This window comes from Manduca sexta, chromosome 20, assembly GCF_014839805.1.
Source record: "Manduca sexta isolate Smith_Timp_Sample1 chromosome 20, JHU_Msex_v1.0, whole genome shotgun sequence".
Classification (NCBI taxonomy): Eukaryota; Metazoa; Arthropoda; class Insecta; order Lepidoptera; family Sphingidae; genus Manduca; species Manduca sexta.
In genome coordinates, this window is record NC_051134.1 from 1,855,668 (window position 1) to 1,999,846 (window position 144,179).

Here is a 144,179-nt window from a genome sequence, read left to right on the forward strand (position 1 = left end):
TCATAACCTTAATTTCTTTCATAGCTTACCCAGCTGTTCTCTACCTAAGTATTTATAATAAAAAGCTATAAATATTAATGAAACACACGTCAAGTCTTAATCCCCGACGGGATAGGCAGAGGTTCAAACATGGCACCCACGTCCCCATACCAGTGTTCCATCTTATCATGAGATAGGGAGTGAACCTATAGAAAAACCTAAACTTTGCCCAACCCGGGATTCAAAACCGAGGCCTCAAAGCAACGGTAGTACTGTGCACGCAACACATCACCGAGAGAGTCCATCATATTTATGCGAGACTAGTTTTTATTACCGAAAATAGCGTTATTTGCTGCTATTACTGAATATATAATATACTTATATAATATATATTCATATAATATACTTAATCCCAAAAATATATATTTTGGTCATAAGTTACATTGATTCATAACTCTGGTTTTCTAGCGTCCATTAATCAATTCATACAACGTCTTGGTTTTTGCTGTCTTATTGACATAAAGACGTGTGATCTACATAGCATTTGTTACTTACTACGTATTGTGTCCATAATCTTACGCAAGATTTGTGAATTTTAACTCTTCGTAGCCTATCATTCACTTTTAAACGAATGTTCTGACTGTACATTTATAATGTCTTACCCCTCCTACATACTTCGTTGTTTTTTTAAAACAATTTGTGTATTTTTTGACAAATAAGATGTTTTCTGTCTAAAATTGGATGTGAGCTGAGAGTAATACTAAATTTGTTTCCATTATAAAATAGTTTGTATAACGGCAAAGACTCGAAGTGTAAATTACAAATAAACCAATCCCGTTCTACCCAGGTAAAACGTAAAGAAATGTTCATTTGTTATGTTGTAAATGTTCATTATATTAATTCAGCTGTTATTGGCGCCATCTATCTAAGATGGTATGGACTACGGCTGAATCCAGGAAGAAATAATAGATGGCGACGCAGTAGGATTTCAAATTTCTATTGTAATACAAAGTGTAAAGCAATATGTAAGATAAATACATATTTGTCGCACATACGTATTTAAATATATACGATAATTATTATTAACGTGATAACATAATCTCACGTCTCATATAAGTACTGGTATAATACTATATCGCATAAAATACAAGTATATTATGTTTAAAAACAAGCATCTACCACGCTCTAATATTTTGCGTACAGGGAATAAAAATTATTATACTTATCTTCCTTAGAGGAGTCTTAATAATATTCAAAATAATAAAGTTATATATCAATCTTACATATTACTAATAAAGTGCTGTGATCGAACATGGCCCGGATCCTAATATTGTCCAGTATTCAAAAATCCTAGTAAAGCTTCACATAATCATTTTAAATTAAGTGAGTTTACATAAATTATGTGAGTAGATATAAAATATGTATAGGTATTAATAATACAAAGAAACAAAGTTTATTTCTACATAGAGGGTAATGTCTAGTTTCTAGAACACATTCTAAAAATCTTCATTACGAGGAAGGTCTGGTCTAATGTCTCTGAGTGCTTTAAAACTATGTTTATTCCGGGAACGGACTGTACCTAATGCAAGCAGAGCAGCGAGTTAGTCACTATATTTTTAATATATAATAATAATATAATAATATCAGCCCTGTATTATATACTTGCCCACTGCTGAGCGCGGGCCTCCTCTACTACTGAGAGGGATTTGGCCTTAGTCCACCACGCTGGCCTAGTGCGGATTGGTAGACTTCACACACCTTCCAAATTCCTATAGAGAACTTCTCAGATGTGCAGGTTTCCTCACGATGTTTTCCTTCACCGTTAAAGCGAATGATAAATTCACAAAGAATACACACATGATTTTTTTGAAAAGTCAGAGGTGTGTGCCCTTGGGATTTGAACCTGCGGACATTCGTCTCGACAGTCCGTTCCACACCCAACTAGGCTATCGCCGCTTTTTTTTTAATATAGTTATGTATATTATGCTCTGGTATTGCTGTGGATAATTTTAGTCAAAGTAACTTTTGACTATAATTACCCACAGCATTACCATTTATTAATTCATAATTCTGTTTTGCTAGCGTTCTTTAGTCAATTTGTACATCTTGACAATATTTACTATGCTTTATATAATCATTCATTTTATAAATGATTCTTACGCACATTTAGTATTCATTCATGAACGTGACTCTGATATGACCTACATAGTATTTGTTACTTATTACGTGTTGTGTCCAATATTTTATGTATGTAGGACTAGCTTTTGCCCGCGGCACCATCCGAGTGAGTAAGTTTTTTCGGGATAAATATTTTTCCAGGAAAAAATATATCCTATAGCATTCAGGAGTAACGTAGCTTCCTATTAGTGAAAGAAAAATCAAATATCGGTTAAATAGTTCTTGTGATTACCGCGTTCAAACTATTCAGCTTTATATATTAATATAGCTTTTCGAGAATTTTAACTTGTCAAAACTTTGTCATTTATATTTATAAAAAAAATCTGAGTGCACACTGCACATTTATAATGTCTTCTTCACCTCTTCTGTGTAACCAGTTTCTTATATTTGGGTCATTAAAAACTATTGGTGTACAATTTTTGAACAATTAGTAATCAGCCAATGCAATTCTTTGATAACATTGCTTGACAATAAAGAGTAGTTAGGATTTAATTTAAAGAAATAAAACCAACGTATTAAATGTCCACGAAGCCAACATTTTATTTAGTTAGACGTTATAATCTTGACAATATGACAAATATTTTGATGTGCCTTGTTGTGGGCACTTCGAATTACATGTAGGTATTCAACATTTTTGTTTCTTTATAAGAAGGTTTAAAATACATTATAATACCGTGATGCCATTCAGGAGACTAATATTTAATACCTACGAGAAAACTACAATAAATAAATAAAGACACAAAGCAATAGGTTTTAGTAATAAAATACGTCAATTATAGCACAAAGAATAAATTTTAATAATGGTTTTATAGCAAAACCAATTTCATTGTGATATATGAAAATATCATTCCTTCAGTTGCTCTGATTTTTATAAATAAACTAGGTAAAGAAATTATAGTGAAGTATGTACAATGATCATGGTTTGAAAGACGTAAGTTGATTGAATAATTTAACTATACACCGTTAGTTTAATACTGCTTAAAGACAAAGGGATTAATTTAGCCACAGTTTTTATTTAAACAGCCAATATTATAAATCCAATGATGAAAAATGTAAATAAAGTGTACTCGTCCATCTATATACTATATAGATGTTACGTATATAGGTATGTAATAAGTGCTTGTCCGATGTATTTGAGGGCATTTAGATCACCTAGGACATAACGGCTTGACAATAATATGTATATAAATTTATTCATTTTGTCTTAACACACATAGAAATAAGTTTTTCTATTAGCGACTAAGTTTTATATATAAATACTTCGTAGGTATTTCACTCCTTCGGGTCAGAATATATTCTGTTAATGTAACCAAAACACAAGAATCGTTAAGAGACACAGAAACAACGGAAACAAATGAAAGAATTAAATGTAATTCGTAAAGGACAAATTGATTTTTCTATTTTTACGGATAAATTGAGGCCTAAAAGCGAAATAGTTAGTTTTAAAAACTAACATATAATATGGCAATTATTATGGCGTAATCCTATTGTCAAAACATTAGTTAAAGCTTTTCTATTTATTAAGGTACTTACAAGTTTTGTTAGAATTCTCTACAATATGCTTTCGAAAGTGCAAGTTAAAATGTTAATTATGAGAACACACATTGTTCTACATTATTCACTAAATGTTATTGATTTTCACATATTATATTCCACTAAATTCAATCTATAGGAACCCTTACATCAGTTCAAGATCTTTAATACGATCTACAGATAAAGCCGACGTCAACTGCAACGCGAATATGAAATAAGACGCCGGTCCTTATAGCACTGGATATCTTAAACAGGTTACATGTTCATTTTAACTTCTATATATCTAAATATACTATTACTGCTCCGTGTGCGAAACATTTTGTTGTTACTTGGTACAAAACGCAGTCATGCACAGATAAGGAACATTCAAAGCTAGTAATTACACGTAAGTACAAGTAATAAGTTAAGAGAAAGAAACGATCGACAGATAGAGAAATAAATAGGTAAAGGCGTTTAGTAAATCAAAAAGATGACAATGAACAGAAAAAATAAGTTAGAACTAAATATTTTCGTCAATTCATAAATAGACACTTAGCTTATAAATAACAATAAATAATAAATCTTAAGGCACTGTTTTAGGTACCGTGATCACATTTTCATGATTTGTAATGTGTGTAAGTAGTTAGAAGAGTAGTCATGGAATGTCTGGTTACGAGCCGCGACACGCGAGTTACGAGTCGGCCACGTCGTGCGCCGAACGTCGCACCGTCGCGCGTTGCGCCGACATATACACTGAATACTGTTTTGCATCAAAAAATATACTTCATATCAAAAAGCGATCACTCAAATTCGCTAAAATGAATACAATTAATATTTATTTATACAGTAACTTAAAAGAACATAAGCGCATACATTTAAGTATTTCTGCATTGTGCAGAATAACAATACCGACACAATTTACAAATAATCGTAATGTTAACTAAATAATCAATACGTGTTTTGCAAAAATGATACTTAAACCTATTTTTATAAATAAATTCTTATAAAGATAAGTTACAATCGTTGTCGTCTTCGTAATATAGAAAACATTGAAGTGTTCGCGAGCGATATTTACATTTTCGTATTCGGTCCGATTCACGTTTATTTACACTAAGCATTATTTACAAGGGTCCTCGTGCACGTCCCGCGCGCGCCGTCTGTGTGTACATGCTGCTCGGTTGAACGTCCTGCCACTGAGCGCATCATCAGCGATACCTGTACGACGTCGGCAGCACATAGTCGCCGAACGAGTACAGAGCGTTGGCGTACCAATGTACACCGTCGGCTGTTCCCGTAGAACCGCTCCAGCTGGCCATCCACCGCAGGGGAGCCATCGCGGCGTGCGCGAGCGAGTGGCTCCGGACGAGCGCGTAGCACGACGCTAAGGCATCATCCACTATTATTGTACCAAGTTTCGTGAGAGGGGCGAACACACCCCGTTTTTTCACCATACGAGTTTTGACGACCTTCGACGGCCTCATAACTCCTCCCTGCCCCGTAGTCAAGAGGACGTCACCTTCTTCTACGTTTGCGGCAAACGACTCCCGCCAGCCGTCAGCGGCAGCAAGGAGTAACAGGTGAGACGGGGTGGTCGTTATCGTCACGCCGTTCTCAGCTGTCACCTCGATGAAGTGCCGAGTTGCGTTTGGATCTCGGTCAATAAATGTCACCACCTGGAAATTAAGAAAAAGTTAAATATTAAAATTTCTATAATTGAATTTGATTATTGACAATAAGATAAATAATTAAAGTTTCATAAAATTATAGATATTATTGTTAATTTGTTCATATTGCGAAACTTGAAATAAACGATAGTGATGGATGATTACAGACGTAAAAATTATTTATTTTAAATATAAATTACTGTGAGCGCTACTAACCTCTGAATAAACCATTTTTCCGTTATCATCTGCTGCCAACACGCGGTCGCCTTTCTGTATGGTGTCTATGAGTCGAGGACCCTCTTCTGTGTGCACCACAGCGCCGGACGGGAAGCACCCAGCCCCCGTTCCTACTGATGATTCTGTAAAAGAAATTGATTTAAAAATAATAAAGTTTCAAAAAAGAAACAAATTAATTCTACACAATACGTTCAAAAAAAGTATCTAACTAACAATGGATAACAACCATACACAAGTTTAACAAAGGCAATAACATAAACCCGCTAACATAAAAGCGCACAGAAACGATAGTAAATTAGCTGTGGGCAGTCATATCCCTTTAAGGTATAACGAGATTTCTCTACGCTCGTAATTAAAATCCGATAAGATACGAAACAAAAGGAATCGCGGAGTGGTCGTTCCCGGGGGTTATCTGTAGGTATACCAGCGGAGTTTACGTTGTCTTTTACTACAAACACAATTGGTCCACGCCGGCCGCTTGACCGCTCTCACGGGCATGCCTACATTTATCTCTTGAAACTCACAACACACAAAAAACATTTCTAGGAAATACGATCCAGCGCCTAAGCCTCAAGACAAACTTTTTTAAACTTTAGATAAACTAATTCAATCCGTTTTGCGAATTCTTTTGACGCTTTGTTTACACGTCAAAAAACTGTATGTAAAAACGAGGGGCGCAAAACCCGATTTGCTGAAACATGTAAGCTTATTATCTAATAGTATTTATTTAAATCCTTGTCCAGCTTAAACTGTACCTGTCCATAATCTTTGGCTTCGTCAGCCTTCACAAAAAATATTATTAACTTCCAGTAATATTCGTTGAAACGTTTTTTCCAGTGGTTACGTACTGGCGCAATTTGTATGTGTTAGTACGTGTTAGGTAAGTTTAACTACACAACGCGCCGCCCAATCTTCATGCTTTACAACAATTACAGTGGGTGGCACAATCACACGCGCAAATGAACACGACAAAAAGTATAATTGCAAAAAGTCCCGGTATGGTTTGCGAGAGCTCGTTAAGTTTTGATTTGTTGTGTAACCGACCGACAAATTCCGTCGATCCCGTCCTCAAGCTGCTCCTAAAGCCACGAATCCCGGCCAGATCGCATTACACAATAACCGCACAAATTAGATTTCGTTCAAAGTCAAGCGCGCGTTGTCAACATTTTGTTTGTTGTCGGGTGGATACATCGTAGATACGTAATATTGAATAGCACGCAGACCTTTTTTTTACCTTTTAAAACGCCATTTAGATGCAATTTTATTCACAATTCGTCTACACAAAACGTATTTATATTTGTATGGGTTGGTTTATACGTATACCATACGAAACGTATCTTACACATGTATCTTATAATATATGATAGAAGAATTATTATACTTATACAATTTGATCGCAAATATTGTTAGATTTTCCATGAAAACTTTTAATCATTGAATGAATATAAAGCTTTAAAATGAGTTAATGTATAATTTCATAGTGACGTAAGTAACATTAGGCTGAAGATGCGGCGATAAGCGGCGCGGGCTCGTGTGAGGGGCGCTGTGGCGACGAGGCGAGCGGGGGGCAGAGCGCCGGCGCAGCCGAGTGGCCGCGCAGACCCCGCCCCGCTTGGACCACCGGGAGAGCTAGGCGGTGCAGAGCAGCGGAGCCCCACCGGCCGGCGGCAGTCGGCACTCACGCGTGACCATACATTACCAACTCGACAAATGTACACACGTGACACTATTCATAATTTATGTCCTGGATTGACTACGCGCGAGTGAAACCATTCACTTTTTCAGAATTTATACTCCCACGCTACATGAGGCGTACTCGCACATAATCGGTTATATCAATATATATAATGGAATACTAGCTGAACACGCGTTGTATAGTTTTTCGTTCCACAAAAGAAGCTAATTCGGTGTAGATAACCCCCATCTACGGGCAACAATGTAAGGTCATCAAGATGCTCCGCTCGCATCCGATCTGCAGAACTGTACCTGATTTATATCGCACATTGAATAGCAATTAGCCGACGCGTGGTCATGCAAATGCCAAACCGTACCCGCTATGAATCATGCGCGAACGCTCGCTGTATCTTCCAAAGTAAAATAAGAAAATAAATAAACGTGTGGTGGATTTGTTTTGTCTGGATGAACACCTATTTATATACCACATAGTAAGAAATGTGCATTATCAAAACAAAATACGTAGTCGAGTTGTGAACACTGGGCAAATAACGTCGATTTAAACATAAAAAAACCTTGAAATACTTTAGATATATTAACGACAATTAATTATATACCAATCGTAGACAAAGATACGTTAAAGAGTTTTTGGAACTCGAAATATTTTCACAAATTTAAACAAATGATCTACACATATTTACAGTATGAATTTCTTTCAACAACTGAACAGAATTTATGGCACACAATGTGCACAACCGTCAAATACTCTGGTGTAGTAGCGAAATGATTTAAATAACAAATAAACGATGCTGACTTCCTAATGTAATATTTATTTATGTATGTTTGTATACGATTATCGTAAGTCAGAAATATTGATGTTCCGAGTTATGTCGGACTATTCGAACTGAAGATTCATACTCGCGTGAGTATAGCATTGACAATAGTTCCCGTGAATGCATCATGTATATCATTTTATATTTTCCTAAGAGCGAGTGTCGTTCCTATTTCACAAGATTTTGCCTTCAAAACGATCATAACGTCAGCGCTATTTATATTTACGCGAGCAATAAAAATGATAAGAAGGTACTGAGCAATATTCTATAACGAGCTAAATTGTGGGAAAATCTAACTTCGGTCATTGATATTCTCTAGAGGAATGTGTAATGTGGTTTTTATGATGGCAATTGATAGGTGAGTAAAATTCTTATGTATTTTTTATTTGTGTCAGTATTGTTGAGCATCCGGTAAAATTGTCTACTAGAAATGTAATAATAATATTTGATACAATGTTGCTTTTTCTGTACGAGAATGGATCTTTCCTGATCAAGCTGGATCACTCAGGCGGCTAACAAGACTATAGCGTAACTCTACCGTTTGATAATAATACGGTTATAATTATATTTTCTCAAAATGGAATATCATTAATTATTTTATAATCCGGAACTTATTATGCTACTAAAAACAGTTTATTATATTAGGAGATAATAAATTAATATCGTTATAATGCAGTGTTTCCATAATCAAGCCGACCTGTCAAATCTAATCTCACTAAGGTGATACAGATGCAACAGATATAGGGCATCGCTCTAAGGTCCTTAAACTTTATAATCAAAACCCAAATGAGTGGAGGTGTGGGAACGGAGCGGGAATTTAGCCGCAGCCTTCCGGGATGTGGCGTCTCATGTGTCAACGGAGGCTTTCGCACGCATACGCATGCCCCGCAAGCACTCGAGCGCGACATGCTCACTCGCGCTTCTATCCTATCTCGGAGCGTTCGCGCCTCATGGGGAAACGGAACTCACTTTGAATTTCGAACACGTTCCATATTCTTTGTCTAACTTGAAAACACGGATGTAGAATTATCTATTTGTAAATGTTTGCAATCAGTTTTAGAACTAAGACAACAGATAATGAGTAGGCTACATTTAAAATACGAAACAAATAATGTATCAGGGCAATTTTTTAAAGTTTTTATTTTGTAATATTGTATTCCTATGCTTAAACTCAAACGGGCTGATATTTAAGTAATGAAAATAACAATAAAATGTCCCACAGATGAGCGACCGAGCGCCTAGGCTGCAGCGAGTCGTGACACGACCGGGTCACCCACTGTCACGGCCCATTTACCGCGAGCCTCTTCTGTGTTAAACCAACTTTACTACACAAAATGCCCGTCATATTACACTCATTCTTAGAATTACAGCTATTGAATTTATTTATGCGAGGTAAAGATTTTTGGTAGTACTGGATAGTGCGCAAGGAAATAAACTTGAATTGTTCCATTGTTTTGGCTCGTCCTGACCTTACATATCGGTAATTGAGAACTATATAAATTATATAGTGTGGTTTCTAAATAAAATTATATTGCTTTGCTATGTGATATTGTTTTGCTACACCAAGGCTGAAAATCTTGACACACTAAATTCATATTGCTTAAATAATTTAGTTTGAAGTCCATATTTAAAATAAATTTACATGAATTATATTTTGGATTATTTTTTATGACTTTGAATATTTCAATACAAATATGTTTAAAAAAGTCTTTAGTAGCACTAGTCACATTGACCATCAGATAAAAACTTTTAAAAACGAATTACCTATCATCCCAACGTACATTGAATAAAAGTAATTTAAACAAACTCGTTATTATGTATTAAAATCGTTATAGCAGCATATATGGATAAATTGCTAATGCTATTTTATGTTGTTGTAAATAGCACTAACTTTAAAATGAAACTTGTCAAACAACTGAATGCGTTGAAGTCTTTATAATGAATGCGCAGTTAAGGGCTCGCGGCAGTCGTTGTTGCGTTATAAAACTCATAAATATTATAAAGTAGACAAGATAGCGCATCTTCACAATATTAATGCACGTTAGTTATTACGAAAATGATATATCCCGACTTGCTGATTCTGATTTAGTGTCGAATACTAACCAATGAAACGGATGTGAGTGCACTGTGGACTGAATATTACTGGTTTATAAGTACCTTAGTAACTAAGACTAACTCACAACTTTTAACTTAGTGTAATTCAAGTTTTACTAAAACAATTTTGAATTTTATATCCAACGCATTAAATAAAATTTTGATTATTTGGTCTATTCAAAATAGCGACAATGTTACTTTTCACACGTTGCAATTCGCATAGATATAAAGGAGATTATTTTATTGATTTGCCAATTTTTTATTTATTATTTTTATGCAAATCAACTGAACAGAACTTTATTACTTATACTAAATTGATTCCTACTTTATTAATTCGCAGCAGTAGACCATCAAAAACTTGCTTATTCACAATTGAATGAACTTAACACAGCTTATTATCACATCGTATAAATAAATACAATAAATCTAAAGAACACGAATACGCTTCAAAGTTTACATTCTAGATTATAAACGTGGACTGAGCGACGAATCAATAATTACATTCACGTCGTCCTATGAGCACAAGTTATTCGTAAAATATAAATTTTATTGATTTTTTTCATTTGACGGAACTTGTACTTCCAGGTTCAAAGTAATTTCTTGCTCATTTTAAAAAAATACTATAACACTATCAGTATTACTTATAAACTTGTTTTAGTGTACCACCTCTTAAGGTAGTTAAGAACTGCTTAAATAGCTATCAAAAACATCATCCCTAATTTAAACCTTATTAAGAGGCAAGATGGCGGGTTTTGACTTACAGCTGATCGAGTAAATTTGTGTTTTAACTAAGCATAGTTCTGCGAAATTTTTATAAGTAAGACTGTATAAGTTTTAACTCGAATATGCTTCTAGAAAAATCAGTAGTAAAAGAAAGCACTGAACTGTACGCGCATGCTTTTATCAAAGGAGGTTAAGGTAAGGAAGGTATCATATTATACGAGTGGTCGGTTTATATTACGCAACATTCGGTCGACACTTACTGGTCAACTTTCACTATTAGAACATCTTTGTTGTATATAATTTCGTGGCCGCTATGTCATAATGCTGGTTTTTATATACGACGAAAAAACATATTTGCATGATGACTAATACTATTTGATTCATTTTTCCATTCAAAAAGGAGCGAATATGACGCTTAACGATTTAGTTTTAGAGCAAAAACGTAGTCATTAAGCAACTTTTTTTAAGAAATTAATGCATCCCATACAATTTAAAATTTTTGTAAAAATAATTACATTCCATTCCTAAACTTCTTGCAATAACTTCGAGGATAAATATTAATAACACACAAATCCCATTGATATTTATTATATAGGATGTTCTTATTCGATGAATATTAAGCATGTTTATTGGAACGATTATAAATTAATTAAACACCAATGAAATTCGACCAATAAAACTAATTAATCAGAATCAGAAAACAAAAAACTCAACATAGTTTTATTGGCGCCGAGACGATCAGTGCGATACTTTAATTTAATATACGAGCCTGTAATAGGCCGTTTAATGTTCTATCTCTGTTTAACGCCCCACGGGCTGATGGAAGTGCTATTTATATCAAAACTTTAAATAAGTACCGCACAATTCTCAGTAACATTCTTTTAAAATCCTTCCTTTTGGTGAGAATAAGAGAAATATCAATTCATATAGGTATTAATATGTTAACGTACTTCACAGTTAGAGTTTATAACGATCAGAAATAGTAATGCTGCGAAAAATGAATGGGTTCATAAGTATTTACAAAATTTAACCCAATAAAGTCATATGCATGTGTGTTAGAATATTGTCGGCCATCGATGTTATTTGCGTATGAATATTGTGCCCTACATTCAAGATTATAATGTTCTGTGGTTTTTCATATTGTACATAAATAATACTGTTACTCAAGTGAAAACAATATAATTCTAGAGCCATCTTTCCTGTACGTAAAACTCTGGAATTTATTGTTAATTAAATCAAAATGGAATACTATTATGAGAAGCTTTATATCCCGATAGCGCAGATGTTGAACGCAAGAAAGAGTGGAAGCTCGTGCGCAGAGCGTCCTTGACCGCGACCAACAGAGCCACAACTACGGACCGCACCACTACACGACGCATTAATTATTTATAAGATCCAAATTAATACTAAAACAAGCCGATACAAAACGCCGGAATAAATGAATAAACATTCAAACAAATCACCTGCGACCGAACAGAAAGGAACCGCGTCACACCGCACTGGCTCACTTTGATTCGACCATTGCCTTTTATCGTTTTGGGACGGTCTCAAATACATTTCGGCAATTTACAATTTGTTTTGTCACCCATTACGATTAAGCTTAATTTTTATTGCAAATTCGTTTGTGACAGTAATTAAATTTAATGTAGCATTAATAGCTGCCACTCGAAAGATTATGAATTCTGATCTTTGTGAAAAACAAAAATATGATTAAATAAGCATTAATAAAATTTAAACCTATATAATATAATACCATGTTTAAATAATTCAAACAAACGTTGTTGAATTAGGTATTATACGTACGACTGATGACAGCGGTGACTTTATTCTGCCAAAATAACAAGAAACTATAAATACAAAATTCCTTTCACTATATTCCTCAATTACATTAAACCCATTGACTTCTAAACAAATTGTGTTATTGAACTTTTGCAGTAACTACGTTCGTATACGCAATCTATGTGATATTTTCATCCGTAATTTAATGTTGCCTCTTACAAGCGTCATCTGCGAAATTAATTAAAACCATGCGAGTGCGCCGGAATGCTTCTATAATATCTAAAAACACAGCCATACATATAAAGTTCTCTCATCGTTATGCCGTATACATATATATAGGTATAAGTAGCCATTGAATCACCGGTGTAATTATAGAAGTGGGGGATTGGCTGCGATGCGGCCGCGCACGAGCAGGACAGGTAGAGGTTTCGCCACTTGCAAGACAAGGACGGACATTAACAAGAGGCTCGTTCGTCCGTTTGATCGACACCGCCGGGGCGCGGGCGCGGGAAGCTGTCTGAGATGCATTCTTCTTGTAAAGTTCAACTATATATTTGGCCCGTCCCGTGGCCTGCACACTGAACAGTTATGTACTCATAGCGTAATGATAATTGGGTTTTCCCATTTGAAAATGTCCGTGTCACAGTTGTTTAAACACGTAGCGCCAAACCTAATACATATATGCATATCTTTATGAAAAGAAAAATTTATGTTAGTAATCGAACCGTTTCATGAATAAACGCAATAGCTTTCCGTGAATGGGACATTGAAAGCGAAATATCTAAATAAGGAGTGAGCAGTGCAGTGCGACACCGTACAAAAGACTTAAACGCACTTGTACGCTCTACGAGATAGCGTGTTTATGTGAACGAGGAATTATTAACCAGTTTCAATTATATAGTATTATTTTGTTTCTTATTGCACCGAATTGACGTTGTAGTTATTATTTAATATTTTTATAAGATTTTTAAAAAGTATATCCAACCTCTTCAAAAACAGTAGTTCAAGATTATTTGTATTAATTTTGTTTCAGTTTCAATTATCCCAGTATTTCCCACTGATCAATCCTCCGGCGTGCTTTTACGTTGCCCAGCACTTGAACAAGTAACATTTTTGACCCTATCTAAAATATAATATTTAACAATCGCGTTCTTTCAACACAGCACCAAAACAAATCGATTTATTACGCAAGCAAGATTCTCCTACGCTATTGTTTGTCTACGACAATACATTAAATTATAATACACACCTGTTTTAACAGAACAGTGAATGTAAGAGCGGCTCTCGTAGAACACCCAGTCGAAGCCGGCTTCGACGGCGAGGCGCGCGAGCATGCCGTACTTGCTGCGGTCGCGGTCGCTGGTCGTCAGGTCGACCGCCCGGCCTTCGTAGTGCAGCGACTTGTCCAAGTGCGAGTTCTCCTCGTCCCAGCCCTCGATCACTCGCAGCCTCACGCCGGGCCACTGGTTCATCACGCTGATCGCGAGTGTGTTCAACTTCTCTTTACACCTCTGGAAATATTTAAACATAATATTATTTATCGTTATATTGTGAGAAGAACAAGGAATTATATAAGATATGTTGTGTAGTATAGCTTGCCTATTTATATTAAATTTTCTAGTTCATAGAACTGGAGTTTATAGAATAAATATTCGTGTTATAAACATTACAACATGTCTATTAATGTAAATATATAAATACATTTTATGTATAGTCTTTGTACTTAACTAAATGCAATTAAATATAAATAAGTATGTGTTCAGTACGTGAGAGGAAACCGCATTTATCCAAATATATTGTGACTGTGTAAATAATCTTACCGTATACAAACAGTCTTAAATTCAAGCCATAATATCAATGTCACGCTTTGAAAAGGATTTTCCGTCTCTTAAAATGTTTGTGACAATATTTGCATGCGAGTAAATAACAAATTTATTGAGCTCATAGTGTCGATGTATTTTTGCAATTAGCAAGATGTGAATCAACATTAAAGCTATTGTTCTTCTTCTACTAATATTTAATCAGTATTAAATTGGTTAGCATCCATCAATATTTGCATAGCAATTTGAACAATCTATTCAACTATACTAATATACTTATTAGCAATGTGATTCATTTGGTTTATGTGTTTAGTTTTACCATATAACAATAATAAATCAATTGATCGGAATAACTGTTCTTTATCACCAACTTTTCGCAAAAAAATAACATAAACCGACGATTGTGTAAAGGTATTGTTTGCAGCTAACGAAGAAAACCCCAATAGATGTGTTAACAAATTTACAAACGCCGCCGCCTCTACACAACAGGATGTTGGACATATTGTCGTTCAAGAATAAATCAAATTAATACACGCCATACAAAAGGTTCGACACAATTTTGTTTGTAAAATAACTCTGCGGGGCGAATAAAGGAAATGTCACAATATTTATAAAGAAATGTGGACAATGCGGAGTGCGCCGCGTGACGGCTTTGTGCCACGTTGTCAACTCACTCTATGCAGATTTCGTTGTGAAAAAATCTAAAGATTGACGTAACGAATCAAGCATAGAGTCGGGCGGGCCGAGCCGGGCGCCCCGCTTGGTCGACGTATTCCATCACACACAACAACAGATACTTTGAAGCACCGTATATAATTACCAACATTTAACAGGCCAATAAAAAAAATCCAGAACTGCAAAGTATGCTTTACTGTAGGTGAGGACGGCTTTTTATAAAACTACTGCGTCACTAAACTTACGCTTAATTTTATGACTTTCAATTCTCAGAATAAAAAAAATATTATGTTATAACCTCCAAAATCGATCTGTATGAATTTATAAGCATTTGAATTTTTTGTGAGATCGACGGCCAACGCGACGTGCGGGGAATGGTTTGGTCAGGAAGCTGAATGTTTGTTTCTCAGCAGACGTCTCGGTCCGCACTAAAACAATCGAATGCTAAACGTTTATCCAAACACTTGGTGCATTTAAACGTGGGAACACATCGGTGGCGCAATTAACCATCTCGCACCCATCTTAACACTTGCATTCCTCGCACGATAACGGCCTCTGATATCGACTTACAAAAATATTATTTGAAATGAAACGAAAATAGTAAGTGGATATTAAGGAACCATAATCAGATTTATTTTCAACGTTCCATAACTTTATTCTTAGATTCTTTACGTTGTTGACACTACAATAAGTATTTTCTTTTTAATTTAGATTCTATAAATAGGTAATGATATACATAAACAAAGAGTCTAAAAATCTCCGAATTAAGTTATGTATACAACTTATATATACATATTTAATATTAAACGGGCAATGGAGACCACAAACGACGTATCAGGTCCAATGGGCTATTATAAATTCATTATGCATATTTTTAGTAAACAAGCTGTCGATCACAATGGCTGAGCACAGCGGGACGCCCTGCCTCCGAGCCCTCGTTCTATCCCCTCGAACGATACCTACACGTCCTAATATTACCATTGTCATCAACTCTATATGTAGCCATGTGCATAAAAACGTACGTCCAATGAGAATCGAACATTAAACGAGTTTTTATCATCGAATAAATTTATTTTTGCAAATTATCAAATTACACCACATCAAAAGCTCATATTCAATTATATTGATTAACAAAAAATATAAGAACCGTATCAAATACCTAAGGTCAGAATTTTAAGCGAGACTACAGACTACCTGAATCGCTTGAGAACATACGAATTCATAATAAAGGCCGTCGAATGGAATCTTTGTAAAAATAGAACAAAAATGCTAAGGATCATTGCACTGAAACAGCCGCTGTAGTAATGCAGGATCAAAGCGTACTTGGTGGACGTTTGATACTTCCAATTTAAATTCCCACACAGTGCTACATACAGAGCAACAAAGCAACGTATATATAACATATTATGTAGTCGTAAATAATAATTTAGACAAAGGTGGCTATCAATAATTCGATCTCAACTCAGCGCGCCATTCACCACCTCACCCTAGAAGGAACTCATCGTTAATTTATAACCGTCTCCCTCTGCGACCATAACAATATATTAGGATAATTAAATGGCTCTTTACATTCCTTAACACATGGTTTTTTCAACAAGGCCACTGGAGTCGAAAAGCACCGACCAATACTGACTGGTTTTTGATGTCGCATTTTTTTCTCTTTTTGTGGAAACCACAACAAATAGTTTAAGGGCATTTTTTTGTGATGCCGACCGTTCATTTTGTTCACGCGAACCCGCAACGTCTACCTTACATTAGCGGGTAAATCGAGCCCACTCCGCCTGCCGTCACACCTGAATATTTCTCAAAATTAATTTACGGCGCAGGACTATTCCCGCACACGTAAACAAATAAATATCTCATATTGTCTCATTACACGCGAGGGCACAAAAAATGTGGAATAATAAACAATACTTTATTTAATGCGCCTCAACGATTACCGATTGATTATTGACCGCATTGTCCAAAACTTGATTTTTATATTCATTTCAATACCGCCGTATTAAAATTGAAATCCGTATAAGCACACGGAAAATATCTTTTTAGATCATTCCACCAGTTTAAAACCACAAAAAAGCACTTTAACTAATATAAGGCCACTTAATGCTTGATTTTTATAGCCTGCGTTATTACCCATCATGCTTAGGTACCTGCAAAAATTATGTGTTCCAAAAACATGTGGTTGACTCAAAGCTAAACAACATTTTTGAAGCCGCAAAGTATAAATTAGGCGAAATGATATCAGAAACGGCAGAATAACGCCTTGTTTTTGCTCCAATGGTGAGTATTCATGTAGGTGAATGATAGGGTTAGTTGAGCGGCGATCATTACAGGTCCATCTTACTCATTCACATTTACAAATAGTTTTCGTGACCGCAGAGTGTGATTCACTCAATGATACCGCCTCTCGTATTATTTTTTTTTAGTTTTTAATTATGTATAACATAACGTCATAACATAAATTTTATATAAGTTGTAATATTGCGATGGCTGAATATTTAATTTTTTAAGGTTCCGTACAATAATCGAAAATCGGTAAATTAGGATTATTTCCTGACCGTTATCATGCTTTCTGTATATCTGTCCATGTATGAAGGCTTTTTTTTAAAGTAACTAGGGTCGTTCAATTGAAACTATTATGAAAGATAGGATTTAAATTTCAATCGATTAAAAATAAACATAGATAGATATTTTAGAAGTACGTATAACAGTGCGCAAAGGCAGTTGTTAAACACGTCTTAATAAATAAATAAACACTCTATATAAGGTGTAAACTGTTCCGTTTTTAGTATTTTAATTTAAAGTTATTCACACTGGGAAAAAACATTGACTAGAGAGACGGCCGGCATAGAATACTGGTAAATAGCAAACAAATATTTATCTACCGTAATTCCTAGTGTCGCACTAGCTGTCGAACACATCATAAATATGCATGTCGTAGATGCATCACTTGTCTGCGTGTATATTTAAAGCCCTTTGATGTTTGTCCAAGGAAAATATCACCCTTTGTTGTTTTAATGCTTTCTTTTACTTACAAAACGGCGGACGAACCGCGAAGCAACCGCAGCCAATTAACATAATATATCGTAATTAACCTACATTTCTGACCTATTCTCCTGTAACCCCTCACGATATAAGGCAGTATGAACTATTGTTTTAAAATAACCAGTGGTACACTTTTTATAGGGATTATTTGTAAGCCGAATTAATAGAATTTTTAAATATTCATATTTTACCTTATTTTCGAATTTCTGACATTTAGAGGATCCACTGCTCACAACATTCTGTTACTATCGAAACTACAAGACAGATAATCCTCTAACGGCTAATGACTGCTTACTAATTGAAATTCATTTAAAACTTAAATGTTTACTTAAGCAAATAAAATATTTAGCACCACATAGCAAATATCTTCAAGTCAAGGAACTAAATTTACATAATTAACCTAAGAGATTTTTGTTTAAAATTCTTTGTCCCGCGTCCACTATGTTTTGCGTGTAAAGGCACGCTAACGAATATAGTCTACAAGGCTTTTAAGGAGAAGTGGACACCTTTCACTCGGTAAAAAAGTTTTGAAACAAGACACCGATACGATGTTTGCTTGGGCCACGGGCCTCTGTTAATGAAATGTTATACTTCATTCACTCAACTGGAGTGAATGTCTTTTTCCACATGTCGTGTTGGTTTTGTGTAGCAAAGAATCAATTATTTATTTAGTGTTGTTATTGAAGAACAGGCTTTAGTTATGAGAACACTTTATACCTTAAGTAATAACAAATAACGGTTGTTAAGGAAAATGCACATTCACAGTATAATGTAACCCACAAAGCCAGCGCTTTCAGTGAGTTGATATTATTATGTCCGTGACAGCAAGCTCCCTATTCATGACTCGTTGACCGCAGTAGTGAGTCGCACCCCAGAGACCGATCTATAAAATATGTTTTGTGTTACAATATCATATGTTCTCGGACTTCAATACCCTCGGGACGGATGTGACTCCATTATTTATATTATTGTAATCACTAACGCTGGCTGACGCGGGGTCAATGGCGGAGTCAATGAGAGCATGCTCACTACTTGCAAGTCATCCGAATGAGCGATGGGATCCACGCTTCCGACATTTATCAAGTTAGTGTGGTTATCTTTTGTTTCTCACCACAAACTTGTATAGGACCGCCTTATTTTGCATACGATTTTAAAGATTTAAGCAAACGACGCATAAATTTACATATGTTCACATAAATATTACCTAACAATAATATAGCTCATAGATCAATATGAATAGTTTTAAAGAATGTTGTTAAAAAGCAGAAGAACGGTTGGAACAGTTCACACGTCTCCTGAATGCTGAGCGCGAGTGTGGACGCCGCGCTGGTAGCTTGTTAAACAGCCTTTTTCAGTAAATCGCGGAAGGCCATAAACGTTTAACTGGCGTGTAGTGCTAATTTACAGCGTCATGCCAACCCTCGTCGAGTCGATAACTGCTGTTGATCGATTTGCATCCGTAATTACGTCACTTTTAGCGAGCAGGTGATGAAAACGCGACAAGTACGTGATTGCGGGAGGCGATGCCCGCCTCTTCCGACGCGACCGGTTGTGGGCTTTTACTTGATGCAGCGCCGACGCTGTTTTGCCTATAATGTAATCATAACCATGTGCAGAATGAGTAAACGACGTTAGCTCAGCCCAATACATAAAACATACCAAAGAAGATTAAGCAAAGCCAAAAACAAAAGTAAAATAATAAAACAGCGTTTTCGTGCTCATTTCGCGCCTCTGTTACTGTAATAAAATGATTTATTGATTTATCAGTACATCAAAAGTTCATAACTCCAGCTGTCGCGTCGGATTTAGTACGGATCGGTGCGTAGCTCGCGTACTAATCTCCAGCTCTGCGCGGTACGGTCCGCGCCGACGGTTCACACCTCACAAATATTCACGTTCCGATTTCAACCTCAAAGAAAAATAAAGCATCTTTGTTACACCGTTGAGGAGCAATCGCCGCAATCGCCGCTTTCATTGTTTATCCCCGAGTCCAAAGCGAAGTGATCACGTCACGTGGGCGTTAAGTAAACAGTCGCACACGTATCACACTATACGTCCACTTTTGCTGACGGTCCCGAGGAGCCTCTTGATAATATTTTATAAGACAAATAACCCGATAAAGATGTTTTGACGTGAACCCGTGTTCATCGCTCACACTAAAATGCGTCCAGTGAACAAGTATAATAAAATATTTATTTACAAATTTGTGCTTTGAGGTAGAAAAGAAATAAAAGCTCTAATTTAGTGTCAACTTTATTGGTGGCGAGCGATGCGTTAAGGCGATCGGTCGAATGTTTAATGCGTTGACAGGACTTAAGGCGGTGGGTTTTACGTAGATCCATTAGCATTGTTTTAGAGGATTAGAGCGGCGTTTATGAGATGTGTTAGGGTCCTGGGACTACGTATCGCTTGACACGCATATTTTTATGACACATGTCCTTTTGTTTCAAAATGTTATGCTCGCGAGTGTGAAGTGACTCCCGCGTCATAACTGATATGATTTTGTTTTATTTTCAACATTTAAATATTTTAGTAACGCGTTTATTTAGATTGTAAAGTAACTTAAAAATGGCAGGTTTTTTGTAAAGCGAGGGCGCTTTGACCGGTCGCTGTTGCGTCAAACTGTCGAACGCGGTTGGTGTCATATTACACAAAAGATTCAACATTTTTAGGCTGGCCTGGTGCCCAAATCAAACCCGGTGTCGTCTATGATTTCGTTAAATACCTGTCGAAAGGTAAATTGTTTTTTAATAGACGTGCAAAGTTGGGAGAGTGTTTTTTTATTAATTTCTACTTTAAGAGAAACAAAGTACATACTTATTCCGGCTGTATGATTAACAAAAAAAAGCAACGAATTGTAGAGTTATCGTATGTTTTAGTTTAAATTATTTGGGTATTTATGAAAAAATTCTTAACTAATTGTGATCAATAGATTAACTATTATAAAACTACTAATTCCTTAAATCTCAACGTAACCGTAAAAATTATATTTTGAAGGAAATGCCAGTGAATTTTATGAAGGCAAACAAGCAAGACAGTCCATCAGGGAGAGGAGTCGATTATTTATGTTTGTTATCTGGGAACAATGCGCGGGCGCAGTCAGCATCAGTCAACCGCCATTGTTGCGAGGACCGGCCGCGCCGCGACCGACGCGATTACGCTAATTTATTTCTAACTGCATTTTAAAAGGATAATTTAGCATTCAATATTGATTCACATATAAAACAAAACACAACTCATTGACGACTCCTTGAAGGCTATATAACTATCAATGATTATACAAATAACTAGAAAATTAGCTGTAATACATATTGTATACGTAAGCTCCACCCACTAAGAAAATTTTTTATGAAAATTCACCATCAAAACCAGTAAAAAAGGATTGAATCACCTCATTGAAATTAAATTATACAGACAGAAAATAGTGGTCTGACGTAGTAAATAATGCTATTAGAACATAATATATTGACCAAATTTTGAGTCTATTTTATACGAACAACCTGTTTCACGGGTAGGTCAAGGCTCTTCTCAAATTCCGGAACGTTCTACCGCACTGCATTCTATATTTAATTAAAGTAATTTACAGTTTCTTTTTAATAAATAATTACCAAACTAGTAAAAAAACTTTAATAAAACATTAATTGGTCAAATGAACACGATTCTTAAAAAAACAAACGAACAGTTTACAAACAATCACAACCCTAAATAAGTCACAAAAGTATTTGTTTTTACACAAAAATGACTAGCTAATTAGACGACTAGCAATTCGAACTGGCTAAAACATTCGCAAACTGGCAAGCATCCGACACGAGAACGGGCCGGGGCCTCGCAAAAAGAATTCGGCGCGATCAAAGACATCGTTCGTAAATTAATTATCAATTTGTCGTGGGTGCCAGGGCGACATAAATCGATCGAGTGTATCTGCCTCCAGCACATTAGCCACGCTCGGCCTCAAGATAAGGATAACAAATGCTCAGTTTAATGTTATCTCGACATCGCGGACACGAGAGAGCTTTTTGCCACCACATCCTTCGACCTTCTCATGTTGGACATTCCGTGTGTCTTTTCAATAAATTTTATTTTACATACGTTATATAGTTTATTTGATCTACCACATCTTTTTTTAGTGTTTGTTTAAGATTATTGTGTTATTACTGCATTATTTTAATAATATCTAGTTGATTGGGAAAGTGTAATTTGACGCTGACCTAATTTCAGTATATATTTAAACCGCGAAGGTTGGTATAGTCATTTGATTTTCAGATTGTTAGAATAGGTGTTGAACTGAGTTTTTAATATGTTTATGATTATATATTTTTTTAATATGTAATGCAAATTGCATCAACTCTAAGAGTAGTAGGTTTTATGATAAATAACTTTTATTCGTGGAAAAGAAGAGTCGTGAGATTTGCCATCTCTCCAATTTTGTCCCCATTACAATTAAATACGTGAATGGTAACTTATTGCGAGTTCTTACGCCATTGTTGAGTCGATATATAACATATTGAATTCTAATTATTCAAAACAAATCCTTTTTTCTGCTTTTAAAATCCTTTCTACTACACGACAACAAATTTGAATGTTTGAAATGTTGGCGAGTTCTGGATAACGCTATTTTTTATCCCGGAAAAATATTCCGTAGGACTTGATAGTCCTGGAATGATTTCCAGGATAAGACTTCCACTAGAGCGAATCCGCGTGCAAAAGCTAGTAGGTAATAATCTGGAAATTACATATCTTAAAACCAAGTAACAATTTGCTCGCCTAAAGTCCGTACTGCAGCTGCGAGTCGCGTTTACGTATGTAATTACGTATATTATAGACATTACTCAAAAGTAATGTTACTTATCGACGAGCTATTCTGGTTATAAAATATCACCTGAGTACTTACTGCCATAGTAAAAAATAGCTTGTATCAATTAACTGGTTATTATAGTGGCCTCACATAAATAGCAATGAATAAATGGACTTCTTTTGACTCTCACGTATGACTATTTTTAATTTACTAATAGATTTTTTTAATTAAAAATAAATTCTATTCTTACTTAATATGTGTATCAATACAATTTTAGAGATATTTGTTTGTCTATTCGAACATATTATTATATACGTATTTTTATTTATATACAGTACTAATTTAAATTAGCTCTATTCAGGTATGGCTATGAATTTAAACACCATAAATTGCCTAGAATACTTAGAAAGAGCACTGCTCTTTAGGCAATACTTGAATGATTTATCAAATATAATATTTTGATTACCATATACGTAAATGTGCCGCTATTTAATCTTACACAAGTTTAAAACAAACGTGATATATAAAAATGACTCCAAAACCATTAGCGTTAAGGTAGAAACACAATTTAAGAGCCTAGTCCCAAGAATAGCGTGGCAAGGTTATGTATTCATATTGATTATAAAGTGCCGTCCTTTTTCAGACATGGCTAGGGTATAATTATCAGGCCAGAGGCGCATGCGAAATTGGGGTCTCACCTCGGCATGGCGGCCATAAATAAACTAAAATGACCGCCATTGGTGGGAGGAACACAGCGCTAATGAATAAGCTGCTTGACCCGGACGGGTTTTGATCGCAGCGGGGCATGCGATCTTCTGAAAAATGTTCCTCTCTTCTCATATACATAATACGTCATCAATTTTATGAGTAACCCTCCCATTGCTTGGATTAACCCTGTAGGCATTTATGTGTCTACATGAGAACGACATGCCGACGTACTTTAATCAGACAATAATAGTAAGTAAAACGTTTGCATAAAAAAATTACCGAAAATTAAACAAAATGTAAGTAGAATCTGCGCTGTTCTGTAGTAGTAATGCGAGAACATAAATATTATCTTTGTTAAAAATACTAGGCGTTGCTTAAGGCTACGCCTGTGTGAAAGTACCCATAAGATAATTCAGGACAACTTTTATCTAAATTCGTATGGCGGTTCCTGCGTTTACTTCAACAAACATATTCATTACAATTAGGTTCTTAGAACTAAAATTGGTATATGCGAAATATTTATTATTAGCAACCAGTCTTAACGTCTTAAGCGTACACCCGTAATAATTATAAAATGCAATATTGTAATATAAAACACTTAATTGTTAATTTAATTGTATAGACGCGAAGTAGTGTAAAAAATGGGTATCATTTGCTCAGTTTTATTGACTGCCTTATTCAAACACACTATAAATAAAGGTCCTATCAGAATGTTTAATGTTAACAATGTGGATTCTACATTAATAACACGGAAAGTTGTGGAGACGAAAGCCTCATTCATAAGCCTCATTCAATACATCAACCAAGTGGTCGGATTACACAATTGTAAATAAATGTAAAAAATTACTCAACACGAAATACCAATTTGAATATGAATAGTTTGGCGCCATGTAGGCAGGTACATGAAAAAACCGGCTGGATATAATAGTAGACAAATGTCCCCCTTAGCGAACACAATGAAAGGCCTCTAAGTGATCAATTCACTTTTTAAGACATGCTAATTTAAAAGTCTAGAGCGCTTATATCTATTTAAGGTCATAATGAACTGAATATATGAATAAGAAGTGCTTCTTTTACTCCTTAAAACATTTTGGGGCGTGCCTATTTTGTCACCGACCAGGCTGAAACGAGAGTTGACTTCGCAATATCACCACAATAGATTAAAAATGTACCTATATGTAGTTAACTCTAAAAATCAGGGGTTAAATGCCAGTCTATAACTGTTTTGACTGCGTCAATTAAGAAAATACTAAACAAAAGTTACTTGTATTTTAATTACTGCGAAGTATGTATCGATATCTAGTTTGCTGTATGAATCAAAATTATTGAAGAAATATAATTATTTCGTAACTTAATAAGTATTGCACCAAAAAAATTTGATATGCCAGCTTGATCCGCATCTGTAAATTACTACTAAAATTTCAGAGGTGAGTATTTTTTAAAGGGGATTATAAATATTTATGAAGCTTGTATAGGACTTCAAAATATAAATTCTTTATTATAGTAGAGAGGTCTTTAGGAATAAAACTGAAGTAAAAGTTAAAGAATAAGAGAAGGGTGTTGAACTGGTAGTCACGTAGGAAGCTCGACAGAAGGCTGTTATTTAAATTAATTGGACGCAAAATGACGAACACCGAACACACGAGCGTGTCGCCCGCGCTCGCGCTTTATCACGAACTGGAACCGTGCGAACAAACGCTATGGTAATTATATTCTTGTTTCAGTTTCACTCAATACACTTTTATTTATAACTAAAGGGCTATTAAATATTTTATCAGACATTACATAAAATTATTTATGGGTGAACATTAAATCGGTGCCATGGATTATAGAACAAATGGTCCAATGCCGGTAGTTGAGCAAAATATGAAAGATAAACGCAGCGGCCGGAAAGTGCAGCAGCCGGTGGCGCTGGCCCGAGCGGCCGCGCGCCGCCCCGACTAGGGCCCGTCGTGTGATCGTTATCAGACGTCGCCGTGTCGACTTCACAATGGCATCTTTTGTGTTCCGACACGATAATTTATTGCCACCAAACAGTGCGTTTACAAACCGACTCAGATAAGTCTGCGATTTCGAGTTTAATCGGGCACGCCCTTCAAAGGATTTCGAGCCTTACATCACGCGAATTGTTACTCACAAATAAAAATATTCGACTTGCTTTCGGTAAAGGCGTCGGATTAATCTTTGTTTAGACAAGTCTGATATATTTCGGCGCAGTGCATTAAACCTACATAATCAATTAGGAAGTCATTTCTTTCAATTAATTTGAATTTAAAACTTATTTTAAAAGCAATTATTCTTTTAAACATTTATTTTAAAGGTATTCAACTCTTTACATTTGAGCGTGACACACACGTACTTATTTATCGTCAGTCAATAATTTAATATCGATAATTATTATTTATTTATGGGGTACTCGTAGTGGTCATACGGTCGATGAATAGTAAACTTGTAGTGTTTATGTTATTAAGTAGTAAATTTTAGAAGGTATATGAAGTCATTGAAATAACAATCGAACGTGTTAATGTTTTAGCAACTTAGATGTGCGAAATTCTAACAGTATTGCGTAGTACACGCTTTATTGTCTTTTGCAAAGGTATTGTAAAACTTTGGAATTAATAAGTTAATTATACTTCTTAGAATATACAAACATATTCTGTGCTAAAGTAATTGTCATATTTCAAGTGAAAGACACCATATAAAAAATACACATACACACACACACACACACAAAGAAAGCCGTTTTTTTTTACATTATTACACTGTTAGCTTGTAGGTCATAGTCATAGTAACACGCTGATAAAATATATTGCTACACAAACAATACATTTGATGCACGCGGCTCATGTACCAGTTAATACACATATAATTCTCGGTTATGATGTTAAGGTTCGGGTACACGTTCTGAGGACAAAGGTCCATCAGATGCGCAAAGATATCCGAACGGAGTTTCAGGTCAACGCATCGCGCATTTTAATAGTCGTGGCTGGTCTCGCGTTGTATTAAAACAATGACCAATAACTTTATATTTACGGCTCATTGGGCAAGAAAACTAGCGTTTGCATCTGACGATGGGTTTCCTTCTAGGTACTTGTTGTTACCTTTGGAAATTAATTTTATACTGACTGCATGAATCATTTTTTCATTCAAATGATACCTGTCATAGAATAGTTAAAGTCTATTATTACGGAAATGTACGTGTATTACGTAATAACATTCTAAACAAATATTTAATTAAGGAAAATAATTAATAAATCAATCTGCTAAATATACAGAACCAATTGATAAATCATTATTAGCGAAAGCGGAAGTTCTACTTTAATAATAAATATAATTTAATAAACAATGAAAGTTCACAATATATTTAAATAATAAATGTGCCTTATCGAAATCACGAAGTGAATCAGTCAAAATAATGACGCAAGTGCGCACCTCAAGTTTACAATTATACCCATTAGTTTATTAATTGCGAGCAGTCACTAGTATTGTTCTACCCGGGAACAATCGTTGCTAGACCAAATAAAGTTGACTCCACTTGCTCAAGTAGCTTGAATTGAAATGAGAAAAACTGTTGCTACGCAGTATTATGTTTCGCACAATGTCAATACCTACCTAAACATAAAATGAAAGTATAAATATTTAATATTCGTTTTATAAACTATTGTAAGTATCTCAGAAAGAGGCATTTCTACCTACATTTGTTTTAACAATAGGTACAAATAAATGATGATGAATAATAAAATTAGTAATAATTCACAGAGTAAAAATATACCTCCGATGCGTTTTATACTAACGTAGGAATCTAAGTATACCTATCAAAGCTAGTAGTGTGGTAAGTATTTTGAGTCTACGATATGAATTATAGTCTTCTAAATAAACATTAAAACAAAAACTGCAAAAACTGAATTATATGATATCATTTATTTAACGATTTGTAAGAAGGTTAAATCCAAGATTTACGACAGATTTTTACATCACAAATGCGAAATACAAACCTTTAAAGGAAGTTAGAATATTAATATGTGAGTAAAACCCTAAAAACTGTCCGCAGTTTAAAATATAATTCAAGATATAACTTATCCAATTAACCAATGATTTATAGTTCTCACAGTTCTTATCGGCTTATATTTGCACTCTTGAAATAACTACAATTACATGACTGGCGCTAAAGTGATTTAACAGTAGTAAAGTATAATATGTTGTACATTAAACATTAAGCCAAAATAGCAACCAACGCAACTACGACTAGTATTGATTGCAAACAATAATTCTATTATTACTTGACGAGATGAGAAATAGCGCATTATTGGAAAACAAATGTTACAGTTTGTACAATTTGTTTTCAAATACTTGTCATAGTGGTAGCAGATCGTAACCATACAGCTCTTTGAAACATTCCCACCGCCACACTCGCATATAAACAACAACAACCTCATAAAAAATCAATTGCACGCATGTGAAGCCGTGCAATAACAAAGTAAATGGCCACGGCAAACTCAACACAGATTTATTCGTGAAATTGATTAAAACTAACGTTTCCAATCACTGTAATCTATTTAACATCGATCGTGAAACTGCCATCTGTAATAGTCAATAAACTAGTATTGGGATAAAACCGTCAAAGAAAACTAAGTTAATTTTCTATTAGGTACCTTTAGAAAATAGAGCGTCCATGTGACATGCATATTTGTACAATATACATTATAAATATTATTAAGTCCATAAATATAAAATAACTAACACCACCCACATGACATTTTGAGCAACAAATTTGTTATAAAAGTTGCGATAGGTAAACTCTCCGAGTGGACCATATGGATGAATATTAATAACAGCATTATTAAAGCAAACAAATGAATCATGTCCATATGGCGGCCACATCGAATTCCACTAGATGTTTAAGGACGCAGCACATTAGCAAAAATTTGACTTTATTTTAAGTCTTATTATTTTTTTAAGAATGTATTAAAAATTAAACATGATTTTTATAAGATTATTAAAAGTAAATTTATATGTTGCTGTTGGTCCAAATGCTTAAGTCTTGGCAACTCGTACTTGATACTGAGGTTTTTACGACACATTACTTTTAGTTTTACGTCATATATTAATTAATATTGTAACTTAAACCTATCAAACTCGTCTGTATTGCATGAACCCAGAATGTAGTCAGCACAACGCAATCCCTGATGTGTTGAGTCTTGAACCAAGAAGTCAGAATACGCTCAGCGTAAAATTAAAACCTGCATGCACCATTTGAATATTTTCCATGTAAGTTTTGTGCTTATAAACAACCAGTAAATCTCCTCGGTTGCAGACAAATAAGAAACAAACATATAACATTTAGGCATATGTATGTATAAGAATAGGTACTAATAGAAAATACAAGTTAATTAGCGATTATGAGACAAAGCGTGATTCATCCGAAGCCGTTCTCGGCGTTCGACGAGAAACGGTGGTTACAATAACCGATGCTAACTCACATTCGCACATTCCCGCGAATTGACTTCAGCTTACACAAGAATGCACTTTACCTTCGTCGGAGACTAAATCGGTAATTTTTTATATATTATTACGGACGGATCGCATCGATATACATGACACACGACATGGCGAGATTAATTTCCGATGGGCCAGATTGTCACAATAATTTACGATCGACCATTGTCTCTTAAATGACGTCATTTTATGCAAGCCATTCGCATTACAATCTGATTGAATTTACACGACCCGTGGTAAAAATACTATGTTTCCAATAAAAGGTTTAACGTAGGATGTATCATAAATGTTTTGTACTAATGGTCGTTCTTTATACTTAGTCTGGCCATAAATACTGTTACACTTAATTATAAAAAAATATTACATTTGAATTTCGAATCTGTCATTTTTATACGATTGTTCATTGTGTTTTCTCATTTTGGCGCCAATACATTGTAAAATATTTTGCGATATTAAAATGGTGTGGGGTGATAAAGAGAACCGAATCGCTGTGATAGCATTACACAAAGTAGGTATGGAGCCAAATGCAATTTTTAAAACTCTCCATACACTTGGTATTAGTAAAATGTTTGTGTACCGGGCTATTAATAGGTACAATGAGACCTCCTCTGTTTGTGACAGAAAAAGATCTGGCCGTCCACGTAGTGTTCGTACGAAAAAGGTGGTCAAAGCAGTAAGGGAAAGAATTCGAAGAAATCCTGTCCGAAAGCAAAAGATTTTATCTCGGGAAATGAAGATAGCACCTAGAACCATGTCGCGTATTTTAAAAGATGACTTAGGACTTGCAGCCTATAAGAGACGCACTGGCCATTTCTTAACTGATAATTTAAAGAAGAATAGGGTGGTAAAATCGAAACAACTACTGAAGCGGTACGCAAAGGGAGGTCACAGAAAAATTTTGTTTACGGATGAGAAAATTTTTACAATTGAGCAACATTTTAACAAACAAAATGACCGTATTTATGCTCAAAGCTCTAAGGAAGCTTCCCAATTAGTCGACAGAGTGCAACGTGGACATTATCCGACTTCAGTGATGGTTTGGTGGGGTGTTAGCTATGAAGGAGTGACTGAGCCATATTTTTGTGAAAAAGGTATCAAAACATCGGCACAAGTGTATCAAGATACCATTCTTGAGAAGGTAGTTAAGCCCCTTAACATCACCATGTTCAATAACCAAGTATGGTCCTTCCAGCAAGACTCGGCGCCGGGTCATAAAGCTCGGTCCACGCAGTCTTGGTTGGAATCGAACGTTTCGGACTTCATCAGAGCTGAAGACTGGCCGTCGTCTAGTCCCGATCTTAATCCGCTGGATTATGATTTGTGGTCAGTTTTAGAGAGTACAGCTTGCTCTAAACGCCATGATAATTTGGAGTCCCTAAAACAATCTATACGATTGGCAGTGAAGAATTTTCCCATGGAAAGAGTGCGTGCTTCTATTGATAACTGGCCTCATCGTTTAAAGGACTGTATTGCAGCCAATGGAGACCACTTCGAATAAGCTTTTTATATTTTTAATTGTTTTATATTTATGTATTAAACTGACACACTGTAAAAGTAATAAATGTTATTTGCAGTTAACAATTTTCTTTTTTCTTTATTACAATATTTATGGCAAGACTAGGTATAGTGTATAGCGTTTGATATGGGTAAATAGAAAATGTGCCAAAATCAATATAATGTTGCCGGAGTGACCACAGAGTGGTCTGTTACGCGGCGCGGAGCCTGAGTTGACATACAAACTGTTGACCGCCCGGATCATCTTGTATTTCAGTCGACCGCAACTCGGGGCACCTTCAGTCAACGACCTCGGCACACCCTGACCAATACGATTTGTCGCATACACTGACAATCAAAAACATTTATAGGCGTTTAATCGACTCTCAAACTTAAATGCTCCTATAAAGGAAATATAACGCGGTAATAAAACCGCTCATGCACTTTGCGCACGCGTCATACTTTCTGACATCTAATTATTCCTTTGTGAAAGGTGGATCTATAGAAAGTCTAGGAAGAAGTTTTTTAGTTCTGCAATTATAATTTATATGCAAGTATTCATAGAAGACATGGCGCTTTCGGGTGCATTGATGCCAAACGATATACGCAGCGATAAGAGTAATCAATAATTGCGATATTAAGATATTGTCTCCTACGCCTACAGCTATAATCGCACGGTTCGCGTAATGTTATCATATTGCTAGCAACAAGTCACTATGTGGATACGCCTGTGATTACGGATATATGTATTTGAGGCATATATTATCAACATTCTATTACACATGTCTGTATGCATACTGCGACATCTTGAATAGTCATATTTAAGCGTTAAGTATGCGTGTCTTTTAAAGGGCTGTCAGTGTTACAAAGGTTTGTCCGACAGAACACCGCTGGGTGGAGCTAATAAACTATTTGAGTAGAGGCCTCGTGTTGACACTGGCGTTTCACACCTGAACAATGCTCCTCGTTTGCATTAATGTAAATTAGGTTAGGCCGCCCGCCGCCGCCGCCGCTGCACCTACGTCCAATTAGATGTACCCTAAACTGGCGCAATTCAAAGATGATAACGTAGCGGACATTATGTTTATAAATTTACACTCAGCTTGTTGTTTCCACACACTTGTTATAAGCATAAAAAACGTAATCAATTTCCTTATAACACTTTACAATTACGCGAGCTCTCACAAGCTCAAAGTACTTGCTCTAATATATCTAGATACAGTAAATGTGTTTCCTCGAAACACGTTCTAAATTAATGTTTATAATTCTGTAAAAGAAATAGCCAAAATACTTCACGAAGATCCTTCTACAGAAGTTTTTTACAGAATCTTTCTATAGACAACTTCTATAACTTTGAATCCTTATTTAATCAAAGAGCAAAACAATGCATAGCGTGAGTGAATTAGCTACTTATCTATCCAAAAATAAGTTGAGCACGGCGGAGGCCGGGTTTGGTGTCAAAGACTGGCCGGTTCTGTTCATCGTCTGTCAGCGGGTGCGCCGGAGATCGCGTAAACACCGCCGCCGCGTGCGCAACTAAACAATTTGCGTTTTTACGATAATCCACAACTATAGTGCCACTTCCTAATTATTTAGCTCGTTATAAATATCGTAATGGGGTTTCGATTTTGCAAATCTTACGAGGAATTCGCACATAATGGTTCCAAAAAAGAAAATATGGGACGTGCCATTAACATTTCTGAACGTCACAAATCACACCACCAAAATGCGAGATCTATAACCGAAAAAAGATCTATGTTGGGAACAATTTTTTTTATTGTGAAGCGGCGAGTCGCACGCGCGGCTCGATTGTGGCTGTGTGGTCCTCGCTAGCCACTTTGTAAATAGCGCGGTTTACCTTTTTCAACTTTTGTGTTTTGTTACCTTTTGTGCTGTTGTAGGGCCAATATTACCATAGCTATTTAGGCTCGTCGGATAAATAAATATGCCATTTATCATGATAGATAACTGATGCTCGGAACATCACTACATTGGACTTTGGCGATGTTGTGAAAATTCGATGACCTGATTAGTTTAATTTGTTTTAACGAAATTAATTTGTGCGCAATTTAGACTACTACTGAACACAAAGACTATAATCACAGCGATAAAAATATATAAATCCTGATTTGTACGAAAATTTACATTTCCAGTATTTCTCCCCAGAGCGTACACCAGAGCGTTTCTACTACCAACACTACCAACATGTTTTCGATTTGAATGTTCAGCCAAGCAACTCAAATGGAGTCGTCTAATTAGGTGCTAATTTGTCGACAAAACCATACGTTCACTTACATTCTCACAGTTTTGTTTTTTTACGACGTGCACCATGCAACATACTTATAACCAACAAATACATGGAAATATGTACTAAAAGTATTTCGCATTACTTGCTCAGAATGCGGGTTCCACGCAGCCATGTCAAATTGTAACACAATAAATTTAGTCAAACCGCAGTCCCTTCACAATATTTGTATCATCCGTATTACGGTCGACAAAAAGAGCCGAAAGGGCGGCTCTCGGTGAATGGAGGGAAGATAAATAAATATAAATAAAGGTGATGGCGGCGCAGGGCGCGGGGGATAGCAGGCGTCCCGCGGCGCCTGCGCATTGGGAAAGTTGTTTTTGACTCCGACCTTACCAACTCCAAGAATTTCTGTAAATGTTTTCTATATTAAATGGTTGTGAGCGATTTAAGTATTGAGTGTTGCTTTATATTATCGATGTATTTCCAATAATTAAAACATACTTCTTCACATTCAAATATCTAAAATTGGTTTTTGGTGTGGCAAAGTTGTACGATTTAAAAATTAAATTACAAGCTTATTATTGTCGAGATCGACTTGTCACACGTCATTAAACGGGACCAATGAGAATCGTAAATGTATTGTCCGCAGTTATCGTCCGTGGCTCTGAGCGCAATCGTGTTCAAGAGGACCAATTACGGACCTGGACCCGCGCAAGCCGTACTTTTATTGGGTGTAAGATTTAAGTGCCGATCGACACGCCGTGCTACGGCCCTGCCTGATTTTTACGGCCACTTAACTTTCTTACGAAGCCTTCGATGAGAAATATTCGTGCAAACTTTTTATTTTCTCCTAATCATAATTGATTTAAGAAATATAAAAACTAATAAATCATATTATAGCCATAACGAGGCCTTCTGGGCGAGATATCCTCCTCCATCCGACGAGGGCTTTTTAATGTCACACAACGGCAAACGAACAAGTATATCTCTTGATATGTAATTAAAAACGTGCATGGGGTGGCATCCTTAGCCATCATGGAATAAAATTAATAATTATGTATGAATAAGTAAATTAATTTGTAAAGCTTGTATTAATTGATTTTAATTGCGGTACACATTAATAGTATAACTTTACCACTTAATTTTCATATTAAATTATATATTGTAAGGTAAGGTAACCACTGTCTTAAGCTACCTTCAACATTTAATTCAATGTGACTTATTATCCCACCATTTTCAAATAATATACGGATATTATTAGAATACACACAGTTAACACGAGTGAATCACGGTAACATAATTTTCATATCCATCAAATCATAACATGTTGCAAAATTGAGGAAGAGAATTTCATCCATTTGAAAACAATAAATCACTGGGAACTATCGATACAAAACAAAACAGTTTGCAGTTAGAAATTTATAAACAAGCTTCAATTGATGTATGATTTGGCAAATGTAAAACACACAAGTATATTTATTTCATATTAACTTGGTAAAGTTTATTATGGGAAAAATATGCTTATTAAATATATTTTTATATTTCTGCTATACAATTTATTTCCCACTTCTTTTTATTTAATGCAATAGTTTCGTCACTGTCCATGCTTTCGGAGATAAAGAGTAAGCTATGTATCATGTTAAACTTTTGTTACTGTCATCGAAATTTTATAAAACCCAACATGTTTTACGTGTGATCATTCACATAGTACAATAATAATGCATCTATAACTAATACACATACACATCCACGATTCAATACAAACTGAAACAATGAAATTGATTGATATCTAGTTATAAATTAAGACACAACTCCATATATTACCGACTAAAGAAGTAAAACCCGGTAGAACAACATCTTATTTATAACGATGGCCCATTTCAATGTATTTCAAACAAAGTCTATCCGATTTACGATCCATTACGAGGCATCAAACCTCTTTAAGCGTGATGCCAATATAATCAGATATAAATTGTAACACTATATTTCTTGGAACATTGGAACATGATATAAGTACAATATGCTATATTAAATTTAAATTATTTAAACATGATTAATAAACAAGGAGAAAGATGATTTATATTACTTTGCTATTAAACAGAACTACAGCAACAAGCTTGTTCTAACTTATAATATAGAGTTAATCTCAATAAATTGTGGTTAAAAGAAAACATAAATTTTAGCATCGCGGTACGTAATGTATAGGTGAAACACAAGATAAATATTCGGATATTTCAACCATGCGTGTTTGTGAATGTGTGAACTCTCCATGAAACATTTGAGATCAAACTACAAGTTTATACTATTGATGATTGAGAATTCACCACAAGTGATGACAAATGAGAGATGAACAGGTTTTCAAATATAATTAGAATCGTTCTTGCAATGGTACCTTGATCTGGAAGATATTTTTAATACATAAGTAGTATAGTAGACAAAATCTTAATTTTTTTAAATAGGGAGGTTACTTATGAACTATTTGTCCGACGTTATTAGTTCAATTGAAGTGAATATTTAGCAGGCGACCCAATAATTTATCAGCAAGATTTGTAGTAAAAAAACTGCAGTAATTTATGTATTAGATATGAGTAATATAATGCGCAATAATAAACAATCGAATTTTGAGAACCCGTTTGATTAAAAGTGCACTAATACATAATTTTTATGTCGGATTATTTGAACATGTCTATTTAATAAAGTCGCCACCAAACCTCTCAATTAGCCTTAAGAACGTACTGAAAACCATATTTTGAGTTGACAAGTAAAATATTTCCCTTATCATAAGCAGTAAAACTAAGTAGATGTAGAGCAGGTGTATATTTAATCAGTGTTATTTAATTCTTTTTAAGAGGAGAATACGGGAAAAGTCATAAAGTTACATTCGTCGTATATTATGTTTGTCATTCCGCAGCTCGGGCCTTAGCATTGACTGAGGTTTGGCAGATAACGCTGAGATAACCACAAACAGCTAGATTGTCCCACGACAAATATTTACAGCTGTAATTAAAATAAACTAGTTTCATATGCAAGACACTAGCGCAAACACAGTACACCGCTTTTCGCGACGACAAAGTTAATTATATCCTTTACTTGAAAAGGATAACGATTTCAATTATAATTGTGGAACAAGTCCGTTAAAATAATTAAGTATTCTTTCAGTTGTAATTAACTGGAATACCGCAGAATAAAATTATCATGCAAAATGTAAATAAAGCAGAATAAAATTTTATCATATCTTCCAAATTAATTGAATTAAAAACATCACAGAACAGACACCAAAAAAGATATAATGGAAAGGAAAAATGGCCTGTTATATAGAGAACCCTAAAATAATCACGTATTAAACAACATCTCGTCCGAACAAAGAAAATCTATAATATCAAACTACAGCGCAGTGTAATTCCCTCACTAATATGTAATATATCCGAGACTAAAAGCCAATTAGTAAGCAAAGAGCCAATCAGTAACGGCAGGAACGAGTAAAATGCTTATTAATCCGCTTGACTCACGGAAAATTGCGACAGTATGTTAGTGTTTACATCTGCACCAAGATAACAGTTTCACATTTATCTGGCTCTATCTAATGACGGACTTAATAAAGGATACATTATATTTTTTAATAAAATGAACACAGAGAGATACTCACGCCTTTTATCCCCGAATGGGTAGGCAGAAGTGCAACCGGTGCATCCACTTTTCGCCGTGCGTATTCCCTCCCATGATGTGATAGGGTGCGAGCCTATCGCCATATTGAGCATAAATTAGACACTCAGGGCTGATCCTGAATAGAAAAACCTAATATCACTGCTCGACCCGAGGACTGAATTCGAGACCTTAGCACTGGAGTCGTATACAAATGTGCCACCGGGGTAGTTAGTAAGAAGTATATTTTAATGAGGTAGGTAATATTTCACACCGTTGACTAGTACTAATACCTCATAAAAAGTCTTTCATTGTAAGTTGGAACGGCAGTGAGTCCTAATACTAATATTACACGTATACTTTGCCCATGTCCATAATCTGCGCTCAAAATGTCTAATTTGCATGTAATATTAAACAATTCATAGAGCCGTTAATTCAATTGATATTGCATGCTAGCACTTTCGATATTCACGAGTCAATGCTTCATCAAATAATGTCTCCATCTGACAAATATTTATAAAGTTGTTAACCAATATGAGTCATTAGTTTTTTATAGAGCCTGTCAACATGCAGATTATAAAACATTATTCAGAATTTAAAAAAAAATTGCGCTGTAATTAATTAGGCCGAATGTGTAAAAATGATACACTATCGGTTATTGTTTATGTTCCAAGAAGGATCTGTTAATGTGTACTTCCTACAGCCGCGAGTCGAATAGAACACGTGTAGAAGGTACTAGCACACTTGTGTTTACATGTATCACGACTGTTTACATTTGTAAGAGAAATGCAAATCGTTAATTTATCGCCACCTTAAGAAGCAACTATATAAAACAAACCGCAAACACGAGCGCGGTTCAAAGACCTATCACTTGAACAGTTTGGCGTGTATTTGAACAAGTGTTCTTCAGTTAAACTTGCAAACGTTACGAGCTTATCCGTATGAGCGAACGAGCTTAAAGCTATTTAATAATAACAGACGCAACTAAACATGAACAAAAACTATGATTATATGTTTAAGTATATCTTAGTCATACAATATCAACATGTTTTTTGTGTGTAAAGTTCAAATATGACTAATAGTATGATTAAAAATATCCTTTATGAAGCTTTGAATTAAAATTCAATTTCGTTGAATAACACACTTTACTCACTATATTTACGTACATAAGGTAACATATTAACCTCGTTGCACATCTAAATATTCAAAATGCGACAAATCATCATATTTAAAGAATAATGAATTAATCTTTCGAAACACAAATACTGCTGACTTATGTACATAGCAATTAAAATGAAATAAACCTCAGTCATAGTTTGGTGTGAAACGGCCTTTACATAAATGAACATCCAAGCTTTTGCACGTGATGTCTTGCCTTGCTTATTGACGATTACATATTTACTTTTACATATCTTACTTAAATTACAAATGACTGGATATCATACAATAGAACCACGTATTATTTTAAACTAATACTTTTAAAGATTTTACTTTGTCTTTATGTTAGAGATCCGTTTTGTTTTATCTTTAAAGGTATCTTGACTACATCGCCCCTAATAACAAATAGTAGTCCAAGTACAAAAGTCAATCAACGATAAATTTATTATTTCTGAACAGTCACCAGAGTCATGTCAGCCTAGCTTACTGGATTTTTAGCAGCTAGGCCAGAAACGGAATACTTTTGGAACCAACTATGTAGACAATTTTCACATTACGGTGAATTACGGAGTGGTGACTGCTATACAGTCGAAACCAAACAGAAATATTCTATAATCTTCATGTTTTCATATAACTATGTTAAAAATAAATATATATTTCCACTAAAATTTAACGAATGTTTCATTTTTTGCGATGCGAGTACTTTGCGACGATAAGAATAATTTACCGTCGCTGAGGTGGTGGGAGGAAGGAGTGCACTTATATTTATTTTCCCTTGGGACAGGTGCTTCTTTTGAATAACATTTTATTGTGATAAATGCTATCAGATGCAGAGAAAAGTTAGCGTAAAGAGATTTTAATGCCACGCCCTAACACAGTATAAGTATATATAACCTTCAATAGTAAATACTAATTATATCATTTTATCTTACTTTTTATTAATACTATAAATGAGAATATTTTTGAAAATATGTGAATGTTTGTTAGAAGTAAACGCAGCAATCGCTGAACGTATTTGGATGAAATTAGGCATACGGATGGACTATGTCCTGGATTAACATATAGGTTACGTTTTATTCTGGTGATATACTTCCGTAGTATATATTTGAATTTTTGATTTGTGTTTGAAGTAGATGACGCTAGCATCGTGCAGGTGGCGCTACGGATCGCTACAATCATTTAGAGTTTTTTTGTAGCGGTTAAGACCTTTAACTTAGGCGAAGCCGCGAGCAACACCTAGTTAATATTACATGTAACAATTTTCCATTACAGATTCAAAAATCCTGTTGTGCGCCCTGAGCTCGAACCCAAAATATTCGCCTGGATAGACCTTCCTACTAACATTAGTTATGAATAAATTAAATATTTCTTCACTACATCACACTATAACTGACTAAAAAAACTCATAAAATTTAACTCAAAGAATAAATTTCGTAAAATATATTAAATAGAAGACATAATATTCATCTCAAACCAAACACTTATACATTAACCTCGGATTTGAGGTATTTGCGATGTTTGAAAAGTGTATAATGTTAAATGTAGGACTGTTTATAAATAAATCATGAACGCAGATAGCATCGTCCATAAAATATTAATATGCGGTCAACATGTACTAATTTAACTGAACATGTAAAAAATATTTTACTCAATCGAGAATTACCTCTTAGCGAAATAGAGTTGTAATTGGTATTACATCATTAGTAATGCTTGCTCCAGCCTTTCACCGTTTATTGCATTCAGACTTCTCATTAATGTTCATCTATGAGGAATTATTTGATGTAACTTCTATACTTTGAAACATTAATATTTCATTCATATATTATAGGTACTAGTAAAATGCTACTTTAGTACACTATTAATGCGGAAATTAATAAAAAAAATTGAGGTTTGTCAGTCAATCATACATAAACCGAAGAATGGATATAAAAAAGTCTAGTAGTCTAGTCTCTGAACAGTTCTGCCTTATTGATTCCGACAAATTCTCGTTTCTCATATTTTCAAACAAAAATATTTGCATGTTTCTTTGAAATCAAAAGGAATGACATCGTTAGGCTCTTATTCCAATTATACTGTTAGCTCCGAACAGTCGAGAACGAACCCAGAGGTACCCTTTTCATTTATTTATTAGCCGCTTTACTGATTGATGTACGATACACATAGGTACTCGCACAGTGATCAAATTCTGATAATTGCGAGCTACATATATGTGTTATTACGTGTACTGCTACCAACTTATCTATGTCATATACAAGGATAAAACTATTTGATTGTTTTTATCATATTTCTATAAACTAAAATATGAAGCCGAACTGTATCTGAGAAATGTGTATTTTATTGTTTAAAATTAAACACTAAAAAGTGACTACAACAAGTATAGTAATTAAGAATAGTGATTGCAACAGTTTGAAACAATAATTATTAAGACGGTAGGTAAGTATGACTGTAAGTATTAATTAATGATAAATTATTGTATTATTGATAAATAAATGGTATACAAGAAGTACCTACACAATTATAAATAATTTATACCCTAATAATTATTGTGATTCTATTCAACAAAAAAACCTTTACGGTAACATGATTCATATTAATTATTTATATACATATACTGAGTTACGTTAATGAAAAGGCGAGGCTGTCAGGAGGTCTTTATAACATTTTACAACGTTGTAAACCCACCGTAGAATTTTAGGATTAATTTGATTATGGTCAATTATTCACAAAGCGATCGGGCCTCGTTCCGTTTTTTATCCTGCGCTAATAAGCCGAAAAGTATCTAATTTGGCCGGCGGTGTCTTTGCTGCTAACAAATTAAACCACTTTAGCGTATCAGGCAATGAAATTAAATTAAATATTAACAATCGATAATTAAGTGACTTTAAAGTGATACCATCGTTTATAAAATGTTTATTTGATTTTCTACTTAGGTAGACCTACATACTCGTTTGTGTCATGATTTGAAGGTAGTTTGGATACCCTTTCGTCACCCAGGAAAGACGTTTTATTTACAATGTTTGTGCTTAAGCTAATGATAAAGCAACAACTAATCTCAGGATTACAATAATAGGACTTAAAAGGCTGATAACAAAAGTGAGCCCGTCGGTCGCGATTGCCACGCTATCTGCGCGCGCGCACCGCAGTAAAAGCTCATTGTAACCCGAGCCTCAAATACGAAATTGAATAATGCTGACCTATCCCGCGACCGCCTCGCCCATAAATCACCGAGATATTTATGTCCCTCAACCCCCGCATGTCCACCGCATCCCCTCTCGCTCTGCAGCCTTATTCGCGTCCGTGGATATAAAATATTAAATAAAAACCTACATAAACTCGTAAGTAATTTCAAATGGAATCAGTAAAGAGCTGCCAGTGCGGTCGCACACCTATTCTGCGGTTTGAACATCTAGCCTTAGACTCTATTGAAAAATTGTTTTGCCTTAAATAATGTGCAATATTTTCGCGTAGAAACGGTAACTGACTTTGAAATGTGTTTAGACATAGTATTGAAAGTGAATTAGCTTAGACAGCTGCTTTCCGATGACGATGACAGACAAGTGGCTACATTGTAGCAATGCGAACTGCATTTACAATTTCTCATTTCATATTTTACCCAACAAGTAATGTAAATGCAAGCAATTGTTTGTAAATAAAGATTACAAGCTAGTTGAGACTGAATAAATCTCGAGATGTCACTGCGCACGTTGCGCAACGCAACAGCCGACCGCGACGCGGTGCGTGCAAGCCGCGACCGAAAGAACATAGCAAGAATCTGTGACGTATCTGACGTTTAACATACGCGCTTCTCGTAACTTCGCTTATATTGCTTTTTATTTATGAGTAATAAATAATATTATTAGACGGAGATACCGATTCCTGATAAAAAGTGGGCCCGCGTTAAATGGGAGGCTCGTTGGAAGCAGAAAGAAAGTAATGGTGGCGCATCGAACCGGTTTGGAGATTTTTACGAATGCAAGCAAGGCTGCTCGGCTCGGCTCTGGCTATGTGCTGCCCGCGGCGAGCACATAACATCACCGACGGCGGATTCGCGCCGGCCGGGCCGAGCCTTTCTTCCACACGGACACGCGCACACACGCACCGTTTGTCCGTATAGTCTTCGGACCGATTATTATCTGCACATAACTGGATTCCACGCAAATGTACATACATACACTCATTAAAATATTTGCTGTACGCTCGACCACTTGAGTCATTATTTACGAATAACTTGCCAAACAATAGCATCCTTGAACATGCGACCACTATTTCAGGATTTAGGTTGACGCGATATGAAATGTGATCGCAATTCACAATAACGCGAAACAGTATTGTTTGAGTTTGGAGGTATAAACACCTTGTCTTGAGCATTAAATCAAGTTGACTCCGTACGTCCTGACAACAATCGATTGACATTGCCTCAACCTGATGAATCAGAAATAGCAGCTCCAATAAACATGTCACATTTGATTTCAGCAAGACGTTTACTATGCAAATGTGGTTCTTGTCTTACCGATGCCGATACTTATGTGTTAATAAACGTGATATCTATATTCATATCTAAACACGTGTTTAGTTACGATTAGTATCAAGCACAAATATATAATATCTATCAATATAGATATTTAATCATTATACACAGGAATTATAAACCTATAGCTAACAACACTGACCTATTTAGGGTGTCGGGAAGCACGATTGTCTTGACTTATGGGCAAAATATTGGCGCCCACTGACCTGAATAACCTTATAACTTTTATTGCATCTTCATTGAAAGAAGTTGTGTCGCTCTAGGCCATTAATTAATATTATACGAATGTTCGTTGAGGATGGACTTCCAATTACTACTATTGAAGTAGAAAAAATTACTTCAAATATTATGTCATGCAATAATTGGGATATCTAAAGGTATACCTTACATATTAGCACCATCGTAAATGAACACGCGGACTACGTGACGAATAATGCGTGAGGTGACGACCTTTAAGGAGGAAGGAACAGTCAAAGTAGGTATGGGTTTTCTGAGACTGTGATTATCTACAATTTCGTTCGTCATACTAATATTAGACAAATGGTGTATACCAGGAAAATTAAATCTACCTAAATTTACAAACAATATTTAGGCCGCTTACGCATATTAAATGCTGCCGATAAACATAAATGACCTCAATGAACATACATACTGTGTATTTTAATTCATTAAGAAAATGACCATCGTAATATCATCACACCCTGCAAACATCTCGGTAAATCAATAGGTGAGTGATTGACTTATTACAGAAGAGTATCGTGTTACAAACTGACCTACATCGTGGATTAGATTCCCAAGCTTTCGATATTAATGTCACTGACGGACAACGCCTATGTCTACCTTTAATACTGTTAGGAACGAAAGAAAAGGTGCCGCTATATTAATCTATATTAAAGCAAATGTCGAACGTTAGTGAATCGAGGCCCGGAAAATACGAACAGCCAACGACGCCTTGTTTGTTTGTCAACACTCGCTTGTGTTTGACGACCCATTAGAGCGAGGTCGACTACTGAAGGCTGAAACTTTTTGCCCATCATTGTACATTTTATGGCTATTGCAAACAAATATTTTGATATTACTTTTCACGATGACAAGTGAAAATGATTCATGAGTAGGACATAAATATGGAACGTAAATTACACGGAAGATGTAAGAGTAAACTGACTGACATAATATCATTAAATAACCTCCGACACAAAAATACTTCTAAAAAGGAAATAAATAAAATATGTTTCTTTATCCTTGTAACTTCACCAGTATTAATACCTAGTATTTTTTGATCCAATAGTCGTCGAGTTGGAGGACCCCTAAAGATATATTTTCATGTCCCCGGACCGTGATTCGCTACTCCGACGCGAAAACGCTTGGTTCTAAATATTACTAGGTACTTATATACAAATAAAGTTTAAGGATCATAAAACACCCTCTTTAAATTTGCTTCTTAGATGTTATTTTTCGTGTCGGGGGCATGTATAATTTTTTTATTTTACTCGTTTTAAATAAGGTCGGTTCTATTTTTTCTACTTTCAGCCCTCTATCAACATCCGTCTAACACTTACTCATAGAGACCATTCTTATGAGCCCAATACTCTATATCTGTTATAAGTTCCTGAGGGGTTGGGTATTCCGGAAACTACATCATGCTACAGTATAAGTTCGAGCTTGCCATGTTTTGGAAATGCCACTGAAGTAACAGTACACTAAATTTAAAATGATTCGGACCTGTGAAAGTAGGGAATGAGTTGATGATCTTCAAATGCTTGGACAGATCTTCATAAATTATAGCTGAAAACTATCTTGATCACTTCAGTCTCAAACAAAAGAAACCGCATCAAAATCGGTCCATTTTGAAGGCTACGAGCCCACAGATATACACAGATACACAAAAACACACATACACCTTACACATATAACACCCCTCTCCGTCGGGGGTTAAAAATGAAGCCTATCATGTACGAATAAAGTTAATTGCATGTCCCCTTTTATAGAAACTGATACATCTAATCAAATCGTGTAGATACATCCCTAAGTATATCGACATATTTTTATAAGAGATAAATACATGTCACAGCTGCATAAAAGCTCCAGTAACATCGGTCAGGAGACCCATATCTACATGTAAGTTAGAATTATTCTTAGCTATTTTGTAAATCATGCAATACAAATTTTTCCTTTAAAAAAGATACTCGTTCATTAAATTCCGATTGACAGTGATTTATGCTATAAGTCCTGGGGTCGAACGCTAGATAATAAATATTCTTTATAATTGTGAGTTTATGATTAGAACAGAAACAAGTAAGTTGCCACATAGGATTTATCCTTTAAATCGAGAGCCCCCTACACCATGCTAAGATGGAAACAAGGCCAGCGTAACGCAGATGAACTAGTTTCGCACTAGCGTAGGTGGATACTGTTTTTCATAATTTACTAAATGTAAGGTTATTTTAAAATCATAATTTTGTTCAGTTCATACCAATAAAGTCATAACATCTATAATACATTGAGAGGTTATATATACGTCAGTCTATATGCTGACAAGCTAATGAACAGAATTGAGTATTCGGTCAATATTTATTGCATTAACTATAATAATTTAAACATATAATGAATATTACGTACATAACCGCTAGGAATTTATTTCATCATTGTCTATTAACAGTGTCTCAGGGCTATGAACCTTGAGGATATGAATTGGATTCCCAAGTCGGATAACAAATTATGGACGTTTTTCGATTCAGAAAATTGCGTCTAATCTGCGTCGGTTCGAAATTTATATTGATATTCAATCGCTTACATATGCGAATAATTTACTCATGTCAGCGAATTCCAGTGCAGAAGTTACGCCCCTGCCTAACTTTTTGGGGTTTATATAAGCGAATAATTAATAATTTGATTATATCACTGCTATAAACAGCATGTATGTCGCCACAATGTTTTATTTTTCCTAGTTTTTGTCTGCCTGAAGTTGACGACGCGACTCATTCGGTTTTTATGGTACTCGCGGTCCATTATTTACATTTGTGCTGACCGCGAAATTTGATTACTTAACTAAACACGTCTCTTGTAGACAATATTTGTGTACCTACATACGCACAAGAACGATTATAATTTATATGCGTGGTTTAGCGTTCGTACTTATGTTTTAAGAGGTACGTATCAGTTTATTATGTATGTTTTCTTAAGGATCATTACAACATCGAAAGGGTTTGGTGGCACGAATATACTAACTTGTAAAATGTGCGGTTCTAGGTTCAAGCCTAAGATCGTTTTTCATTGCAAGTTTCGAAGGATTTCTTTCTCTGAAGTTGTAATAAGGAGTTATATCTATACTTAACGAAATGCCTAACCCCTAAGGCACTTGTGGTTTTTAATAAAATATTTTTCCCGACGGTAAAAGAACACTATCGTCCCTTAACATCCACAGTGCCGGAGGAAATGTAAGCGCATTCCCTACGTGAACCTGGGAACCCAAAGCATAATGTTGTCACTAGACCATTACGGCGATAACGGTATGCATATATTTTTTAAATATTCAATATATTTGAACCTATGTAAACATTATTGATACAAGAACTGATACAGTATGAATACTAACATACCTATATAACATTATAGTCGTAGATTAAATACAATAATATATTTTGTTGATGTATTTTATGGCGAATTTATAAAGGTAAATAAGTGCAATTATTATAATTTATGTAGTAATTTTCTTCAATACATGGCAGAAAAAAATATATAAAATACTTTAAACTTCCTACATACATTAATAAGTACAATAAATAAATAGATACTACTGGTTAAATAACTAAGCGATAGAAGAACAAGCTTTGCATTCTCAAAGGTATTTTTTTCGTATTGTATGCTTATTGTGACACAAAGCGTGGTGAATGATAACGCGTTGTGCTGAATATCCTGGACACCAACTTTTACGACGGCCATATATTTACCGGGAATGGCATCAATATTTAAAAGAATTCATCATTCATCCATTAGTCACAGAGCCAAAATATTTGTTGACAAAGCCTGCGTAATTGCAGAACTACAATCGGAATACTCGCTACGAAGCTACCGTAACGCCCGCAATTTGTTCCCATTGTTCCACTGGTGTAATGTTTACACCGGCGATTGTCATGTCCGCGCGCCGGGAGATGTTTTCAAAACAGCGGACGCTTCATGAAATCCATTGTTTAGCGAGAAACGTCCAGCGACTATAACGGGTCGCATCATAATATTATTGCACCACTCATTAAACATCGCAAACCCAAATACTCCATAACCCTAAGAACAGCTGCACTTCAACGTGAAAATTACTTTAGGGCGCGAAAGAAAAATTTACTGAAATTCAGCTGAAACTCACCTGAGTCATGAGCCGATCGGCGCCCGTGCCCTCATCGTCCCTAAAGTCGATGTCCGGGTTGTAATTGGGCACTAAGTCTTTGAATCTCTCGTCGTCTCTGGAGATGCGGCCCTCAGGAGGGCCACTGGCGGTCATTTTGTTCTCACTAGTGTTCGGATCGTGCTGACCGAAGACGAGGGGGGTGATGCGGCGCGGTCCGTGGCGGCGGTTGAACCCACGGCCCGGGCCGCACGCCGCCGCCGCGCCCAGCCACAGAAGCACCAGCGACAGCCTCATCTCGCAGACATCACTCCACACGCGCTCGACGCACGACCACCGCGCGTCGCGATCTGAGCGACACTGAGAGCCGGCTGCCGCAGCCCGATGCGATCGTCCGTCCACCACTGAACCCGAGATTGCATCCCTTGCTTACCGCCCGCCGGCCCGCCACGGACGTTACGTTGGGACCGCCACCACCTCGCATCTCGCACTCCGCGTGCTCACCAATACGCGTCATACATTCACTTCACTGGAAAAACCCACCAATTCCGTGCTTACTCCATTCCCTATAAGCACCTAAACTATATTGGAAATCTAACACCGTACGTCTTAAATATAAAAAATATTTTAGTCTACCCACAATACTTATTTTAAAAATATTTTAATTGTACTTCTATATAATATTAATAATCATAAAGACATAAATGCCTAAATTATTTGCCGTATTCATAAATACCTGATTATTTCTAAAACAGCAAAATGACCGCTAATTCTACAATATAAGCTTAATAAAAAAAAAAAATACGAATATTCATCCAAAACAGGCGAAAAGGAGACGAAGCTTGCCAATTAACCAGAACTTTGACACAGCGAGTTAACGAATGAACTTAAGGCGATACCTCAAGGTCCATTTTCATACATTTTGTTTCACCTTTAATCTGGGTAACTAAACAAGTATTGGCAAGTAAAGAATTTAAATTCACGTCTAGTTAGTGATTAGTTCTCGCAGTTGAAAGAAAAACGTAAAAATAATTAATAATCATGGATATTTCGGCCTTTAAAATTTCGTCATATTAAATTTATATAATACACTAACTAGACGTGAATTTAAATTCTTTACTTGCCAATACTTGTTTAGTTACCCCGATTAAAGGTAAAAGAAAATGTATGAAAATGGACCTTGAGGTATCGCCTTAAGTAATACATAAAAAATGTACTGTAATATTTTAGCGAGTATTAGGAACTACTGTTAGTATGTCGATCAAATAAATGCGTTCCTCAAATATATAAAATGTAAACTTGAACAAAATGTGTAAAGGTACACTTATACTTAATATAAATTTTTTATGCATTGTAAATGTCCGTTTTTAAGTTCCAACATGTTTTCGAAGACAATTACACCATTAATAAATAAGTATAGATACGTACACATATTTTCTCATGTTTTCCCAAAAACAAATAGACGCCGGAAAAAAAGTGCGGTTCATATTAATGGAATGGTATTACAATTTTATATTTTAAAAAAGTATGTAAGTTGGACATCAGCAATTTTAAAAACCCGTTAAATGTACAGAAAACCAGACGTAAAAACTTAACCCTCTCGGTGGCGACGGCAAAATATTTACAATAGCGCATATTTAATTTAACGCTAAATGAATTTAATTGTATTCAAATATTTATATTTCAAACGAGTACCTAACGGTACATTTTAGAAATCTCCCGCAGCAGAAGAATAGTCATTCATAACAGACTCATCAATGGAGAACATTACCTATATTCTTATATTATTATGACACGTGTTGCGCTAATAAATTTTATATCCTATAACGATTTTCTAACACTCCTTACAATATGGAGATTAAGTAAGTTAATCATAATATTATGCGCAAATAAATCTTGTTAAAACTGTGGACGTTTATGTTATTTATGAAATTGTAATGTGAAAAAACTACTGTTTTTTTATTACTTTTAAACGTAATGAAATTATTACATACATATATAAAAAAATATCTAACTATTTCCAATAAAACAAAGCTATTTAACTGGAAACTGGATACTCATTTCTCGACGATAATTTATAATCACCTATCAGCACACTTTTTATATTCACAAATAAACGAAGTTTTAAGTCATTTCGTAAACTTTACTGCTAAAAAGTCCGGATAAAGTCCCGCCATAAGATTAACTCTGCAAATCCCGTTTTAAAACTACATTCAATAGACCTTTTTAAACAATTCACTTTTTAACTCTTCAATTAAAATTTATACTAAGGAAGTTTTGTTGTACTGCCCACAACAGGGTTAAATGATTTATCTCGTCATCATGAAAAATACGTCGTACGTCCATGTACGTACGACAATTCCAATTTTTTAAGCAAACACTACGTCTAATGTTATTTTTCCTAATTGTCTATGTATTGCTACATCACGAGATCTAGGGCCATCGCGAACTTGGTTTTTCCGGATTTTGGCTATCTTTACTTTAAAACAGTACAAAAAGCGACAAAATTTAGGTACTTGAGAATAGAAAAAGTCAAGCTTACAAATCGATCGACTAATAAGTAGTAAACGTTCACTGACGTCCATGAACACCCTTATTATGTATATTTGAGGTGACGATGCCTAGGTTTGAGCAAAGCCTAAGTGCTTTCGAAAGCTTTTACGGAGGAAACTTTTGAAACTTTATGCAATGATATTGAATTCGAGGTCGTTTTTTTAATATTGTTGTAATCATATTCAAACTATGTTCACAGACTAGTTATCAATAAATTTTAATCAATATTGTAACTGACATTTCATATTTGAATTAAAACTCAAATTGGTGCATCCTAATTTACGCTATGGGGATCTATAGAGTTTATTATTGCTATTTGTATTTTTATATACGTTGATATTGTAACTTTCCTATTTTGGTTAAATAATATGAGCGATAATATAATGTGCTGATTTAATATAAAATTCTGATCAGTTAAAAATATCCCTTAAATAAATGCTAATTCATTCAATTTCCCCTACTTACAAAACTGAAACTCAACTTATAACTGACTTAATTTTATGATGTAAATTCAAGTTGAAATATGAATTCACCCTTGTATAATATTTAAAATCCTCTATGAGTTATTGCCACGAGAGAACAAACAATGATTTTAATAAACAAAGTTTCAAACTTCCCTGAACGCTTTGCTAAAATTGTTATTTGTACTATTCTTTAACCGACGGAAAAACCTTGTGAAAATACACAAGCAAATTTTACACCAGTGTTGCCAATAAACTGCGAATTTATAATGTGGTGAACCACAATGTTAATTAGAGCTGCACTTGGTAATTCGTGAGCAAAGGATGTTATTGCTATTGTCCACATAGTTGTTTCGTAAATGAACTATAGTTAGTACTCGATAATCAATAATATTTATGACCCTTTGTTTGAACCTGCATCATAAAGTTATTACTTAAAGACAAGAAATATTTTATATACTCACGTTGGATTGAAATAACGTCACAGTAATTATTTTTTAGTAAACAAAGTATAATTCAGCACCATAATCTTGACGAGACGCATTTAGAAGTTAAACACTTGTTTGGGAGGCCATTCCGACTTACATATCAGTATGAATAAACAAATTAAGAACATCGCAAAACCCTTTCCCTTCTCCTCCTTGTTACAACCTTGAACATGAATAACTACTTAAAACATAAAAAAGGACAATGTCGACTAAATTAAGGTCTCCAAACATAGATCAATATCAAATACACACAGTATATATTAAATTAATGTTGTAGTTTAACAATGTCATAAAACTTCTTGCTTATATTGTCGAAGTTAGATGTCACGACGGCACAGTTGGAAAGCAATTTCTCTAACTAAATCAGCACAATAACTTGGAGGAGTGCGTCGAGCACGAGTACTGACTATGTCATATGTTATACGACTCCTTTATATTTGTTTATGACACATTCGAGTAGGTAATGCTTGAAATATACACGTAGGTATCTATAAAAAATATGAGACTACCTATTTGATCGAAGGGATATACCACAGCTATCGGGTTGAATTAATAGGCATATCTAACATTGTTCGTGTATTAAATCATAATCAAAGCGTGTATAAAATAATAGAGACCTTAATAAATATGTAGTTTACTATAACTGAGCGGAAGTTACCACATAGATAGAAAATAAATCGAGGAACATTTAATGCCTTTTTTTATATTTTAATATAGGTAAAGAATATTTTAAGTGTGATTTTTTACACGTAGGTATTATTGTACATCGTGAACTAAATCACTTGCATAATAGAGAAAACAATTGATATGAAAAATACTACACAAACAACATTATAAAGAAAAACATCATTTTATAACTTCACTCAGATACCACACAAAAAGTAAAACCTTTAAAAAGGTCTTCTAAACACATACAATTATTCATAACAATAATAAATTATTTCATATTTGTAAGCTGAAATACTCAAGGTGACAATGTTATGTTTAATGTGAATATTTAGAAATGTGTTTAAAGCATGTTTTTTCTTTTCGTGGTATTTTTTCGCGGTATGGATGATGAAACAATCATAATATTACGTAACTTCGATATTATACTATTTATATTGAATGAAAACATAGGAATTAAAGTATGAAATATGAAGTTATCCTAAATATCTCACATTCACAGATTACACGACGATTAAGTGTTTCATTTAAATAAAATTTAATCACACCGGATATATACGCACCTATGAAAATGTAATATACTAAACACAACAAAATAACAAGTTGTTATTATAATTATATGCACATTGTATTATTCTCTTTGAAAAATATGTTCTATACGTACTTCATTTTCAATAGTGCTATAAAAATATTTTCAAAAGTTAATTTTACAATAATAATATGCAATAATGTAAAAAGAATAGGAGAACATAAAATGGGCTTACGTGTTCACACTTTCTTATCGTTATTAGTCAGAAGGGATTCATGTGAATTGGATAAAGTGAGGTGTATTTTAGAAAAGGGTGCGAACACGACGTGCTCGCACCAAACGCACAAAGCTTTGCGAACCGCTGACTGATAACACTTCGCGATAACTCATTTCCGTGTTTACTTTAAGACAGGTTAGGACGAACTCTGTGCATTATTTGTCTTTTTGAATGTATATAGATTTGCACAAATTCTTTAGGAATAACAAAAATATTTGACTTCGTCAGTGTGCAGGTAATTTTGTTGAATGGAAAAATAAGTTTAACCATATTTGGGAACGTAGCGTAAATGTCATTCAAAATTATACTCTTAGCTGTTTACTACGCAACAAATTATGATATATTATAAACAAAAGGAAGTCGCACGACGGAGCAATAAGAAAAGTTTATTGCGCGATTATCATTACCCACCTACCTACATCAGTACCGGCGCCATGGTCGATAGTAGAGTCTGACCAACACAAAGACTACGTTCACACACAATAAACTACCCCAATAAAACTTAACTATTGTTGCTTGTACAGTTTTAACCGCATTCATTGACAAAAGTTAAAGGACTGACTTATCAAAATATAGTAGATCCATAATTCAAAAACTATATCACATCTACGTCCATTCACAATAGATTATAATGCACAAATGCTTAATATCTATAGGTTGATGGCTTTTTGTTTGAACGGCATTTTTTTATTAGTACGCTAAAATGATTACAGGTACTTACAATATTATAATGTATTTACTACATAGGTGTCGATCATAGTGTAAAGAAACGTCCGATTTGGAGTTTGAGCTGTACTCGAATGTTAGATTATGCGAGCTGAATTCCACGAAGAAGTCAGATTAAAGCAGAAAAATACATACATAATATATTCTGAGCCGTATAAAATTATGCGCCTATATGTGCAAATAAACTAATAATATACCTAACTTCCTTGAATGAAATTTATCCGGTCACAATTTTCATACTAGCTAGTTTTTTTTATTTTAATATGATTGGTCTTTAGTGTACAATCAAAAGAGTTCGTGGCCGTACTTATACTCGAAAAACCAAGAAACGTATTTGTATTCATTCGCGAATTATGAAGATGACGCACGCGAAAGTGGAAAATCCAATAGCGCTAATTTAATACGCAAAACTTATGGCTAGATATTAGATATTAGAACCAACCATATGCTGTACCAGGAATCATTGTTTTGGAAGTTTATGTTATACTTTTGTTTGGTTTATTTTCATAATTATGGAATTCCACAGGGTAGCGCACTGGGCCCTACGCTTTTTCTTGTATACATTAACGAGCTCTGTGACGTAAAAATTAGAAATGCTGATATATCAATGTTTGCGGACGACACAGTTATCTTATTCAGCGAAAACTCCTGGAAGAAAATATCAACAGCCTGTGAAGAGGGACTGGCTAAAGTCACTGCTTGGCTAGAGGACAATCTACTGGCGTTGAACACTGCTAAGACCAAACTACTGTGCTTCAGTGCAAATAAAACAGCACATCCTAAAACTGGTTTCAAACTCACAATACACACGTTCCCATGCAATCGTAACCCCGTTTATCCAAAAATATGTAATTGCCCAACGATAGGAAAATCGTATTCCACGAAATATCTGGGAGTTACAATCGACGAAAATCTGCAGTGGGCTAGTCATATATCGATCATAGCCAACAAAATACGGAAGCTTATATACATTTTCAAAACTTTGAGATATGTTGCTAACCACGAGCTCTTAATACAAGTGTATAAAGCCTTATGTCAAAGCGTTTTAAGTTATGGCATATGTTCATGGGGTGGTGCTGGGAAAACATACATGTTAGAAATCGAACGTGCACAGCGAGCCGTTCTCAAAGTACTCCTATTTTTACCCTTTAGAACAAGGACGGATTTGGTATTCGAAAAATCCCAGGTTCTGAGTGTCAGAAAACTTTTCATTCTTGAATGCTTGCGACGGTATCACCAAATCATAGTTCCCAGTTTACCAATACCAGTAAACAAAAGAATACAAAGTTGGCCAATACCACGTGTGCGCCTTTCGTTAGCCAAAAAGCATTTTAATTACCTAGCTCCAAAACTATACAATATAATATTTAAGACCAAAAATATTACAAAACTGAGTAACTATGAAGCAAAAAAGATTTTTATTGACTGGCTAGGAAATTACGATTACGACCAGTTAGAAAATCTTATTATAACGCTCACACACAAATCGTGACACCCCACATACAAACACACACACACACCAACACAAGTACAGCCACACGTTCACACACATTAGCAATAAACTAGGTAATACATACATATATCTATTAGACAATGAACAGCCATGTTAAACATAACTCAATTATTATTTTATGCTATTATCATGTGTCTCTTTTTAATTTTAAGTGTATTTTGTATTCTTTTTATTTATTTTTGTTATTATTTTTTTTTTTTTCCAATTGTTTAATGGCTCAATATATTAGCTGTAATATGTAGCCCTTCATGAGTAGCACCTTATTCTATAAAATCTCGGCATCTGAGACACAGGATACCCTAGTTCAGATGCCAAGGTTCCAAGACTTTGTAAATTTCGGAAGTGTTACAATAAACATTTTTATTATTTTATTATATTATTATATAATCAGGTACGGTCTTAGAAAATGGAACATAAGCAGTCTTTCAGCTGGGCATAAAATATATTATTATTATTAACTGACCCACACCGCAATACTCATAAAACATAATTTTCATGCGTGTAGAAAATTACACCGTTAATGTTATGTTTGTTTTACACGTACTTAAATCAACTTATAAACAAAACACCGGCAAGCCGATTACTGGCCGCTTTAAGGCAGCCAAAGCAAACTATACCAAGTGGTATACGAGTGTCGCGTCCGCACCTTCGTCACTACTTCCCTTTGGTAGAAAGCAAACATTATTTTCGACAAAGGACCGACCAAGGTGTCGGCGAAGGCTAATGGAGGAGAGTGCTGGACCAATATGCCCGTGTGTAGTGTTTTAAATTGTTTACTCTTCCATAAAGCTCTCGAGACCTTGCTTACAGACACGGGTGCCTTGTCGTCCGACGCTGTGGTTGAAGTGAGATATCTGTCTACAGACGTAAATAAGGATTTACCTGAATGATATTAAAATATTCGATTACCTGCCTATAATTATTTTTAAGAAGAAATACAAATGTTATTATTATCTATGCCTGAGCGTCAACGACTGCATGTTGTTCTAGTGGATCGAATTCTAGTAGCATTTTGCAATTTGAAAAAAGGACGCTTGGTTCTTTATTCCATAGTTTATTCATAAAGTTGGTTTATATTACAAGAAAATACATTTCCTAGAGTCTCTACGTTAAACATGGCTGTATGGTGGGGTCCCGTGTTGAAATTAGCTTAATATGATAGTATTTCATACTATAATATAAAAAGAAACTTCGTATTAAGTACTTTTATTTCCGATTATTTCAAAGGCTTGAATAGGTTAACGAATTTACCTAAATATTATATTTTCAATCTATCTACGCGGATATCTTTCGACGACATGGAACGCGCTTAAATGCCAAAGTCCAAAAAAGAAAAAAGAAAGTTTAAAGGTTGCAGAAACGCAGAATCGAAACTTGCTCACCCAAAATGCTTTGCATATTTTCGTATCGTTGGCATGCGGGTAATTCAGGTTCAATGTATATCTAATTTTTAGAATGTACCAGTCCAATGACAATACTAGTCCATTTAGTAATTTTTTTTCCAGGCATTGTGTAACAAAAGTTAACGAGTTCTAAGAATTGCTGGCGGTGTTATTATTATAGATAGATACTAGGGTCGATACTTTTGTTTCACCAAAATGTATGTTATAGGTATATTCAACTAGTTTATCGGCTTTACGGTAAACTAGCATTTTTTTTTTTATTTTGCAAAACTATACGTAAGACGTTAATATGGTAGTAGAGCTAAGTAGAGAAATAGAATCTCGCTATAAATCCATACTTTTTTACTTTATAAACCAACTTTTTCAACAAGAGTAGTACCATTGCGTCAAAAAAAAAATAACGTAAAACTTTGCAATTTCGTTCCATATGGTAAGTTATATTTTTGGAAGCTGAAATACCTCTCGCCCTATATTTTTATCCTTTATCCGACAGCTTGTCCAAAAAGTCTTTACAATAGACTTAAGGTGGTAGCTCAAGGTCCATTTTCATACATTTTGTTTCGGCTTTAATCTGGGTAACTAAACAAGTATTGGCAAGTAAAGAATTTAAATTCACGTCTAGTTAGTGATTAGTTCTCGCAGTTGAAGAAAAATGTAAAAATAATTAATAATCATGGATATTTCTGCCTTTAAAATTTCGTCATATTAAATTTTAAAGGCCGAAATATCCATGATTATTAATTATTTTACGTTTCTTTCAACTGCGAGAACTAATCACTAAATTCTTTACTTGCCAATACTTGTTTAGTTACCCAGATTAAAGCCGAAACAAAATGTATGAAAATGGACCTTGAGCTACCACCTTAACGATAACCATTAATCACTTGGTTTACTATACTTAGATAAAAATAGAATGTATGTGTAAATCCATCCATGTACCATCAAGTCTATGCTCGATATGAAAATATATTTCTATTCCAATATGTAAAACATAAAATAAAGAGAGAAAGAAAAAAGAAAGAAGAAAGAAACTTTCTTTCTTTAACATAAAGTAGAAAGCGTAGTTCAATTACACTTTAAAAAGGAAAAACTTTAACCTAAATGTATTACTTGGATACTAAAAGGTTTCTCATTAAAATTCCAAGCTCTTAAATGGCACTAATTCAGCGTGTACACATATTGAAGACGAAAACTTTCCTACTAGAGTCTTAAGATGCAATGAGTCTTTTACTGTGTTTGCAAACAACCAATGGACTGTTTCCATTGCATAAATAATTTATTAATTCAAGTATCTAAGTATTTTTTGTTGCATCAATTACCTGCCAAGCGACAAACCGTCCATCACAAAATTAAATATTTAATATGATACTCAAAATAAAACAAAAACGAACGGTACTAAACATAGGGTTTCATGTGCACTTCAATATCGTATTCAAAAGCACTTTTTAAATGAAACTCATAAAGATACAAGGTGTAAAGGAGTCAAACCAGTTCGGTTCATGCGATGCCCTCTAATTGACAAATTGGAATCTTATTAAAATAAAGTTCAAGTTCCTAACTGAACGGGCGCAGCGCAAGCGCAGACAGACGCGCGTGATGTCAGAGAGCCTGACGACCGGGAGCCGACGAGCGCCGAGCGAACACGATCGAGCCTCGAGCGGCGAGAATAAAAAGTCACCAGCATTCGAAGCGCGTGCCTCCATGTGTGTGGTCTACTACGGAGGTCCTCCTCGCTTTTTGATTTATTGAAATCGGATTTTCACACCTTTTTCGGTATTAATACGGTTTCAATTTTGCAAATTAATATGAGAGATTGATAAATATTGTTTTGATTGATACAATTTATAAACTTTGTGTATTTACCTACTTAGGTATAATTTATATTTATATAAGTACATATAATATTTCAATGGAAATGAAACATAACATATAATAGAAAAAAAATATTAATAATTTTAACCTTATAAAACATTTAAGAAAGCCTGTAACAAATTTACATGGGCAAATTATTGCGGATTAATTTTTATACAGTCTTCACACCTCTTAATTTTCGTATCCAGATTTTTTAAAGAGTTAATTTCGATCCCCGAATTAACATTTATTTCAGGATATCTAGGAATAAGATCGAAACTATTGTAGTCTTGATTATTATCAATATTTGATTTCCATTTATTTGCAATAATTTTTAAGGGTTCCAAACACTGCAAGCTTTGCTTTACTCGCAATAATTCAACGTTACATTGATTCTCTATTTCTAAAAGCTTCAATCTGTAAGCTTTTGCTAACATTTGCTTCCGAATAGCGTTTTTCTTTTCAGTTTGAGCCAAATTAAGTGTGTTTTGATATTTTTGAAGCTGTTTTTCATATTCTATAAGATTTTCATCACAATTCAGTTTGCTCTCTATGCATGCACTATACATATTAGACGAAAACGAAGTATCTGCCTGCAACATATCTGCAGAATATACTTGAACTGGATAATTATATTTAGCTACGTTTTCAAGAGGATTTACAAATGTCTTGCTTTCTTTCTCTAATTTATTCTTTTCTTCATTGAGTTCAAGCTTCAGGGAATCTATTATATTCTTACACTGTGCAATCCTGTCTTTCAGTTTAGTTTCATTGTCTTCAATCATCTGAGGGGTGCATTTAATATTATCTACCATATCTTCTCTTTTAACTGAGTCGTTGTTAGTAAGCACAGGCGTTGATGCAGCATCAACGGCTGTAGGTCTTGGTGATATTACACGGTCGCTATTGTCGCCAGATGCCATTCCTGTGTGATCCATAACTAGATCTATTGTAGTATAGAATATTATGTACTATTAATATACACTTTATATACCTTTTATACGCCCAATATATATTTCCAAAAATCAAAATATGACAATGTTTGTGATAATTTTATCTTAAACAAATGAAGTTCTTGTGGATGTCAACAGAATAAACAACAAAAAACTAATATGTTTACTTATTAAATTAAACTCATTTTACACCATAAAAAAGGGTAGCAAAAAGCATAGGCAGCCAATGAACCACATTGAACGCCTTATATATTGTAATTTAAGAAAATTTACATGTTTAGTGCAATAATCAAATCTTTTTTTAGGCTATAACTTTTTTCGTAAAACCCATCACTATGGGCTTGAAAAAAGGTATTTTACTACGCAATAATATAATGTATTACCGTTTGCTCTTAGCGTAGCGCAGTTCGGGTGAAAGGCCTATAGTTACTTGAGAGCTAAAAAGTAAGTTGTAGGTGTAGGAGCGAAATTTAATTCAAATCCATTCAGTTTTTATATTAATTTTGACGTCCACACATCTTAGTTCCAAACTCATAATTATTATCTCCAATTCTCCACATACCACATACATATTATATTATTAGTAGGATAGTGTGACGGGGGTTCCACTTCATAAGGGAAAAAATTTCATAGTTGAATATAATGTCTGTAACATTAACGTGTGTACTTCTGACGGCACTCATTTCAAAATATACAGTTAGAAGTCATTTTATTTATTTACTTAAAGTATAAGTGTGGTACACAAAGATGATTCGTGAATTTATCGTTCGCTTTAACGGTGAAGGAAAACATCCTGAGGAAACCTGCACATCTGAGAAGTTCTCTATAGGAATTTCGAAGGTGTGTGAAGTCTATCAACCCGCACTAGGCCAGCGTGGTGGACTAAGGCCTAATCCCCCTCAGTAGTAGAGGAGGCCCGTGCTCAGCAGTGGGCAAGTATATAATACAGGGCTGATATTATTATATTATATTACACAAATATGTTTTACTGAATAAGTGATTGATTTGATTTAACTTTACATACAACATGTAAGTACATATGCGACAATGGCTTAGGCTTACCTATCTACTTGTACAACTTTAGGCGATGTAGAGATGAGATAAAGCACGACTATATGAAAATCGCATATCCTTCATAGGTACTATATTCTAGTAATGCAAAAAATAACTTAGAGCTATTGCAAGGTATAATCTGCACCGCCTCAATGTTATGCTATCATTCTATCACCAACAAAACTACGCGGCACTTGTATTTTTGAAACTATCTATCCGAAATTTATGATAATCATGGATATTTCGGCCTTTAAAATTTAATATGACGAAATTTTAAAGGCCGAAATATCCATGATTATTAATTATTTTTACGTTTTTCTTTCAACTGCGAGAACTAATCACTAACTAGACGTGAATTTAAATTCTTTACTTGCCAATACTTGTTTAGTTACCCAGATTAAAGGTGAAACAAAATGTATGAAAATGGACCTTGAGCTATCACCTTAAAGGTAATTTCAAAAAACCCTGAATTTGTGTCAGAACATACAACATCTGCAGACGAAATGCAACAGTCCAAAAAGCGCTGGATGGCATTTATGTTACAGACGAATTCGTGACAGCCAATGGCCGAAATTCCTTGGGAGATTGCTCAACTTGTCGAGCAATCTGAGAAACATCCTGGTCAAAACACGCAGGGTCCCCGTTCATCCTAAACTGCTGTATCTAAACTGGAAAGAATGGATATACTTACGAAGTAAATACCTACATGGTAAGTATTTCCATTCTTTTTAGGTAGGTAGGTACTTATTAAACTAGGATAATGCCATACTGTAACACCAATAGATGTGGCCTTAGGGGGAGGCGAACCGGCCAACCGCCAAGCGGAAGACCTTTTGTATTATTATCAAATATCGTCATGAAAATTTATTATAACTATATTACAGGGAGCATTCACGCTGCGACCGTACCTATGCATCTTACCAAACGTCTCCGAGATTGGGACCGGTACGAAAATTCGATCTTGGTGTCATGAAGCAAACTGTACGGCCAAGATCATGTAGGTACTAGGTAGTAGATACGTTCTAAAATCCAGATTTCGTGGTTTCACGATGACGCGATAGTTTACCAAACGGTTCATGCGATGGTCGGAATATGAGTACAACTTCTATAGTCTTTGAATCTGTTATCATGAATCGAAAGTACAGAAAATACGACGCGATCTAAACTGTCGAGATCTTTCAAATAATTTATATTATTTATTCACTTTTAATTTTATATTATTATTACTCGACACTAGTGAAATCAACGATAGATAATCGGTGGAAGCCATAATATAAATAAAAGAACTAAACTGTCAACTGTCTTACTTGTCAAGTAACAGTTCATCTGTCAAAAGTCAAAACGAAAACGTTCGGCGTTCTATATTTCCGCGGGTAACTTATGTTGAGGATTTCAGGACTACATTATTTGTAATTTTTCAGAACTATCATTATTTGTGTTAGTCATTATACTACACAATGGGCTTGTTAGATTTGTGCGAAAAATATTACAGCACTAGAAACCTATACGAGGTGTTAAAGATCTCAGAAAAAGCGACGGACAAAGAAGGTAAATAACACCTTTTGCACATTTGAATACGTTGCCGTTTCTATAAAATAATAAAATATTTGAATTTTGCAGTGAAAAAAGCGTATCACAAATTGTCGTTGAAAGTACATCCAGATCGAGTTGGTGATAATGATAAACTCGAAGCAACGGAAAAATTTAAAGTCTTAGGAAGCATTCATGAAATTCTCAGTGATAAAAACAAACGGGCATTATACGACGAAACTAAGTCTGTTGATGATGAAGACTACAATGTTATAATCGACAAGGATTGGGCTGTTTATTGGAGAGTTTTGTTCAAAAAGATAACTGAAGAAGATATCATAGCCTATGAAAAGGAATATATTGGTACATACTCCATTATAATAATTTCTATTATATTAGACTTAAGTATAATTTGATTACTTATGGCAAAATCCATCCACAAAGTTTATAATTATTATTGTCTTCAGGTTCTAGTGAGGAACGTGAAGATCTTAAAAATGCATATTTAGCTGGCAAAGGCAACATGGACTATATTGTAGACCAAGTACAATTCGCCAGAACAGAACATGAACCCAGACTGAGGGAAATAATAAATGTTTGTATACAATGAAATATTTATATATTGGTGGGGCAATTTCTTTAAAGGTCTTTAAAGTAAAAGAATAGAATGAAACTTTTGTATGACTAAGTGTGGATTAAGTTATGTAGTAGTTTATTGGAAATATATTTTTTAGGAAATGATAGAGAGTGGCGAGGTACCAGCTTACAAAGCATTCACACATGAACCAGAGAAAAAAAGACAGAAAAGGATTGCAAAAGAAAATCGGGAAGCTGAAGAGGCTGAGGAATTGAAAAAAGAAATGGGAATGAAATCAGGTAAGATGTTTTTATTATTGCATGCAAGATTTTAGATGTTCAATCAAATATAAGTTTACACATCTATGTTATACCAGACGGATGTATACTGGCTAGAAGGATTTTCTCTATAAGTTTGATAATGGCACATTCCAGACATTTAATTGACTTGAAATCTAAAAAGTATCAATTCCATTTCTTAACACATCGACTGCCACTCTCTCAACAGTTATGCTTCTTAGGTGCAGCGCATGTGTGCCTAGCAAAATAACTGGAGTGTTAAAAAACTCTTACACTTGCATCATGTAGTTAAATGTCAATGGAAAACAACACTCTCCTTGTGTGTTACATCACAATGGTAGATAGTTCATGCTTTTGCAGTGTTAATACATTTACAATGCAACATATATTGAAAATTATCTTTCAGGAGCAAACAGTTTGGAAATAATGATAAGACAAAAACAAGAAACTAGAGCTAAACAATTAGACTCTTTTATTGATGATCTAGCAGCAAAGTATGGAGGTAACAAGAGCAAAGCTACCAAGAGAAAAGCTCCTCAAAAGAAGGAAACAGCCACTAAAAATAAAAGGAAAAAGTAATAATGTAAAAAATTTATTATCATCAACAATGTAACATTTGGCCACAGTCTTGATTCATACAGTGTCTTCCGAGATGTTTAAACAAAATAAATGTGTATTGCCATTTGAGTGTAGACACCATTAATACATACTGGAATTAGTAGTTATGTTATTAAAAATAAAATGAAATACTGTCTGAATCTTAAAACTGTGAAACCAAAACTGAAAAATTATATCAGTCATAAAAAACATTGTGTATTTTATAATTATTTATTTTGCAAACAAAATTGGGCTTCTCAAATTATTTTGTATTATTTTTAACATAATAATTGCTTGTGAGTAGTAAATAAAAGTAAGAAATATATACATATATTTTTAGTTAGTCCCCATCTTCCATAGCAACTTCCAACTGGCTTTCTGAATAGAAAGGACCTTGTTCAACATATGTCTGTAATCTTGTAATCATATTAGGATCAAATGCAGCGGAATTTGATAGCCTTTTTATTATGTCATATTTTACCTCCTTGGATTCTTTAGTATAGTCCACAGATCTATCCAAGAGATATTCAATGAAACCTGAAATATTGTTTTAATGAACATTGAATTGAACTGCCTTCTATGCTTAGATGGTATATCAATTTAAAAAATGAAACAATTTCTAATTATTATTCTTATATTCATTACAGTGAACTGTACTTCAATCATACCGTGTTACAGTCAAACTGGGATAAAAATGTATGGTTAATTACCTGCAGTCCTGGCAACCAATTCTTCACCCCACTGATGTTGACACAAGGCATCAAGAAAAGTAAATGCAGCCAGTTTTATGTCTGGGAAGGGGTTCTTACATAATCCAAACACAATTTCCATAGAAGGTGGTCTTTCACTTAAACTCTTAAACCACTCTCTAGTCATTAGAGTGACTCTATGATCCACTGGGCCTGTTTTGGGAACACTAGGATCCTTATCAATGCTGATGATATTAGCAAAACAATACAAAGCGCGAACTTTGATCTCTGTGGGGCTATTTTTAATAATTTGCCCTAATTTTTCAATTGTTTGTGTGTACTTGCTTCCTGTAAATATTAAATTATTGAAGGCATTAGTTTTCTAGATGAAAACAAATATTTTTCATAGAATTGAACTATGCAGCTGTATGCTATGCCCATTTCTAAAAATACAATTGTAAAAAGAATAACTGAAAATTAAGTCCATATTACATCTGATGTACCCAATACAGAATTTGTTAGAGTAACCTACCTAATGCTACTAAGCATAATTTTCCTTCAACAGTTGTTCCAACGAAGCCAAGAGTATCCAGAGCAACAGGTAGTACATTATGATCACTGGTGTCAAATGCACTAAACAAAGCTTCTAACAAAACAGGATATTTGTCAAATATCTCTTTAGGATAATGATGGGCAACACAGCCAAAAAATTTCATGTAACCTGGAAATTGATTAGATAGAATTATTAGATATCATAAATAGATATAATTTTTTATCTCCCACTCTGTACAATTATATATGATATGAAAGTAAAAAAGAAATGTCTGCTTATTTGAGAAAAAAAATATATATTTCTACTTTAAAATGCCAGTATAAATTAATACTTATCATACAAAGTTACCTGATATTAAGAGCCCAGCAAGTGGGTTACTGTCAAAACCAGCAACAATATCTGCTATAGATTTCAAAGCACCTTCTTTAACCAGGTAATTAATACCATAAGATGTAACAGACAGTCGGGACAGTAACTCTAAAATATTTAGATGATAGAGAAAATCTTTTGATTGTAACTCGGATACCATAAAGGCAATATAGCCTAAATCTGCACTCAAGTTGAACAAGTCAAATGATTTTGATGAAATGTTTATTATGACCTGAAAAATCCCAAAACATTGTATATTACATTTTGCTAATAACACTTTTAAAAAAATACTTAACCCAGGTGTTTTTTTTCTTTGGTATAAGTTTAGTAACTACATGATGGATCACCAGATAAAAAAATTATCAATCCTTTTCTGTGAGAATTATATACAAACTTAATAATTCTGTCATAAGAATCAGGATATTATAGCAAGGGTTAGTAAAATAATAACTCACCTCCAAAGCATTACATTTACTGCTGCTATTGTATTCCAATGCTATTTTCATTTCTTCCAAAACCTTAGGGTAAGCCTCTATGGGTAAATTTGATGTGATCAATATGGCTTTATTGGCAACACCTACATCTGTATCGCTAACCAGTTGTGCTGTGGCAACATATACATCAATATATTGTGGCACAGGCAGTAAGTTGGGGTCCGTTGCAACTACCTTATACACCTGTAAGATAGGTTTGATGTATAAGTAAAACATATTATCCTTTTGAAGTAAATATAAAGCGATAATATTTCCATACCTCATCTATAGCAAGTTTACGGACACAATCCTTTTGATGGCGTAATAAATACATGATATGTCCAATATAAGTTTTTATAACATCACCCACTTGGAATTTTTCAAAGCATAACTTCAATACTTCACAGGTTAGATCAACATCGTTTCTGAAATGACAAAATATATCTCTACATAAATCAATTTCAACATAGAGCCGAAATTTAAAGCAATTCTAAATCATTTATGATTATATCAAAATATGTATTTTTGTTAATAAAAACTTTCGACACCATCTTATTAGCCAATTTAACAACAACCGGGGTACCTAGTCTTCCTTCTGCCGTTTGGACTCATTTTTCCTTCGTTATTCTAGAATCTACAATTTGAGACTTCATTCTTTGGTTACATTGCAACAGCAATACAACAAAAAATACATACTTGTCAGCCACATTGAGACACTGGACGATTTTGGAAATACCAACATCTCTAATAGTAGTAACAACCTCTGGAGAAGACTTAAAGGAAAGCAAATTTTTTATTTCATTCAATGCAATCGGCCGATGCTCATCTCTCTGCAGTTTATTTATAAACTCCCTATATTGTTCAGTATCTTCATTAGACATGTTGGAGTTTTACTTGATATCAGGAACTTTCTATTTTAAACTCGGAATAATACTTCCCAATAATTAAAATCTGCCGGCAAAATCGACTGTGAAAAACAAAACTTATTTATTTTGTTATTTGTCAAAATCGAAATGTCAACCAAGGATGACAATGTAGATTTTGTGGCTTGTTCAGGGTAACATATGTTTTTTACTTCTAGCATACATTTTTTTTATTGTAAAACAGAATTAGTTAGTTACTCAAGAATTTTCAATAGCTAATATTTTAGCTATAATTATGTATGTAATTAAATAGATATACCAAAGATAGGTAAGGGAGAGGAGGCACTATTTGTCATTTTTTTACAAAAAATATAGTTTTTTACATTATTTTTACTATATTACAAACTTGAAATTAGTTTGTCGAGAATCAGTAGCACAATCCACTGCACCACTTTTTTCACATATGTTATATTGTATCCCCAAAAAATATTAAAATTGTCATGCTGGTTACTTACTAGTACAGTCGACCGTTACAAGCACACCCTTCCCCACACAAGTCCCGCTCTTCCCATGCAGCGCCGCAAGCGGTGTGCTTGATCCATTAATTTCGTGTGTATTATCATTATTATTGTATTTTTATAAAATCTTTACATCAAAATCTAATTTGAGTTTTTCGGCTTTATGGTATACAAAAAATACTCTTATATATGCAAATATAAGAAAAGAGTACAAAAGTAAGTATTATGTAAGCATATGAAAATAAGAAATATTTATCGAGCATGATTTACCATACATGTACACTCGGATAAGAACGATAGAAAAATATGCATCACTAATATTGACATCGTAAATTGCTGCTACAGAAAATAAATGTCATTAAGTTTTACACTTATTGTACCACTTTATAATATTTCCAAAAATCATAGGAATTTAAATTCAATTTATAACAATAAAAACATATCATGAACTTATTATCGCAATCGATGAAATTAAATATCTTATATGTTATTTTCAACAGTATATTGATTTTCTTATAATGTTTATAATAGATACATACTATAATATTTACGCAATATATTACAAACTTTCGTTATGAGTAAGATTTCTTTGCCCGCCAGTCCAGAAACTCATCGATATCATTTTCATTATCAGTTTCACCATCTTCATCTAAACTCATTTGTTCCATTTCGTTAATTTTTTTCTTGGTTTCTTCTTTTTTAAGCTCCAAGTCTAAAACCCTAGAAAATAAAAAAGTTTATATATAGTAAATACATTCTAATATAAATATGTTTGGCATTGTGTGCGAGTGTGTGTATGTGTGTGTGTGTTGCTTGCTACATAGCTAGCAAACACAAAATTTGTAAAAATAATATGTTAGTTTAGATATTATGACAATAGCAGATGTCTATCGGAAGATATGGCGACGAACAGTGCCTATAACATGTAAAGCTATAATGGAAAAACAATCAGAACGATGTCATTAATTTTTTTACCAAACAGATTCTATTCACCCTTTTCAAAAATATGTCGTTTTTAGTAAGTCTGTCGAAATGCTATTTACCTTGACCAATTTCTTATTTGCTCGTCAATTTCGTCAATTTGTCGCTCGGCCGTGGCTTCCTCTTGTTCTCCAGCAATAATTTCAGCGGAAGCGCTAGTTTCTTCTTTCATTTGCTTTTGGAATTTCTCCCATTCTTCTTCCTTAGGGTCTTTGTATTCAATATTCCTTACCTGAAATCAATTTTCTATTCATATTATAAATTTTAGGATAAAGAGTTACAAATGCAATCATTTAAAATCTTTTTATTTATGCTAAAGTAAACGCGTGGTGCACCCGAAACGACATGACAGTGAAAATAAGCATGCTATCTTTTTCACACATAATATTTTGACTTTCGCACATTCAATGTTGATCATAATCTGTCAAAAATATCAATCGCACACAGAAAAGTGGTGATAACAGAAACTGATAACGTTTCAATGTTATTACCAATATCATTAGTGTGTAGAAAAATACCACAACTACTTGGTTTTAGGTCTTGTATTCAAGCAATTCATACTATGGATCATTCGTACATGTTGAAGACTCTAAAAGGATGCAAACCTCCTCTCGACAACAGCAGACATAAAGGTCAAGCCGGCCGAATAGGAATAGTCGGGGGGTCGTTGGAATATACCGGCGCGCCTTACTTTGCAGGAATCAGTGCTTTGAAAGTTAGTTGTTAAATACAAATTAACACAATTTTTGTCTGTTTAATGAATACTAGCTTATTAGCTTACTTTTTAAAAATGTTATTAGCTATATTAGGTACCTCAGTTTTAAGGCTGTAACAAATATTTAAAAATTTGGTACTATTTATGTTCAGAGTGAAGTTATAAATTTATGTTCAGAGTGAAGTTATAAGATCCTCATAACAGTTTCTGACATTGTAACATAACCCTTTTCAGGTTGGAGCTGACTTAGTCCATATTTTCTGTGCTTCTCCAGCAGCGACAGTAATCAAATCATACAGCCCAGAGTTAATTGTTCATCCTTTGTTAGATCAAAAGAGTGCTATCACAGAAATAGCATTTTGGTTTGACAGACTTCATGCAATAGTTATTGGCCCAGGACTAGGACGGCAACCAGAAATATTCCAGGTGGTGACAGAATTGATTGAAACTATCAAAGTAAAAAAAATACCTCTTGTTATAGATGCAGATGGACTTTTTTTGATAACAGAGAATCCTCATATATTGGATAATTTTTCATCACCTGTAATTTTAACTCCCAACAAAATTGAATATGAAAGGCTCACCAATAAACTGGATTTTAAAAGTTTTGAGCAATATATTACTATACTAAAGAAAGGTGCTAATGATGAATTTTTGTGTAAAAATCCAGAGATTACATGGACATCAGATGTAGGTGGTTCTGGCAGAAGATGTGGTGGACAAGGAGACCTCCTATCAGGATCTATAGCAACATTACTACATTGGAATTTAAATAATGCCAATGATATTAAAACAGAACTGCCAGATAGGTTTTTGAAATCGGCAGCAGTGTCATGCTATGGAGCATCTTCATTGGTTAGATTGTGCAATAAAAAAGCATTTGCCTTAAAAGGTCGCAGCATGCTTGCCTCTGATATGATTGAACACATTCATGAAGCTTTTGAAGAATTGTTTGGACAGTGAATAATTTTGTTGGTTTGGTTTGAATTTTACTTCTACCTTGGATTTACTATTTTATTAGGGTAGAACATATGGGGATATTTTTTGTATTACTTATGAGTGATATCAATATGGGAAATAATGTTTTTTGTCAAGTAATTTCATCATCACTGTCAGTCACATGAAGTCCACTACTAAACATAGACCTCCCCTAAAGATTACCAGACAGGTCTGTTACTACATTTATAAATAATTATTAGACAATGTCAACTTCAATATCTGTGTAGTTACAATATTCATGGTTAAGAGTTAATTTTAAAGGTTTAACAAATCTTTTCATATTATAAAAGTCCCGCAGCATCTATTTGGCTAAACAAATAACTACCAAATGGCATTAAATTAAACTTGGTATGGAGATAGTTTGAATTTATGGGAAGGGAATAGGATACTTTTATCCGAGAATAATATAGTATAGTGGGTCTTTTATCCTGAAAAATCTGCAAGCAAGCAAAGCTAATATAATATAATCAAGATGTCAAGGAATTATTAATTTTCACCTGCTTCATACTTATACTATATTATATTTTAAGATGAAAAACTAAATGTAAGTATTGTAATATATTATAATGAATATTGCCTAATATACTGTATATCTTACCACATTTTCTTTTTTTTATTTAATGTATTGTACTTTACAGAGCCTAAGATATAATTGTCCTTAGTAATGTGGTTATACCTTGTAGATTATGGTAATTTAAATAAAGTAAGTTTACCTTCGCATCCAGAATAGGATCATCGAAAAATCCTTCAGGAATAGGTACATCACTGACAGGTTGCTCCTTAGATTCTTTTGAAGAATCTGATGATTGTTCTCCTATTAAGAAACATTTAAAATGATTATATTATGATTGATGGCTTGAAGAGGACTTAGTTATATATTATGTGAAGTAATTAACAGTAACTGTCCCAAGTAAAGCATACACCATTTGTATACTATTGGTTTCCTTCAGTACATTAGGAAACCAAAATTTTAATTTTGTTTTTGAAAACTAATTACAGTAAATATGATATTAAAATTCCTAAGATATATTTTGTGGTAACTACAAATGAATGATTCCTCATTAACAAATCTCAAATTTTAGTCATGAAAAACAAGTATTAGCACAACTTTAACTTTTTAATATAACAAATACATATAACTAGCACCTGGTGGAGGAGCCACTACAGCATCTCAACCAGTTGAGGTAACATACAAAAATATTGCTTATCCATACACCAATTCAACTAATACATGAAGGGTTGCAAATGTGATATAACAATATGTCATACAAACCATCTTCAGCTGTTATTTTTTCTGCAGTATTAAGTGGTGCTCTTTTAATTTCTTCATCATGGTGAGAAACAATTTGTGGTGCTGTATTTTTTGGTTTGTGTACAATGACTGCAGGTGTTGTATTTTTCAAGATTCCTTTTATCTTTTTTTCTGGTGGAGCTTCTCTTGGGGGGCTTGGATTTTTGTGTTTTAATTTTCCAACTGTGAAATTGTTTGTTAACTGCTTTAACTTCTTTGCATTTTCAATATTTTCCCTGTGTTGTTTGCTGTTTAAATGTACTTGCCAAACATTTTCTGAACGCACAATAGAAGAGCAAAGCATGCACATAAGTTGTCCAGCATTATTATATTTTGCAAGAGGATTATCTATTTTCATTGGTTTTATATCTTTCTTTTTTCGTTCCGCCATCAAACGCCGCATTTCTTCTTGCGCTTTCTTCCTCTCAACATGCATTCGAAGTGACATTTTGTCGCCGGTTTTAATAGATGATTTATATAATTTTGTTAATAGGTCTTGGTAAAGATAATACTTTGACTCCTTTTTTAGCCTTACTCAAAAAATGTATACCAGTATAAGCCGAATTATGACGTTCTGCCTTGTAAATCAGCTGTTGTCTGTTTACAACAAGAGAATAATTATTATCATTAAAAACCACCTGCTAATTACACTTACAATTCAGGGCTATAATAAATTCAATATTCATTGTAGGAGTAAGGAAATGTGTGATATTTGGTTAAACTACGCTAGGAAATGAAATCTAACGTAATTTTTTTCAATGTGGATGTCGAACCCGCAGCCTGTATTTCACTACCTGCTTGTTTGCTGCTTTACGGAGGCTCTCAATATATAAACTGATCACTAAAATATAGAATACTACACTGTCATAACACTAAATATTGAAGTACATTGAAGTAGGTCCTTTATTTTTATACTTTTCGACAAAACCTGCGATAAAACAATTCCAGTGTATGTCAAGTGGATGACAATTGACAAGATATGTCAGAAGTCAACCACAGACGATATTTTTTATATGGCAATAATTTTTTGGTTACCAAAGTCGATTATTTTCTATATGCGTTTGCAGATATTGTTGTAATGTACTGTTTTGTATGAAAAATCACCAACAGACAGTCTTAAGCAAAAAGTAATTGGACACAAATTAAAGAACTGTTAACAACCGTAGTGATTACTCTTTGGCCCAACTTATCTGGGATAAATTCAACATAGGTAAGTGAATTATAAATTGTTAAACATGTCTATAGGGTGGCTTTCTAAATCTTATATTATAGAACAATTTGGAAAAATCTACGTTAGTTATAATAAAATCGGTGCTGATCATGGATTCAAAATGTACTTATATTTATAAAAATACGCATAACTAGTTCCGTCGTAACTGTACCCAGAGAAGATTAAGATTGTATCTAGTGAGCTTTCCTGTTGTGTACTAATAAGTACGATTAGTATTTGGAGCATTAGAAAGTAACGGAAATTAGTTTATTTTATACCACAGATTAATTTTTGTATTAATAAGCCACATAATATGCATTTAAAGCACAAAGTAATCAACCTTATACTTTTGCCTTATATTTACTGTCGATTTGTGCACCTACGTCAATGTACTAAGTATATATAAAAAACAATAATGTCCAATTTATTAGAACTCCCAAAGATAATTGTAATATATATGGAAAAGAACTCCTTTAAGAAGTTAAAGGAGTTCTAATAAATGGGTTGAAAACAAAATGTGTAAGAAATATAACAATTATAAACAAGCAAAGGTGCTGTTAAATTGTTCAACCATCTAGGTATTACAATGATTTTAGGTTTTGAATAAATGAATAATCTATCATTATTTATATATATCCAACTTCTCTATAAATATGTGTACCTAACGGACTTATTTGCTTTACAAATTCAAATCTCGACATAGACAATTACTTCTATAGAGTACGTCAAATTCAGGCTAGTTTTTGGTGCTTCAGTTGGTAGTCGCCAATTTTTTTCAGATTTTCAAAGCTAAAAGCTAATAATACTTTGCTATTTTCCAATGTAAAACACATTTGCACTAATAAACTGAGTTTGCATAATTCGTATATGTGGTACATTATATCATAACCGTTGAATATAGATTAAGAACCTAGTTTTCAAAAAACATTTTTTAGTGGCTTCGTAAGCTGTGTTTATCCCTTATGCTGTGATATTTCAGCATTATTTTAGTTCTAAAATGGACATTGACGTCAGTAAAGAGAACATTCAACCCCTGAGAGGTGGAAGGAACCTTGTGCAATTGGGTACGGCGTTGCAGGCACAGTCAGATGTGGATGCCCAGAAACAGCTGCAGTTGCAGAAAGAGTAAAGCTTTTCGTTACTAATAAGAATGCTTAATATAATGTTTATTGCTTTAATCTTTAAATAGCGGTTTTTTTAGTCGTTTGCGGACGTATTTCGTCATCAAAAGTCTGCATATTACTAGTTTGTTTCTTACTTAGTAACGCATCTTATTTGAATCATTTGCCGTGATTTAATTAGCAGTATTGTATTTTACTGCAGGGAACATGAAGCAGCTATCAGGAATTACCAGGGACCAGATCCCTTGGATCCCTGGTTCAATTATATTCAATGGGTAGAACAATCATACCCAAAGGCTGGCCATGAGGGACATATTGACAAGTTAATTAAGGACTGTCTGCAATTATTTGAAAATGATAAAAGGTATTATCAAGATAGGAGATTTGTGAAGCTTTGGATAAAATATGTAAGTTCATTTTTATAAAAGTGTATTTGAATTGGTTCTGTTACACACCAGCAATAAACACTTAGATGAAGTTCTTACAAACATGTTCATCATTTTCTGCAGCAGACTCTGTTATAAAGTAAATTCTTGAAGTTTTAAATTGCAGTATGTAGGTTATTTTTTTGTAAGTATGTACCCAAAATTAGTGTGTAATAATCCACATACTACATGATTGTGGTAAAGTGGAAGACTGTTGCCTATATTAATTTAATGACCATAAAATTGTATAAGTAATTATTGCATTTTATGCATTTTTGCCCCTGATCATGGAGCATTTCATGACTGAAATTTTAAAACATGGAGATTCCATTACAACCTAAATAAAATATTTGGCATATTTTCAAATACATCACACTGATATATAACATGTAACATATATACAATAGCATGTAACATTAAGATTAGTGTATTCTCTTGAATTAAAGTCCAAGACAGGCTTTTATATTTTTCCTGATTTTTAGGTGGATTGTCTTTCAAGTCCTCTGGAGATATACCAAAAGTTGTACAACACTGGGATAGGTGTGGAATGTGCAGAGTTCTATCGTGCTTGGGCATGTTATTGTGAGGAATCTAGCGACTACAAAAAAGCCAACCAGGTTTATATGCTGGGTCTTCAAGCCAAGGCACAGCCATTAGATGAACTTGAACAAGCTCACATGTATGTTATTGATGCAATGATATTTTTTTGTTGCTTGCTATTACAAGATTAATTTAAAGCTCTGATATTCAGAAAGTATCTAATATACCAATCAACCTTTATAGTATCAAACATACATAGCATGTATATGTGTTGTGTATTATTGTAAAGATTGCCAATTGACTTTGATTGTTTAATATATTAATTGATTAATAAAAGATAAATAAAGTTTTTGTCTTTCAGGAACTTTCAATTATTTTTTGCTCAAAGAATGCTGCATGATGATTCTCCAACTAAAAGAAAGGCAGCATCGGCGCTGGCTGAAACTAGAATGGCCTTAACATCACTAAAATCTTTCAAAAGACGTAACATAGCTAGTGCACCAGTACAAAGAGTTGGAGAGAGAGTTAGAAGTAATATTCCAGGGGTTGTGAGACAACAGAATAATCATTACGATAATAGAATGCCCAACTCCAATGTCATGGTCAATATTTATGAGGTGAGTTTAAAACTTTTTAAATTCTTTGTTAATATTGCTGTTGGTAGGATATTTGTATTTGAACCAGTAGTGGCCACCATACACAAGATGTTAAACTTGCCATAGTAGATCATTGTGTTTCCGAATCAGCCTGTGTATCTAATTTGGACCTTTTGTTTAATGGCACTCTATTTATGTGCTAATTTAATTAGCCACCGTAGTAGGGTTACTTTACTGTGCAAGTATAAAAAATATATTTGATCATTAAAGAAATAGACAAATGCAACTTATTCTATTGTAGTCAATATAGTTCTATATTGGCTGACAACCACAAGTAGAGATAATAAAATGATTAAAAGACAAATAAACTATATAGTAAAATTTTCTAACAAGATCTTCAACATTGAACTTTAGTGTTATACAACAGTTTGTTACGTAACAGTTTTCATGAAATATTTATGATAATTTAGTAAAGTACCACAAAATACATTAAATGTGCAATGCATTAACATGTAATTGTTTAAACAAAACAAATATTAAACTGCATTTACAAATATTTAAATGTAGGATGCACCATCAACATCACAAACAATACCTGTGGGGCAGGACCCTGGCCCTGCTTCTCTTGTGCAGGCTTGTAGTAATGTTGAGAATGAGAAGGAAGTGGGGATGTGGACGGACCCCAAAACTAAAATGGTACACACAAATGTTGTGCCACATCAACCGCTGCCTTTTACTCGTAAGTGTATTTGTAAATGTGTTTAAGGTGTGAGAAATACATTTTCAAAATTTGCCCTATGTTCATTATTTATCTTAATTCAAATGTTTGTAATATAGCATATGAAGATGAAGATGATGTTCTGAGACTACCAGCAAACCATATGCCTTATTGCGTGGATGATTTAGCATTTTCTGTGCCTCTTTGTGTACCTGATCCACCAGATGCAACGAAAATACCTTGTTATAATAAGTCACAGGTAAGTCTGACTTGCATTAGGTATTTAATTGAAAGGTAAATGTTTGTGATGATATTTACTATACAAAAAACAATATGTTTTTCTTAGGTGTATACCAATGATACAGAGTACAGTTTAGAAGAAATAAGGTCAAGAAAATATAACTTAGAGAAGAATACTAAGACTGAAAATATTGAAAATGTTGAAGTGCAGCAATCCTACAATAATATTAATGAAACTCTCGCCCAATGTAGCGCACTTGAAACTTTAGCCAACTGTGCTTTAGACCCTGAGCAAGACCATTTGGGGCAGCTGATGCCTTTAACAATACCCACATTACAAAACATAACTAAAGTTACAAATATGCATTCACCTGGAGAACCAAAAGTGTTAGTGAACTTAGATTCTAAAGAGTTAAGTGAATTATCTACAAAGAAAAATGATGAAAGTCAAAAACTCCTAAATGTTGATAAGGAAAATCAAATGCACCAATATGGGGCATCAAGTAATTATGGTTCCGAAAATGCTGGTACAAATTATGGTAAAAACAACTTGATGGAAGAGTTCAATAGAAGTCTTATGGGTAATCTTCTTGGAGATTCTGTGACAGTAAACACAAAGGAAGCAAGGTGGGAACTTAGAAACTTATTTAATGACAATGGTAAGTTTCTTGTTGGAAAAAAATAGTTCATGAAAATAAAAACTTACTATATGCATGTTTTAATATTGTTGATAATTTTGTTTCAGAGCCTTCAATAGTCCAACCAGTGGTGCAACAGTTTGAAGTGCCAAATTTTGATATACATGAAGACAGGTCCATTACAATGGCTCTTAACATCAAGAAAAAAACAGAAACAGGAGATGCTAGAAACATATCTCAAAATAAGGAAAATGAAAACAAATTTACTGTTCCTGTTGTAGTAACTGAACAAAATGTAAGAAAGATTCTTAGTATTAACTAAAACAATTATATTTTAATTGTTAGCTTTTTAATTGTAATATTACCTATTATAAAAAAATACTTATTTGTGTTATGATTTATATGAAATCTATAGCTTCTTGTTTCCTTCTGTAATATATTATGTGTTTACAGGTAAATAAAACTGCATACTATGAGGAACCTTCATGTACTCAAGTATTCAACTTTAATATTAAAGATGCTAGCACACCCAATATGTCTCAGTTTAAGAAACCTATAACATCTATTGACCAATCCAATAAGTTTCCATCTGTGCCAAAGTTCAGCATAGATGAAAGTGTTATAGAGCATGTTGATCAAGGTATAACAAAGAGGGAGGAGATATCTAGGCAACACCCAATGGAGCAAATACCTACTGACCACCAGGGTGCTGGACTCTCGGTTATTATGGAAGCTACCAGGGAATATAACAGGTAAATTGCCAGACAAACTATTTTTTCATAATGTCTTTTTACCCACATTTTATAATAGATCCTGTGTAATTGTATTTTTGGTTAATAATATTTATTTTCTTATTAGTAAATCGGGCTCTAGTTCATCTGGTCAATCCACAAGAACAAATTTTACTGGTTACACCACAAACTTCGATTCTATGTATAATAATAATGACCCGCAACAACCTACTACATCAAAAAGGAGTTCTATGTCGACGCAACCCAGACTTGTGAATGGTCAATTTGCAAGAATACACCCAAAACGAGAAATGCCGGAAAATAAGCCTACGCCAACATCTGCGCCGTCCGCTACAGTGCCTTATTTCTCTCACGATCATCAGTACCAAAAACCGATGCCTGGCAACTATAATGGTTACTCCCCTCAATCACAGAGGACAATGATGAATCATTACCAACTGAACTACTCCTACCAACAGAATTATGGTAATAATCAAATGATTAATCAACAAGCTCAACAAGGTTATGCAAGTCCAAATCCGAATGCTTATCAAAGCCCCCAACATCCTGGCATGCAAAGTCCTCATGCCGTGAACTCATCTGTACCACCAGGCTTTCAAAGTCCAACATACAATAATCAAGTAGGCTATCACAGTCCAGGACATACAATGATGAGTCCACAGCAGAACTATGCTAACCGGCAAGATTACCAATATCCTGCCCAGTCAGACAGGCAGCATATTTACGTTAATCAGCAGCAACAGCAGCAACAGCAACAACAGCAGCAACAGCAACAACAACCTGCTATATTTCAAAGTCCCCCTCATCAAACACAATACCAAAATGCCCAGTACTATCAAAGAACTAATCAGGTGCCACCAAATCAGGGATATAATCAACAAACTTACCATATGCAGAATCAGTATGGAAATGCAAATATGTACAATACAACTAATCAAAATTACAATGTAATGCAGAATTCATACAGACAAGCTGCCAAACCAATGTTGGATAATAGTTCTGGTGGATATGGCGGTGCCGGCAATCAATCATTTCAAATTTACCAAAGTCCACAAAATCCTCAGAATAACTATCAAAATGCTTCAATGCATAGAGTTTCTGGGCCTCAAGAACCTTCAGAAATTCAAATGCGGCATGAATCTCATGCACATGTAAACACTTTAAAAACGCATGAAACCACAATAACAGAACAAAATGTCGCCAATAAATTAACTCCTCAGTCTAAAGAGCCACAACAGCACAAAAGCCCTACAGCAGCCTTAAGAAATATAAGGCATGACCAACCTAATGCTAAACTTGGCCAGAACTCTCCTGATATAGGATTTTCTAACCAGTTCATCAATTTCATTTCAAATCGCAATGAGCCTAAAGATAACGCAAACACACCTAAGTTTAGTAACAGTCCAAATATCTCACAGAAGATGCACAAAAATTTATATGTATCTAGTCCAGAACAGGCACAAATACCTCCTTCATCAGGAATGTCAGATTCTGATAGCAAAGATGGGATGACGGCTCAGACGGGAACTCCGCTGCAATCGGCCAAAGTATCACACGCAATTGAAAAGCAAAAGGATATTTCTAAGAGGCAACTGGACTTTGATAATAGGGTTGAAGTTCAGTCAGAAGATAGCCGGGATTCAGTTTGCAAGGATGGTCGAATCTCATCAGTGTATTCCAGACAGTCTGACATGCAATCTGATGGTTATGGAATGGATGTAGATAGTGAAAATTCAATGGAATGTGGGGCATTTAAATCTACTCATTCTATTTCATTGGTTGAGACCAGTGACATTCCTAGGCCAGCTGATATAGACTTCCCCAAATTAATAGATCCATTTAATAAAAGGCTTCTAGATTCCTTATTGGAATATGTTAAATTTCCCAATAAGACTCATGCAGACGGATATATTGAAGTCAGGTCAGTTCCTAAATTGCAAATTGCCACAGTTGTAAGTGTTGGCAATAATAAGTTTTCCATTGAAAAACAGCTTGGTAAAGGTAATTATGGGGCAGTATTTCTCTGCCTCGATCTTCACACCAACAAATCAGTTGCAGTTAAATATCAAAAGCCAAGTCGACCATGGGAGTTTTACATTTGCCAAGAAATTAAAGCAAGGATAAAGGACCCTTTCATGGTAATTATTTTAAGATTTTTTTTGTGCAGTCCCATTAAGTAAGGTTATACATACATAAACATTTTAATATAATATTATTTTCAGTTGCCTGGCTATATGGACATTTCTACAGCCTTCTTGGGTGACAATGCTAGTTTATTTGTATCAGAATATTCAAAGTATGGATCATTATTAGATGTTGCTAATAAAATTAGAGCTGCTACCTCCAAATGTATAAATGAATTCATAGTAATATTACTTACATCAGAGATGCTCTCTATTATTCACTATCTACATAAGGCGCAGATCATACATGCAGATATCAAACCTGACAACTTTTTGCTGATGAAAATGTAAGTGTTATAAAAATGTAAATAAATATTTTAAATGTTCTATAATTTATTTAAAAAAAACTATTATTTTTCTTTTATAGACCTACTCAAGAATGGAGAACGCCATCTCTGCAGTTAATTGACTTAGGTTGCGCCATAGATATGTCGTTATTTCCAGAAGGCACTACATTTAGAGAAGTAAGTTTTGGTAATATTAATTTTAAATAAAACTATTTTATTTGCACTTGTTTTCATAAATCCTTTGGTTACAGTTAATCTCTACAGAAGGATTCACTTGTACAGAAATGAAAGAAGGCAAACCATGGACCTATCAGACAGATTTGTACTGCTTAGCTGGTACAATACATGTCATTCTAATGGGCAGTTACATGAAAATAGCACATCGTTTAGGCCAATGGAATATTGACAAGAAATTACCAAGGTTTGTGATGCCACTAATTAAGAAATGATAACTCTCTCTTGCAGAATTATATGTCAAACCCTTTTGAATTTAAATGCATCTTCATTTTTTTGTAAACTATCGTTAATTACTATTATTCCCTCATATTTTATTTTTTTTCTTAGTTGGGTTAATTAATGTTAAGGCCCCCAGAAAAGCGGCGCGTTAACAGTATTTTTAGAAGCTATTTATTCCGAGTTTATAATACACTAGATTTTGCTCGCGTCTCCGCTGTATTGCGTTTGAAACGCGTCGTCGATCACGGCAAAGAATACGACGGCTGCATACATTAACAGCTGTTTACAAAAAATGATCCTAATCTGCGATCTACTTCCGAGATTAAACCAAGCAAAATACTTAGTAATTTGTAAGCTTGTCAAAAAAAGTGCTCTGATTGGTCCATTATCGTAATGAATTGAAAAATGGGGATTGGGATTGTTAATTGAAAAGGGGGCAATAGGCGAATGTAAATAATTTATTATATTTTGGAATATTTTTTTAGTATTTTTGTGTAAGATTAGTGTATAATTAAACTTTTTTTGTTTCAGGTACATGAAAGTCAGTTTATGGGACAAGATATTTACAACATTGCTGAATATTCCTGATTGTAATAATTTGCCTGATTTAATGGATCTCAAAAATGAAGTAGATAGTGTTCTGAATGAAATCGACAATCTTGGCTTTCAGCTGCGAAATTTTGCTAATGTGCTTAAATCTAGATAAATAACAAATAGCCCAGATTCTATTTATTGCATTTAGTATGGCGACTGTAAAAACTAGATACCTATTATGTATTAATCATTACTTATACAAATTATTTGACATAAGTTTGATGAATTCTTGGATTGTTGGCCAGGTCGAAATTTGCTCGTCTAATAAAGCAATAAGTATTAAAAATTATAAAAAAATCTATAACTTAGTTAAAATATGCCTTGTTGTGTTTAGTTAAATTGTGATATTGTGACTTCTTTTTTTGTTAGTGTAAATCCTAGATTAACTTGTTAGCTTAACTAATGAATGTTGGAATATTAGTTAGGTTTCATTTATTTTTGTACAACCCAAGAAGACTTGCACATTTCACATTTCTTGTTTGAATTGTAATGAAAATAAAGAATTACCTGGTTGGTAATGTTATTTTATTGTAAGGAGATGTCATGACTTCTATTCAAATTTTCAGATTTTAGTAGCATACCCAGATCAGCCGTATCAAACCATAACTGTCTCACATAAAACATATTATTGTGATGTGAAGCTTGGGAGTTTTGCCTATAATTATTGATAGTTTGGATCCATGAGGTTGGATTTTTCATGAGGATGAAATTCTTTTCTTCCGCTTAACTTGGGCAATGTAACTATATCTCTTGGTGAATGAATATATTGAATCACTTACAAACATGTGGTTCACACAGAATACATCTGATAATTAAAAATATGAAGTTTTTATGCCGTAAAACACAGTAAGTAGTTTTCGTAGATAGGTTGATTGGTGATCGACGCGGGCCTGCAGTTGGTGAGCGGGCAATCTGCTACTACTCCATGTCCAAGTGGCTAATGTGTGATTGTTTTGATTGATTGATTTAACCAAGGTCTGAATCTTTGGACTGCGGTTGGCTCTGCATTAGAGCTAACACTTGCGAACAACCCTCGCGAGTGTCGAAGGACCCCGCGATTTTCAATATAAGGGAGAGAGAGCAGTAATACAGTATGAACTATGACGGGTTTAGTCGGTAGGATGGTTCAGACCGGTCACTCCGGCAGAAATCCGTATACATACTCCTATGTTAAATAAGGTAGGTTGATCGATTCAGCTTTACTGGGAAACAAGTCTCCTGCTATAGATTAGTCATTAGAGATTAACTCGAGGGTTGTGAGGGCGAAGGGGACAAAATATTTTCTAATATTGATAAGTACTTAAAACTTTTATTATGTAAAAATTAAAGGTACCACCCAATTACGTGCCTGTATAGGTTTTTGTAGGTATACCTGTTAGTTTCGGTCGTGTGTCATCACTGTGACACTTGCCCGTGGGATACATTTGAGGTTTGTCCAACCTGGGACGTGGAGCGCAACGCTCTCAGAGCAGTTATCGGGGGAGATCTCTCGCTGCCGGCCATGATTGCTTCCATGGTCGATATCCAGAGGTCCTGGCGTGTGGTGGCCCACTTCTGCGTGGGTCATCTCGCGTAAAGAGAGTCTGAGAGGGTTCGGGAGCATGAAGATCCCTCTCGCCGCCAGAGGAGACGTAGGAGGGACGACTGACTGGCGCCTCCCGCCCTATGGATTGGGGACGTTTGGGGAATTCCACCACGGTATTCCCTGGCTGTCGAAAAAGGCTATTAATAGGGGCTATTGAAGGTTCGCGGATGAGCGGCAGGGGGCTGTCTGCCGTTAGATTACATTAGTGTCACCCCGGGATGGATGGCAACGTTGAAGGTAGGCTTTACGCTACTGTTGACGCCGAAGGCGTCCTTCGGTGGGCTGTTTTAGGCGGCTTCGCGCGGGGGCGCTTGTGGACAAGTTAGACACTTCCGTCGAAGGGAGTCCGCAACCGTCGCTAATGCGGCGAAAATGGCCACCGCGGAGTTTTAGTTGCTATACCGGGCGTAGGGTGTATAATGTTATAGGGACTTCGCCCGACGATCGCCTGATGATGACCATCTTTCTGGGCGTCTTAAATTCAGGTCGTAAGGTACGATGAACCCTACATAACAGCTCAGACGCCCCTCGGCTGAGTGGTAGTCATAAATCACTTTCTCCGTGAAAACAAATAATAAAAGGTATAAGTAAGTACCTGTTGGTTAATATTATCATCTCATAGTGCCACATGTTTCATTAAATTAATTTATAGGTAGGTATATAACGCCGCACACGAATGACACGCATACGGGCGCGACGCGCGTGCAGCTAGCCCACGACCAGCGGAAACGAAATATAAGTACGTTACAATACAGTACCCATAGATGTGTTGGTTTTGGTGCAACTTGGACAAGTTTGCCTTCCTTCAGCCCTATATTATATTAGATATATTTTCGCAGCATTTTCATAAAAATAACACATTTCAATATAATTATTATTCATTAAATATTATAGTAAAAAATTATAATAAAGTTCGAACACACATGTGTTTTCCTGTATTACCATGGCACCCTTAAAACATGCCTGACCTGATGTATCTGACCATGAAAGCTGAGCATTGCTTTGCATTCATACCATGTTTTTTTTAATAGTACTACCTAGCTTTTTAAACTTAGGGCCAATAAAATTATAAATAGGATAATTTATTAACATTTTTCTTTTATTCATCTAATAAGTACTTATAGGTTGATAATTAAAATTCAATATGTATTTTAAAATATTATATTTTTATTACATTTATTTAGCAATTTTCTCAAGTCTCTGTTTTTTCCTCTCTTGATATTCTTGTACGTTATCAAATTTTCTCTTATACAACACCTTAATTGTTTCAAAACAACTGGTTACAGTGTTATCTATGGACTTATAATTATCAAACATTTTAATGTTATCTATAAGTTCAAAGCTTATTTTTTCATTTTCATATAAGTATTTATAGACATTTACATGAAGGTCTGTGTCATTATAGATATAAAGTTTTCCATTGAAAAACTGAACACAGGTAGGGAAGCTTTCTAATTTCAACCTATTTTCCAATTTATGACTAAATTGGTTGTCTAAAGATTGTAAAGTGTAAATAAGTAGCTCTTCACAACTATATAAACTTAAAGCTATTAAGCTGCAAGAGTTATTTAATTTAGTTATACTAAAATGAACGATTGGTAGTGTACTGACTTCAACTCCATCACTGTCCATCACTTTTATAAAATTGTTATTAAGTTCTTGATCACTATGATCATTGGTGTTAATGGTATAACAAAGTGTTCCTTCTGTAACATTCCATAATTTCACTGTACCATCTCCAGATGTACTTGTCAAGTATTTATTATTATGAGGTAGCAATTCTATGTGGTTTACAAATTCTCTGTGTCCAAGGCAATAAGTTTGAATATTGTATGTGTTTGGATATCTTGAAACTCTTATTTTTTCGTCTCTGTCGCATGTAATTATATATTTTTCATCTTGTGTTTGTAGAATGTCCAACAGTAAACTCAAGTGTCCCAGAAGTTTTATGCCAGACTTCTCATTTTCAATATCATAATTTAACACGTCGCCACTTTTATCAGCTACTAATATTTGTTTATTGTTGGGTGTGAACCTTATTTTGCTTGAACTTCTTGGTAATGTATAAGTCTTGCGTACTTTTCTTGTTTCTAAGTCGTAAACAACCAGTTGTTTTGATGTTGACGTTATTATAGCCATATGTTTAGCATCTGCAGATACTACAACGTCTACTATGTTATCATTTATATCTCCTTTTCCTACAACAGGCGCTTCAATAATGTAATGATTACAAGAATCATAACAATCTACCTGACGTCCTTTCGCTGCGATAATATATTTATCACATAACGATAATAGGGACATTGTAACAACAGAATACAATTTTTGTATTAAATAAAAACACGATAGGTCTTGTTGAAAACATAAACTTAAATATAACTTACAATATAGCACACGCTTACTCGATTTTTGGTCCTAGTTCCTACTCATATTTTTAGGTTATTTAAATTTTGGGTTTTGACACAATATTATAGTTGCCAGATGACACCTATTAAATATCCAAAAAAAAAGAAGATGTTCTGAAAATAGGCTTTTTGCAAAAAAAAACGCATCGAGGGATCTAAAAAAGTCTCAAGGTTTTGGACGAATAAATATATCTACACAAGTTTATAATAACATAAATGTATAACACTAGAATACTTTTTATTGGATATTTTTTATCTGTGTTAAAATTTGGCTGACACATTCAGCACAATATATCACTATCATCTGTGGCGTAGTACATTAGGCATGTTCGATATGAACTAGGGAACTAAGCATTTTGTTTAGTGTAGTAGTTCATAACATCAATTAGTAACATTTCGTTCGCGATTGTGGTTGATAAAGAATAAGTACACTCTTGTTTAGAGTTAAAAAAATTTATAATTTATACGCTGATTCCAATAATAGATAAGATTATGTTGTTAAGAGCATTAATCATCATTTACGATTGAAACTCACTTGCTAGAAAATGTATTGCTTACTTGTATTTTGGGCGAGTAGATTTACGGACATTTTAGTAAAACCCAAATTAAACAAAAATAGACTACAAACCAAGTCTCGTACATGGTACTTTATGTTTATTGTGTTGGTATTCGGAACATGCTACGGCTGGAGATAGGAGCAGTTCAGTGGGTTAATTCGTTTCCGAGCTACATAGGTCTAATCACTCTTGACACTAGTGCCAACTGGCAACTATTATGTTGTCAATTTGGCACTGTTGAGTGTCAAAATCTCGTATTTTTAAAAACATTTATGGAAGCGTGTGATATTTAGTAATATTTACCAATATTGTTCGCGCACTTTGAGCTATGGCTACTATGATTACCTCGTGGAGTCCTGAAAAAAAACACACTGACGTGGAAAGGTTTGTAATAAAAAAAAAATTCTGGTGTGGGATGTATCAGGTTCTGGGTTCCATGCTGAGCTTGGGCAATAGAACTGTGCGAGATTTCCTATTCGAAATTGCATATTTACAGTTGCGTGAGTTTATGTCTCAGCGTTATCCTTAGAAGACAAATCTAACAAGCATCTAACAAGATATTCCTTACAAAAGTTACTCAGCAGAGTTTTTATTATATGCTTATTTACTTTAAAAGTTTTAATAATGAATTGCTCTTATGACTTTCAGATGGATTTGCATTTATCCAGCATACTTGAATAGTAAAAAGACACTAGCCCAGGGACGGAAGTTGGCAAAGTCTTATTGTGTAGAGAATCCTACCCATCAAGAGATAAGAGATGTGCTGTTAACTACTGGCCTTAAAGTGGGAGTGGAAAATAAACTATACCCAAGAGAAAGAAGCAAGGTATATTCAATTATATTTATAAAAACAATTTGTTTTAATTTATGGTTAGAATTTTGTGACCAAAACAAATTCAACTTGTTTAACTACAATAAAAAATTGAAAAACATTTGTAGCTATAACTATATTAAAACACCAAAATGGACAAAGTTTATTTCTCCTCTCTCTCTTAGTCCTCTATGATATGGATATATTTTTGTTCATAAGAATGTTAAATTCAAGATGCACTTTAATCTACCATAGACCTAAATACAAATGATAATTAAAATGTTTAAACAATTCTATTATAATTAAGCAAGTTTATTATAAGTTAGTAAAAAGCCGATATTATTTATGTCAAATGAATTCAGTGTTATGACTTTATAAATAAATAATAATAATACTTATATCTTTTTTTCAGGAAATTCTGTACAGAGGCAGGATCAGGGTCCAAATCAAGAATGATGATGGGACCCCGATCAAACCTGAATATCCCACCAGAGAATCTGTCATGAAACATATTGGTGAATCAATCCCTAAACTAAAGACGAGACAAAACAGGTAGTTTATAATAAACTCTAATAACATGCAATTACATTTATCCTATTTTATCTTTTAGCTATGTCCCACTCTATTGTTGGTAATCCAATATGGGATGTTTGTATAAAAGAATTGGCTTAGCTTTTACAACTTGTTAGCTAATGGACATTAACCTTTATCCAATGGCAGACAAATTATATTGCAAAAACTTACCTAGTGTTACAATGTAGCAATCATACTGAGCACCTTCTAATTCACAACCCATATACACTGCCACTTGTTCAAGGAAAAAGAAACAGTGCCCTTAGAATGTCCTAAGTTGATGTAATTTTTTTATATTTGTGATTGGTCTAGAGATTAATGTGACAGTTGGTGTTACTCTCTATCAATCCCACTAAAATATGTTCAAACATTGGTAATTAGCAACATTAAATTAGCACAAACTTAATTATGTCGAATAAATGAAATGTAAAATTATGCAGGTATAGTTTTTAAGTTTTCAATGAACTTAGATTTAGCAAAGATTTGTAATGATAATTGCAATTTTCTTTACAGACCAGCTGAGCAGCAGGCACAGGCTACTAACCAAGCTAGCAATAAGAGTAAAGGCAAGAAGGGGCGTCGATAAAATAGCAATAAATACTGTATGTCAAACATTTTATTTTTAATAAAAGTGACTACATATTTTGTTGATATTATTTATGAGTGTATGTGAATTGCTTTTTTTGCCAATTTATTTTCACCGTTCTTGTATCTGGTTACACTGTATCCATCTATAATCATAACAGTTGGAGATGATTTTGCAGACTTTATGTCTTTGGAAATAGAACTTATCGAAGTTTTGGGTGTTATTATTGTTTCATATCTTGGATAAATTTTTTTATCTTCTTCGGTATCTGGGCTACCTCTGTCAGGGAATCGTTTAAAACTGGTGTTATTGTGTGCGACATTGATGATGCTTTCTTTATAAAGTTTTTCGGGTTGTACGACGTCTGAGTTACTGGTAATTTCGATCTCGGATACGAATCCTCGTAGTCGTCGAATAAGTTCTGATAACGATTTTGTGCTTTCTGTTTCGTGTCCTCCCATGCCCAATTTATCTTGTTTTTCATGTTTAATGACCTGTCCATGGATTTCAGAGAGGTTTTCATTTTCCGTACCGGGACTTCTTGAATTATATCCATTTCTGCGTCTTCGTTCATGGGATCCATCGCCACTTGCACCGTTTCGTGGAGCATCGCAGGTAATTTCATCACCATTTGTTGTAAGGGAGTCATTTTGTCTGCATTCGGCACTATATTCACCATTTCCATGATTCCGGGTGAAATTTCCTTCAGCGCTCCGGTTATGTGGGGTGCGGCTTCCCGCACTGATTCCATTATCGTTTCCCCAACTGCCAGCGGTATCTCTTGGAAATAATAAGGATACGTTCTTATAGAGTCCGACACCGCGGAAGTCACTAATGGAAGTAGTATCGGTTGTCTCGGTGGTAGTCGTGGTAAAGGAGACAATCTCGGAATCAATCGAGATTTCAGTGGTAGGAGTCTCGACAACAGCTGTCTCTTCTGGCGACTTAGATTTCGCATTTTCGTTATTGGATCTGTGAGCACATGTACATTCCATTCCGTATCCTTCTTCTGAGAATATGGAGTGGTATCTATTTCGTTTGTATTTACGTGATCTGATTTCATAGGAGTCGCTCTCGTCTGACAAGAGAAGATTATCAAACAACATACCAATATTTTTAAGAAGTGGTATGTATTTTTGATTGAGCTGATCATTGCTGTTGATTTCTCTTTTAACAGATTGGTTTTTGCGCCTTAATTTGGACTTTGATGAACGTTTAATGGTTTTAGGTTTTAATGGTGTTTTAATTTCAAACTTCTTTTTATATTTTAGTGGCGATAATTTTTTGACTCGTGAGAAAATATTATCTGAAAAAATTGCGACAGTTATTTTAAAATTATTATGCACATTAGAATGCGAGTTGGTAGATACATACCAGCTTCCTTGAACAAAATTGATTTCGACGAAATTGGCTTCAAACCCTTGTTCAAAGAGAAACGTTCAGCAGTCTTTTCTGGAAATATTAAAATAATTCTGTATTTAACTTCTATTTTCAATCCACACTTTTTATAAGCTAATGTTACTTGGTTAAGTATAGTATAAACTATATATTATACATCTGAGATATATATTTATATCTAGATTTGAAATTGTAATGAAATGGTTACCATTTTAAATTCAAGAGAGTGGGTGAATATATATAAGATTAATTGTTATGATCAGTAATTACTGACCAATATACGCTAATACAGCTACTAGAAGAATCTAGTGCCCTGGTCTGGAGAGACCAGTTATTCGCAACCTGCAACTCACTGAGAACTAAAGAATCTTAAACTTGTTTTGATTATATTTATTTTAGGAAAAGTATTCACATCTAGTTATAAATGGTTTTGTTTCCTATAAGATATGCATACAGCAAAAGCAATTTTTGGAAAAGTGTCTTCAGTATTAGTGAGATTTTTGAAATCAGGTGGTTTCGCAGTCCTCTGAGCATTTGTTCAGAGGGCCGCGTGCAGCCCACGGACCGTACGCGTGTTTAGGTCGTCTATATCATTTTATACGAATAGGCATACCATAAATAAGTACATTGTACATACAACTATTACAGTTACATTTGTGAATCCCAAAAACAGGGTTAATACACACACAACATCATATATTTATCTCCGAAGGGGTATGCGGAGACGCAACCAAGGCACCCACTTTTCGCCAAGTGTGTTCCGTTCCATGATGTGATAGGGGGCGAGCCTATCGCCATATTGGGCACAAATTCCAGAGTCCGGACTGAGACAACTGAGCAGAAAATTCAAATATCAGTTCACTTCACTCCCGACCGGGATTCGAACCCAAGACAGAGCGCTTTCGCACCGCGAATGCAGTACAACTACGCCACCGAGGCAGTCTTAATATTTTAAAGAATTTATACTTCACTATGTTTTGCTCGCGGCTCTCACCGTGTTTAAATCAAATTTCATCGAAATCGGTTCAACGGTTCAGCCGTGAAAGCGTAACAGACGGCCAGACAGGCAGACAACAGTTACTTTCGCATTTATAAGTATAGATTTTAATATTATCTACAATACGTCATGGGCAAGTTAACTCGTCCGATTTTCACACCTGAAGATCGTTAGCGTCTAGGTCTCCATGGGTTAATACAATTATTTCTAATAGCATTGATGAATTTACCTGGTGATTTCGACGATGTCTCAATGATTTGTTTTTGTTCTAATTCCGCAGCAAGAGCTTCGTTCAGCGAAAATGGTTTAGCCGTTGAATCTGCCAACAATAATAAATTAAAATATTTACGCAAAAATCAAACCATCCTTGATTAAGAAGACAGATATAAGTAAACTAACAATTTATAACTAAACAGCTAATCAGAATGCAGCAGTGCCAAACAAAGGTTTCCATTTTGAAACATTGTAAATCACGTATTGTTCACATCACCGTTCACTTAAAACAAGTTTATTAATTCAATATTGTTTTATAAATTCGCATACAGTAGATGCATCAGCAGAATTTGTTGTTCGTGCACGTACTTACAATTTAACACGTAGATTGTCAGTAGTTTTGTAAACAACCGCTGATTTTAAAGATGGTTTTTTCTTTACTTACGGAAGCAGTTATGTTACTCAGAGAACACAAATAGTAAACAGGCGTGTACCTAAATGAAAGGCAATACAAAATTCTTTATTTGGAATAAATACACAAGAGGAGGAATGCCAGAAATTGGCACGTCTTACCTTCGGTGCACTGGTTGTATGCCTAACTTCGTGAGGTTTACTGTAAGCAATGGGACCCTTCCAAGGACCACGTTTGTTGGATTTTCTAACACGATTTGCCCGGGATTGGATCTACCAAAAGGTCTGAGGTCGGGCACATCGGTCGTAAAACTAAAGCTTAGTTTTTAATCGTATCTAGAAAATACGTGAATAAGTTTGTGTGCCGACATTGGCAAAAAGTTAAGACGAAGCTCGCCTTAATCATATTTCGGGACGAAAATATAGTATGTGGTATATACACTGTAGCATGCGTATAGGTTTGCCTTCGACAGTAATTGCATCGATGTGGTGTGATTGCATTTTTAACCTACCTACTAATTTTCTTGTTTGGTATATCAGTTGCAATTAGGGTTAGCATTTATAAATGAATGAATGTCTGTCTAGGATGCCCAAATTACCCAATATTTCATAAAAATGCCTTTCCAAAGTAAAAAGTTGTAGGTAATAATTTAAATATAGTAGACATTAATAAATTATGATCAGTATTTGTTAATGAAATGCTTTTATATTCAAGATAAAAAAGTATATTTTTCAGATAACATATTTTTTCAATATGCCTGCCTCAGGCCGATGCCCGATGCACGCCTGTTCCCACAGGCACCTATCAAAGGGTCATCTGGGATATTTTTCATGTGTAGTAACCTACGGTACATCATGGTGTACTCATATCATGGAACTAGATGTGCCTGTGCTTATATCATGGAACTAGTTGTGCCTCTGCCCACCCCTTCTAGGATGATTAGCTTTATTATGTGTGTATGTAACAGTTTTCAGGGAAATAAATTTTATTGAAAGTCTGAACATGTCTGAATGAAGAAATAATTATTAGAGAAGCAAGAAGAAACTTTATTGTAATTATTATATTTTTTAATTGTAATTCTTATATATCAGAGATATAAACATTACATTACAGACATTTAGCTACATATAGTACATATATGTAGATATGAGTACAATATAGTACATCATATTGTACTCATATCATGGAACTAGTTGTGCCTGCGCTCATATCATGGAACTAGTTGTGCCTCTGCCTACCCCTTCGAGGATGATTAGCTTTATTATGTGTGTATGTAACAATTTTCAGGGAAATAAATTTTATTGAAAGTCTGAACATGTCTGAATGAAGAAATAATTATTAGAGAAGCAAGAAGAAACTTTATTGTAATTATTATATTTTTTAATTGTAATTCTTATATATCAGAGATATAAACATTACATTACAGACATTTAGCTACATATAGTACATATATGTAGATATGAGTACAATATAGTACATCATATTGTACTCATATCATGGAACTAGTTGTGCCTGCGCTCATATCATGGAACTAGTTGTGCCTCTGCCTACCCCTTCGAGGATGATTAGCTTTATTATGTGTGTATGTAACAATTTTAAGGGAAATTAATTTTATTGAAAGTCTGAACATGTCTGAATGAAGAAATAATTATTAGAGAAGCAAGAAGAAACTTTATTGTAATTATTATATTTTTTAATTGTAATTCTTAATATCAGACATATAAAATTTCATTACAGACATTTTGCTACACATAGTACATATATATAGATGCCTGCAGAAGTCTATTTCTTGAATAAATGATTGATTGATTGATTGATTATATATATCACACAAGAGAACCCACGGCCTCTCACTTCACAGCCGGCTACTCGCCCACAGCTCACTGCCTGTGTTCCTCACGGGAGCTGCCAATAAAACAAATATATTTTTAAAAATTACTTATTTAACAAAAAAAAAACACATTATCAGCCACATGATATCCATTGCTGAACAAAGGCCTCCCGCAAAAATTTCCAGATTGAATGTCGGAAGCAGCCCGCATCGAGCAATGCCCTTTTTTCTTAATTAAGTCGATGGTCCTCCAAATAAATCCAATACTTACTTTTTCACTATATCCAGCAGTTCTTGTTTTTCTATTTACGTATAATGTCTAACCCCTTTATTGGGTTTTGTTATTTGAAGACTCCGTTGATAATTTATAGAAACTTCTGTGGTAAGACACGAAATAAGAATTATGAATATTGTTAACAAAGAGAATATAATCACTACGATTTAATTGTTGACGAAAATTTGACAGATACAGAAGTTTTTTTTCTAAAGTGACTAATGTCAATACTGATCATGCTGCCAAATGTCTAGTATAAATAAGTTGGAATGTATTTACTACATCAATGTTGAGAATTTAATAATTAAAAATCATTTTTCATTAAACTGCGTATTACGTTATTTGATTTTTTTTTATGTTTGATAAATTATGCTGCGTGAAACGACACATAAATATCATTTTATTAAAATTATGTAAACGAAAACAAACTTTTTATAATCTATAGCAAATTAACTGCTCCTCAGCTGAGTTTTCCGTAAAATCTTTTAATGTACGTTTGAGAATGCCATTTAAATTAAGTAGCCTGTTAAATTTAAGTAGGCCTCAGACAAGTTGGTTGGTTGAGTAGCGTTTCAGTATTCGGGCGTTAGACATTGTTCTAGAGTTGGTTTCTTATTCATGGAATATCTGTAGATATTGACATCGCGACCCTCCCAGCCAGTTTAAAACAAAGCAGTCCGGCTACAGGGAGCTGGCATATTGCCTCAGTTTCCAAGTTTTACTGCCGCTATCTCAGGGTTTATGCCTTATAAAATCTCCTGCCTCGACCACGCAGAAACGCTGCCGGCTAAAAGTATAACTGGAGGATAGATATTATCGCAATTGTTAGGTAATATTGTTCAACGAGGAAATAGCTTGTTCTTTCTCAGCCTTTATTTTGTTTGTTCAAGTTATAAGCGGCTCAAAGGAAAAGTTATAAGACGCGTTTGTACTAGAATTCTTGAAATTTTAATTTCTATATTTAACTTTAATGAACACCGATGCTTATACATACATTTTGAAATAATACATAGGTATATCTAATTTGTGTCTTTCTAACCTGTCACTAAGTGAACCGATGTTATACAATTGAATATTTCTATCAAGATTCTGTATAGTAAACAAGGAAAGAAGAGTGCTTGATACAAATGGGTGCTGTTATGGCTTATGGTTGTTTATACGTAGTGGCCTGGCAAACATCCGCAGGAGATGACTTGGTCGAGTCCAAGTTTATAACCCAGCTCGGTTTACGTCGTCCGTCTCGGGCAGTCCTACGACATCGATACTAGCACCAATTTTATTTGCACGCAAATTCGAAGGCTCGTAACATGACCGGAACTGATGGGTCTCAGTAACAAACAGTACATTCGCATGGATTCGACTTATGACTTTCATTTCCTTTTATCCCGTTACGAACGATAACTTAATACTTTTGCTTTGGCTTTTTATTTTGGATTTATAAACAGGAAATTAACTGGATAGCAACGAATTTATATTTCCGATTTTTGCCAACAATATGACCTATGGTTATGTAGCTATGGGTATAGCCTTATGGTAAATGTTTACCTTTTTAAATGAAATATTCCTCAAGTGATGGTTTTTAAATAACGTAGTTATAAAGAATTGCTTTAAGTGTGATAATCATTTAAACTCTGCATAGTCTAAAGCCGTTTGCAGACGATGAGCTAAGGTCAGTTAGCTAAGCTTAGCTCGTATACCTAACATAATTTTTGATACTTTTTCGGGGGCAAAAAACGCGATATAGCTATCACCACATAGGCGGTGAGTGGAACAGTTGTGTTGGTTTGATAGGTCTTACGGCCCAATGCATCGGTATTAAAAATTTCCTCAGCTATGCGAACCAAGCTCAACTAACTTAGTTTAGGTGTTGGTCTGCAACCGGCTTTATTCCAAAAACATTTTAAACGTGACGCTTACTTGAATTAAGATTGAAATTGGTGTGTTTTGTATTTATACTCGACAGTCTTATATTAATTAAATTACTACTATATTATACATAAAATAAGCTGAACGTACTGTTTCTAGCAGATTATAGAAAATTAAAAACATACGCACATGAGTTATATGAAAATATTTGAAGAAATTTTCACTTTTATAAATGGTGCTTGTCCTACACACACAATGAAATGGTCTTGCGATTTCTCAATTAAAGTTAGATAATATGAATCAGACTAACAGGTAGCTGAACAATGATGATAGTTGTAAAAAAAAATGTATATTTTTTGCAATCTAAACAACGTGAATTAAAATATATGTAATCTCTTCATTAATCTAGCAAGTAAAAACTTGTATCTGAATATCAGATCTAGCCATTTAATTAAGCCATGCCATCCAATCTGATTTCAATCCTAAAATTGTGGCTTCGTTTAATACTAGGAATACTATAACAGTGCTCATAACCGGAGCAATATGTGAGGAGTACATTACATTGAGTACGGGATGTAAGCCCAAATGTAATAAGGCGAGGTGATAGGATTCATAGATATGTGAACAAAGACTTGTGATCACAATGCTCAGCTATTCACTGTATTGTCTCATCGGTTTAAAGCATAGAGCCATTGTAATCTTCCTTATAATATTTCTAGTTAGAGCTCAATTATCAAGACTGTTGTGTATTAAATTTTAATGTACTTTTTGTTATGTAACTATATATGGTAATGAACTACATACAAAGAATGCTTATTATTTTATTTTAAGAGTGTTTATGCGCGATTATGATAATTATGAAATGTCTGATTTCGTTAAGTCATTTTAGTAAGTTCTCAAAATAATGCTGGTTAAATGGAAATATATTTTAAACCTAAGCTTATGAACATAATATTTTAAATAACGTAGTTGAACCCTGATAACAAAATTCCATTTTCATAAACAGCTGCAGATAAAAAAGTAGCCATGAAAACCCCAATGAAAATTGATTTCACACATTAACGTGTCAGTGAGTCCACGGCGCAGTTTCGTTGCCGTCCGCGCTCTGCATTGAGAGCGTTATCTCGCAGTTTATGGCTTCTAACATCCGTTCGCGAGGCAGAAATCGACCATTACTACCTAGTTAAAGCAAATATTCACCTTGTATTTAAATTTTGGAGCCGAGAACAGGCTTCTCCTTATCTTGCAAGTATTGTACTTGATACTGTCTTGTATTGTTTTATAGATCTGTTACGGAACTCTTGAGACGTTCGTAATACCGCTTGTATAATTTTATGAAAACCTTTTTACATTCAGTCGCATTTAAATACTACGAGGATGTTGTTCTATTTTTAATTTCTAAAATTTAATTTGCTGTTCGAATGCATTAGGAATGGAGGCAGAAAGTTGAAGAGGTCTCTCGAAACCACTCAAGCTGCATGCCAAAACATCAATCATGACGATGCTTTTATAAGCTTTTATTTTAAGCATTTTGTGGTTCGAGATATGAGTAATTAATCAATTTATCATAATGTAAGACAACTTAATATAATTTAAGACACCGTTTCTGTAACAAAAGAAATAATTAACAGGGCGACGTTGTTTAGTCTAGGCTGATTTAGTTTGTGATGTTATTGTACCGAAGTGACCTCGGTTATAGTTGATAAAAAGCAGAGTCAAATTATTAGGGTTCATAGTCCATGTAGTTGCAGTAATCATTAACTTGCACGATAAGTTATGAAAATTACACAGAGTACATGGTATTGTCACGCTGCCTGTTGGCAAGCTGTGTGTTAGTAAAAGTAACTTCTGTTAATGGCAGACGGCACATAATGTTCTGAATTAAGATATAGGCTATTTTATATTTCGGTAATTTGCTCCTGTAGGAAAGGTTTTAATTTTTAATCTGAATTTTAAGTAGATGGCGCTGGAATCGTACAGATGGCGCCATGGATACTGAATAACTGTAGCGAGTAGCGACTCGCTACAGTTAATAATAATAATAATATCAGCCCTGTATTATATACTTGCCCACTGCTGAGCACGGGCCTCCTCTACTACTGAGAGGGATTAGGCCTTAGTCCACCACGCTGGCCTAGTGCGGATTGGTAGACTCCACACACCTTTTAAATTCCTATAGAGAACTTCTCAGATGTGCGCAGGTTTCCTCACGATGTTTTCCTTCACCGTTAAAGCGAACGATAAATTCACAAAGAATACACACATGATTTTTTAGAAAAGTCAGAGGTGTGTGCCCTTGGAATTTGAACCTGCGGACATTCGTCTTGGCAGTCCGTTCCACACCCAACTAGGCTATCGCCGCTTGAACTCGCTACAGTTATTTAGGAATATTTTTTACCGAGAAATGCGTTTGACGTGAGTGAAGCCTCTTGCAATACTTTGTTTTTATAAATTTAAATTCCACGATAATAATTCCAAATAACTAACATCTCATAGATAATTCTGTCCTTTATCTGAATCGCTAGGGGTGAATATTCAAATACTTTTTTTTATTTGCTTCAGTATTATTTATAGTAATAGTACTTACTTATAGGTTTATCATAACCTATAAGTAAGTACTATTATATTATACTTCTACATCTCTGTGTTGTGTTAGTTACCTACATTTTTAATAAACGGTCCCATTAACTTTTTTCGATCGTACGTATATATCGCTGTTTCGATCTACCTCTAAAATAGACCAATCAGAATAAAGATTTTTTTTACATGCTTATAAATGATTTTGAATGGTTCATTCTCGGAATCAGATTGAAGATGGACGTTAAGATCGTTAATTTATTTTGTTCGCTTGTTATTCCTTACTCAAAACGGCTGTTATTGTTATTAAGATTATAGGTATAAAAATATTTTGAGTTATAATATTGATCCACTAAAACGCGTATTATCATGCCATTCATTGTTTGACATAGATGTAAATAGGCCAACGGCATTATTAGGAATATCTTAGTCACGCTTTTGGGATTCTTTTCATAAGGTGCTTAATATTTTATGTGCGAGTCGGTTCGGAATGCGAACGGAACAATTTGCCAATAATCCTATCCCGCGGCAATAACTGATGTACCCGCCGGCCGCCCCACAATAATGGGTGTTATGGTTCATGAATGATTTCTAACTTCTAGGATCGACTTAATGCTTCAATATTGAAATTGTTGACCCGATTCATTTTATGTTTCCTTTTTTAAATCTTATAAATTTTTCTTATATTATTTATGAAAAAAAAAAAATGTGACATAGCCGCGTTCTAGACATTTATCTACAGCTTGAGTGGAATTTGGAAAGTTAGCAAAAGAACAAAAGTTAAGTGACTGCTGTTGTGGTTCCATTCCCAATATTTTTCTTAAAGGTTATCAACTCGTCTACAATAGATGTGTGGGATAAGCAGCTGAAATCACTTACCGAAAAGTCAGCCAGCCTGTTTTTCTATTTTGAATCTAATACCGAGAAGGGTTTATGTTAATTTACTGATGATATTAAAAGAATATTATTTAGACATAGATAATGATTTTCATCATAATATTGTGGAAAACAAGTACGGACGAGATTCGAGTCCACATATTAGTAATCGTCAAGCGGAAGACCTTCCCTCCGATCAATAGAAAAAAATGCATAAACGATAAGCAATTTAGATAGTTATGTTGACTCGTCAATTTCAAATCAAGCCAAGAAGCCGATTTTTCGTTTGCAATTTTGGTCCAGGTTAATAAATCAATTTGTCGAGGACAAACGCTCTCACTGACTGAAGTCCTGGGGAGGACAATATGCTCGCCCCATTGTGGCTGCAAATTCAATTTATATTCAGATCTACAGCGCAATAGAATTGAAACTTAGATTGCGACTTGATAGTGGGCTCGTAACACTTCAACGGAGCTGGTACACGATGGAGATCTTAATTATATCGTATACATTATAATCGTTTAAAAATATTAATGGGGGTGGTAATTTAGAAATGGGACGTTCTTATTAATTTTAAAGACGTTATGTACGAGTATAATCATTATAATCAATCATAAAACTATTTGGCACTATGTACTATCTTGACAGTTCTTTCTAAACATAGAAACTACTCTAGTTTGTATTTCTCGAACGTAAAGATCAAAATATGTAAATCCTCCATTACAATTCCAGCAGCAACTACTAATGTAATCCTGAGATGAAGAATAATTCGGTGGCGAGGATAATCATGTTACTGGACGGATAAACATGTCATATTATAAACGAATCATTCGTGCAATTTCTTCACCTGCTGCAGTAATCCTCGATCACATAAGTCTGATGTGTGAACTAACCCCTTTGAATTTGTCCGCGACCTTCCAATTTTTCTTGGTATTGGACAATAAGCTCTCTCTAACTCATCTAGTTCGTAAAAGCCATAGATAACATCAAGGGCCGACTCCAAAAAGGTTTATGTTCGGTATACTTTAAAAGTAATTTCGCGATGTTCATAAGTTAACTCTGAAGAAGTTGAGATGGTTCTGTTTTTTGTTGCTTCTTGTGGGAATAGTTTACGTATAATTTTAAGGTGTATTTCGAATGTACTCTTTTTGCTTTTTTAATAGATTTTTCAGTTCAATTTTTAGATTGTGGCTCCATCGTTGACAGTGATTCTTTTAATAGTAAACGCACGAAAATGTTGTGTGTTGTTTATTAGGAACACAATTACTAGTTACTTACGAATCCTTTCTAATGAGATTATCGCGACACATTACGTTGATGAGAAACGACAGTCGGGTCTGTGAAGGAAGTCGACAATACACGAGGGCGAGTTGTGTTTCTCATAGTAGTAAGTGGCCACTAAACTTTATTGTAGTGTTTACGATCTCGTGAAACTACTCTTATGCTTTTATAGCCATTTTTCAACACGAACACGAACACATCTTAGGAATATAGATTGCTTTTATGTCGATGATGTAAAAATACCAGAAACAAACATAAATATAGCACACATAATATCCTTATTGATAATTCCAAATTATACACATTTCCATTCATTAGTCAAATATATTATTATTTGCCTTGTGTAATATTCTCTCAGTGAATATGCTATGTAATTATATCAACTAGGAGTTCCAATTATGTTCGTGCTATCATTTCATACACAATATAATATAGGCGAAAGTTTATTTTGAGGAATGTGGGGTTTCTATCTATGTAATTGGGTTATAAAATTTTAATCACATCAGCGTATAATATATTCACCCTATAAATTTTATCTTTCTTCGGAGACTTCGCAAGCAAGCGTCTTTTTAATTAGATTACATGTTTGAATTTTGTAAATATAATGGTAGTTTTTCTACATCATAAATCAACGATCTCACTAATATGAAATACAGCTTTTCGTACAGTCACAGAGAAACAACGCATACTAACAATTAAAATTCCTTGCTCGTTTCCAATCTCTTTCTCCTTAATAGTCACCAATTCGTCCATTACTTTATAAGTAATATGTCTATTCATGGATAATTAACTCATCCTCAAGCAGGTCTATCTTTCGCTCATCTTAAACAAATAAACTTTAATTTAAATATGTATAACAAAGGAAATAATTGACAGAAATTACATACAGTACATATTGTGTGTGATCTATAGTTTCGTGCTTGGTCAACGAGGTAAATGACAGCATTTTATTGGTTACGCGAGGGTCAGATGTTATTCTGGGATCGTATAGCCTAATAATACTTTATCATGTGGTTTTATTTATTTAAAAATATATTTATTATTATTTCTAAAATCTTTTAACAAATGTAACCATCTTTACTCGATGTCTTTACTCAATAGCTGCACATTAGTTTAGGGTCTACATTTATGGTAAAGTAAATAAGAAGATAACGCATTTTTTATCAGGTTCAAAGACGCTTTTTTTCGTCCCTCTTGCCAGTTGCTATTTATTGCAGAAAAATTATTTGTATGAATTTTGACGAAGCAACAATCGATATTAAAAATCTTATTAAATACTTGCTCCCAATTTTTGTATTATTGCTTGTTGCCGTTTTGTGCAAACATTTTTACCACCAAACTTTTTTGTATGTGATTTGATTTCCAATAATCGTACAATAAGTTTGTACGATTATTGGAAAATATCGGTTATTACAAATATCACGGATCAAAAATATATTCGACTTGATTCGACTATACAAACACATTTTAGGAAATTCTTCTAAATTATTTTTAATTTCAAATAACCAATTTACGTACGATGGGTTTATAAAGGAATTAAAGGCTTAAATAGGTTATATAGTTACGCTCCACCTTTCGTTGGCTCTCCTCTCAATTATTTGTCGATTAATTGAGAGTTTCGGGCAGAGTAAAATTTTATGTTATTGTTATATTCCATAGCGATCAGGGGTATATTTTGTGCCGACGATAAAGAAAGCAAACGCTTGTCTGGCAAGTTATGTAATTCCTCCACGGAGGGATAGTTTGTGTAAGCAAAGTATAAAGGGATCAACGTGATATTCGATAAAGAAAAATATACTGGTTAAAGTATCAGAGATAAAGATAGAGGGCCTAGATTTTCCGCTGACGCAGTGTCGAGGCGTCCCGCGAAGCCGCCGTTTTGTATATTATCTCGTGCTACAAATCACACCGGATGTCCCGCCGAGGGGAAATGAAAATTGAGATACCGGGGAGGCATTGTTCCGTGAAAATATATCTTCTTGATATTCTCATGGCGCGGGACAGCCGACGACGCACGGATATTGCGATAATGTTACGTCATCTCGCGAGATAAAGCCGCTTTTGATATCGCCCGATAAATTCTCACTTTCTTTTTATAATATCTTTCCTAATTTACAATTTTTAATGAATTCTTTACATCTAATGATCATCTTTTATATAGTTTTATTGTCGGTTTATTCAGCGTGTATATTTCAATTAATTGCAGTAGAGCTACCTTATTTATTGCGGAAAAATCAGTTACGACCCCTGTCTGAGTCTGAGGAACTGAACCTCAGTTCTTGAGTTCCAGATAACTACCTAGTTATCACTGCGTCCTATCTCCCAGGATGGACACTCCTCAAAGATGCGGTAAGCCTTATCTTCCTGACAGGTGGTATAATGATGGCCCACAGCGGTCTCCACTTTTCCAATACGACACAGGTATGAACCAAAATAGCTGGGACTAGATAGTACCTACCTACCTGAGTCAGGTGATCTGTAAATTTACCGTGGCGCCTGTTCACGTACTGGGTGCGACGGTTCGTACTCCAGCGCTTGGGATTTGCAGTCTGCGTATCCACATCATCATTGCCAACCTGCGGAGCGAGGCTAAGTATCCTAAATCTCTGGTGAAGGAGGTCTCTCTCTAAGAAAACTTAGTGGACCTATACTAATAGCTTTTTTAATGTTTTGTAACTGTGCAGCTTTTGTCTGGTTATTATTTTTTCTAGTGCGTATGTAGTCTTTATTAGTTTATGTTATTATTCATCCAAGGCATAAAATTATGAAAGCCTAAAATTATTAATAATTTTCCACGCATCCGTATTACAGAAATATATGATATATTATAACTTTTTGTCATTTATCAATTGTTATTCAACAGCATTTCTAAACACAATTGATTATAAATTTACGAACCCTCGTGTTACAAGGGTCAGTTATTTTGATAAGTCAGTACTCATTTATTATTAAAGCCTTCTATTCTGAGTGCGCCCTATTTCTCGTGGCTGAGATCAATTGCTGATAGATGGATTTTGACCTAGTTGTTGGGTTTAAGCAAGTTGATGAAACTTGCGGCAGCAGCATTTACATTCCAACATATTCCATATATCTTGGATCATATTTATCTAAGTTTCGTTGATTAGGAATCTGAAAGACATCTTACATGTTACAAAGTTTGTGAAGATGTTCGGATTAGTGTATGTTCTTTAGAAATATATCCTTAATAGAGTTAAAAGTATATCTCTAGCTAAACGAGTACATCCTAGAAAATGCTACCTTTGTGTTGTTGAGTACTATGGAGTACGATATTAAAATGAGATCCTAAGCTCCAAGAATAATAATCGAGCCGCCCGTAACACGGCACAAGAGTTGTGAACAAGTTTATCTCAGAAGGCTGATTCCGGAATTGGTTGTTCAACTAAAGGCAGAAAAGTGTTTTATCAGATTTACGAAACGAATATAAGGCAATAATTAATCACTTTGTATAAGCAATGATAAGGACCCACCGCTTACTAAGTGCGGCCTAAGTGATGAAACTGGGCGGCCGGACGCCGTTGAGCAAAAACCCCAAGGATTACACTGTTTTACTAAACATTTACTTAACACTCGCTCTCAGTTAACGCTTAGAGATAAGTGCCGAGCTTGAACCCCTAGAAAGAAATACTTGATGCGTTACACCGTATAAGTTATTAATAGCGTCGGGTTAAGATCTTAATTAAGTATGTAACTACTTAATTCCATACGATGTAAACGGTTAATGCGAGTGTTTTATGGTGGAATTCACGCGAGATACTCTTGTTCATATTTTATCAAGCGACTTTGGGACAAATGACTAGAGTAGGGTTTGGGCGACGGGTTTATAAAGTAAAATCTGTGTATACGAGGCATTTTATAATCTTATATTAGAATAAAGGACCCGCTTTATATTTTGGGATGAAAGGACCTTATATTTTAAGTTAGACTTCTAGTAACATATTGGTGAAAAAACGCATTCAGTTCCATCTATTAGTACAGACATCGGCCTGCACAATTTCATTATATGTAAAGATGTTACAGATAGATTTACCTATTAATTTATTTTCAATGAAATATTAAAGTTTCGGTGCAACTCGGACGGGCTACATAATATATTTAAATTATATAGACCTTTAAATTTTATAACTAAAATAAACAATTATAAACAAAACTTATAATTGAAGAAGTCCTTCTCAAATAGCATTATAACGAAACTATAATTACCTATACATGTTAGTTCTGCTACATTATTTTCTGATTATATTGATCAAAATTAACGTCTTTCCGAATGGCTATTTAATCGCTCTAAACTATACCCCCGATAATGTTGTTTTGGGCACTATAAAATAACAGGTCTAATTCGAAACCAATGATGCGGAACGAACATGAGAACAAAATTTACTACGAAAATAGCCTTATCTCGTATCCACAGGGAACTACAAAGAGCGACTTCGTTTGAATTTAGAACAAATTTTAAACTAACTTCGTTCGGAAATCGCGCGGTAGCACTCGCATGGTCGCGCGCACAATCTGTAAAATGTAAAGGGCGAACATGTTCCTAATTCCGTTTTTTTTTCAACTACAGACTTAATTGGAACACGGGTCTATTTAGCGCTCACTCTGTGATTCTGTTTGTATGCAGCAAGCGACTGGCACTCGCGCGGAAAATGATCTGCGTTTGACTCGCGCAAGCGTTAATGATATTCTGCATGAATGACTCTTTTGCCAGCTGTTTTTTATCCGGGCATAACTTCGGAGTGTTTGTTTTAACTTTTATGTTGATTACAAAATTTTCTATAACGGTGAATTAATTAAGTCATTTCACTCCCAGAGTCTTGGAATAATTTATAATGTGTCGATATTTTTATGTGAGTGTTTTCGTTCGCTCATTTTCTTGCAACGTTCGTCGATACTGTTTTTGGTTTGTTATCGTAGTATTAGGGTAATAGCTAGTAGAGATTATTACATACGGCAACTATTATAATAGTAATTGACGACCATGGGATACATTTGTACACAATTATTAGATTTTTTAAAATTATTATCACCAATAATAATGGTATTATCCGATTTAAATTATATCCTCTAACAAGAAATTACATATTCTATTTCATTCGTATTTAACCAAAATGAAATACCTAATTATGATGTGTAAAATCGAGGCTCACTCGTCATGACAAAGTAAGTGCTGTCGTAGAGTTGCACGGGCACGTCCCGTATATACGGATACGATCCACGACTTCCCAGTGTTCTATATTAACACCACTCTATTATATTATATTAATGTATATGTAGAATTCCGTGTAAATAAATGAGTATATATAAATCATCAAAGAGAATAATCTATCATGACAATTTATAGTACTTCGTACTTGTGGTGCGTACTGAATATTTTTTAAAAAGGCTGTGTGTGGTAAGTGACCTCTTAATAAGTTCTATTCAATATCTGTCCAAAACTATTTTCGTGCTGGAAATAAAAATCCTTATTTTAAAGTTCTAATATTTTTGAAAATTGCAAAAAGGTTGGAAAAATATTTTTAATTATATGTTTGTATCGTAACCTACGCTCAGATGAATTTCTTCTCACACATGCAGTAAAATAAATGTGAAATGATTTGATATGTAATAAATTTAAACCAGAAATAATATCTTCTCCCATTTCTTACTTAATTATTTTTATTATCTTATTTTAACAGGTAACCATTAATTTTCAGTAAACGGATTTCTCAGTACAAATTTCTGTTCCAACCATTATTTCAATAAGTTTTTCTAACACGATGCTTCAAATTTAAGTGTGAATCTGTACTTTTCCTCAACACGCATAAGATGTACCATCGATTTTTCATTATAATTTAATTGTAAAAAGTAAACTGAAAATAAGGCTTTTTAGCGGATAACACAGTTGCTTTTGTTAGATAAGGGTTAAAGATTATATCGCCATTATTCATGTAGCTCCGGGAATCGCGTGCTCATGGCCCAATCCGGCTGGACGTAGTTAGTAGAGCCGAAAGCGGCTAATTTGCTGAGCGGTGTGAAATGGACCGAGTCATTCCCGCACAAAGCGCCACTAATGCGCGCCCGTCCGTTGCACCGGCCCGCAATTATATTTGCATACGACCACCTCTAGTCCACTCGTACAATGATACTGACGTACGAGGACGATGGCGAAGTCAATGGGATCAGTTTGAATCTTACGCTGAACGAATGGAACAGCTACAGTTTAGTGGCGAAATGTCCATAAAGTCAATTCCTGCCAGCTTCCCTTTCGTAATTTATGTAAAATCTTATTACCATTATAATTATTACTAGACCGCTTTTATGGACATTATTAGTATTTATATGTTGTGTCGGATTCCCATTCAGAAAATGTCACTCTTTGCTACACTTCAATTCTTCAAGGATTTCCATTACTGTGAAATTAAACTAATTTTCCGGATTCTATCGCGGTTTTTTGTTTTTTATTTTTCTCCCGACGTTTCGAAGATTTTGCAGCCTTCATGGTCACGGGGGGGACTGAGGTCTTGTTCATCCGTAAAGTCAAAGTTACCATATCTACCTATATTTTACAATTATACAACTTTTTGAAAATTTTAGCTGTTGGTGGTCCGATCTACGCAGAATGAGCTCACAGTGTTTTGAAGTCTGGCAGCCGGTCTTTTGGGTTCCGATGTAATTAAATGTAGAACTGGATCCCAGGCTTGTGCAAGCTTCCAACCATCTTCCCTATTGAAATTAGGATGTTTTTTAATTTCAATAGCCTCGCGAATCATCCTGGGCAGGAATCGGTGTTCTTTGGCGAGGATTTGTGGCTTGTCTAGTCGCAGATAATGATTGGCGCCTCTTTCAGAGTGTTCAGCGACTGCAGACTTCGTCGAGCGTCGGTGTTTCACGTCAGCTATATGTTCTTTTACGCGGGTCCTTATATTTCTTTTTGTTTGCCCGATATAAGAGAGGCCACAGTTGCAATCTATTTTGTATACTCCCGGTTCTTGTAGAGGTATATGACACTTGACAGGTGGTAAAAATTGACTAATCTTCTTAGGCGGCTTAAAATCAGCTCAGCGGCCAGGTGTTTCTCGTCACAGATTCCTTGTGCTCTCTGAAACAAAGATTTGCCCACGGTAGCTAACTGTTTTGGATGGTGATGAGATTCACCGTTCAGATATTTATCAGTATGGGTCTGTTTCCGATACACAGTATGACTTAAGGTCTGATTAGGATTACGGATGATTAAAACATCTAAGAAAGCAAGAGATTTATTGTGTTCTAACTCCATAGTAAATTGGATTTTATTGTTGATAGAGTTGAGGTGATTTAAAAATGCAGTTACTTTATCAGATGGTAAAATTGTGAAAGTATCGTCTACGTACCGTTTATAAAACCTTGGAGTGACCGGGACTGTACTCAGGGCTGTCTCCTCGAAGTCCTCCATAAATATATCGGCGACTACCGGAGATACAGGGGAGCCCATCGCTACCCCTCAACTTGTACATAGAACTGATTATTCCACAACATATAGCCAGATGTAAGGCAATGTTGGAGTAGTTCTGCATATTCTACAGGAATGTTATTCTGTGCCAACTTCTTAGATACAATTCTGATGCAATCTTGTACTGGTAAGCTCGTAAAGAGAGACTGGACATCAAAAATGACCATAGTTTCATTGTCAGCTAATTTTAGGTCTTTAATATTGCTGACAAATTGGTATGAATCCTTCACAGACGCTCTAGTGTTTCCTCTAAGTGGTGAAAGCACTTTTGCTACGTGCTGAGCCAATCTGTAGGCTGGTGTGTCGATCTGACTCACAATGGGACGTAGCGAGTATAGAATATGCAGAACTACTCCAACATTGCCTTACATCTGGCTATATGTTGTGGAATAATCAGTTCTATGTACAAGTTGAGGGGGTAGCGATGGGCTCCCCTGTATCTCCGGTAGTCGCCGATATATTTATGGAGGACTTCGAGGAGACAGCCCTGAGTACAGTCCCGGTCACTCCAAGGTTTTATAAACGGTACGTAGACGATACTTTCACAATTTTACCATCTGATAAAGTAACTGCATTTTTAAATCACTTCAACTCTATCAACAATAAAATCCAATTTACTATGGAGTTAGAACACAATAAATCTCTTGCTTTCTTAGATGTTTTAATCATCCGTAATCCTAATCAGACCTTAAGTCATACTGTGTATCGGAAACAGACCCATACTGATAAATATCTGAACGGTGAATCTCATCACCATCCAAAACAGTTAGCTACCGTGGGCAAATCTTTGTTTCAGAGAGCACAAGGAATCTGTGACGAGAAACACCTGGCCGCTGAGCTGCAACATGTCAAGCAAGTAGTGCGAGACAACAAGCTCCAAATTCCACGCCGCCGTCACAGAAACCGAGTGAAACCAGCCACAGTTGAACGTGTTCCGGTTGTATTACCATATGTAAGAGGAGTCACCGACAAGATTGGCTACATCCTGAAGCGTGCTTCCATAAAAACTTATTTTAAGCCGCCTAAGAAGATTAGTCAATTTTTACCACCTGTCAAGTGTCATATACCTCTACAAGAACCGGGAGTATACAAAATAGATTTCAACTGTGGCCTCTCTTATATCAGGCAAACAAAAAGAAATATAGGGACCCGCGTAAAAGAACATATAGCTGTCGTGAAACACCGACGCTCGACGAAGTCTGCAGTCGCTGAACACTCTGAAGGAGGCGCCAATCATTATCTGCGACTAGACAAGCCACAAATCCTCGCCAAAGAACACCGATTCCTGCCCAGGATGATTCGCGAGGCTATTGAAATTAAAAACATCCTAATTTCAATAGGGAAGATGGTTGGAAGCTTGTACAAGCCTGGGATCCAGTTCTACATTTAATTAAATCGGAACCCAAAAGACCGGCTGCCAGACTTCAAGACACTGTGAGCTCATTCTGCGTAGATCGGGCCACCAACAGCTAAAATTTTAAAAAGTTGTATAATTGTAAAATGTAGGTAGATATTGTAACTTTGACTTTACGGATGAACAACACCTCAGTCCCCCCCGTGACCATGAAGGCTGCAAAGTCTTCGAAACGTCGGGAGAAAAATAAAAAACAAAAAACCGCGATAGAATCCGGAAAATTAGTTTAATTTCAATGTCTAACATTCGCGTAAACATAAGAAATCATTTCCATTACTGGCATGGACAATGGATATTAGACACGTAAATTAATCAACATATCACAAATGCATAAATATCTTAATGAAAAGCAGTACCTACCGGCTATTATAATTATTATATATATTTAATGTCTTTAAGCAAATTAAAAAAATATTTGTATTATTTCATCACTATCTTTAGCAACTGCCAGTTATGTAGAGGCGTAATGTGTCCCGGCAACAAGTTGACAGCGTCTGAGCGATGCCAATTGGCTAATATTTCGTTAATTACTAGCGCAAAGGAATATATTTAAAGTTGACCATCCGTGAACATTCTGTCACGTCTGCCTCTAGGTACAAAAATAGATTCTTTTTATTATCTATCTTTTCTTTAAAATATATTTGTTAACGTTACATTTGACTGCACTAAGTGAAATTTGTTTTGCGAGATACTATTTTCTTTAAAATGATAATACCGCGGGATTTATTTTTAAGCAATATTTTCTTACGTATTATTATTACTTATATAACAATATGTCACTTATCCAATACATTGTACAGGTATATAAAGGAGGAAGACTAATACAAAAAGATAGCGCAATATTCGGAGTTCGTACCTTTAATGTAACTGTTTATATTATTTGAAGATACGAATATGAGTATTCAACAATTAGAATGTCTATTATGTTTCAGTGCCGAGCAAATTTCTCTCCTTGTTATGGGTAATTGTACTGGAATTGGGTAATTAGAATAACGAGGTTGATGTTAGCTGGAAATCATAAGGAGTTCTAATGACTCAAATTAGACGACGGGCCATGTAAGAATACAAATAGCCTTTATTTCTTTGCAGCTCTATAATAACACTAATAAGAATTCTAGTCTTCGACATCGGTAGCAAAGTTATCAGCTTGACGGGCCATATAAAAATAATAATAACATCAGCTTTGTATTATATAATCTCTCACTGTTGAGAGTAAATAAGCCTTTTCCACCACGCTGGGCTAGCGGATTGATAGACTTCACGTACCCTTAAAATTCTTATAGAGAATTTTTAAGTTATGAAGGTTTCCTCACGATGTTTGCCTTCACCGTTAAAGCACGCGATAATTCACAAAGAATACACACATGATTTAGAAAAGTCAGAGGTGTGTGCCCTTGGGTTTTGAACCTACGGACAGTCCGTTCCACAACTAACTAGGCTATCGCCGTTTTTTTACGGGCCATATTTTTTTTTATCCAATCGTGTATATACTTTTCCAGGAGAAATATATTTATATTTCGTAGTATATATAGGATGGGTCTGTTTATGCGACAAACTTCATTCGGATTTGTCCGGCGATGATTTTAACCAAGGAATAGAAAAGTATGTTGGTGCATGGATAGATAATTATGCTAATGAAATTGTATATGGACGGGCTGTTGCGACAACTGCTCGGTGGAATATGCATATATTTACTCGCATACATATATCTCAAAAAAATAAACAGTAAAGCACAATGGACCGATAGATGCCTATCTTTAGAATAGTACCTAATAGATTGACTTGGTAGTTATTTACAATATTGTAATGATTATCCAACCGATGTAAAATAATACATTGCTGGTACGTGCGTTGACTGCGACACTCTTGTCCCACTATATCCCTGTTAGAGACGGGACGGCATCGCTACTGCTTGTTTTGGATGCAACTAATTTAATAACGTCGATGTTTTGAAAATATTTGAATTTTATATATATAGTATAGGTGCATAGGGAATTTTATACATTTCTACGATTAACAAACATTCCAAGTGGTTTATTCACACTTTACTATAGTAATTTTGTAAAATTGTAAACAACGGAGGTCTTATTCTCTATGACAGTGTAAACTTGAAACGCGGCCGTCATACATTCTCTCCATAAAATTAGCGTGGAATTCTGTGCAACAGTTTCTATTGTCTTAAAATGACGTGTAACATATAGAATAAGGCCTAAGGCGAATGCTCTTGGTGTTTATAACATAACGCGGGTGTAATTCGTCGTAAGTCATTATTGAAAGATGTCTCGTCCGGACTCGTTACGGATGATACTAATAAATATGCTAATGTTGGCATCCCTGAAGGATTTTCTCGGATTTTCATCTTCCTTATACCGATGACGGCGGCGCAAAATAAAAATGCTGGCAACGAGCATCATGAAATATTGCTTTACCTATAAAGGTGTCCTGATTTTGCAACGTAAGTAGCTCTTAAACACCTGATAGGTACGTTATAGTAAATTTTATTGGCACGTGTAACTCGTTTTTGTTACGTTATGGTTTGTAATCCGATTTATATTAAGGTATATACAGAAAACGTAAAAGGTCAGAGTTACGAACTATAATCATTAGAATCTCAAATAGTGGTTAATACTAATCTAGGTTTATCTGGGACCAATCCAACGACATAAAGGACCAAAAGAGCTTAAAGTTATGTATGAACCAGACGGGTTTGGAAAGCTTATATTTGTATTCATACCACAACAACGCGTATTATATAATTGCTGTTACGAATCCTAAGATAATTTTATACAATAGTAATTTGCCGCTGAACGTGTTCATAAATGCACTTCTATATCAAGAGGGAATTATAGGATTATGAATTTATGACAGATTAGAAGTTTCAGTGTGGGTTTTCTATCCTCCTTTTATTATGCTATACGACAGATAAAAGAAAAAAGGATCTGCAGCTGATATTGGTGAAAGAAAATATCCGTTAGATTATATGCTTAAAATTGCTGAAGTATAAAGCAGCAGATCGGGCTCTGTGGCGTCCCGTGGGATAGGCCTATGTCCAGCAGTGGATTGCAACGAGCTGATGATGATGAAATGTTAGATATGCTGACCTTTTTGGCTGAAGTCTGATTTATAAGTATATCATATGTAAGGCGTGAGAAACAAACATTCTAATTATTTATTCCAATATCCGTTTATGAATAAAACATTTAAGTATCTGTATAATTATTTGCATTCATGAAGGAATATATTTCCTATACAAAGCTCGCCGTAAAATTAATATTTTTCTCTGGAAGAACACTCCAAACATGAAAATGGCATATTTAACGTTTAGCGGAATTTAATATGTCATAAAACGTTATTTATATGCCGTTTACGCGCTCTCGTCGACGGAGATTTCATCGGATTCAGTGCTCCGTCTTCAGCTTTTAGTTGGCTAACCGGTTAATCTCTGTTACATATTGTGTTAAATGCGCTTAAGAGATATGTCTCTATCCTAAGTAACCAGATTAATGCGTTAACCATCCATTAACTAAGTACACTAATTAATTCAAGATAAATAAATTTTAAATAACATGTACTATTTTTTACATTAATAAAACTTACAAACGTGTGGTCTCAATAAACAGCTATATTTACTTTATTATGGACATACCTCTACAAGTATAAATATTTAAAATTATAACTATCTATTATTTGCGTTGTGGCTGTTTCACGCTTCCCGCCCCTTAATTTAACAGTATTCCAAGTTTAATAGCCATATTTTGCGGAGAACATTCTAAAAATGTATCGTAAATATTTTCTCCGTGCAATCCCTTTCACTTAATATGATTAATTTTATTACACTGACTTTGATTAGGTATTGAAAGTTTTAGTTTAGAATTATATGGATTCTAAACTATTGTGTTTCGATAGATACTAAAAGTTACATTTAGAATATGTATAGGTAATTATTAATATTACGCCTCATAAAACTTTGGTTTTCAACCGCGTTTGCAGGTAATACCTATTTATTTATCCCTAGCGATGATTTAATAGTCATAACTTTCGCTAGTGGTAGGGTATATTTTATATCCGCCCGGATAGCCACCTTATACAAGGTATTAAAACCCGCCATAGTGGCCTACGTAGGTGTGTCGCGTTTCGGAATCAGCTCGTTTTTATCCGGTTCTAACAGGCCGGCATAAGTGTGTCGACTGCCGAGGGCTAATTATGTCTCCTCACTCGACATTACATTGGATCCCAAACTAATTACCACCGGGTGCAGTGGCATAACTTTGCCGTGTCCGTAAAATATTGTATATTAATAATATTTTATTATATATTAATAATATTTTACGGACGTATAATTTAAACTTTTGCACTTCGCCTAATTGTTATTTATTATAAATAAATTATACTACTTTTTGATTTACTGCATGTTTTGTTTTGCAGTTATATTTAGATTGTCTAGATCTTTATGCGTTACATTGAAGTGTCTGTTGACTTTTATTTTCTAACAGCTTTGAACATTTTCATCACTTATGAATGCTAAAGTTGTTGCAAGTGAAATGTTGTTTGACAATCTTAAGATACGTTACAACTCCGCTTCGTAAGCCATTTTTAATCGCTCCTAAGTTAACGTTGCCTAAGCGGCAAAAACATGACACGTTTGCTCGGTACGGGCCCGTTTAATTTTCCTGTTAAAACAGGCGGGCAAAATTCTACTTTTAACGCAATCTTCAGGGTTTACTTTAAACAAAAGTGTTTTGATATAAAAATAAATATTTACCCAAAAGGGTTATTTGGTCGTGCTTTTATAGGATATTCTCCGTCGGTTTGCGTTCAAGCAAAACTCCGGCTTGGTAATAAAATACAGAGTTATTTCAATGTTGCGGCTCGTTCACATTGTATTAATTCCACGATTTCATCGCTTGACAGATTGAATTATTCAGTAAATCAACGGTACTTTTGTAGTTGAAATCATTCAGACTATATCCATTTGATATCAAACGCTTTGATATTTAAATATCTAAATTATCAAAAGGATTTAATTTCATAAAATTATCTGTTATACGCAAAATATGCATATTTTAAAGTTATAACCACATTTCTGTAATAAACTTTAGTATAAACTGCTTTATTTATTTCCAAGAATTAATTGAGGTCCCTATTCATCATATCTTATAGCCTCATTAATTATAATGAAATTAAATAATTTATCACTGCCGCTATAAATTAATTTTGATAAACACTTGTTATTATACTGACTTTTCCTTGAAGATTTGTTTATGTAAGTTTCAAATTCCATAGATTATAGTATTACGAAGGCAAAAATTATTAATAGTATGAAATATAACAAATTTAGAAAGCGTTTTATCTTCTAAGACGCTTTCTAAATTAGGTCAATTATTCATTTTAGCCCCTCCGCAAAAAGAGGGATGTTATACGCCTAAGATGTATCTGTGTATTTGTTTATCTATGCATCTGTATATTAGTCTGTGGCATCATGGGTCCCAAATGATTGGACAGATTTTGATGCGTTTTTTTGTTTGAAAGGTGATGTGATGAAGATGGCTCTTAGCTATAATTTATGAAGATCTATTCAGGCGTTTGAATGCCATCATTTCACAGATTGATTTTAAATTAAATATAGTGTTACTTCGGTGTTATTTTCAAGAGATGGTTTCCTTGAGCTGATCCTGTAGTCTGCGGAATACCCAATGAGATATTGGTTACAGCAGATACAGTGTGTTTTGATTTGGTGTTAGATGGATTAGGAGCGAGGCCCTAGGTTTGAAAGGAATTTAAAAAGTGGGAAATAAATATGAAATTTAAATAAGCCACAAAACGAAAAAGAAATGGTTAAGACTTAATAAAATAAAATTTGTTAAAGGGTTTTTGTGTCAAAACTTATTTTTTTTTAAAATTCAGCCAGGTGTATATACTTTCTGATGATTAAAATTCAACCCTAAACATATTTAAACTTGGGAATACTGATCTTCTCCCTGCCGCAACAATTTCTGAGCTTCTTCGTTCAATACAAACAAGTTCTACATTTTTGCAGAATTCATTCATAATGTTGGCAATGTTATCTCCAGACCATCAAAGTTGTGGAAAAATATTTCAATTCTCTTTGAAATAGCATTTTGAAATCAAACTACTTTCAAATATATTTATGACAGCGGACGCGCAAGTCCCGCGAATAGAGTCAACAATAAATCACGAATCGACGGAGCGAACACGAAATTTTGTAAACTTAATCCGAAGTACGGCGAAGTGATGCCGACGAATTGTGTACAAGTTTCAACTTTCAGACAAGTTAGTCTAAGAATACTTGGACGCCACCGCACGCCGCACCCACTGGAACACTGGAACAGTACCTCCTATTCTGCTGTAAAACACAACAATATACTATTCACTATGTATTCTAAACATTTAAACAACTTCAACTTATTTATTCACAGCTGCCTGACATAAATTGTTAACTCTTAACAAGCTGCCCGATACGGCTATTCAAACTTCTGGGTTTTGTTAACTAGATGCACAATGAGCTACGACAACAAGTGTCCATACTATAGAATAAGCCCCCGTCTATGTGGATAACTAAAGTTAAGAGCACGTTAAGCTTTTGCTAAGAAGTTATAAAGAATAGTGTATTGTCTGTAATAAGCATTGTATTTTGTAAATGGTTTTGTTTATTGTTGCAGTTAAACGGTTTGAATGAGAATGTACTAAACATATTATCCACCGACACTAACTCACGTGACTTGGTTGCATTTTGCTCCAACAGTCGATAGGTTCATAGTTTTCGTATTAGCACGCAGATCACGTCATCGCCATCAAAGCTTATTCGATTCACATTTATAACGTTATAAAGGTTTGTATTTTTTATCGAAACATCACATATTGGCAATTTTTCTAACAGCCACAATACGAGATCTCATTCATAAAATGTATTAAACGAATCTACAGTAGAAGCCGCTCGCGTTGAAATATTGTACATTTAAAACCGTATGGGTTTCAGAATAAAATATTTCTTTTGGATTTACAAGCTTAAAGAGTAGAAAGATTTTTGTGTGCACGTCACAATCATTCCCTTCAAGGGGTTAGTGTTCATTGGGTGGAAATAACAAAGACGATAAAACTGTTCGCTTGGAAAAAGGATATTGAATGAGGTCAGACGCAGATATATTCGTATTCAAGGCAAATGTCGAGGCGTGTTGGGGACAGCCGTTTGCGCACTGTTTTTACACTCTCGCCGATGTGCCCTGTCGTTACAGAACTGATATTGTTCTAACATCTCTTACCATTTTCACGGTTTGCCTTTTGTTTTCGCTAACACTATTGGTTCGAATCAAACCGTACGTTTATATTGTATGCTTGGATTAACAGCAAAGCCTGATTTTTAACGCTGGAATGTTTTGGGATTTTTGTTTTTGTATATCTTCTTTTTTGCCAATATGTAATTATTACTATAGACAATAATATCAAGAATTGTTGAACAATGTACTGATCATTTATAACCTGGGTATTAAAATTTATCTGGGTATCTATAGAGTGAATGTTTGACTGTTAGTAGACCAAATCAGCATACACAATTGAATATGTTATCTCTTTAAATGGTATGTAGTTATACCGAGATGGAGCTTCAGCTGCCCTGGCAGGTTACTGTTAGGAACTAGTTACATTGCATATATCCTTTAGTTAGAGTACGCTTCAAGAGGCTTTAACGCATTCACCTCATTCCCACGTGTACAAATGAGGCTTCAGCCTCAGAGCTAAGATATCTAATACGTCTGTTAGTTGCACTAGTCATCATGCCGTAATTCAAGCTATAACACACGTGCTATAATAACAACGTAATCTACACTAAATCGAACAATACAAAGCTGTTTCAATCAAAATTTACCTATTCGTATAAAATTCAACGAAAGAATAGATAATGCCAACAAATGACATTGCGAAGGAATTCACTCGATTGAACTAAATAAAGTTCAATCTTTATATAAGAAATGTGCCCTGAAGGTACGTAACTTTTATGTTCGATTCTTTGTGACGCGTCTATTTAAAAAGATAACTGGAGCCGCTCTATTCAGAACAGCTATTTCAATTGAGACTCTCTACTTAGTGGAAAGATCTTGCCGGTAGGTACTCCATCGGGTTAGTGAACTTTAGGATAAGTTTCAGAGCCTCGATGCTGGATGAAAAATGAAGGAAATATTGGAAATCCTTTGTAAGAATTCTTGTGGAAAAAATGTCAACCGTAAAATGTGCTCGAATGAAATAGCATTTAATTATAAGCTATTTGTTTTTGATAGTTTAGACTTAAGACGTAATTACTTAATGAAGAGCTATTTACGGCAAATTACGTTTCTTAGAAAATAAGCTCATTATGCATAAACAATTAATCATTATTCAAAGAATTGCACTTACCGTTAAAATAGTGGTGTGACACCCTGTTGTTCGAACAATTTTTATTGTTATTTAGGTGTTTAATAATAAATACTTATTAATTAGTTAATTACGTACATGTACTTATTATTTTTCACCGAGGGAATATAAATTGAAAGAGTTTATCATATATAACTCTATCTATTTCAAACTTTCGCTCTGTTTACATCTCATCAGATATTCTTATAACGAAATATTATCAATAAATTGAAACGATCGTGCATATTATTGTATTTATATTAACCCCCAACTTTCTTATTGGTTTAACTATCTAACAAACTTTATACATAAATAAAGTTAGAGTTTGAACGACATGAAAACTTCAAAAAGTTCCCCTGTAAAATCCACGTCTGTCGCCTTAACGTGCCACGGATGCACTATGCCGTACGGCGACTACAAACAATTGCTGGAACATCTATATTGGCGTCACGGGACCGAGAGTTTTTGGTGTAAAATGTGCGGTTTGAAACGCTGGGGATTCGCCATTCACATATGTCATGTCCTGCCAATAAAAAACGAAGATGGGGGCAATGAATCGGATGATTCGCAGTATTATTCTGAGAGGGAGTCCGATTACTGCTTCTGCGGCAAATATATTGCAGATGCCCAGATGATTGGATGTGACGGGCCGCATTGCGTATACCAGTGGTATCATTTTGAATGTGTTGGAATACAAACACCTCCAGAAGGGGAGTGGTTGTGTTCAGAGTGTATCAAACTTCAAAAATCTCAGGTGAATATCCCATTAGACGTATGTGTCATTAAAAAAAGGATTAATTTACCTTTTATATTCTTAAAACTATTAACAATCAGACTTTTTACCACTATGATTAATTTTTACAACATATTAGCGAATATAATGCCCATGGGATGTAATACTGCCTAAAAAGCTGGGTTCAAAATTCTTACAAAGTTTAACGTAAATGCTTGAATAAAATATTAAAATGTGGTTTTACATTACTGCATATTTATGGTAATTTTAGTATGCGCGATATTATTTAACTTATCCTTATGTATTTAAATTGATACTATCATATTTGCATACTATTGGAATTAATATATATTATTTCAATATTTTTTATTTGGGTTTCTTTAATTACAGAAGCGTGGCGGACATACAACTTGATAATCTTACAAAAGAAGATACAGACTCAATTACCTTGGAAGGGTTATGAGGTAATAACAAAACTTGTATTATCACTCGAAGTGTAAATAAAATATTCCATTGTATTAATAATTGATACTGACGTAAAATATTCAGACATAAATAATATAAACGAGTGAACTAAGCAGCGCGTAGAAACTATATAATGAACTTAAAATGTAACAATATAGTTTCTTAACAACTTTTTGAGAGAGTAGAGTGTTCATTTGTACCAAAGATGCATTATTCTGTTTCAGATCTCAAGATTCCGCTCCAGTGTAATGTTCTTCTTGTTTTGAGAGAGAGCTTGCGTCACGGAAATTATTTACCACTTTGAGAATATACGGATACGGCGATGTTACAATCTTTGTAATCAATATTTGATAATATAATATTTTTTTACTTTATTTGTATTTCTGATTTGCATTTGCGATCAATTAGATGATCATTGTAATTTTTATATATTTAAAGTTTTTCACGGTAGGCAGCGGCTTGGCTTCGGGCACTGCCGACGCTCATGGGCAACGGTTACCACTTACCAACAGGAGGACCGTTAGCTCGTCTGTCTTCGGCAGTAATAAGCAAAAATAAATTGAAATATAACTTAAATTAAATATTTATCTTCCTCAATAATTAGAAAATATTATAGGGTTTGAAACATATTGTAGATAATTTGATGAATGGAAATACATCCAAGTTATATGAATGTTATATGTAGATAATGATTTCTTATGTTTACGCGAATGTTAGACATTAAAATTAGACAATTTTTGGGATTTTATCGCGGTTTTTTATATGTTAGTTGTCTCACGGCTGCAAAGTCTTCGAAACGTCGGGAGAAAACTAAAAAATAAAAAACCGCGATAAAGTCCGCAAAATTGTCTAATTTTAATTATATGTAGATATTATAATTGTCACAATCAAGAAGCTTATTGAATCTCTTCTAATAAGATTAATTAGTTTTAGTAACGACAATCTAATGTAATCTTTTGTAACTAAGGTACAAGAAAACATCGTCCTCACAGTAAGTCTCTATCTGAACTTGTTTAATAACTTCCTTTGAGAAAGAACTATTTAGTAGCAAAAGGCTGAAGTTATAACAACTACGACAACTCATCTCTGTTTGAAACTTCTTATTAAAATACAAAAGCACTTCTAGTTTAATAACATATTTATTGCCTACTGTTTTTAGAAATAAATTATATTTTATTAAAATAATGTCTGTCATTATGTGGTTGTGCTCTTAATTTAAGTATGTACTTATTATTTGCGACTTTTTAAGATTGATAATTAAAAAATGTGTAAATGTTTTACATAAAGATATATTAATGATTAGGTTTTAAATGCCGACCAAAATAATTTTTTTGTAACAAAATGAATACTACATTACCGTTCTAAAATGCTAAATTATTATAGTGAGAATTCATACGCATTTCAATCAATAATCACCACGTATCCATATTAAATTAGACTAGTGCTATTAGTTTGATTAATCTATGTACTTCGTGGTAAAATAGCGTTACATGAAATAGCTGATAAGTTAGCAACAAGTTTCTAATGCTGGCATGGCAGAGGATCATGTTTTGAAGTTAGACGTGCCGCACACCGTTTGACGTTGAAAGCCAGGGCGGAATTGAGAGATTCCAAACGTATATCATGCCGATGGCCGATCGAAACAATATGTATACCCTGTATAGCAACCTCATTATAAATTAGCATAGTAATATCTACCTGCATCTTAATGAAGTACTAAACATCACATTTTATAACTGAATTCAACATCGAAATCATTTATTTTGTCAAGCGATCCAAGTCCTTAGTAGGCCTTAAAGATGTATCAAAAATGTCCTTTAATTTTAGGTTCCTGTCATTTTGCGTTTTATTATAATATAGGTCTCTAAGGAACAAATATGCGGTAACATAGCAAGGCTCTAAACCTGCAGGTTCTGGGTCCGATCCACATGTTTACTTAACATTTTTTATACCTTTTTAATTTAAGTTGATTTATAATAAGATACGATACCGTAAAGATTTACTGCATTAAGTAATGAATATACAGTTATTTTGAAATATCCATAAATAATGTAATTTAAGAGAGCCGTGACATTCATCAGTGCGCCGGGACACCATAATCTAAGGACGACGACCATAAATATCTGTATTTTCACGTCATTTGCTTTTGGGTCTAAAGTGGTATTTCTGTCGCGCCGTGCTAAATGGCTTGGATATCCTCCAAATATGCCATCTAGATAAGCTACGAGACCTTTTACTGTTATTATTGGGGTCTCTATTAACAAAAGTTTTGTTTAAGTCCACGTTTATTATGAGGCCTTAGAGCGGGATAACTTTAATGAAAACTAAAGTCTTGGACATGACTTGCGAATAGTTTACGTTTTTAGTAGTACAACACAATTTGAAGTTATGTTCCCTAGCTTTACTTTTTACATCAAAAAGGGCATCTATTGTTAGTAGCAAATTTGAGCGTGTGATATTTATCCCCAGGGAACTTTTATTTTCGTAGAATTAAAACCATGATGTATTTCCGACACCCCAACTGTAAGCAAAATATGGAAGTGTGTACTCGTTTGCAAAAACAAATAAACCTTCTGTTTATCCTGTTTAAGCAAATAACAACTTGCATCCGTGTTCCTAATGAACTAATTCTATAAAAAGATTGTTAAGAGTTCTGTACCTATAGGATGAAAACAGACCCTTTGATACAGCACTCAGTCCTAAGTGCCGCATTTATTTTTCTAGAATCGATAGACAACTATAAATAGATTGGCATTTTCAAGCGTTTATGATGATTCAATTCGCGAATTATAGATCATAATTGAAATATTTGCCCGTTAATTCACAATGTTTTACGTGTCCTATTACATGTAACTTTAAGTAATGTAAGGTATTGAGTAGCGTTGCGCGTCACGATCCACGCCACTCACGACTCAAGCTGTATCAAAATGGACGTCGATGTATCGCCACTGAGAAAACTCCGATCCAATTTAGGAGCCGAATCCCGATGACTGCCCCATGGGACACGCAGCTTTATTCACCGTACGAATTTTAACGGAGGAAAGGAAAATTCGATTTTGTCGTAAATATATAAAACGAAAAGGAGATAATATCCAATTTGTCCGACTAATATTTGGCGTTATTTGATGATTTTTTTATTGTTACATAATAACGGACATGTCCTTTTATAATTATTATTATTTTAATATAATTAATATAATTATATTTAATTTAATATAATTAATGTAATTATATTTAATTTAATATAATTAATATAATTATATTTAATTTAATATAATTAATATAATTATACTTAATATAATTCCTATTAATCGTATCTGGAACTGCCTAGAATTTAATTAATAGTTTACAATAGATATGGAAGAGCAGTATATATCCTAATGCAAGAATATCTTTACTTAAAAAGAGACGCCAAAACCTGTAAATGTATACATTTAGTTGGTGTCATTTTTTTTTTATGAGTGTTGTTGTTATAGCTATGCACTTTAATGTGAATGCAAATATAAAATATTTGGCAGGAAATTTAAATTATATCCATCTTTTCTTATTCTAATAACACCCATGATCTTATTTTAGAGGATATGGGATTAAATTGTGGTTTTAGTGCATATTTAATTTTTCTTTTCTTAGCTTCTACAGTAACCGGTAATTATTTACAAGAACTGTATAATTCTATATAATTTTTCGATTATTGAGGAAAAGCATTTCCATAATTAGTATATTTTGATTTCGACTAATTAAAATATTTTTAATTTTACTCATAAAATTATCGTCGATTAACTAAGGGAATAAAATTTTGTCATAGTGAATTTCATTTTTAAGAAATGATATAAGATTTACAAAAAAGGTCTTGTTTTTTATTTGTTTTATATTCACAATAGCAAAAAATCATAATTGAAAGAATAAAATGTTCTTGTATGATGTTTTTTAATGTTATTTTATCTCGAAGAAACAACGCGTGTATTATTTTCGTGTCTGTTGTGCAGAGTAATGATGAAACCGTATTTTGAAAGAGAACACGATATATCGATGTTGATGTTTTTTTTTTAATATATTGAATTCGTACATTAAGATTTTTCACAATTAATATGTTTATTTGTCGTTCAATGAAACAAATATATGCATAATAGTGAATTATTTAGTTTCGTTAGTGGACGATAGGTTATCATTTTATTACGTATTTTTATATTTTTAACACCTAAAAAAATATTGACTAAGTTCGTATGCTCGCACTTGGCCAGTTTTTCTATAATGAAAACATTGGAAGGTTTGAGAGAACAAAGGTACGAATGAGAATTGTTTTTTAGATTGGATATTAAGATACAAGTTGGTACCTGTTTTGTGTTGAAAATAAAAGGCAATCGTCAACATTTATGGCTGATTGCGTAATAAGGTTGGCAATATCGATTTTGATATAAATTCTACCTAGTAATTAACATTTATGTATTATAAAGTGTTTTTAGTAAATGTGATCGGCATTCAGCCCTGGAGGGGTTTGGAGTTATGCAGGTCATAGCAATTAAATCGTTTTTGTAACATGCATGAAAAATAGTGTTAGGTTGATTCTCAATTAAGAGCAAGTAAAAGAAAAATTTTAGAGTTTAATAGAATTTATATTTAAAAATTATAAGCTTCTTACAAAAAGCTAAAGAGAAAACACTCTACAACGGTTCAACGACCGACAGAAAAGGAAAGTCGGAAAATTCAATTCCCCAATAACTAAATAATAATAAATTTTGCGAACGGAGTCATCAGCAAGCATTAGTACTTTATTTATTGTAATTGTATTTATTTCTTTACTCCGCATAAAGAAACCCGATAAAGATTTACAAGATACAGAGTTTGAATACACTTAATAAGGTCGAAAATACACTATATAAATAGTAGAGCGTACATGTATTCATAAAGGGTTTCCTTCATATCATAAGACATTTGGCATCTGATTGTGAATCTATTGGTTAGCATACCCACATATGAAAAGCGAGCGAAGTTCACGGAGCTCATCGCTCCACGACTATAAGTTCCACTAAATGTTGTGTAAGTTTAATTAGAATTCTTACATGGCGGGCGCTTGCGCGGCCCTATCTGACAAATGAGACCGACGTCTTGCGACTCAAGGTTGCCTCATTGTGTTTGTAACTTAAAGTAATTGAAGTATTCATTTTGCGAACTTTAAAACAGAGATTTTAATAGGTTTTCATTTATATGTGTTGCTCGAAGCTCCAATTGCGCGACCTCTTACCCGAAAAGAGTAAGAATTATGATAAGGTTGTCGTCGCAGCTTTTCTATGCAAGACTCAATTATTATCCATGTCAGAGAAAAATCGAGACTAGCCTACAGATGCCGAGGCGCCTTTTATACACAAACTGACATATTTACTATTTTGTCTTATCTTGTAGGTACTTGCAAATTCAATCATTATTTCAAATTACCAGACTTTACTTTCTCAGATTTATCTGAGATGATTATTGATTACTAATGATTGTATGTCTGACATGGCATGACAAAGCTGGTTAAGGTCCTAGTTGAATAGCTGTAAGAATAAATTGTATTAGTTGATATCCATTTCGAGAAACTGTAGGTATACTTAAAGTTTGAGTTGGGTACGTAATATAACAGTTAAATTTACTTAAAGCACCAATTTATAGGTTTGCTCGTATGTCTACTTTCTACTAATAAATGTTAAAGTTTGTGAAGATGTTAGAAGTTATCGCATAAACCGCTCCGCCCGCGTAAAGTCTTGTCTCGGAACAAAAGTCTAACGGTGCATTTTCTCAGGATAAAAGTTATTCTATATTATCCTTATTGTTGAAAGACTTCGTCTTTGTGTAGCAAATTTTATCTAAATCCATTCAGCAGTTAATTATTAATTTGTAATCACTAATAGATGTTTAAAGTGGTAAGTATATTTGTCTACACCATGGATTTCAGCGGAGTGGAACTATTATTTTTTTATTTAACATAAAAAAAATGAGCCGGTTAACATAAGGCTTGCTGTTTTGTTTCATGTGGTGGTTGAGTTTTCGAAGGGCACAAACAACCCTCGCCCTTTCGTAATCTCTGTTTTTTTTTAATCTGGCAGAGAATTCATGATTCTTCTATGTATATTGTTCTATGTCGATTTTTATGTGCAATGATGATCTTTTAATATATATAGTATTTTCTCTATAATCTATAAAGTATTTTCTCATTTGTCGTCCATTCTGTAAAGAAAAAAAAAGAATGTATTTATATAAATTTCTGTCATTTTTATAGTAACATTTTGTTTAATAACAATGTCGAGTAATATTGTTTCTATGCCCTCTAAAATTATTCTAACAACGGCGCAGTAAAATAAATTGGTTCCTTTGAATACTCGTTTGATTGATCACGGGAGCGCTATAGAAGTTTTAAAAAATGTTTATAGGTAATAAAGCCAAAAATGCCAACCCTGACTTAAACTGAGCGGGTACAGTGTTTAATGAGAAAATAATGTTTGCCTTCAATAACGCGAAAGTAATGCCCACGGTCAATGACCGTCGGATTTTCGTACAACTTGTGAATCGCGAATAGATGAATTTGTAACTTGGCACTGATGGTTGCCGAGTGGAATCATAGAACAAATAACGTCAGTAATAGAAAATAGATGTTAAAATTTTGTACGATTGTTATTTTATTTTACATTTTACTAATCTTATAAATAAACTTTGTGAAAATGTTTGGATGTTCGTTGAAAATATACGCAGACGCACCTAATTAGGTTTGAAAGTTGGAACACGGATAGACTATGTTCTAGATTAACACGTAGGCTACATTTCATTACACATTTCATTCATCTCAGTAAATTGCTTCTATAGAAAATAATAGATTCTTTTAATCAGATTTTTTAAGTAGATAACGCTGGCGTCATGTATGTAGGGGCTTTAATAGTTGGAAAGACTTTTTACGTGGGTTGCCGTGAGAAACACCTTGTATTTTAAATTTAACAAAAGGAACATTTATTACTAGAATATTAACCTGCATTTGTTTTACGCTATCGGCGGTAAGAAATATCGGTCTCCTATCCAAATCCCGAATGGTTCAAAAACTGAAAAATGGATTATATTTGACCTAGAACTGGTGTGTGTGTGACCTGCGTTACCTATATCGTTGGCAGGATTTTCGTGTAGTAGTGTGTGTAATGTGTTATTTATTCATTTTTCCCGTCTGCAGTTGCATCTAACGACTTGCTGCGAACTTTGTCAGGATATTTGTCCATAAATTTTATGGTTCTGTGTGACGTCTATTAGTTTTACACGATAAAAAAGGCTAAGTATATAGATTTAATGTATGTTTTCATACAATAATGATGTTAAATATCTTACATTTTGCATCCTTTTGGGAATAATTATTATTAATATAGCACTCAATAGTTTCATGTAGGTACGTATATAGTATGGAACGTGATCGGCATTTGTATAAATATTAAAGTAAATTCTATTGAGAAAATAATATAATTATTAACTACCATAAATGAACATATAAATAATTCCATTACAAAACAATGTAAGATGTTTTTCAATATTAATCTATGCTAATTACAAGACGGGTCGAGGGAAGGATACCTTGTTTAACATTATGGCGTAAGTAGCTAAGTAGACGAGGAGTTTGTGTACAGTTGTAAATACTCTGCTATTAAACCTCCTGCCTTCCGACGGAACCTAAGTCAACTAAAAACTTTGATTGCGCAGAACTTCGGCCGCACCTTTAAGAAACAAATTAAATTGCGCATAACATGACCGTTTATAGTATTTATGGTAACCCGTCAGGTCAAGTAATTTGTGTAAAATGCCTACGTATACATACTCGTACATGCTTGTTTACTTTTTGTACGTGTATTATTTGCATAACATGTATAACGTCACGAATGCTTTGTCTGCATTTTTGTGGTATTAAAATGTGATGGTACAAAAATGCAATGCGACAAATGCGATTATTTTACCTTATTTTATTTAAACGTCTGCCCGAGTTATGTTAGTATTTTTGTCTAGAATACAGCTTAGAATTTAGCTTACCAAAATACGTTAGCATTATTTGGACATAACTATTATTCGTTCTGTCCGTCTGTTCTCCATAAGAGTTTTGAATAGGTGTCGTCTGTGTTTTTTTGTGTCCTACCACGCGAGTGTCATGTTGATAGGCAAAAAAAATCTCTTAGTCATTCTAGTAAACTGGATGAAAGATGATGATAAACCCGTATCCCAACAGTGGCGTAATGTAATATAAAACTTATTATAGTTATTGTTATATATTTTGTTATCTCTGATATTTATAGGTCCAGATGAAATTCTATTTTAAGTTGTTTTAATTTTCCAATTTTAATTAGCAGGTCATAAAATATTTAATAAACAAAATAACCGCCTTCAATATAATTAAGATACACGTCTGCAAGTAAGTCTGTGTTATTTGATTACAGCAAAATTATATTTAACGCTACTGCGAACCATAAACAGCGTACAAACACCATAGCTATTCATTACCGGGCGTATCCTTTACCCATATAAATTTAAGCGTCAGTTTCAACGTAAGTAATAAACTGAATACGTAACACAAACAAAACAGCCTTAAAATTCTCGGTAAGTCAGTGGCTCGGTGTCTCGGCCACGCCGCCTTCACGGAAATATAAAAGCTCCTTTCCCTATGCACTGCACTTCACAACACGACTGCACATTTATACTACACTTGCAATTTCGATGTCATACGCAGCCAGGCCATTTTTTAACATTCTCGACTCATAGTACCTTTCGCCACCGTAGTACTTCTTCAAATAATGTTTAACTGCTAAGTATTGGAATTGGATTTATCCTATTCTTGTTGTGAAGCAGTTGTTTAAGCTCTACTGTTCTATTTGTACATTAGAGCCAGTGAATTATTAGGCATTACATTACCTAACATCTAAATAGTTTTAGGGGGACGTGAAGTGCCAAGCAGTATTTCGTAATACAATCTTCTGGGAAGGTTCTACTACTACTTGTGTGTTACTTATATTAATTGTTAAATGGATAAATATATATTTTTTTGGTAATAATGTACAACCACAATACATAATTTATAATATTTAAAAAAAAATGGTTTGTCCTACATATTCTTTTGTAGCAAAATTGTAAAACGCTTTATACAAGGTTTAATCATCGTTTGATGAGTTTAGAATCAGGATTCAGTAAGTAATATCGTTCTTGACAAAAATGTGATGGCGATAAAAAGTTGTCGATGTACAATATAGTCTAACAGGTGCTTGACGCTTGTTTCATAAACTATGTTACTTTGGTACTTCTCCATACTGGAATTGTCTTTGTTGTAGACGTTGAATACGAAAATTGCTTTTTTCTTTTAGAAATTTGCTCAATTTACCTCGAAGTAGATTTGTTCAAATGGGGTGAAATAGACGGATTTGCATAGTTATACGAAAGTATTTCTTTGTCAACTACTGTGTAATATTGTTCTTACAGGTAGGGACTTGTGGTAATATCCGTGTGCAGTGTTATTACATTTTTCAAACATTTCACTTGCGTTCACTTCGTCTACATTTCCAGTATCTCGTTGGAATTTGTATACAAATGAATAATATTTATACTTCATTCATGCATGTCTTACGAGAAAAAAAAAAATTACCACTGTAATTTATTCCGTATATTATTTAATTACGTGTATGTTTTTTTTAAATAAAATCATACTGCTAGCATTAATATTCCCTAAGACAGTTTGAAATGGAAGTTCATTTCTCAGAAATTCCCAATGTATGTGCACACAAAGATGAAAGTATGGTGGTTGCGTCGTCTAATTCCTATGTAACCGATACGTGTTTGCACGGGAAAAAAGAATACCAACACAAGTTGCAGAAACGGGGATTATCCCGATATTGCGGTAAAGCTGGCAAATAAAATGCTCCCTCGGTCGCGCTGGGAAGGTGGATAAGGCGTCTTACAGAATACGAACGGATGCATTCATACACTGATAGATTGCAATAAAATAACAGCATTTCAAACGCGAACGATATAAATTATTTTTCCATCCGAGAACATTTTAAACGACTGCTTCATGTTACGATGTCAATGTTCGTCAATTAGATTACGGCACTTGTGTTGATTTTGATGACATTTGTCGAGGAAATGGATGTTGGTCAATAAAGGATGTTTTATGTGAGACTCGAGACAGATTCCTGTGGGAATTTACCCGAATTCGGCTTGAGTGAAACCACTTCGGGAAACGCGGCCAAATGTGAGTGATAAATAAATGATATATTCTGATAGTAAAAGTCCCTTCGTATTATATTAACATACAATAAACATTATTATTTTTATGGTATAGTGCTATCGAAATGACGTTGGTTTGAAAGGAATCTGTCGTTACATCTATCTAGGTCTTCATAGATATAAACGGGGCGATATGTCATAAATATAATATAACTCGAATTGGCATAAAAATATTGATATCTGCATTATTAAGGCGTACCACAAACGTTGTCAACTTGTTGTCAATATGGACAATTACTTTACTAGATTTATTTTAAGTCTAGATGGATCTACGTTCTAGATTCCAGATTTTAAAACCGCATTATTTTGGTTCATATTTTCAGCATTTTAACTATGAGTTGTTCCTGACAATGGTATGAATTTTTAAAGTTTGCGCGAGCTCGGACTATATTCCATTTTTTACTGCCAGTGCCGTCTCTGAAAATTCTCTAAAATAATAAACACTAATGTATTATGTATGTCACTATTGTTGCAGTATAAAACATTGTAGACATAACACTCCTGTATGTTTGAAGAAGTGAGTATATAAATATATACGGTTTATTATCAATATTTTCGTCTCATGATATACAGATGATGATGATGATCCTATAACCAATGGATGTATTAATGGTCAATTTATGTACGCCAATGTTCATGTAAAAAAAAACCGGTAAAGTATTTCTGGTTTCATAATTTTGGTTGGTATTCAAATAAACACATCACGCATTTATCACCGAAGGGGTATGCAGAGGTGCAACTAGGGCACCCTTTTTTCGCAGAGGGTGTTACGTCCAATGATGTTATAGAGGGCGAGCCTATCGCCGTATCGGGCACAAGTTTCAGACTCTGGAGTGACACTGAGCAGAAAAACCCAAATATTACTTTGCCCGAGATTCGATCCCGGGACCTCATGGTTGGTATTCAACACCAAATATTTTTTTTAACACTGGACAATAATTGAACAATAAACAATTAAGCGAAGTTGTTATTATTTTGTGTCATATTGTTTTTAAAACATAGGCTTAAATAACACGATTAGGGATTTGAAAACGAGTGCAGCTAATGTTACTCGTATAAACAAAGTACGAATACACTGTTGTGTATTCATAAGTCAAAGTGATTATTTTTTCTTTCTGGGCAGGAAATTGTTTGGCCTGCATACATTTTGCGTGGTCTTTGAAAATAGGATATTGTAGCTAGTGTGCGCCCTTTAGCGTGCATTTTATGTCAGAAACAGGCTCCGCTCGGCCGTCACTTTGCATACGAGGGGCGGTGGCGGTGGATAAAACCCGGATAACTTTATCTCGCAATCCTTTCTTACGTCGTTGATTTTTAAATTCAAGTACACGCTTCGTATTATGTAAATTGATTTGAAAATCACCGCTGTGTTTTTCAACGTCAACCACGGAATTCATTTCATAGTTTTATGTCTTTCACATTCGTTTCATTTTTACGCAGTTTATTGTATTATTGTTTTAGGTTAAAAATAAAGTTTACTCAATAAAGAAATTACAATGTTTTTTGCTTCGTAGTATTGAGATTTATCTAAGAGTTTTATAAAATATATGCTCATGTGATTTTTAGGGAATAGATAGGCCAATTCACATGGGGATTAAAGCAACCCTTTTAGAAAATATAGAGCAAAGAATTTTAATTTGAGAAGTCTTATCTTTAGAATATTCGACTCATTTCGTGCAACATTTTTACAATCATATCAAGGTTTTATAGTTACAGCCCGACCATAAAGAAAATATTTTAAGTATTGGTTGAAGAGAGGGGCTACTTTACTGTCTGACTTAACGTGTGTGTTTCTTGAGAGTTGCTAAGTGCTTGCAATAAATTGCCCGGTGTAGTTCAGGTACTTTTCATTATATTTTTCTTTTGGGTACTTCGTTCTAAAAGACTCAGGTCCAAATCCATTACAGAAAATATTGAGTTGTTGCGAAAAATTGAGATGCCTTTGTAAGAGCTATTACTTTTGTAACGGGTGGTTAATATTATATTACATTTTAATTTATTGTTTATTTTACTTCTATTATTCCTATAGTTATATCATACAGGTATGACGATTATCATACTATTAATATAAATATTATCAGTTAAAGAGATGTCGTCATTTGTGCCATATAATACATGTTTTGTATGTCCTAAAAACTTTTGTAATAAATAATATTATGTCAAATATAACATACAAAGCGTACATGATTAACTCTTTATATATGTTATGTATAATGTTATGTTTAAACCAGTCGTATTTCTCACTTTCATTACAACCAGTTAAAGCTTTGTATTTGAGGTGATAAATCCTCGTGCGATTTATTGTCTACAATAAATTTATTGTTAACAGGGTATTCTTACAGTTTGACAGATGAACAATATTTGTTAGCGCCTGATGCCTGTTGAACGAACGTCTATGTGTTGATGGCAAAGGAAAGCTATTTGTTACTTACTTTTCAATTTTCATTCCGGTTGAACTTAACTTATTATTTTTTTTATTTTTAAATATAAGGTACAGACAAAGACAATAGCTCAAAGTTTAAATAGTGTTACATTTATACGACGCATATTACTTAAAAGTATTTAAGAATTCGATTTAAGGAGGGACTTGTGACATTCAGTGCGTATACTTTCACAATTTGTTTGCGCCAAATGATTTTTAGGACGACTGAAAGCGGTGGGACCGAAAGTTATATAAGGATTTTTACTGTCTTTACTTCATTTTTTTAATATTACATTTATACACCCACACACACACACATACTCACGACTTTTATCTGTGAAGAGGTAAGTAGAAGCGTAACGCGTGGTGCATCCACTTTCCGCCCATCCCATGGCATAAATTTCAAACTCCGGGCTGATATTGAGTAGAATAACTCCTGGAACACTTTTCCGATCGCACCGTATCGAAAAACAACCACGCCACCGAAGCAGTCAAAATAAAAATTAATATATTTACATAATTGAATTTGGCTCACACGTCGTATTAGATATTAAAAATATCTATGCGTAGGCGCTAACGTTAGGTTTAAATCGTCTTTTATCACCATATCACACATACTACATATATATACATAGCAAACTTTTTATACCTTATGATACACATTAGGTGTCATTTTCATAATTAAACTAAAGCTTGTACTAGCATATGAAGAAGAATTCGTCGTTCAGCAGATCATTGTTACTTTTCTTGCAAAACAAAGTCTTAATTTATCTTTGTAGTGCAGTCTGCACTACGTGCTGCTTTTTACATAAAGCTAGCTAGTAAGGTCCGCTTAATCTCGTGTTGTTTCACTTGACCTTTACAAACTAATGGGGGCAGGCTTCTCATTAGAGCCTTATAACTTGGCACAGAGCTGTATGCACGTGTGGTTCACTTTAGCTTACACTGTATTTATTGTATAATATACTGCTTGTGATATTTTGCGAGTTGTGAGGAAGGGATGTGTGTTACAATGTACGAAAGTGGCTTAAAGTGTCAGGTTTGTGTAGTTTATTTAATATTCATTGTTAAGTCTACGTAGTTAAGTTCTTAAGATCTACCCGCGTGAAAAAGTTTTGCCGGGATAAATGTATTGCTTTATTTTTTCCTGGTATAAAAAGTAGCGTACGTCCTTTCCGGGCTCCCAAGCAATCTTCTTACGTAATATCATCGAAATCAGTTCAGTGGTTCAGCCGTCAAAGCGTAACAGATAGACAGAGTTACTTTTATATTTATAATACAATTATAGGTTATTTTATGATGGAATCTCGTTTTAATTGTTAAAGAAATAGGCAGAGGCAATCTAAAGAGACCTGGACAGAGAGTTATGCGCAAGGAATTCTAGGGTGTGAGGTAGAAACATATAATGCACTATTAAAAAGTTAAATATTTTCTTGTATAAAACGTCTACTTGATGCATTGAGTGAGGCCAAAATATATTTCAATTAAGAATCAAATATTTCATATATTATACAAATGTAGTTGTTCAAGTACACTTAGGGCCTGTCACACAAGTTTCAAGTAAATTATATTTGACAGTTATAGTAATAAACAACTAATGTAGATAGTATTCATTTCATTATCATTTATTTGGGTGCTTAGATAATAGTGTGACTTTTGTATTTGGTCGGCTTATACATTTACCTAATGAATAGTATTGACTTTATCATGAAACCTAATAAAATTATAGCGGGTGATATCCTTCTAAGGATGCTATTTTAATACTATAATTTGTGCAATATTAGTTCGATAACTGCAGTGAAAATGGCAGTGGCTCTTTCAACATTGCACTTTCATACCTTGCCTACTCGTCTGTAATTACCGGAGTGCAAGCAACTAATTCTTAAAACCCGAATATGAGTTTCGGATGTTCAATACTCAAAACTAAACATTTCTCAAGATTGCGAAGGTTTATAAGTTTTGGTTATGATGTAAGTGAATGGTCTTGTCATATCGCGAAAATTTAAAGTGATCACCGATGTCTCGTTCTAGTATCCAGTATTTTTATTTATAAACTAAGGCGCTGTGCGACATGACAGCGACGCGACGGTATTGTCAAGTGAGGAGACTTTGTATTTAACTTAAGTTCTCGTTTCTGTTCTACTATTATTACGTTGGATATAAAAGTTGACCCAGTGTTTAATTTATGCTGGTATGTAGTTATTCGCAATTCGCCGTGGCGGAAATTTAATCAGCCATTCTCTCGGCGCTGTACTGTGTTGTTGAACTGCGGTCAGTGGAGTAACGTTAGACTTTGTATAGAGATTTTTGCATCGTTTTTGTTAGTTATTTCTAACTAAAGTCGATGGCGTTAGTAATTTTTTTAGTGAATATCATATATATAATGTTATTTTTATATTATGTTACTAAATGTAACCAAATATTCATATTTACCTCTGCTAACATTGTGTCACAAATAACCCATGTAAAACAAATATTTTTATTAAAAAGCCTACATTTATTTTTCTGATATTTTGATTACCTATTTATAGCACAGTGACTGACTGGAAGTAAAATGTGACCTTAAGGCATATTAAATTAAAATATTTTTTTATTAGTATTTATTTTCTTAGATACTTACACTTTTTTATTTTATATCTTTATCTTTTACATAGTTATAATAAATTGTGGAAAGTGTTGTTGTCAAGAAGATATTAGAAAAGTTTATGGTTTCATTTGTCAACGCAATATCAAAATTACCCTCTCACGTAAATAAAATATAAAGTCATAAAGTCCACTAAAATAGATAGAATTCAAGTTTGTATGAATTTTGGGTAATTGCCAATCTGTGTAAATAATTTTTGATACAATTTCATATTAAGAAAAGTGTGCGCCTGGATATGCCTGCCCATAAATATTAACTAGACTTCTGAAATATAAAGTGGACACCCAGGTGATTAGGTAATTATGTTGTGAACTATATTCTACTATGCTTTTAGAGACCTTATCCCACAAACCAGAATAAAATAATTTGTGCACACACTTAAATTCAATGGTGGTTTCTATGGAAATGGGTTCTCGCTGATCAAAAATCAACCACAAGGTATCAAAGTTGTGTCACTAAAAATTCATAAATTCAACAGTGTTGATGGAATTCTGTTTATAATATTTTTTTAAATGAGTTGTTTAAATTTCTCTGTTTCACTACAGTGACGCGATGTCGCATGAAGACTCTGAATTGTATATTACAAACATAAAAAATATTGAAACGCTTGACCGCGCTACGCCGCGGGCGTTTTACTAGTACATTCATATAATATTATCGACAGCCGTCAATTACTGCGTCTCTATTTCACAACGAATTTAATTAACGTTAGATGAGGATTGCGGATATTCGACGCGGATATAATCACGTAAAACAGATCTTCTAAACTTTATATTTAATGGTAAAATTAAACACACGGATAATGAAAATAAACGAACTTGCTCCCTAAAGTGACCACAACAGCTTTCGACTGAATAAAGGCTCACTTGTGGGCTTCGTATAAATAAAGCGCTGTATAATTTACTGTCGTGCATTCCATTTTTATTAAACTTATTACATCAATAATTCAACTCTCACAAAAAATATGTTATTATGCTAGACAAAGCCAGAACTGTCGGAGAAATAATAACAGATCAGTTTAATCTGGTGGGCGGGAAGCTTCCTCCGGTAGCATTAAGACGTGATCAATTATCCACGTGCGTCCTTCCACTCCATCCGTCCATAGGGACTGTTTACTACGGAATTTTAATATAAATTTGCTTATAAATTAAACAGGTAATCGAAGTCGGGAAGATCGATTGAGGCGTCTTGCACTCGACGCTTTTTTGTATATCTTCGCAGTTGTTTGGTATCTAGGTAACTTTATTCTGATGGATTATGGTGGATGATATTTTTAAATTTCTTGTGTATGTGTATACATTTAACAATAATAATTGAGAAAAATACCATTTAATATTTTTTTATGCAATTGCGTTTCGAACAAACTGTAATATAGAGTTGAATAATAAAATAGAGTTTTTGTTTTAAATTTTGTACAGAATACGAGTTAAATGCTGATATTTCGACGTGTTCATACTTTTTGTACAAATTCGGTCGGAGACTTCTCACGTCGAGTATATTGAATTTAGTTTTGGCACAGGTTTTAGTTAAAGTCTATTATTTTAATTAGGATCTATAAATTTTGTTCAGCAGCCGAAGACAATTTCAGTAATCTAATTTGTTTTTACTGAGGATTTTGCTTACCGATTGGGTTTAAGACTGAATTGAATTTCAAATATGTTGTAGACATGGCTTTGGACCGAATCACAGTTCTATGTAAAGACGAGCAAGCAGCTCGGCTGATGGTGAGCGTTACGACCACTCTTAAACTGAATCATTACTCTCTCTCCCCAGCTCTCTTAAAATATAAATGCTCAGTGCCATATCCAAGTGTACAAAAGTGTTTATCGTACAGCAACGAGATAAGAAAAACAAGAAAATTAGGGCATAATAAATCTGTAATTGGTCAACCCTTTACGCCCCTATTTTACGTACAAAACCAAAGTTGTCTCTCAATTCAAGGTATAAGAATTACAATTATCAGACCAGCTTCTTATACAGAACGTAATACCAAAATGTAACGAGATGAGTTCGGGGAGTATATTTTGTAGATACATTGTTTCTGTTGCCTTCAGGCGATACCAACGCGGTTTTCTTTTTACTTTATAACTTCTTTACTTTTGGAATACTAAACCTAATAAACATTCTCCGAGGCATTGAATGTTACGCGTCAGTTACTTTCCAAGTACAATAGAAAGTAAATCTACACGGTAGTTAAATGAAAACATAACAGCTTAAGTAAACGCAAAACTTTTCGAACATGTGTCTTTATTGCCATACACATGAAAATTGTATTTTCCATTACTCCTTGAACTTGGAACAATTCTTGTTTTTAGTCAGTAACAAATAAAACAAGCTTGGAACATGTAGAGTTTTTATTTAACAACATTAATGTTTTATGAGATCAGTGTACCAAATAGATTTTATTTGTTTTAATTTTAACAGTTAACAAGACGCAAAAAAGTTGATATTTAATATCCTCTCATTTAAGTATAAAATACATTTCATACTAATGCAATTTGGGTCCTTGCTCCCGGGTGGCTCCCGGGAAATGTTCTTAACAAAGCTTGGCATTAGGGATTTCAATTGTCAAAGTGACATTGTCAAATTAAATGGATTTGCTGACAAGTGACTCAATTGAAACCGTCGTTCTCGGAAGCATACAGATTGGTTTTTATCTAATTTTATGTGTTTTTCTGTGTTCCTTTTATAAAGGTAGAGCGGTATTTTTGAGGTAAACTTATAGACCTCTTTTTGGGGCTAGATTTAAGTGACGACAAACTAAAATAGTAAAAAATACGTAGATCTAAGTATTTTTTATGTTTACGCGAATGTTTGTCATTAAATTAAAACTACTTTATGGATTTTAGCGGTATATTGGTTTAATTTTTTCTTCTGACCATGATGGCTGGAAAATCTTACCAAGTCAGGTATGAAAATAAAAAAAATAAAAAATTATCGCGAAAAATCCGTACAGGGTTTTATTTTGATACATATATATATCTATTTAAAAAAAAAACACTTCTATTGTTTAGAACGGTTTTTGCGCAAGGGTTGGCCATCTGTTGCAATTAATAGTATGTACATACTTTTATAGTATTTCTATTATTAGATAAAAATATGAATGCATAACAATAAACTTGACATTTATTTTATATTTCTCATATTTAAAAAAATGGTCGGATATATCGCATCGCGCGGGCTACATCAAAGTTACGAAATATGCTTTTGAATGGTATTTCGTCGATTTTCATGAAAACGTTTGAAAGTAAGTGCCTTTGAGTAATATTTCAATGATTTATAAAACATTTAAATGTTATATCTATTTACAACGTATCGATAATCTAGCTGAAGTGGAACGTGTCCAGACGAAGGTCTTAGGTTTTGTCCCACTTTACGCACCTTTGAATATTCGATGCGATTTAATGAACGTGTGTCTTGTGCGAAAAAACGATTTGATGCTGAAGGAAGCCGTTGTGTGATTTTTGTACGGCATAAGAATAATCTGGTTGATGTAGGGCCTTTAATTTATTTAGATCTTGTGTATTGCATAGTGGTAGACATGCCATTTTGGTTACCCGCACATATTATGGCAATCGAAAGGTCTACTAAGTAAATAATATTTATATGCAATGAATTTGTTCTACAGGTGGGTATTTTTGAGATGGGGCAGTAATGGCAGCTACCTTAACCGCTTTGGCTACAAGAAAATTTTCTTCGGCGACTGTTCATAATTTTCGAAGACATTAAGATCTCCACTCATGGATTTGGGAAGATATGTACAGTTAACAAGAATATTGTTAATACAGGCAATGCCCTTGCTGTCTCATCTCAAAATCCATGTTGACATACGGTACGGGATTTGCATGTTCGACGCATACTTGACATGCATTGATACATACTCTCTATTTATATTATTGTTTTAACAACTTCCAGGAAGAGTACACAGTGGGAATACTATTCCGGGAAAGCTCATACATATGGCCGGAGCCGCAAGCAACATGTTATCTGTACTATTATATAAAGCTGAAGAGTTTGTTTGTTTGTTTGAAGGCGCTAATACCAGCATGTACTGGTTCCAATTAAAAAAAAACTTTTAGTATTGGATAGCCCATTTATCGAGGAACGCTTTAGGCTATGTAACATCACGCTATAAACAAAAGGAGTGGAGCACCATTGTGTTACAAAAATGGGGAAAAATTTCCTTTTAAGAGCTTCCGTTGCGTACGCTGAATAAACGGTTAAAGTTACACAACAAATATGTATGACGGAATTGTATACAGTAAAAAGTAATAAAAATATATTATAAAATGTATTCTCCTGCTGCATCTGTAAGCCTGTCCGAACGCGATAAACTCAAAAAACTCAACGGATTTCGAGGAAATTTGATATGGAGATAACGTGAGACCCTCTACAGGACATAGTCTACTTTCTATCCTGGGAAAATATATACCGGGACTTTTATCCCGGCAAAACTTTTTCACGTGAGTGGAGCCTCGAGAAATAGTCTTGTATATAAGTCCTAGGTCGTTTGTAATAAAACGTGTATTTTATAGAAAACGATCGCAGCCGGCAGTAACTCACGCTTCGGTTGCGATCATCGGGTTTGCTTGTTTAGAGTTCAATTGAGGGTACGATATGACGCGGCTATTGCGGAAGGTCAGCGGCTGCAATGTTTTATAACTTGGAAAATATTGCTTCTTTATTATTTATTTTTTTCTGTTTCTTAGTTGACAAATTGCTTTGCGTAAATGTCTTGATATAATGCGGTACCGTTGGTTCGTCGTCGTATTGTTGGTTTTAATAAGTTAATAAATTAAATATGCTACATTTAATATATTGTGTTATAAATGTGTACCAGGATGGTGAAACGGCAGCGGGAGAGAGATGGTGCGTACATTATATAACTGAGCAAACATAGATATAAGTCCACGCAGACGAAGTCCCGGGCACTGCTAATTTTGAGTATTTGTGGTGTTTTATAACATGATTAAGAGATAAAAGTCTGATTACGAATATTAACCGATATAATTAAATTTTCTTCAGTCGAGTAGCTGTATTCAACACAGAAACTAGTTCTGGCTTGTTCTCACAATTTACTTACACGAAAATGAATACGAACTCAGTGATAAAAATGAACCCAATTTGTGGGTATCAAACCGGGAGGATTGATGAGGCGATGGCTGTTTGTTCAAGTACCTAAGTTGATTAACGCGCGTATGTAATCTGGCGAAAAGTTCAATTTCATCTGCAAACACATGACATTCGCTCAGTCTGATTGGTTCGCATGTGTTTTAGATGCTATGATTTATAGTTACTCTAATATTCTATTGATTTATGAATGGCATTCCATTAATCTATCTAAAATGATCTAGGTTTAATGAAATAGTGTTAGGTCATGTAGATTTTAAAAACACTACATTAAATTACATGAAGTATTCATCCTTAAGAAATTTAAAATAATTACGTGTAAGTCTGCGTATTAGTATACGCAACAAAGAGCTACAAATTGCCTTGATGCCTTCAAAGAATAAAAAATAAGTTTTTTAAAGCCAGAAAAATTAGAATACAAAATAATTTTCCATCAAAATGTAAAATATGATTTGCTAGAATTCGTTATCGTAGAGCATATTTACAATGCAAATACAAGTTTGACTAAATAAAAGCATATTCCGTTTGACTGGTCGTAAAAAGAAATCTTACTTATGATTCTTTTTACGCTTTGCCTTCCTTACATAATCGTGTTTTATAGATGTTTATGCACCGTCTTTATAGTACGCTACAGTACCCTCGAACACATTCTCACCGATTGAACATAAAACCTGTCCCTGTCTACGATTCGACGAATGGTTAAACGAATTTTCACATCGATGTAGCAACATTGGCACAAGTGGTGGCCCTTCGAGAGAGAGCGCCGAATGAAGGTCGTTTTTATGCGTATTTAGATGTACGTACGTGCTTTTTAAATAGAATTGTTGAACATTTACTGCGATGCGACGACGAAATGCGATATGCAAATTTTATGATTTTCAGAAATCAATTCTTATGTCCAAGGATGTGATTGAATACGCCGCAGTACTTATTAAGTACAAATTTGCATTTAAATTTAAATCGCATAATACAGAAATTGGTGTGATGACTCAACTGGTGATCGAATTAGGCTTAAAATATTTACGGAGTCAAAACAAATTAATTTCTTTATAAAGATAACAGTAAGTAATAAAGACCCAGTGTCCATGTTCAACGACCTTAAAGTTACTCCGGTACCTTAAAGTTATTGTTGATTCTAAAAAGTTTAATATTTTGACTAAAAAAGCTATATTGAAAAAAGATCTAGAAGATAACTTTATTTCAGAATATAAATCTGCGTCGATGAACACGATTAATCTTTTATTTTTAATATACAATTGAAATTGTCAGAATTAGGTACTATATTATTCCATTTTATTTCATATTATTAACAGTTGAGTGAATATTAAAATGAACGTTACAGCGGCTACAATAGCCATGTAATAATAAATTAGTGTCGCCGCAAAGTTAATTCTAAAAGACTGGACACACGTCAAGCCTTGTTAATACTTTGGCTTCGAACTGATATTTAGGTCTACTACTCGAAAGGTTTGAATATTTTTGACTATAATCATGAATATTTTACTAATATTTCTTTGTTGTTTTTTTTTTTAGAAAACTTGTTACCAGTTACTATGCGGGTTTTGTAAACTATGTAAAAACTATAATTACCATTGCCATTAATAGTTGAGGGGTTAATAAAAATAACAACATATGTATATAGGTAGGTAAAGTGTGAATAAGAGATGCATTTAGCGTCCAAGCTAAGATTATGTTAAAAAATTTGCTATTTAAGTCTCTTTTTCCAGGAGTTTTGTAGTAAAAATACTTGCGGGAAAGTGTTGAGGGTGCATGGACTATTTACTACATTCCCGGTCGTAGGGGCAGTCTCGCTTTGATTAAACCCTTTCGCCGCACGTTCGAGACGCTCGTTTTACTTTTATCTACTTTATTACTGCTACCCGTAAAAATATTTCCTTAGTGTACAAAATTGTTAAAGTTTTAAAAATCGACCTCATTAAAATAAAACTGCAAAAATATTTTTAAATACCTACAAGTTTCTATTCGAAGGTTTTGTATAGGTATCTACGTAAGTAGACTTAGTCACCTATAAGTTACCTATCTATAAATTAAAGATTTCAAGTTTTTTTATGTCTATGCTAATTGCCACGATACATTGTGATAAATTGCTACATTATTATATCCCACGTGTCGAACACTATCGTTGCTATTCAATATGTTTATTTGGTTGCCGTAAATTCCTATTTTCTACGTATACTTAGATTCGGAGAAATTGGAATTTTATATAATTCTACCGATAATTATCTTGTTTGTATTTCCAACAAGCCTGTTATTTTCAGTTAAAGTTAGATTGCTTTTTCTGTAAATAAATTTTATTATATTTGAAATAATCGATATAAGAAAATATTCTTCCCTTTTTATTGTAAATATTTCTTGCAATTGTTGAATAATCTGGGTTTAGTTACATATATGTTTAAATAGAATATTCAATATAAACCATTGAGATAATTTTGAATAGACAAATTATATAAATTATATTTCGATTGTATTCAATGTTTTATAGTTTGAATTTAGTAATATAACATAAATATGTATATATCTGTATTGAAGTGTAAAACATAATTGTAAAATATGAAAGTATAATATTCCATCGATAGAAGATTCTAGGTCAAATAATGAGTAAATAGTAATATATTGTGAGTGGTACCTTACACGTAACAGCGAAATAAACCTGCTATATCAGAGAAATTCGAGTTTTTTGCGTCGTCTCACTGTTCAGTGACGTGGGTAACTTATTAACTCTCTTGAGAATATCGACGGTTGTAAAATATCCGACACGTTTTGGGATTTGTTTGTTTACAAAGTTAATCAGATTCTACAACGAATGTCTTTTACCTACGAGTAAAATGTCTTTGATGCGTATTAGTGATTGATATTGTAGAGATGTCTTCAAAATTGTAATTTTCGTAGGTATCACGTATTTCTACACACGTATACGGTCACACCTTTTTTCCTCGAAGGGGTAGGCAGAGGCGCTACTTGTGCACCCAATTTCCGCCGTGTTCCGTCCCATGATATGATAGGGGCGAGCCTACTGTCATATCGTGCACAAATACCAGACTTCAGAGTAGAAAAACCCACATTACGCCTGACCCAGGGATCGAACCCGAGACCTCATCACTGCAGTCGTACCATAATACAACTATATCACCGAGGCTGTCAGTCAGTATTTGTAATGTATATTATCAGGTGTTTTCAATAAATTTCGTTTACATTGTCTGTCCTTGTATGTACATTGTACAATAATCATTATTTATCAAGCGCAAAATGTAGGTAGACAAAATGAAGATCCGATTTAAATCGCTCTTACTTGGCCGCAATCGGCGCAGCGCGGCGCCCAGATTCGATTCCCTGGCATCCTGAATAGAAATTGCATTTGCACTTCTGCAGAGCTATGTATTATGTACTGCTGTGGCTACTTTTCAAATTACCCGTCTTAATACAACATTATTGGGTTTACTTTACGTTATTTTTAAATGGAGCTTCCTTTTGATGTAAATTATATTGATACTCGATATTTTGCGTTGAGTATGGCAGCCTTCAATCATGTAACATATGGGGGCGACACACTCCAAATTGTTGTTCAGAGATCAGAGAGAAATATTAAATGACATATTTAATACCCGTTGTGATTTTGGACACCGAAACGTCGGGTATCGTCGATGTGTTAATACAGCGTTAGTTGTTGACAAAATTCTGCCTAGTGTGGTATTCTTACCGAAAATATATTTACAAAAGATTGTATATTTAAATATGTTCTTCAGTACCTTACTTAAATTACTGTTTATTATTTAAAGCGTTCATAAATTAGCAGCCATACAGTCATAGATACATGACGTGAGATATGTACCAATTATATATCATAAAAAGTCGGCGAGGCGCGGAGTGGTCTGAATAAAAATTTATAAACTCGCGACTCCCAAACAACACATCGATTCACTTATCCAGGCCACGCCTATACATGAACATACACGCTAGTATGTGCTTGTCATGCTAACGTCAAAATACAAGGTTAAAAACCTCACATCCAATCTCTAACCACCGTACGCATATGCATTAGCTTACCAAAAGTCACGACCTAAACTATGGAAATAAATAGAGCCAATCCGAGAGAGATATCCGATACAGATAGGACATCATGTTGATCGCATGATTTGTTTGTTTTGTCAATGCAAAGCTCAGTTCTATCCTATTGTTTACTCTTTACCTAGGGGCCCATCTCTCAAACAATCTAACATTACGCTATTGAGAGGCTACCGAAATCAATTTATGTTAAGTATGTTTCCTACAAATATTTTTTTGTAGTATCAATACTGTGTGTAGTAAAACATGGTTTGGCTCAGGGTTTTAGCCGCGTAAGATTTTACGTATATTTCCCGATGTCTACGGTGCACTTTACTTGTAATTAAAGTATAATATCTTAAGCTTTTACTTGCAACAAACTTGGAGTCATATAAAAATCTCTAGGTCTTCCCTATTTACAATATTGGAAAGATGACGGTAGGCCGCGCGGAAGTGAATTTAAATTATGGGTGAGATTCAAAATTACTGCTGTACATATTTTCTTGGACAATTAATATTTCCAATTCCACCTTATCTTTCAATTTGATCAATTTCGTTGCGGAATAAAGACAAATTAGTGTTTCCTAAAACTCGCCGAGCTTCAGCGCTCGATGTCACAAAATGCGTGCCTCTGCTGATCGTGGCTTTTAGGAGTTGTAGTGGTAGGTGTGAGGGCGGGAAAGTCTTTGTACAGGTTTTCCTTTTCATTGTTTCAAAACTAAATGTAGGTATATCTCACCTGATCTATACACGATCCGTTTCAGTTCTGATGTCTATGCTCTAGTATTCGCGAAAGCCTCCAATCAAAGGGATTGCCTGTAATTAGTTTCAGAGTGTGCACTCTGATTTTGGCCCAATGATTCGATGATTGTAGATACTGATAGCTTCGGCCATTTGCCACACTCGCAGCTCTTCCTAAAATATACGATTCAGAAGGTTTACGTCTCACGATCGAGTTTTATGTGTTCACGTATCGCGTAAACCTAGATTATAAAATGTTAAATCAGCTAATATAGTATTGCAACAAGTTTACTGTTGTTTTTGATTGTAATAGGTCGTAACCAATACATTTTAAGGATTACTTTCCAGTAATTTGTCTTAAACGTTAAAGTTGAAAGCAATGAACACTTACTGTTTATTTAATTTCATTTTATTAGGATGACTCACAGCTATCAAAATAAAAATATATGAAATATATAACAAATATATGATGAAATGAATACAATAGATGAGCCAATTATGAGCCACCACAGATAATAATAGTTGAAACACTGATTCTCATCTATATTTTATAAATTATAATTAATATTTTTTATAGGTTATGGCATTCTGACGATACTGCACCTTATAGTAAGTGGAGTGGGGTCCAGGCGCGAAGGATAAAATTTACCGAAATACACCTGGCACTACTTATAGGTACTAAAAATATGCATAAATGTGGTTTGGAAATAGTTCTAATGATGATTAGATTTTACATAACATACCAAAGGGAAACCAGCAGGTATTGGGTTAAATTAACCCTTCGCCACTGGTGGGGTCATAAGCAACTATTGAGTTTTGAAATTTTGTAATAATCTGTTTTTGTAATGTTGATGTTGAAAGTTATTGTATGGAATGTCGACTGACGAGAGATTATTACCCCTCGATCGATTAAATTATGCCGGCCTGTTAAACCGGGTATACACAGGCTGATCCCGGAACGCGATACACTTACGTGCGGCACAATGGCGGGTTTTAACACCTTGTGTACGGTGATCACTATCCGGGCGGATATTAAATATATTCTAGCACCAGCAATATATATATTACTACCAACAAAACCACAACTATTACTTCTATTGTTACTTACCACTAAACCACGTTTATTCGTAAGTAGTAACAACATCGCATAAGCTCTGGCATTTATTTTCGATAGATAAATCTAAGCGGATGTAATACGTTGATAATTAAAGAGTAACACCATTAATAAGTTGAATTATGTACCTAATTATTTACGCATGTCTTTTATACATGTATACCATTAATTGCAGAGTTACTCGAGGTAAGGTTTGTTAAGATATCTATCTCATTAGAAATGTTCGGCTTCATGCGTGTTATGAAATAAATTAAAAATGATGAGGGAGGTTAGACGCACAATATTTATCATATAAAAATAAGACTTACGTAAGTATTTATAGTGTGGCTAACGATAAAAATATATTATGTTTCTTTAAATTTAATTAAAAAAATAAATAATTATATTTTCATTTATTTAATTTACGCACGAAATAATATATCTACAATATAATTTTCTAGCATAACAGTACCTTATATTATGATAAAATAGAATTTGGTAATACTTTCTGCTAAACTATATTCAAATTCTTCCAGCGGTTGTCATGTTTACTTCAAATATACAAACATCATAACGTTTCACATTTATAATATTACTAGCTTTTGCTCACGGCTTCGCCCACATGAAGGAGTTTTCAGGGATAAAAGTCTCGCTAAAAAAGTATCCGATTTAATTATATTTATGGCTCACTATTTTGGTCATAGAGGCTTCCATATAAAAGGTGGATATGCTGTCGCGGAATTTTATTTAGAACTATTTAAGATAAACAATTGTACGGTACATCATCTTAGTCTAACTCCAACGGTTTAGGCAGCGTAAAGATAGCAATTTTTTATTATGCACGATGAAAGATGACACTTAAAATACTCGACTTTATTATACCTATTCCAAGGTGTAATTCAACATTTTTGATATTTAAGCCACAATTTTTCTATAGTGACAATTTTAAATAAATTATACACCAGTATCTAAGTTAACACAAAGCGCAAGTTTATTATTCTCAAAGCCGACCATCACTGCATCAGTCATTAGAAGATTTGATAATATTGTCAATGAAAGATACATAGTCCATTGAAAAGTTACATTTGGGGTTGCGTTTTTTAGAGGACGCAATTTTATTTTTTTGAAGTGTAGGGGGGGTCAGTGTAAAGCTAAAACCAAGTTTGTGGGGTCGCCACCCTTGTCCCACGGCCGCCATCTTGAAAATAGGGGTTGAAATGGTTTTTACGATGTATCTCTTAAACTATTTATCTGACAAAAAAAAATTATAACCATTTTTTGTTGCAAATTAAATTCTCTACAACTTTGGTCCAGTAACTTTTTGTCGTAGAACTATAAATAAAAAAGTTATAAGCGAAAATGTTAAGAAATTCAATGTTAAGCAATGTTCATTGCAACGTCATCAGAACGTGTGTTTATAAGGATTATGATATTTTTTTTTGTACTCTCATTACGTACAACACAAACCCGCGGTTGTCGGCTTGTACGCGAATTACTTAGATCCTGAATCGCTTTGGCACAGATGAAGCAATTGTTCACAAAATCAAAGACTGGCTCTGGAGCTTCTGAAACTGACGATAAACTACTGGAGCTGCTGCTGCGACGACGAACAACATTATCGGTTCGATTGTCCACGTAATAACAATAACACGCAATATGTACAGTAACTTCCGAAACAGTTCGTAAAAATTTGTTTTTGTGAACAATTGCTTCATCAGTGTCAAAGCAATTCAGGATCCAAGTAATTCGCGTACAAGCCGACAA

General features: G+C 34.2%; 11 protein-coding genes across 12 annotated transcripts; 5 read left to right on the forward strand and 6 right to left on the reverse strand.

Moving 5' to 3' along the window:
- Window positions 1-2,678: 2,678 nt before the first annotated feature.
- On the reverse strand, window positions 2,679-47,511 carry LOC115445954 (desert hedgehog protein B). Its single transcript, XM_030172479.2, is given in 5 exon segments — window positions 2,679-5,342; window positions 5,550-5,692; window positions 13,923-14,184; window positions 46,643-46,990; window positions 46,992-47,511. Coding segments are annotated over 5 exon segments (1,368 nt in total). The 5' UTR covers window positions 47,139-47,511; the 3' UTR covers window positions 2,679-4,874.
- Window positions 47,512-57,165: 9,654 nt separating this feature from the next.
- Window positions 57,166-58,359, reverse strand: LOC115445945. Its single transcript, XM_030172467.2, has one exon. It carries the CDS (start codon window positions 58,024-58,026, stop codon window positions 57,244-57,246), a length of 783 nt encoding a protein of 260 aa, XP_030028327.2. The 5' UTR covers window positions 58,027-58,359; the 3' UTR covers window positions 57,166-57,243.
- Window positions 58,360-60,406: 2,047 nt separating this feature from the next.
- Window positions 60,407-62,424, forward strand: LOC115445790 (dnaJ homolog subfamily C member 9). Its single transcript, XM_030172224.2, has 5 exons — window positions 60,407-60,642; window positions 60,715-60,987; window positions 61,092-61,219; window positions 61,359-61,500; window positions 61,907-62,424. The coding sequence occupies exons 1-5, from the start codon at window positions 60,552-60,554 to the stop codon at window positions 62,077-62,079; spliced, it is 807 nt and encodes a 268-aa protein (XP_030028084.2). The 5' UTR covers window positions 60,407-60,551; the 3' UTR covers window positions 62,080-62,424.
- LOC115445782 (26S proteasome non-ATPase regulatory subunit 5) lies at window positions 62,315-65,189 on the reverse strand. The gene is made up of 7 exons (XM_030172212.2): window positions 64,878-65,189; window positions 64,462-64,606; window positions 64,164-64,385; window positions 63,688-63,940; window positions 63,319-63,507; window positions 62,808-63,134; window positions 62,315-62,634 (listed from the first exon to the last, which is right to left on the reverse strand). The coding sequence occupies exons 1-7, from the start codon at window positions 65,060-65,062 to the stop codon at window positions 62,438-62,440; spliced, it is 1,518 nt and encodes a 505-aa protein (XP_030028072.2). The 5' UTR covers window positions 65,063-65,189; the 3' UTR covers window positions 62,315-62,437.
- Window positions 65,190-66,047: 858 nt separating this feature from the next.
- On the reverse strand, window positions 66,048-70,525 carry LOC115445838 (zinc finger protein 830). 2 transcript variants are annotated; one of them, XM_037440803.1, is made up of 5 exons: window positions 70,343-70,525; window positions 69,531-70,145; window positions 68,971-69,071; window positions 66,606-66,775; window positions 66,048-66,282 (listed from the first exon to the last, which is right to left on the reverse strand). In XM_037440803.1, the coding sequence occupies exons 2-5, from the start codon at window positions 69,994-69,996 to the stop codon at window positions 66,135-66,137; spliced, it is 885 nt and encodes a 294-aa protein (XP_037296700.1). In that variant the 5' UTR covers window positions 69,997-70,145; window positions 70,343-70,525; the 3' UTR covers window positions 66,048-66,134. The 2 variants fall into 2 exon arrangements, with proteins under 2 accessions (XP_037296700.1, XP_030028164.2); XM_030172304.2 differs by having other exon boundaries at window positions 69,531-70,523.
- On the forward strand, window positions 66,921-68,859 carry LOC115445830 (ATP-dependent (S)-NAD(P)H-hydrate dehydratase). The gene is made up of 2 exons (XM_030172293.2): window positions 66,921-67,258; window positions 67,493-68,859. Exons 1-2 carry the CDS (start codon window positions 67,025-67,027, stop codon window positions 68,219-68,221), a joined length of 963 nt encoding a protein of 320 aa, XP_030028153.2. The 5' UTR covers window positions 66,921-67,024; the 3' UTR covers window positions 68,222-68,859.
- A 973-nt stretch (window positions 70,526-71,498) lies between the features above and the next one.
- LOC115445585 (myb-like protein P) lies at window positions 71,499-79,826 on the forward strand. Its single transcript, XM_030171908.2, has 15 exons — window positions 71,499-71,580; window positions 71,738-71,883; window positions 72,082-72,286; window positions 72,787-72,983; window positions 73,206-73,461; window positions 74,008-74,179; window positions 74,278-74,417; window positions 74,505-75,057; window positions 75,144-75,331; window positions 75,490-75,788; window positions 75,895-77,926; window positions 78,011-78,258; window positions 78,339-78,435; window positions 78,510-78,679; window positions 79,246-79,826. The coding sequence occupies exons 2-15, from the start codon at window positions 71,756-71,758 to the stop codon at window positions 79,418-79,420; spliced, it is 4,860 nt and encodes a 1,619-aa protein (XP_030027768.2). The 5' UTR covers window positions 71,499-71,580; window positions 71,738-71,755; the 3' UTR covers window positions 79,421-79,826.
- A 2,212-nt stretch (window positions 79,827-82,038) lies between these two features.
- LOC115446099 (tRNA (guanine-N(7)-)-methyltransferase non-catalytic subunit wuho) lies at window positions 82,039-83,388 on the reverse strand. Its single transcript, XM_030172662.2, has one exon. It carries the CDS (start codon window positions 83,195-83,197, stop codon window positions 82,070-82,072), a length of 1,128 nt encoding a protein of 375 aa, XP_030028522.2. The 5' UTR covers window positions 83,198-83,388; the 3' UTR covers window positions 82,039-82,069.
- A 600-nt stretch (window positions 83,389-83,988) lies between these two features.
- Window positions 83,989-85,882, forward strand: LOC115446117 (signal recognition particle 19 kDa protein). Its single transcript, XM_030172682.2, has 4 exons — window positions 83,989-84,239; window positions 84,504-84,681; window positions 85,079-85,218; window positions 85,753-85,882. The coding sequence occupies exons 1-4, from the start codon at window positions 84,184-84,186 to the stop codon at window positions 85,823-85,825; spliced, it is 447 nt and encodes a 148-aa protein (XP_030028542.1). The 5' UTR covers window positions 83,989-84,183; the 3' UTR covers window positions 85,826-85,882.
- Window positions 85,840-88,787, reverse strand: LOC115446110. Its single transcript, XM_037440755.1, has 4 exons — window positions 88,620-88,787; window positions 88,450-88,539; window positions 87,200-87,277; window positions 85,840-87,131 (listed from the first exon to the last, which is right to left on the reverse strand). Exons 1-4 carry the CDS (start codon window positions 88,672-88,674, stop codon window positions 85,897-85,899), a joined length of 1,458 nt encoding a protein of 485 aa, XP_037296652.1. The 5' UTR covers window positions 88,675-88,787; the 3' UTR covers window positions 85,840-85,896.
- Window positions 88,788-115,156: 26,369 nt separating this feature from the next.
- LOC119189874 lies at window positions 115,157-116,050 on the forward strand. Its single transcript, XM_037440562.1, has 2 exons — window positions 115,157-115,607; window positions 115,977-116,050. The coding sequence occupies exons 1-2, from the start codon at window positions 115,188-115,190 to the stop codon at window positions 115,998-116,000; spliced, it is 444 nt and encodes a 147-aa protein (XP_037296459.1). The 5' UTR covers window positions 115,157-115,187; the 3' UTR covers window positions 116,001-116,050.
- Window positions 116,051-144,179: the final 28,129 nt, after the last annotated feature.

What these genes read in the sequence shown, in the direction of transcription:
- LOC115445945 (XM_030172467.2), bottom strand. Translation starts at nt 58,026, where the DNA reads ATGGATCACACAGGAATGGCATCTGGCGACAATAGCGACCGTGTAATA.
- LOC115445790 (XM_030172224.2), top strand. Translation starts at nt 60,552, where the DNA reads ATGGGCTTGTTAGATTTGTGCGAAAAATATTACAGCACTAGAAACCTA. An exon ending in AAAAGCGACGGACAAAGAAG is followed by an intron (nt 60,643 to 60,714) that starts GTAAATAACACC and finishes TGAATTTTGCAG; the next exon opens with TGAAAAAAGCGTATCACAAA. An exon ending in CTATGAAAAGGAATATATTG is followed by an intron (nt 60,988 to 61,091) that starts GTACATACTCCA and finishes TATTGTCTTCAG; the next exon opens with GTTCTAGTGAGGAACGTGAA.
- LOC115445782 (XM_030172212.2), bottom strand. Translation starts at nt 65,062, where the DNA reads ATGTCTAATGAAGATACTGAACAATATAGGGAGTTTATAAATAAACTG. An exon ending in GTAAATGTAATGCTTTGGAG is followed by an intron (nt 63,941 to 64,163) that starts GTGAGTTATTAT and finishes GGGATTTTTCAG; the next exon opens with GTCATAATAAACATTTCATC. An exon ending in ATTATGCTTAGTAGCATTAG is followed by an intron (nt 63,135 to 63,318) that starts GTAGGTTACTCT and finishes TAATATTTACAG; the next exon opens with GAAGCAAGTACACACAAACA.
- LOC115445830 (XM_030172293.2), top strand. Translation starts at nt 67,025, where the DNA reads ATGTTATTACCAATATCATTAGTGTGTAGAAAAATACCACAACTACTT. An exon ending in CAGGAATCAGTGCTTTGAAA is followed by an intron (nt 67,259 to 67,492) that starts GTTAGTTGTTAA and finishes AACCCTTTTCAG; the next exon opens with GTTGGAGCTGACTTAGTCCA.
- LOC115445838 (XM_037440803.1), bottom strand. Translation starts at nt 69,996, where the DNA reads ATGTCACTTCGAATGCATGTTGAGAGGAAGAAAGCGCAAGAAGAAATG. An exon ending in AAAAATAACAGCTGAAGATG is followed by an intron (nt 69,072 to 69,530) that starts GTTTGTATGACA and finishes GTTTCTTAATAG; the next exon opens with GAGAACAATCATCAGATTCT. An exon ending in ATCCTATTCTGGATGCGAAG is followed by an intron (nt 66,776 to 68,970) that starts GTAAACTTACTT and finishes AATTGATTTCAG; the next exon opens with GTAAGGAATATTGAATACAA.
- LOC115445585 (XM_030171908.2), top strand. Translation starts at nt 71,756, where the DNA reads ATGGACATTGACGTCAGTAAAGAGAACATTCAACCCCTGAGAGGTGGA. An exon ending in TGAAGCTTTGGATAAAATAT is followed by an intron (nt 72,287 to 72,786) that starts GTAAGTTCATTT and finishes CCTGATTTTTAG; the next exon opens with GTGGATTGTCTTTCAAGTCC. An exon ending in AACTTTTTGCTGATGAAAAT is followed by an intron (nt 78,259 to 78,338) that starts GTAAGTGTTATA and finishes TTTCTTTTATAG; the next exon opens with ACCTACTCAAGAATGGAGAA.
- LOC115446099 (XM_030172662.2), bottom strand. Translation starts at nt 83,197, where the DNA reads ATGTCCCTATTATCGTTATGTGATAAATATATTATCGCAGCGAAAGGA.
- LOC115446117 (XM_030172682.2), top strand. Translation starts at nt 84,184, where the DNA reads ATGGCTACTATGATTACCTCGTGGAGTCCTGAAAAAAAACACACTGAC. An exon ending in AAACACACTGACGTGGAAAG is followed by an intron (nt 84,240 to 84,503) that starts GTTTGTAATAAA and finishes TATGACTTTCAG; the next exon opens with ATGGATTTGCATTTATCCAG. An exon ending in ACCCAAGAGAAAGAAGCAAG is followed by an intron (nt 84,682 to 85,078) that starts GTATATTCAATT and finishes TCTTTTTTTCAG; the next exon opens with GAAATTCTGTACAGAGGCAG.
- LOC115446110 (XM_037440755.1), bottom strand. Translation starts at nt 88,674, where the DNA reads ATGGAAACCTTTGTTTGGCACTGCTGCATTCTGATTAGCTGTTTAGTT. An exon ending in TAGCTGTTTAGTTATAAATT is followed by an intron (nt 88,540 to 88,619) that starts GTTAGTTTACTT and finishes TATTGTTGGCAG; the next exon opens with ATTCAACGGCTAAACCATTT. An exon ending in AATTTTGTTCAAGGAAGCTG is followed by an intron (nt 87,132 to 87,199) that starts GTATGTATCTAC and finishes CAATTTTTTCAG; the next exon opens with ATAATATTTTCTCACGAGTC.
- LOC119189874 (XM_037440562.1), top strand. Translation starts at nt 115,188, where the DNA reads ATGAAAACTTCAAAAAGTTCCCCTGTAAAATCCACGTCTGTCGCCTTA. An exon ending in TCAAACTTCAAAAATCTCAG is followed by an intron (nt 115,608 to 115,976) that starts GTGAATATCCCA and finishes CTTTAATTACAG; the next exon opens with AAGCGTGGCGGACATACAAC.